The sequence below is a fragment of the Pogoniulus pusillus genome, chromosome 18 (assembly GCF_015220805.1).
Source record: "Pogoniulus pusillus isolate bPogPus1 chromosome 18, bPogPus1.pri, whole genome shotgun sequence".
In the NCBI taxonomy this organism is placed as follows: domain Eukaryota; kingdom Metazoa; phylum Chordata; class Aves; order Piciformes; family Lybiidae; genus Pogoniulus; species Pogoniulus pusillus.
Genome location: NC_087281.1, coordinates 23,375,516 through 23,514,456, shown reverse-complemented (window position 1 = coordinate 23,514,456; position 138,941 = coordinate 23,375,516). Strand labels below are relative to the sequence as shown.

At 47.4% G+C, this 138,941-nt stretch overlaps 7 protein-coding genes and 1 non-coding gene across 13 annotated transcripts in view; 4 read left to right on the top strand and 4 right to left on the bottom strand.

The window, feature by feature from the left end:
- Window positions 1–3,099, top strand: part of MRPS18A (mitochondrial ribosomal protein S18A) — a 20,520-nt gene extending 17,421 nt beyond the window's left edge. Inside the window, exon 6 of the mRNA XM_064158797.1 lies at window positions 2,911–3,099. Coding sequence (XP_064014867.1) covers window positions 2,911–3,055 — 145 coding nt within the window. The 3' untranslated portion in view covers window positions 3,056–3,099. The remainder of the gene's footprint in view (window positions 1–2,910) is intronic.
- A 3,437-nt stretch (window positions 3,100–6,536) lies between these two features.
- RSPH9 (radial spoke head component 9) lies at window positions 6,537–26,573 on the bottom strand. The gene is made up of 5 exons (XM_064158796.1): window positions 26,276–26,573; window positions 25,858–26,017; window positions 25,170–25,299; window positions 23,473–23,619; window positions 6,537–6,793 (listed from the first exon to the last, which is right to left on the bottom strand). The coding sequence occupies exons 1-5, from the start codon at window positions 26,500–26,502 to the stop codon at window positions 6,633–6,635; spliced, it is 825 nt and encodes a 274-aa protein (XP_064014866.1). The 5' UTR covers window positions 26,503–26,573; the 3' UTR covers window positions 6,537–6,632.
- A 23,477-nt stretch (window positions 26,574–50,050) lies between these two features.
- On the bottom strand, window positions 50,051–50,123 carry TRNAK-CUU (transfer RNA lysine (anticodon CUU)). Its single transcript has one exon. It is a non-coding gene; the product is annotated as a tRNA-Lys (tRNA).
- Window positions 50,124–63,048: 12,925 nt separating this feature from the next.
- LOC135183601 (epoxide hydrolase 1-like) lies at window positions 63,049–72,878 on the top strand. Its single transcript, XM_064158787.1, has 10 exons — window positions 63,049–63,172; window positions 64,511–64,534; window positions 65,395–65,608; window positions 66,234–66,414; window positions 67,184–67,414; window positions 67,755–67,884; window positions 68,855–69,069; window positions 71,147–71,255; window positions 71,527–71,649; window positions 72,512–72,878. The coding sequence occupies exons 1-10, from the start codon at window positions 63,144–63,146 to the stop codon at window positions 72,711–72,713; spliced, it is 1,458 nt and encodes a 485-aa protein (XP_064014857.1). The 5' UTR covers window positions 63,049–63,143; the 3' UTR covers window positions 72,714–72,878.
- On the bottom strand, window positions 72,786–77,447 carry MAD2L1BP (MAD2L1 binding protein). Its single transcript, XM_064158219.1, has 3 exons — window positions 77,154–77,447; window positions 75,717–76,604; window positions 72,786–75,052 (listed from the first exon to the last, which is right to left on the bottom strand). Exons 1-3 carry the CDS (start codon window positions 77,445–77,447, stop codon window positions 74,522–74,524), a joined length of 1,713 nt encoding a protein of 570 aa, XP_064014289.1. The 3' UTR covers window positions 72,786–74,521.
- On the top strand, window positions 76,133–97,368 carry GTPBP2 (GTP binding protein 2). Of its 3 annotated transcripts, none has more exons than XM_064158784.1 (13): window positions 76,133–76,396; window positions 76,776–77,631; window positions 79,833–79,859; window positions 80,505–80,689; window positions 80,995–81,103; window positions 81,636–81,833; window positions 82,117–82,291; window positions 82,904–83,123; window positions 83,491–83,626; window positions 84,004–84,062; window positions 84,773–84,944; window positions 85,222–85,386; window positions 92,683–94,941. In XM_064158784.1, the coding sequence occupies exons 2-13, from the start codon at window positions 77,446–77,448 to the stop codon at window positions 92,878–92,880; spliced, it is 1,830 nt and encodes a 609-aa protein (XP_064014854.1). In that variant the 5' UTR covers window positions 76,133–76,396; window positions 76,776–77,445; the 3' UTR covers window positions 92,881–94,941. The 3 variants fall into 3 exon arrangements, with proteins under 3 accessions (XP_064014854.1, XP_064014855.1, XP_064014856.1); XM_064158785.1 differs by lacking the exon at window positions 76,133–76,396 and adding an exon at window positions 96,477–97,368 and having other exon boundaries at window positions 76,403–77,631; window positions 92,683–92,890; XM_064158786.1 differs by lacking the exons at window positions 76,133–76,396; window positions 79,833–79,859 and having other exon boundaries at window positions 76,403–77,631.
- Window positions 97,369–97,430: 62 nt separating this feature from the next.
- On the bottom strand, window positions 97,431–106,882 carry POLH (DNA polymerase eta). 2 transcript variants are annotated; one of them, XM_064158781.1, is made up of 10 exons: window positions 106,728–106,882; window positions 106,487–106,621; window positions 106,184–106,395; window positions 105,609–105,778; window positions 102,613–102,716; window positions 101,454–101,573; window positions 100,762–100,885; window positions 100,041–100,106; window positions 99,234–99,397; window positions 97,431–98,428 (listed from the first exon to the last, which is right to left on the bottom strand). In XM_064158781.1, exons 1-10 carry the CDS (start codon window positions 106,862–106,864, stop codon window positions 97,570–97,572), a joined length of 2,091 nt encoding a protein of 696 aa, XP_064014851.1. In that variant the 5' UTR covers window positions 106,865–106,882; the 3' UTR covers window positions 97,431–97,569. The 2 variants fall into 2 exon arrangements, with proteins under 2 accessions (XP_064014851.1, XP_064014853.1); XM_064158783.1 differs by having other exon boundaries at window positions 106,612–106,821.
- A 176-nt stretch (window positions 106,883–107,058) lies between these two features.
- Window positions 107,059–137,848, top strand: XPO5 (exportin 5). Of its 3 annotated transcripts, none has more exons than XM_064158772.1 (33): window positions 107,059–107,242; window positions 107,615–107,736; window positions 108,396–108,468; window positions 109,040–109,177; window positions 109,480–109,662; window positions 110,612–110,653; window positions 111,509–111,532; window positions 111,833–112,018; window positions 112,696–112,772; window positions 113,188–113,287; window positions 114,646–114,729; window positions 115,109–115,234; window positions 115,473–115,563; window positions 117,998–118,126; window positions 118,818–118,933; window positions 119,870–120,025; window positions 120,415–120,456; window positions 121,052–121,141; window positions 122,452–122,651; window positions 123,214–123,313; window positions 124,594–124,775; window positions 129,456–129,556; window positions 130,549–130,645; window positions 131,173–131,309; window positions 131,920–132,017; window positions 132,457–132,503; window positions 132,712–132,806; window positions 133,596–133,658; window positions 134,140–134,222; window positions 134,960–135,067; window positions 135,244–135,381; window positions 135,539–135,703; window positions 136,135–137,848. In XM_064158772.1, the coding sequence occupies exons 1-33, from the start codon at window positions 107,138–107,140 to the stop codon at window positions 136,273–136,275; spliced, it is 3,639 nt and encodes a 1,212-aa protein (XP_064014842.1). In that variant the 5' UTR covers window positions 107,059–107,137; the 3' UTR covers window positions 136,276–137,848. The 3 variants fall into 3 exon arrangements, with proteins under 3 accessions (XP_064014842.1, XP_064014841.1, XP_064014843.1); XM_064158771.1 differs by having other exon boundaries at window positions 111,506–111,532; XM_064158773.1 differs by lacking the exon at window positions 110,612–110,653 and having other exon boundaries at window positions 111,506–111,532.
- Window positions 137,849–138,941: the final 1,093 nt, after the last annotated feature.

Here is a 138,941-nt window from a genome sequence, read left to right as displayed (position 1 = left end):
CATGAAAGCCCTGTGCCTAGTCCTAGGTGTTAAGTGGCAGCCTCTGGGTGGGAAGGCTTTTGAGCCCTCCTGTCCAGGGAATAAAGTGCATGGAAGTAGCCTTCCACATGCCACAGAGATTTTTAGGCGATTGCAGTGACTGCGAGTGACTAACCACAGCTTCTTCCATCCCGTTGTGTGTCTTGCATTTTCCCATCAGGGCAGTCCCACCAGGCTTCCCTTCACACTGTATCTGAACTATTCATTTCTGCAGCTTGAGTCTAAGGATTCTAGTTGTTGCCCCACACCCTGTCATGGGGCAAGTAGAGCCCCAAAGTGAGTTGCTGGTCCCCAAGGTTGCCAGTTGTGTCCAGATTTGCCCAGAGTGAGAGCTCTGCACACTGAGGTAACAGCTTAGGAGACTGTGGGACATCTGCATTTGGCATTCTCAAGGAGGCTTTCTCCTGACAGCTCTCAACTGGTTGAGAAAATTCAGACCATCTGCCATTGTGTGTCTGCAGGTTATTATAAAAACTCCCCGAGACAAGCTGGGGGGTTGGATACAGTGGAACGTTGGATGACTTGGCTAGCAAAGGGGCGTGCTGCCTTACATGGACAGCAGAGATTGCAGGGAAGTCCTGTGTGCTGAGCTTGGAGGCTCTCAGATCTAAGTTCTGTGCGTTACTTTTACGCTCAGGAAGGAAAAAAAAATGTGAAGCCGTAGGAAGTGGAGTGAGGAAAAGAGGAACTTTGTAGAATGACTGCTCCCAGGCATCAGGGTTTTGCCACTGCTGAATCAAGGTTTTTTTGTTGGTTGTTTTTTGTTTTGCCTTTTTTTTTTTAAGGCAGCAAATAGGACAAGTTTGAGAGTTTGAGACAAAGCAAGTATTAAAAGTGCTAAAAGCAAATGTGCTCCAGGAAGGGAAAGCGTCCAAATGTCTGTTTCAGCTAACAATGAAAAGCCCCAGCCTGCAGTCCCCAAAGGAAGCCAAAGGCCTGGACCAGAGGGCTGGATTAGACCTGCTTAAAGGAGAAATGACAAAAGCTTTAAAATCAGGCCATTACTAAATCCTTCTTCCTATGCAGAACTGGGGTGTGCACTTCCAGCCCCGAGACAGGAACGGAGATTTCTTAAGAGGCCACTGTCTGCCTAAACCTGCACACTGCATTGTTGTGTATCTCCCTTTCACACGTTCACTTCTCCCACACTGAGATCATGGATTGTCATGGGAGCACTTTCCTTTAAGCATCTGGATGTGTGACCAGAACTGCACTTGGCACACTGATGCTTTAAAACAATTTGGTTTTTTTTTTTCCCTCCTTCACTGTAAGTGCAGCCTTTAAATACCAAAACTCGTGCTACAGACCTCCCCTTGTGCAAGAACAGCATGAAAAGAAGGACCTGGCCCCGTGTGTCCATCTAGTACCCCACAGCTTCTCCCAGAGGAGCTGCCTTGCCGTAGTTCTTTGCCATATTCCACACTGGGGCCTGTATTTGGTCTCTCTGAGCAGCTCTTGCATGTGAAATTAGAGACAGGACTGAGTCTCTCCTATTTCCTGTCCTGGAGTTATGTAAGGGATTCCACTAATGCACTAGCATAACATAAAGGTCAAAAGGGACTAATTTAATGCATGCAGAGGCGAAGGAGTGGTTGGCTCTTGTTCTATGCTGTGTCTCAGGCCCCTCCTACTGTTACTTCTAGGTGTTTTAACTGTCATAAATTCCTCAAAGCAAAAGCAAAGCATTTTGGAAGCAGCAAGTGGTGGGAAAATGGGCTGCTGTTGTGCAGTCTATAGCTGCCTAGCATAGCAAGCTTTCTTTGTCGCCCTCAGGAATGTGCCACATGCCTTCAAACAAATGCATTGTATGGTCTCTGTCCAAAGTTCTTAATATCTCACATTTGCACCATGCAAATAAAAGGTAACAAAGCTGCTTGGGGAGAGGATGACTGATTGAGGTTACATTAAGACCATGGGATTACTCAACAGAGGCATGCAAACATCACTGGACAAAGTTTATCAGTCTGTTCCAGATTCTAATTTGTTGGAGTATTGTTTGTGCAGATTATGCTAGGGTTTTACTTTGGATTGTTATTGTCTGAAAAGACTCCTCTAAGGACCCCTATTCCCCTCTCTACTGGTAGCAAAAGATTTAAAGCCTAACAAAAGTCCAGGCCACCCAGTCACAGGGTAGGATTTCCAGTAACTGATTCTAGATCTGAAATCCCCAGCCTGTTTGCAAAGCCAAGACTCAACCTTCAAATGGTAAAAGGCAGAGGCTATTTGCCAGACATTGCTCTACACAGAGATTGGCAATTGTGCTAACTCCATTCTAGTGCCTCTTTAAACTGCCGATTATAACATCCTGAATCAGCAGGCTGCAACAGTGTTGTACAGAGAGCACTGAATCACATTTGGGCATGTGAAAATACAAGAGTAGACCAAAAATGCATGGCCCTGCAGAAGGAAGAATTGATTATTCACTGGAAGCAAATGAACACTCTCTTGGCGTTGGTATTTCTTACAGCGTTCAGCCTTTGTAGTCGGTTCGCCTTACTGAGGTCAGCTGTTGAAGTAACACCTCCCGTAGAGGCTGCATGCATTCAGTCTTGGACTCAGTTGCAGTGCAGGAATTTGGCAGTGCAGCTTAGCTGCAGGTGGACAGCATGCCAGCAGCCTGGACACTGCACCTGATCTGGTTTTGTGAGGCTGGAAACCAGGCAGCTGCCAGTGGGTTCAGCACAGAGGTGCAGATTAGAAGCTCTGAAACAGACATTCCTTTCCAGTGGTCCCTTCTCACCTGCAAGGGCTCTGCTCAGGGTTATTCCTTTTACAAGGAGGCATGTGGCAAGGCACAGGCTGCAGTGCCTGCCTCATTTGGAACCTTTTCCCAGTGCTGTCTCATGCTGAAATGGTTTTGTGTTTTAACAGGTATCTGACTCGCTGGTCCGTCAGATCTGCAAAGCCCATCTGGAAGAGAGGCCCTAAGTGGTGCAAAAAACCCATGCCAGTTGGACACCCTTTGCTGAAGGATAACGTCAGATATACACAGAAGCCTCTCGTTTTAAATCACTAGTGGCCAGAGCTGGCATGGTCAGTAAAAACAGTGGTTTCACAGTGTTTTGCCTTTTTGTGCAAGCGTGTCCCTGTCTCCAGTCTTCTTACTCCAAAACTGTCAGTAGTGCTCTGGATTGTCTCCAGTGCAGAGTACAGGCTGCACCAGTACAGGCTGGGAGGTGATCTGCTGGAGAGCAGCCCTCTGGAGAGGGACCTGGGAGTCGTGGTGGATAAGTTACCCACGGCACAGCAATGTGCCCTTGTGGCCAAGAAGGCCAATGGGATCCTGGAGTGTATTAGCAAGAGTGTGTCCAGCAGATCAAGGGAGGTTCTCCTCCCCCCACCTACTCTGCCCTTCTGAGACCTCATCTTGAGTACTGCATTCAGGTTTGGCTCCCCAGTTTAAGAGGGACCGAGATCTGCTGGAGACGGTCCAGCAGAGGGCTAAGAGGATGATTAGGAGACTGGAGCACTGCCTGATGAGGAGAGGCTGAGGGACCTGGGGCTTTTTAGTCTGGAGAAGAGAAGACTGAGAGGGGATTCAATAAATGTTTATAAATATCTGAGGGCTGGGGGTCAGGAGGGAGGAGACAGGCTCTGCTCACTGCTCCCTGTGATAGGACAAGGAGCAATGGATGTAAGCCTGACCTCAGTGCCAGGCAAGGTCATGGAACAGATATCTTGAGTGCCATCACAGAGCACCTACAGGATGGCCATGGTCAAGTCAGTTGGATAGGGCTGGGTGCTAGGTTGGCCTGGATGAGCTTGGAGGTCTGTGACAGATCATGCAAAATTAATAATCTGTATTAATTTTGCTACCCAGGCAATGATTGTTAATAACTATGAAAACTGTTTATTAACATTAAAACTCACCAGAAACTTATTCACATGTTCAAAACAGTGCACAGGTTGGAAATGTATACAGGCAGGGCACAGGCAGAACTCGAGCACTTATTTCTGCAAGTGGCAAATGTGAATATTGTACTGGAAGAGGCTTTTAAGTATTGACTCACAACACTGTAAATCAGGCAGTGCCCAAAGCAGATGGAGCTCTGTCCCATTGGCCACTGAGACTTGATTTCTCCCAGGCTTCTGGAAAGGAGGCAGACAATCCCTGACCTTGCCTCTGGGCTCCTCTGGACAATCTGTGTGTCTCCAGGACTTCTCGTCTTGGCAGGAGACTTTCAGGTGCAGGCAGGGTGTCTTGCAGTGTGCAGTCTGAGCACAGCGGCAGTCTGGATGATCACATGCAGGCATTTAGAGCCTGCCCTCGTAAGCTCTCCAGGCAAATTCAGGATGCAAAATGAGGCAGCAGCAGCCCTCGTGCTATCTGCCTGTCCTTTTTATCAATATCCAGCCTGAGACTAATGGGGCATGGGACACAGTTTAGCCAGTCAGAATGGCACTTTGCTAGGCCTCACCATATTCGGTGAAGTCAGGGCTTCCTCCCACACTTGCCTCCCCCCAGCACAGAAGCAGGGGGAGCAGGGGAACATTTCTGGGCAAGCCAACATGGGTAAGCCCATGTTTGCCCCGTCAGGCCTACCACCACAAGGTCTCTCCCAAGCTGGCTGATTCTGTGATTCTAAGCTGCAGCACAGGAGGTTCCACCTCAACACAAGGGGGGATTTCTTTGTGGTAAGGGTCCCAGAGCACTGGAACAGGCTCCCCAGAGAGGTTGTGGAGTCTCCTCTGGAGACTTTCAAGGCCCGTCTGGATGTGTTCCTCTGTGACCTGAGCTAGACTATAGTCCTGCTGTGGCAGGGGCGTTGGACTCAACGATCTCTTTGGGTCCCTTTTAACCCCTGACATCCTGTGAATGATCTGTGACCTGCTCCTCTAGGACAATACAAGATTCAGCAAAGCAAAGTTCAATGTGCAAAATTATTTGGAGAAAGCAGGGGCAACAACTTTTACCTCAAAGCCAGAAAGGATCTGAAAGATTTTGTTCCCTTATGGTCCATGGCTAGGTTTGGAAAAGGTTCCTTTTTTTCCAGCAGTGAGTGGCAATTCCCTGTTAGCATGTGTTTCAACTCAGATGTCTGTATTTGGACTTTTAAACCTGTGACACTGGCGGGCCAAAAAAGTCTCCTGCAGCACTACTGTCCCCTTGGCAGTAACAGAATTTTTGTATGACTACTGAAATGATTTTGGTTTAACAATCTGTACTATCAGTAGGTTGCAGCAGAACAGCTGTGGCAGTGGCAGACAGGCATGTGTGCATCTTCCTGTGCCCTTAGAGGATTCCTGCCTTGTGCTGCTCTCCTGGATCTAGCAAATACAGGATGTTGACATCCTTGATGACTTAGCCTTTTTTTTCCCCTGGCAAATACATTTACCCTGAGTCTTGTGTGCCAGGTATATTGTTGCTTTCTGGGATAGCTTAGGGCTGATAAATGAGCATAACTTTACACAGTGTAACAAAAAGGTGGCACCATTTCTCTCCCGGTACAGTACATGTATGTACCTTCCACCTATTGACTCCTGCTGCTTGAGAAGTGCTCTCTGTAGGCCTGGTACGAAAAGCTCCTTAAATTTATCAGGGTCTCTGCTGCTTTGGCTCCATTTCTTTGTTACTTATGTGGGGATTACAAATTAACACAGCTTTTTTATGCCACTTTACCTTGTACTGCTTTCATCAGAATCACCTGCTAATACCTATTCAGCGTGGACAGGAACAAATGGTAAGGACAAACTTCTATTACCTAGGACATCAAATTAGATTGTAATGGGTTTTAGCCTTCCTTTGTGAAATGGGAGTCCTACTTTTAGCCCCTCGAGCTGGCCAAGATGTTTTTTTGGTCTGTGAGACAGAGCCAAGACTTCATTAACTGTACAGTGATAAGATCTCTGTCTGAAAGGGTTTATTTCAAAGCTTTGCAACCTACAGCTATTCAGACAGAAAAAGGTTTCTCTTCTACATACAGAAGTTACTATGTCTTCTAGCCCAGGTAGCTCTGCTCAAAGAGCTTTACTAATGGAAAAGTCAGTGTGGATTAAACCACTTCCTCGAGATGAACTTGAATGAGCACATTTTGCAACAGATAAGGTGATGCCCACAGTTAATTTGTTCCTACAGTTTTATGCCGTGAGCTGGAAAGACCTCTCTCATTTTGGTGAAACCTAACACCTGAAAAGCAAAGTACTCTTCATTATGCCTTTCTGGAGTTCAGCTCCTTCACAGTATGCATCAGCAGCCTTCTACTCCAACTCTATTTTTGTTTGTCACTCATGGCTGACAGCAGGCATTCATTCATGTTGTCTCTAAATGAGTTTTTGTGTAAGCATGGTGTCTTTGTAACCAAACAGATGGCCTAGCTTTAATTTCTGACCTAGGGCTTCAACGGAAGAAAATGTCATTTGTTACTATCTAAAGGATTTGCAGTGACACTGGGAATTCAATCTGGAATTGACAGGAGGATTGCACCCAGTGAAGACCTAGGGTAAGAATCAAGGTCAGAGCCCACGCACCCAAAAACACCCTACTCAAAATGCAGATGTTTCAGAGGTTTCACACATTTATTAAAACAAACAGGAAACAAAACTCTCCTAAACTTAAAACCTAAATGTCTGAGTTTTCTTCCCAGACAGAGTAGTCACAGCATGAAGGGCAGATCAAAGTTCTTCTCACCAGTGCCAAAGTAGATGTAGCCGTATTGCTTGGTCATTGGGATGTGATAGAAGGTCAGTCCCAGCCACAGCAAGCTCCGCAGCACCACTACAGTGCCTCCCCTCTCTAGCTGAATAGTCCAGGATGCTGTGGGAGAACAGGTACCTGCATTAGTGGGGGGCTGGACTAGGTATCTCCAGAGGTCTCTTTCAACCCTTACTATTCTCTGATTATAATGAGTTAGTCTAATGAGAAAGGCAGCGTCCTGGCACATGCTGTCCCTAAGGCGAGAGAAGGCATGCAGTGGGTTCTGCCTAACCAGTTAACAGTACATAAGGCTGTACTGGAGCTTGGGACACCTGAAAACAGAAGTCAGAGAGGAGAAACTGTGATGCCCATTTTTTCCCCCCATCAATTCAGTATTACAGCTGCCCTGGGTTCCAGATGGCTGCTTCTAGGTTCACACAGTAGCATATTCCCACAGGTATGATGGTAATGTCATATGCGTCACAGGAAGGGACCCCCGGTGCTCCAGACTTGGATGCTTGATTCATAAGAGAGGCTACAGCTATTCCTGGCTGCTTCTGAGTGGGCAGAAGTTACTCTTAACAAGCTCTGCCACCTACTTGGTCTAGCTATATGAAGCCAAGACTAGCTACAGCAGTCTTGCTAGGTATAAAATTCCTTCTTAAAATAAACTTGTGCCATTAGTCATGTGAAGAAGGCACTTTTGTGCTCCAGGGGAAGACAGATTTCCCTGATGCAGCAACTGGGAAAGATGAAGAAGAGAAAAATGAAAACCAGGGTATTTCCTATCCATCTCAGAAAAATTTACAGAGGTCAGTTCTCTTCAGGCTTTCCTGGCTCCACCACTGAAAAAGATGTGTGTGGTGGGAGCAAAGGGATTAGTTTCTGCCTTAATTTTGTTTTGGCTCCACAGAGGAGGTTCAGAGCCAGTGTGAAAATGCAGTTTCTCCTGGATGCAAGGATCCCTGAGCTAGAGTGTTTGTGTAGCATCTGGCACTGCAGCCTGGGAACAGTGCTGGAGAGGAGAGGACTGACATATCAGCTCAGATTCAATGCCCAGAAGACAAGGAGTTGCCAGGAGAAGAAAATACCAGCTTCAGCACCAAATCAGTAATGCCTAGAGGCTACAGTTGTAGAGATGGTTCCTGATGAATCTCCATCTTAAAGCAAAATCTGCAGGCCTTTTTTAATTATTATTATTAATTTTAATTTTTTTAATAATGAAAAAGGTGCTGCAGCTGTCAGGCTGCTACTGGCTTGGAGCCAAGCACTCAGCCTGTCTGCACCAAAAGAGTAAGCAGAAAGCTCATAATATGTTGGGCCAGTTAGATGGTGTTCATCTTTGTAGATAATTTTAGGCTCATCAGTTTATGCAGTGATTCATGCTTACTCATGCCATGGGTAGCCTGGGGAAGGGCTTCTGTGATTGCTGGCAGCTGCCAGTCCTCCCCCTCCCACTAAGTTCTGATTCTTGGCCAAATTTAGTCGCATTTGACAAAGGAACCACGAGTTCCTACATCAGGTCTCCACAGGACATAGCCCAAGGGCTGACTGCAGCTCCTGAAGCTGTTTGGCTTGCCTGGCAGCCAAAAGGCAGCAGCTAGCTGTGTTCCTAAAGCTTTGGGCTCTCGAATGCTCGCTCACAGTGCATGCAGTCTCTTAGGCAGTTCATGGTAAACTAGCTGAGGACATGAGCAAGGAGGGAACTTGTAGGGAAACACATAGGTGGTGGCTGCAGAATCAGAAAGGCACAATGCAAATCAAAGCCCTATAAAAGCAGGTGTCCCAGCTTGTGCTGCTCACATTTCCTAGGTTTTTCTTTGTATTCCTGTACTTTTTCCAGAGTTTCTTGACACCATAATTTCCTGTCTCCTTCAGTGGCAAGTTCCATGGGTTTGTTACACCATGATAGGCACAGCTTGGATCTGTTGCCTTTCAAAGTACCCTCTTCAGTTACGTGTGAACATCCACGCAGATAAGTGAACCAGAGAACACCCTACCTTCCATCACAGTCACTGAACTTGCTGCTAAAAGGGGTCTGGCTGGAGGACAGAAGCTCAAGAGACATCCACAGTCTTTAAAGACTGGGCGATTCCTGCACCAGAGAGCTTAATTCTGACCTCACAGTAACTAAACAGTTGAAAATGCATTAAGGCCTCTGGGATTCATCTTAAAAACCAGCTGGCCTAAGTTGCCGAAACTTTGGTAGGATAGTGTTGGTCACTTCAGGTGAGCAGTGAAATTGTAGTGTATCAGGCAGAAAATAAAATGCTAGGTTTTGCAAGTAAAACTTGTCTCTGCACACTTATAAACACTTCTGCACCCTCATATTTCCAAGGAAATGGGAAATCATCTGCTTGTCTAGAATTTGCTGCAAGTTGAGCTTGTGGTACATGGAGAGAAATGTCTCTTTAAGAAGTTACTGCCCTTTCTATTGAATTTTGGCATCATAAAAGGCTTTTTTCTAACTTGGAGTCCTGATTTTCTTCCACAGAATTTCCAGATGATGCTTTCACTTAAAGACAAACAGCCGGAATCACAGTAAAGCAAAACATTTTGCTGTAGGGTCAGTGTGCCATCTTCTTTACCTTCCTTGCACCGTTACAGTCTTTGTACTGGTCCTAGCTAAAGCATGAGCTAGTGTCTTCACAAGCAGTGGTTTCCCATACAAGGCAACTCAAATCTCCTATGCAGTCTCTTCAGTACCACTCATGGACACAAACTAGACCTGACCTTTGTCATAGCTGGAATTACAACTTATGTTGTGGTTCATGCATCAGGATTACTAATTCTCATTGACTGGGTCTCAGCTAAATCTGTGTGTTCGTAAGGAACCTCGCTCCTTGGGTAACCTAGGAACCCAAATGAAGAACACTTCCATTGCAAGGGTGATGCAAGCAGATGATCTGTTAGCTCAAGCACAGGAGTCATCTGCTGTCAAAGGAAATGCTTTGAAACCATTGACTGAATTCTGCCTCTACAGGTTTGCAGCCATTTGCTAGTGGCAGTACCAAGGCTACACACAGGGGTACTGAGCAACAAGTTAGTGGCAAACAAATAGGCCTGAATCTAATTGTGACAAGTAACCTTCCATTTCTGCTCTGAACACTGACCTGACTTTGCTTTCAGCACAGGTTTCTTGCAGCTTGAACTTGCACAAATTATTTGCAAGCCTTTCATTCAAATAATGGTGGCTCTCGCTGCACCTTTATACATTGGTTTGCAGAAGGGGCTATAAACGTTTGGAAGAGTGACTCTGACAAAAAGATAATGGAATGAGGAACTCTTAGAGTCTTCAAGACCAGTCCTGCAAAATGCAAGTCTGTCCAGAACAGATTGTGCCTTGCCTTGCTGAGTGGTGAAAGCCTTTATAGATTATCTAGTTTGAAAATGCCTCCCAGCTCCCTGGAATCATGCAGCAGCCTGGGTACCTGTGATAGCTTGCATGGATATGTTCATGTACACCGCTGCTCCAAATGATTTACAGAGAACAGAAAGAAATGCCAGGAGCATAACAAGTGGGAAAGGTGAGAGAGGTCTCTGTGACTGTATCTCAATTCATATTTCTTTCTGTTGGACAGATTTACAGAGAAAGTAGAGTACATCAAGTTCAGCTCAATTAAATCCTTTTATCTGCGCTCTGGGGCAATATAGTACAAGAATCCATGATCTCCTCAGAACATTTACCCTGTGTCACACGGGCTTATCAGTCTCTGCAGAGTTATTATGCTGATCAAAGGAGCTTCCCATGCACCTTCACACCTAGCAGAAAGGGACAGATGTAACTGAAGGTTGTGATGTGCAGCTGCTTTATTTCCTTACTGTCTGTCCAAGCTGCAACCTCTCAAAGGGCTCAAGTCCATCATTTCATAAATTTGAGACCTTTGGGGAGATACTAAATTATTATCCTTTCCATGTCTTCTTTGATCCTTGCTTCTGAATCTAGTTCATGCAAATATATACAGGAAAGTTTTGCTAACATTGCAGAAGTTTGCCTGCCTGAATGAAACAAGCAGGTTACTTAGGGGCAGTCCCCAGATGGACAGACACAATATAGGTTGAGGACAGAGGGGGAAAAGTTAAGAAACTGCCTAAAATGAGTATAATTTTCACTCAGATTCTGCTTTCAGACAATGATCAGTAGTCATAGAGTTGCCCTTTATTGTGCAGAGCCAGAGCAGCAGCAGTGCTGACTTCCACCTTTTACTAACCAGATCCCTGGGGATGTTCCTCTAACCTTGCTATCAAAGATGGATATCTAGTCAGAATTCTTTTCCTGATTGAGCTTTTCATTTCTAACCCGTTCAGAACCTGCACTCAATACACAATGCTGCTTTCTGCCTTCTCAGACATCATGTTAAAGTTCTGGAACCTATCTGCTTCTTTTGGGTCTTTTCTTTAAACAGAGAAATTACAGAACTTGGAATATTCTTCCCCCATACCTCACCACATTAGCAGCACTTGAGGAAATGGTCCAGGAAATGTTTGAATTAATAAAACACAGAGAAAGTTGTTCTTGAAAGATCCAAGACAACTGCAGTCTCCTCTATCACAGCTCAAATCTCACTAATCTTTAAACAAGATTCTTTTTCAGGCCCACCTTTCTAGTAGGAGTTTGAAATACTGTCATAAATCACTCTAAAAGTGCTTTAATCAGTAGCTAATGAGCAGTATAATAGCTTAAAATTACTATCCCTTCTTTCCTCCTTTGAAAGAAAGCCTTAGAAATGCATTTGGTTATACAGTATATAGAAAAATGAGAATTCTGGAAATTAAATGCTGCTTCTGGCCTCCCTGCTATTATAATTGGTTCTTGGAGTAAAATCATTGAATGGATAGGTGTAGGTCTGTATTACTGTCAAAATGCAGAAGCAGGATGCTAGGTTCAAAATCCTTTCTAACACTGGATCAGAATATTTCCTGGCAGTCGCTGTGCCAGTCATTGCCCCCCAGTCAGAAAACATCCTCTTAATGGGAGGCTGAGAGACTCAGAGCATCCATCTGGGTGGTACACCAAGACTCCTAGATAAAAGTTGTCAGCAAAAAGATACTACCATTATTATTATTTGCATTGGAGGCAAAATGACTTCTGGGTATAAAGTAGAACCTGGCTTTGCTGGAGTTAAATATCGACTTTAACTTCCATCTATGTGTGACCTGCCTCTAAGTCAGTCAGCAGAGTTAACTTCCGAGGAGAAGGGACCTGGAAGTGATTGGTCTCACGCTGGAGTCTCCCACAGTATCTCTGCTCTGCTGAGGTTTCCTTTCTTCAAAACATTTTTTTTTCAAGAGCAAGTTAATTCTTAAGCTGCACCCAGCAAATCTAAGGAAGCCAAGCACTGTCTGTGCTGAAACTATTGCCTGTTGCTCCAGAAGGGAAGGGAGGGAGCTTCTGTGTGGGAGGAAAGAGCATGGGAAAAGTATCTGCTGGATGAAGATCTGGAGCTTCCTATTCCCTCTCTGAATTAGGCTGCAGCCTCCACCCCTCCAAACGCAGGCAGAAATTCTGAGGAATTCCTTATATCTTTCCCAAACAAGAAAGTGCTTTGAAGATCCTGATGCTCACCCAGAGTTAAACCACTGCCTTTTTTATGGCCCTTCAGCAGCTGTCAGGACGCCAGAGCTGAATTTCAAAAGTCAACCTTCTCAGCTTCTTCTTCCTTTCCAGCTGCCAATAGAGATCCCTGCCTCATCCCCCACGTCTGTCTCGGCTATGGACCGAATCTTGTCATTCACAGAGGTGATAAGGTGCAGGAGACTTTAAGAGGGCTGCTGCAGAACTCTCCTGCTGCAACTGGTCCACTTGTCAGTATGACCTCTCATGGTGTTGCTGTTTTGGAGGCAATTCAGCAATGCCTTATTTCAGTGCAAGCTTGAGAAGAAACAGCTTCAAGAGCTAGGCAGCCTGACAGAAAGGCCTCAGGTTGCAAAAGCTCACAGAGGGTCGTAAAAGCGACATTATCAATTCCTCTTCAAAGAAAGAAGTGTTTCAAGCTACAGCATGCTTGCACTTAGCCTTTAACACAACATGCTGCCAGAAGAGCACATTACAACGTATCTTGCTGCAGTCAGTCCTGAGTAAGGATATGACACATGCTAACACCCAGAGAGGGGCAACATCGCGGCGGCTGCATGACCACAAGCACTTAGCTCTGACAAAGCTACACTACCCCCATGGGATTTAGCTCCTATTTACCTCCAACATAAAATCCAGCACTGGGAAAAGCTTCCTACTTCTAATTTGTTGTCTGTAGGGAACAAAGACAAATTGCAGAGCAGCTGTAAGGAAAGGTCACTGTGCTCTCTCCCAATAAATTCTGCCACACAGACATTTCACACACAGCCTACCAGCCATAAGGACACATCCAAACACACTTACTTGGGGCTCAGACTCCTTCATGCCACTTACTGGCTGCAAACTAAATCCCTTTCATTTGCCTGACACACCACCTGCACCCCATATGTTAACACTGCTGTCAATATTTCCAATTTCCCATATAACTACTTAATAATAATTAAACAAAAACACAGGCTGGTTGCAGGTTCTGCACCATTTAAAAGCCTCAAGAGCCAGGAAAGCACAGCTTACAAACAGTCAGATGCTGCCAAGTGGCTTTTGCACGGTCCTAATGCCTGCCATGTCTATGACACAAATACAACCATGCCCGAACCTCAGAGTAAAATGATCGCACTTCAGAGGCTTTTTCTTTCCATTAGCCTTTCCCACTGGGGATGCCTCTGCAATGATTAAGACAATCCTGGGCCTTCCAGGTCCATACAAAGTACCTGTTTCCTGCTGACAAGGAAGACTCAGGGACTGAATGTTGTCCCAGATGCACAATATTCAGGCACCTTCCAGTACTGTGTGAAACTCAGGCCATACTCAGACATCTGACAAAGTGCTGCTTAAACCAGCTGAAGCAGCCTCTACACTCAAACCCTTATTTCCCACCCCCTAACTCCCCCATAACTCTTCCATCATAGAGACCAGAAAAGTGTTTATTTACTGCGCAGTGAACCAGGTCAGGGAAACGATCTGGATGAAAAACAGTCTAGCCAAAAACAAAGTTATTTTTTCCATCTGGAATCTGGCTGCACATCCAGCAATGCCAACACCAGGAAAAGGACAATGTAGACACACAAATCAGCAGCAGAGAGTGGGAAGGACTGAAAAGGCTAAAGCAGAAGTAATACACATCAACATACAGCCCTCCTTATAGCCCAGTTAGTTTGCCTTTTAGTCCTAAATCCACATGGTAATCAGAATAGAGCAGGAATAACCTTTTTGTGTTGTCAAGGAAAGGATGTTTCGTTAAAGAAAATATGCAGACTTTGCACAGAAATCATCCAGAACAAAGACCTGGAATGGGGCTGAGCGCTGGAGGAAACAGCAAGACATTATTGCAATCAATACTTCGAAGGAGTAAGAAAACAACTTTGAAAATCCTCCCTGTTTTGATTCTGACAACTATGATGCACATCATTGTCTCAGGTCTGGGATCTCTAAGAGTGGCAAAGCATCCTCCTTCCACAGCACAAGTTTATGCTGGCTCTTGTCACACTCCATATTTCTTGTTCAGCTGGTCGCTGTGGAAACGTTTGCGGAGCGTGCTGGGAGTCACGTAGCATCTACCTGGGGAGCCCCTGCATTAATCCGTCACCTTCGTGGGCTTCTGTGAGCCCATTGGTTGGTGGGAAGAAAAAGAAGGAGACTCTCGCCCCTCCCTGTTCTGAATGAAAGACGTTTCCTCTAAATCTTGCTACAGGATTTCAGGCTCAATTCAGCTTCTTTGGGGCTTTTGTCACCAAACAAACGTGATGTCTTTGAAAGAAAGATTAACAGTTTGATGAAAGGATGCAATGGGCAGCTTTGTTCTAGCCTGCTTCCCCCTACAGCTTTTGGTCACTGTCACTTTCTCACCCACGGGAGAATATCTGTCTGAGTCTCAGAGGAGATTATGACCACCTTGTAAGATTTTGCCTCTCCTGGTAACAAAGCACTGGGCACTCTGAGGAGGTGATAATGATGAACAAGGGCTGGATTAAGGGCAAAGAACCTCACATTGATCTCTGAGTTCTGAAAGAACACAAAGCAATTGATGCCGGGATTCAAAACCCACCAAACGCTTAGAGCACATCCAATTCACCCTCCTGCAAGAGGGACAAGGCGACGAGCCCTGTCGGTCCCTCAGTTGCACTTCTTACCTCATCATCAAGTTAGCAGGACTAGTTAAAAGGATTTAGGATGAGGAACAGATGGCAGAGGTTGTAAACTGTCAGTGTTCTCACAGAAAGCTAGATAAGAATTCTGGCCCAAATCGGCTGAGAGTTTACCCGTTTCTAAAAAGGCTGTCACACTGAGCATATCCACACAGCATGCTGTGGTGCTGTTGATACTCAGGCTAATCCTGAACACTAAAGGTGGCTAAGCATATTCTAGTGCCTGGGTTGGCCTATCCATCTCTGCACAGAACAACTGCTGTACAAATATATCCACAGATCAACTGTCCCTCGTACTTCTCCCTCTACACACAGCCACACACCCCTTCAGCACGCAGAATTTCAACCTCTGTCTTTGTGTAAAGCAAGACAACACCTGTTGACTCCCTCTCTGCAAAAAAGTTACGTGGCCAAAGGGGCAGCAAACAGCAAGATAAAGCTATGTACAGAGCTGGCACCAACGCGACTGCTGCACAGGCAGGAGCTGCCACTCCTTACATGGAGCCCCTTCAGAAAGGTACCAGTTCTAGCAAAAGCTGGCCTCGTTCTGACTTCAGCAGCACAGGCTGCCTTAGGCTTCCCCTGCAAGTAGTTTTTCATCATTCCTTAGAGAAAAGGTTAGGCCAAGGCTGATGGATATGGTGATAAAACTACTTCTGGCTCTAAGAGGTTTTTGCCAGCATTTCCCATCAGTTAGCCAGAAGTTTGCCTCCTTTTCATGTCAAATGAACCAGGAGCTGAAAATGAGACAGAGTGGGCAATGATTTTTTCTATTGAGGAGGAAAAAAAACCTTTAAATACAATCCCTAGAAAGCTGCTATGAAGACTTTGCTTCTGTGCTCGTTCTTTCTCTGCAGCAGTCACAGCTCTCAGTTGATGGGCAGCCCTGCTCCAGTATAAACTAATCCAAGGCCTCTGATTAAACAAGACCCCTGAGGTGATGCATCCCTAGGACCCAAAGGCAGTGAGTGCACGGCTTTATGATTCACAGGCACAAAGCCCAAAGAAAACAGGACTCCCTTCCAGAAATGAAGGCAGACCATGGCCAGCCAGTCAAAAGCTACAACGCCAGCTGGCTCTGGACTCCTCCTGCTGTGCTGCCCCACCAGAAGGGTTCCAGTCTCATCCTGAACTCCTGAGCTGACACTGCCCCAGCCTGCAGGACAGCAAACATCCTGTACTGCTCCCAGGCAGCTCTCTTGGGTCACTGCAGGAGTAGCCCTAGCCTCTAAGGGCTCCCCAGTCCACACACCACTAGCGAAACTGACCCCAGACCCTGCTTCTGAAGGATGTAGGGGACATGCCTGTATATTTGTGCCCGTGATCGGTAAGGATGCTAAGGAAGCTAATGAAAAGCCCAGCGACCATTCAAGAAACTCCCTAAACTTGGAAGGGACGAACTCTCTTCTCCACATCTGCAGTTTCGGAGGTCGTTGTAGCACCGCGCCTGCACACCCAGGCCGTACTCCTCCTCACGCCGATGCTGCCCTTGGGGCTTTCCTCTCTCGCTTCGCTCTGCCGCGCTCTGTTCCCGCGCCGAGCGCTGACAACGCCGGCGCCATAGCGCGCCCTGCCGGACGGCGGCCGCTACAGCCGCCCCACCGCGCTGGCGGATGGAAATGGCTGCCTCCGGCTCTAACGGAGAGATAAGTAACCCGCTGCGCTAGCTGCTGGGTTCCACCTCACGTCTGAAAGCCACTGACTTGGTTTACTCCCTCTGTGCCATAAAGCTTGTTTGTCAAAGCCACTTGCACAAATGTCAAGTAGCTCCATGGCATACGGTGGCTCAGTCTCACGCAAGGTTCAGCGAGCCCAAGGATCACCTCTCCTCAGCAGGGAAGCTGTGAGCCGCACTAGGCTCGGCAGTGCACATCTTGGCTACCTCGTTTTGTCCTCGCCAACGCCAAGCACTGCCCGCTCGTTCATTACGGGCCCTTTCGTTTGGATTGCTGTGAGACAGCTTGCAAAGCCTCGTCCCGCTGCGGCTCTTGGCAGGCCAAGCAGTGCTCCTGCGCTCAGCTTTCACAGAGCCGCGGAGCGCTGCTTATTGTTAAGCAATGAGCGGGGAGGGCTCAGGTCACATCTGTGAAATGTTAGCCGAGAAGGGAGGCTGCGTGAAAGTAGGTGGCCAGCACAGCATAGCACTTGGCTGGGTTTTGCAAGACCGTGAGGAGATAGCAGCCATTTGTCTGGGAGCCCTGATAACGGGGCCGACTCAGGCTCTGCTGGCTAGCTAGGGCTGTAAATACCTCTGCAGACACAGACTCTTCAAACGCTGGATAACAGGCTGATAAGGGGTTAATCGCCTAGGAGGGAGCTGGGGGGAAGGAGTTAATTAGCTGTGTTAATGCACGGAGATAAGGCAGGTTGTGTCTCTTAGCCTTCTTCCTTCCAGCACCCGGACATTTGGGGCTACCAGAACGGCCTTAAGAGCAGCCAAAGAGAGTTATTTCCCACTTAGAAATATGCAGCTTCTCCCTCTTAAAAGGCCCATTAAGCACCAGCTTTTGCTAAACTGATAAAAAGCAGGCTAATGAAACTCAGAGACAGGAGGTCAGTGTTTTAACCCAGGCTACTGTTCTGCAAGCTTGCAGAAAGGTGAGTGCCTGAAACGTTCAGCCAAGGGAACAGCCACAAATCCCTCTGCAGTGATGTGTATGGAATGCTCCAAAGCCACTGCACTTACAGCTGAAGCAACAGAGCTACAGGCTGAATGCCTGTTACTTCCTCCACAGTCAAAATGGCAAAGGAGCTGAAATTACCTCTTCTCTAGGAGCTTCTCTAGCTGAATTTTGAAACAGCAAGTAGTGCTGCAGTCCACCCTGCCACTGTACACTCGTTTAGAATGGCACAATGAAATCTCTCCCAGCATGACAGTCAGCAATTACATGAGAGGTCTCAGCTCCCCAGTTTACACTCCACAATGGACAGCACTAAGTCAGGAATCTCTTCAGTCCTTTAAGCTCTCAAGAGGCAAAGCCAGCTGTAGAGAGTCCCGTGCTTAGAGTCACTGTCTCAGGAGCCCCTTCTCACCTCTGTGTTAACGCCACTGGCAATGAAGAAGCTCAAGCTAGACGTCACCCTTGCTATCTGCCATTAAGTTTACAGCTAGGTGTACCGGGAAATTCTGTGCTCTGGATTCCTGCCCACTGCTGCCCATTACAGCTAGGAAGACATGCAGCATGATGACACGAAGAGACACAGACTCATCCACTGCACTTGCTAGCTGGTAATCATCTGACTCTTAAAATTGGTATCTACTTTTTCACTTCAGTTTTTCTGGCTATAATTTTCAGCTGCTGGTTCCTGTTGTGCCTTTCTCAGCTGAACTGAATAGATAGTCAGTACCTAATACTTTATGGAGTATTTACACAGTCATTCTCATGTTCTTTTCCATAAGATAAACAGATTGAACTGTTTATGTCTGTTATCAGCCTTTGAATCATTTCGTGGCTCTTTTCTGCAACTCTCCAGTTTTGCAGTGTGCAGTAATCTAGCTGTGATTCTACTAACTATACTCCAAAGTGAAGTCACCTCCCTGTTCCTATTTGCTACACCCTTGTTTATACATTTACAGATCATAGCAGCCTTTTAAGCCTCAGGATCAGATGTTCAGTGGGTTGAGCTTTCAGAATACAAGTCCGGCTTCTAGGTGCTGCTCTTAGATAGATGACTTTGCAAGTAGCTACCTCAAATTTTACTTTAAGTTCAGTTTACCAGATCTCTCTGGCCATCTTGCCTTTGTCATTATTTGTTTCTCCACCAATCCTTTACTTATGGCAACAAGGGTCATGAAGGGCCTCTGGAGCACGTCCTACAAGGACCGTCTGAAGGAGCTGGGATTGTTCAGTCTAGAGGCTGAGCGGAGACCTCATCACTCTCAACAACTACCTGAAGGGAGCCTGGAGTGAGGAGGGGGCAGCCTCTTCTTGAAGACAAGAGACAGGACTAGAGGAAATGGTTACAAGCTGCACTAGAGGAGGTTTAGGCTGGATATTGAGAAATATTTCTTCAGAGAAGGGGCTATCAAACATTGGAATGGTCAGCCCAAGGCAGTGGTGCAGTCACCATACCTAGGGACATTCAAGCAGCAGAGATGTGTGGACCTGACACTTAGGTACATGGTTTAGTGTTGACCCTTCAAAGCTGGGTCGAAGGTTGGGCTGGATGCTCTTGGAGGTCTCTTCCAAACAGATATATTCTGTGATTCTAGGTAATGTCTAAAAATGTTGAAGAATATCACTACTGGCACTGGTATCAGGTGAATCCCTTTCTGACCCCTTCCAGAAATGCACTCATTCAGTGATTACTGAATCAAAAGTACTAATCAGGGTAAGACTGGGGGAATGTTTCTGCAGTGCTGGGGATAACTAAAGTAACTATGCCACAGGTCTCCTGAGATAATGATTCCAGGGGTAACTTACCTATCTCCACCACCTTCAGGTTTTGACCCTCAGTAAAGGTTGTCTAACTCTATCCTCCCTTAGCAGTCTGAAAATGATCTGAAGCAGCATTTTATTGCCTTCTTTTGATACAAGTCTATGTTCTTTCCAAAAACAAACCAGAAAAAAACAATTGAGCATTTCTGCCCTTATCAGACTTTTTTCCATCACCATTTAGTGACAGTTTCCAGTAGCATTGCTGTGCTTTCTTTTCCACTCAACATGCTTGAAAAAATCCTCTTTATGGGTCTCATGGACTACTATAGGTTGTTCTGGCTTCTCTTGTAATTTTTTTACTCATTATAAATTCCAGTTTATAACAACTGGTTCCAAACTTTCTGCATTTCATTTTACATTGCTTTCTAATTCCTACTCGTTACACCAGTGAACTGTGATAGGCTATCAGCCAAAAGCAGCTATATCAGGCCCCTTGAATAAAGTCTTCTCACATAAATCCTATTTCCACCAATATATTTTCCTATCTACACTTTTCTTTCTGTTTACCTTTAATATACCTCTCCTCATGCATCAGTTTTTAGCAGTGGCCTGTCGGTGCCCCTTATCTCTGTATCAGTGTGTTCTGTAATCTGTCAGTAATCTGTTTCAGAGTCAAGTCACAGCTTTTCTGAACTGCTGTTTGAAAGAGCCAAAGAACTGAATTCTCCATCCCGTTTTTCTCAAGCTTCCCATCCTACAATAGCACATTAGGCTTCCTCCCACCACCTGCCTTTATCCTGATCTGATACCATGGTCACAGGAAAACCATCCTGCCCCCTCCATTTTCACTTTCCCCAGCATTTCAGTGCCCAAGAAGTGATATCGAATGACAACGATGTAGGCATGTTGGGAGTGACTGTTACTTGCTTTGCCAGGCCACTCTCCAGCAGCACATGCAAAACTACCCCAACTCCAACTCCTAGAGGCCCAGGGTGCTGAACTGGATGCGGCAGAAAGGAGAGAGCTGGCAATGTGCCAGCAGCTGAAAGGCTACATCTAATTGAGCATAAAGTCAAGCAGATTGTCTGCTTAGACTAAAGCAAACAAGCTTATCTTTAACTCAGACATATGGCCAGCAAAACCTACAGGCCCCAGCATGCAGCACTCTGGCCAGCTGGCCACTTGAATCAGCATGAAGCACTGCATGATCTGATACTGTGCGGACAGAAGATCAGTATGGCAGCCCCTCCATCGTCAAAAGTCATGAGTCAGGTCACTCAAATTCATGTGTTTGGCTCAGAAAGAAGGAGATTTTTGAAATGATCAACTGGTTCCATTTACTTTTGAGACTGGGCTCACATTCTCCCTCTTTACCATCATTAAACCCCATTTTTTTTAACAAAAGCTAAGTCACACAGTCACTTGTCTCAGGGAGCTGACACCAAGAAAAAACAGACTCACAGTATGATTAGGGAAGGAGCAGCAACATATTCTGAACTCTTAAAGTGCACAGATAACCTGAGAGATGCACAGACAGAACCTGGAACCTGCACTCACCACAGATATCACTGGTAAAGATAAGGTTGGCAGACAGCTTTGTTGCAGAACTCCAGGTTTTCCAGTCTTGCACTAAACTCTCTGCTTTTACCATTGTATCCTTTATACAACCTGGTTTTAACTTCCTTTCTTCCCACCTCTCAGCTGTCACATAAAATGTTCTCTCTGCCTCCAACTTTGCATTCTGCAAGACACCTCTGTTCTCTTCTAATGACACAACACACATTTTATGACAGTTACCCTCTTGACAGCCGTCACAGATGCTCAATCTCCAATTAAAAAAGAAAACTATTCCAACAGTTGTTAACTTTCAAATATTCTAAAATCAGCCCTTAATTACTCAGTCCTGTTCTTTAGATCTTTTAAGATAGGTGGAGAATTCTAGCCAGTGTGGGCTGGGAGGATCACTTAGATGTCGTTCACCTCTGGTGTTACTTGCTGAGGACAGAGACATTTCTGACTTCAGGCACAATTCTAGATGCAATAGATTTGGGCTATCTTACTTGTGCTCTGACAATAACTGTTCAAGAGAGGATCTAGGAAGAAAAGGCAAGAAAGGCTTCAGGTCAAAACAAGGAGGTTCACCAGAGCTACGAATAACATATTAAGAAACAAAAAACCCACTGTCTACCCAGGGTCAGGACCAATATGCCCTGGCAGAGCTGAAGGAAGGTAATGCAAGAACCGAAGTCTGAGTGCCTTGCAACCAGGAGTGAGTGACTTTGGCAAAGCCACACTGATAAAAATCAGCAGGAGCCTGTGTCTGCCCTCTGTTTTTTCCCCCCCATGTTTTCACAGGCAACCAGTACTTTAGGCAACCTGAATGCTTGTTAAAGGGGGTGGGTTGATTTTTAATGTCAGAGCTGCTGTCTGCATGTGATAGAGTGCAATTAGAAAGGCTATGTGCCTTGCTGATCCTGTAACCAGTTCTCTTCCTTCCTCTGACAAGCTCATTCCATCAATCCCCAGGTTCAGTCCAAACAAGAGCAGGACAATACAGCCATGATGAATCTTCTCTTCCATTAACTGCACTTGAGCTCAGCTAATCTTTGAGAGGTAACTTTTTTTTTGCAAAGACTGAGATCTGCACTAACAGCAACAACCTCCAAGGAAGGGAGCAAAGGTTCAGACCTAGACATACCTCAGGTTGCCACATGAAGACAAATGCAGCAGTGGCACAACTGAGTCCCCCCTACTCTGCCCTGGTGTGGCTCCATCTGGAGTACTGTGTCCAGTTCTGGTCCCCCCAGTTCAAGAAGGACACAGAACTGCTTGAGAGAGTCCAGTGCAGAGCCACAAAGATGCTGAAGGGAATGGAACATCTCTCTTATGAGGAGAGCCTGAGGGAGCTGGGGCTATGCTGCTTGGAGAAGAAGAGACTGAGAGGTGACCTCATCAATGGTTATAAATATGTGCAGGGTGAGTGCCAGGAGGCTGGAGCCAGGCTCTGCTGGGTGATGCCCAGTGACAGGACAAGGGGCAATGGGTGGAAGCTGAGGCATAGGAAGTTTCATGTAAACATGAGGAGGATTTTTTTCCCTGTGAGGGTGACAGAGCACTGGAACAGGCTGCCATGGGGGGTTGTGGAGTCTCTCCCTCTGGAGATACTCAAAACCTGCCTGGACGCATTCCTGTGTGATCTGGTCTAGGTAATCCTGCTCTGGCAGAGGGGTGATCTGGATGAGCTTTTGAGGTCTCTTCCAGCCCCTGACATTCTATGTAATTCTCTGTGTGTGATCTACCACACAGCATGACCTGCCATTTTGCCTGGTCCACCTGTGAGACAAAGTCTGAAAAGCAATTTACAGCACTGGCAATTCACTGTCCTTCCAGCCAATTTCATCTGGTACAGGTCACCTGCTGTCCTATCCTGATACTCCAAGATAGCAAAACTAATTTATGATTGTGTCCCAAAAATCTTTCTAGACAGCAGGATGTAAAAATGTCTGGCCCAAACAAAAAAATGCAGCAACTCAGGAGAAAAAAAACAGCAGTGAGAAACAAGTAACAAGTATTTTCCCCATCTCTATAGGGAAATATTCTGCAGAACAGTAGAGAATGAACTGAAGATGCATTCCTTTCTCCTTCCACAGTGTGTAACCCTGCTAGAGTACAGATTATTCTACACTACAGCATTTCTAACACAGTTTATCAAAGGAACATTTGAATTCAGCTTCTCAGAGATAGCTGTTTAGTGTTAATGAGAGCCAATTTAGATAAAGAAGAGCAATACCAGGTGGGACAAGAGGTGTGAAAGACTTCAAACCACATAAATTCCCTCTATCACTGGTGAAGTTATCTCTTCCCTTAGGGACACCAGCTGTCACAGGCTTTCAGATTTATACAGTTCAGGAGGGAATATGGCACCCAGGCAGAGGGAGTAACTGCTGGTGCAATTAAACCTGTTGTGAGGGATGTGACAACCCTGGTACACTTACATCTTATCATTATAAGTGTTTAGAATTGCTTTAAATGGGACTTAAGCACAATATTTAGTAAAAGACAAAGTCCCTTTGGAGAATCATAGGAGCTTCTCCCAAGCAGACTAACTCTACAGTAACCCACACCTTGTCGTCTCTGCATTCCCCAGACTTCTCAGACTGCCTTCCCTTTCACTATCATTGTTGATTCTGCTACCTTTACCTTGTGGGATATCATGCTCCAGAGAGTCAAGAAAGTCAGTGGATGGGTCCAAGTCAGCCTTTTCCAGCACCGTTTTATTCTTCAGGTTAACAGGCACAGTAAAATGGAAATAGGAACTTAACTTCTTTGCCTCCGTCAAAGAAAGACCTGCAAAGAACCATTGGTGACCATTAGCAGAGTGAGCTGGGCTAACATTCTTTATGCCACCAAATAACATCCTGTTTCTCTAACACCTACACTCTGGGACTGAATCACAATCTTTCTCCAGTGGTCTCCACAGAAGACCGAAGACTCACCAGAAATGAGTGACAGCATTTCCTGATGCTGTGCATTGCAGACCATGGTTAACTGAAGCAATTGGCACTAAGTCGAGACCAAGTTTTTGTGCCCACTTGGTTACATCCTGTATCTAGATGGAGAATTCACTGCAGCTATAATTGCCAAACACTGGCACAAACTATACACCAACAAGTAAAGCTACAGACCTAATGACTCAGAGCCATTACTGACTCTTCTCCCACCTTCCAGCATTGAATCATGCACCTGAATATCAGTGGCATGTTAGAATCATTTCAGTTGGAAAAGACCTCTGAGTCCACCAACCTAACACCACTATGACCATTAAATCACTTTCCAAAGTGCCACATCTACATCTTTTTTCTGAACACTTCCAGGGATAGTGACCCTCCACCTCCCTGGGCAGCCTATTCAAATGCCTGGCCACTCTTACAGTATTTTTTCCTAATAGCAAATCAAAGTGCAACTTGAGGCCATTTCCTCTCCTTCTATCACTTGATACTAGGGAGAAGAGACCAATACCCACTTTACTACAACCTCCTTTCAGGTAGTTGTAGAAAGCAATAAGCTCTCCCCTCAGCCTCCTCTTCTCTAGACTAAACAGTTCCAGTTTCCTCATTCACTCATAAGACTTGTTCTCCAGACCTTTCACTAGCTTCACTGCCCTTGCCTGGACAAGCTCCAGCAACTCAGTGTCCTTTTGGTAAGTGAGGGGCCCAAAACCCAACACAGTATTCGAGGTGTGGCTTCAGCAGTGCTGAGTGCAGGAACACAACCACATCCCTAGCACTGCTGGTCACACTGTTCCTGATACAGGCCAGGATGCTGCTGGCCTCCTTGGCCACCTGCACACACTGCTGGTTCATGTTCAGCTGGCTGTTAATGAGCATCCCCAGGTTCTTTTCTGCCAGGCAGCTTTCCATCCACTCTTCCCCAAGCCGGCAGCATCGCATGGGCTTGTTGTGACCCAAGAGCAGGATGTGGCACATGGCATTTTTAAATCCCATCCAACTGTCGTTGTCCCATCAATACACCCTGCCCAGATCCCTCTGTAGCACCTTCCTACCTTCAAGCAGACCAACACTCCCCTCCAATTTGGTGTCATCTGCAAGCTTACTGAGAGAGTAGTCAATCCCCTCATCCAGATCATTGATAAAGATATTAAACAAGGCTGGCCCCAAAACTGAGCCCTGGGGAACACCACTTATGACAAGCTAACAACTGGAATTAGTTCTGTTCACCACCCTTCTTTGGGCCTGGTCATCTGGCCAGTTTTTCCACATCTTACCCAAGGAAAACATAAGCATGAAATCAAAACATCGACTAGATAATGTTGTCTTAATTTACCGCCTCTGTAATCAAAAGAACACTTTATTCTGACAAAGACAATGAGAATTTACCTTCAAAGTTTCTGTTTTCATGCACAGACCCACGAGGAGTCTTCAAAAATGCCCCTCGAGGGATGATGCCAACTGCTTTGTCTATCTGCTCTATTGTAGCTACCAGGCGAGCCTCCTCCTTGATCGTGGGCTTTAAGGAAAAATAAGCAAGTTTTAAAGGCAGGGCTTTCCTTGCTACAATTTGTGAAGATGAGGTGACAGTGGAAACCACATCAGACTCATCAGCTGGGAGACAAATGGCACTAAGAGAAGGACCACAAATTGGACATTCTTTTTCTAAGAACAGAGCAGGGGCAGCCAGTCTAGGTTCAGCAGGGAATTAACTGTCCCTCCCTTCATCCATCCTTTCATGCCTCCCAATTAGGCCACTGATGACTTGTCAAGAATGGTACCTGCAGTTCTTATGTAAAGCTGCAGCACGGATCTGTGCCAGTTGTGCATAATAAACATAAAGGAAAGAAATCTGAGCCATGTCTAACTCCAGGCATAACCGAAGGAAGAATTCAGTCAAGAGCTGCTGCTTTTCCCAGGACACAGGCATAGCTGTGTGCCAAACGATGAGGGCAAAGAGCAAACTCCGTGTGAGCAGGGGCCCAGGCTGCTTGTTGCAAACAACGGAGAGTCACCACCTGCCCCTGTGTGAGGCGCACAACTGGAGCGAAGAGAACCTGAATTTGCTTGTATTTACCTCCTTACCATCTTCAGACAATCTTTCAGCATCTTCTTTTGTCTCGGTGTATGTATACTCAAAAGAAGGATCGCCCTGGAAACGTCCCTTCAGCTGCTCAGCCTGCGCAGCCATCTCCGCAGTTACTGGCGGCAGAAGGCTCCATTCCACGCAGTTCAAGCTGCCAGTAACAAGCAGGATACAGGCTGGAGCCTTCTGAAACACTGGTCTCCTACACTGCCCTGCCATGCTCCTCAGAGCACAAGGAGGCTCCCTCCGGGACTGCTGAACAGCCATCCCTGTCCCCGTCCCGGTCCCCGTCCCCCTTCCTGCTCCCCAGTCCCCTCTCCTCTCCCGCCCCCTAAACTGGCCTCCCGAGGCCTTTTAGACTTCCCCAGGAAGGTGTCTGGGGCGGTGAAGCTCGGCTTGACCTCCGCACCTGTAGAGGCGGCTGCGGGGTGCTGCACGGTCGGAGCCCAGCCCCTCGGCGATGTAGTAGGCGCCTCGCACGCCCTGGATGCAGCCCCAGAACCAGACCCGCTCGAAGCGGTAGTCGCGTTGGAGGAGCAGCAGCGAGGACCCCAGCACTGCCCGCTTTTCGGGGCTCAGTCCCGCACCGCCACCCGCCACCAGCTCCAGCGCGGCAGGTAGCGACGCCGCCTCCATGGCGGCTCCGCGTCGCCGTTGCCAGGCAGCCGGCGGCAGGGCAGGCGGGCGCCGCTAGGGTCAAAGGTGACGGCAGGCTTCCGCCGGCGGGAACGGCCTCCAGTGTCAATCAAGCCAGCGCCGCGGTAACGGCGGGCCGGGGGAGCTGCGCCGCCATGGCAACGGGGCGGGCCGCCTTGCCGCTGCCGTAGGAACGGCGCCGCCGGGCGCTGGCGGGCAATGGCGGAGCCTCCAGGAGCCAGCTGCGCCGGTGCTGTGAGCCCCAGGGCGCGCTTCGTGGGCGAGGCGGGAGCCGTTGACCGGGCGTCTCACGGCGCCTGAGCAGACACAGGGCGACTGCGCCTCCCGTGCGGCTGAAGCGCCGCGTCGGCCCCGGGCCGCCATTCTCGGGGCAGTCACGGCAGGGAAGCGGTGCACCAGCCGCGGGCTTCCTGGAGAGAAGCAAGGGGAAAGCTGGGCCCCGCGGAGCGTGCAGACAGCGGCCCGCACCGGCGGCGCTGGCTGTGCCACTCCTGCCTAAAGCTAACGCTGTCCGTGGCCCAGAGACACCAAGGAGCAGCAGTTAGGGTGGCTGAAATGCACGGGTGCCCTCAGTTTCAAGAGGCATAAATCCAAAGGTACGTCCAAAGAGCAGAAGAACGTAGCACTGTATTGCACCTTGGCAGGGACTCTCCGTATTCCTCATCCCTTAGACGAAGGCCTTCTGAGTCTCATCACTTTTTACAGACCTTAGCTAGCTCCTATACATCTGTGAACGACAGCTCATCCTAAGTGACAACATTTGGCTCACTCCTGGGGGCTCGTTCTGCTGAATCGCATGCAGACAGACGTCCATGAAACGGTTCCTGCTCTCACTCTTGCAGCCCGGTTTAATGCAAAAGGCAATAAATCAGGCCTGAGTCTGCAGCTGCTTAGCCAAATAGAATTTCAGTTTGACGTCTTTAGGAAGTTTAAGCTTTTATATGTGTGCGTTATACAAATAAATGCCTGTGTGTGCACTTACACTTCAATCCATTGTCACATCATAAATTGCTACATTTCTCTTTCATCCATTTCCTGCTCTAAGGAAAACACTGATCCTGGGACCGCTGCCTCTAACAGTCGTCACCTGCTTGTCTGTCAAGTGAAATGCTTAATGAGCTGTTCAGCACACAATCTGACCCATTAGTTTTACTCCTGCCACACAAAAAGCGGCTCAGATTCCTGAACGGTAACCGCCTGGCTTTGATGTGCATTCTGCAGGACACAGAGGTGACCACGAACTCTTTGTCCACGCTCTCGCCTATCACTGTGCCACACTCTGATTTTCTCCACGGGAATAGAAATTTTCAGTGTTTGTAAATTCATTTAATCACTAATGCCTCTAGAACTGTGTGTTAATATTTTCTTCTACAGCTCTTATCTGAGCAGTTCACTAGAACTGCAAGCCAAGGTTTTTTTTCATACAAGTCAGAGGCAACCTGAGACCGTAATGAATTTCTTCCATTGTCAGCTACAGCTGGATTCAAACCAGATGCTAACAGCTGAGAGGCTCTTTAGCCTGTTACGGATCTTCTAAGTCACCCAGTCTGTCTAGTCTTTGCCTGCCTTGACTGAAGATTATCAAAAAGGAAATCTGTAGCTTAAGGAAATTCTTCCTAGTTCAGTAAAGTCTGGTAGGTAACTGTACTCTGCCTTACTTTGTCTTGACCCCAATTACTAACCGCTGATAAGCATCAGGATGTAAGTGGTTGTATTATTTAACAAATGAAAGGTCAAATCGTTGCTATTCAGGAAGGTCAAAGGTTACCATCACTGTTATTAAACAGTTTGAAAGCAGTTTCTCCCATCCGTTGCCATCCCAGGCTCAAACACCGAGCTGCTCAGCAGCTGGGCACCCAGGAGGGAAGAGAGGCACCAGGCATCATTCAGTTATCTGCTGGCTAAGCGTTTTTCTCTAGGGCCTGTTTCAGACAGGGCAGGAGGGAAGGTGCCATGCTCCAGCACCGTACAGCAGCTCCCATCAGGGGACTAAGCTCACCTGCCTTTGCCCAGAACACAGGCATAGCTGCGTGCCAAACAGCTTCAGCTCTTCTCAGCTCCACCCTGTTGGAGCTGGCATCCTCTTGGTTAAGAAATCAAAATCAGATTTCCTTCCACTCTTCTCAGACAGGTACTGAAGCTCACAGAACTCTTTGCGTCATGAAGCATCTTGAAGTCCATGTAAGTTGCTGCTGAGTGCACAGTGGCTCATTTGTGCTTGCACAGCTTTATAACGCATTTAAAAATGCTTCTAGTGATGTAGTAGGAAGTGAGCTCATTCTCCTTCATGTCCTTTAGTATACCACACCTCAAGAGAAAAAAAATAGTTACTAATCCAAGATGCCATTTCTGCCAGTACAGATTAAGAAGGATACCCTCAAAATATTCTTGCAGGACAGTTGTTGTACTGTCCTTGACGTCCATTAGGCTGACGCTGCTCACAAGTTATGCTGCTTTCCATCATCCAGGTCACTTCTTCATGTGGTGGAGACTATCTACAGTTGGTCATGCTGCAACAAGAAAGAGATAGAGGTTATTTTTCCCAAGTGTGTTGAATGTGAAGTATGATTTTCTTCTCACTTATACCAAAACTTTAGACTGTCTTTGCCATCAGCAATTTTGTCTGAATCATTTTCCTGTGTGTCAGTCACTATTGTATAAGGCAAACAGTATAGTAAAAGATGACAAACAAGAAGGGAAAGAGTTTTTCTCCGTGAGGAAGTTATGGTAGATGGCTGCTTGACAGAAGAAAAGGAGATTGTGGATGATAAACAGTTGAACAAACTTGTAAGAACTGCAGATCAAAGTGTTGAGCAATACTGAGGATAAAGTAAGGGACTGGAGCCAAGTAACAGTTTAACAGCAATAGAAGGGACCAGAGATGAATCTGCCTAATAAAGATTCCTCTGCCTTGGAGATTGTACTAAGCAGGGCAATACTCTGGGAATACTTGGGCTTCAGACTTCTCAGAGGTCTTTTGGCTTGTCTGGAACCAGTGCTGTTTTCTCCAGTAGTGAGACCTGAGCTAGCTCTGCACAATCATTAGGAGACTCAGAGGGCGAAGGGGGTGAAGGTGCAACGTGTGCCACAAGCTGGCCTCTGCCACATCTGGAATCTGTGCAGTAGCATTCTCAGTAACAAGTCAACAAGAAATTAGGCCAGTAGGTCAGGACAGGAACAGCTGTGCTGAGATAAAGATGAAATCTAAAGGATGTCTGTGATAAAACTTCCCTGGAGAGTCTTTTTGGCATAATCACAGGCAGGCAGTATGCCAAAAAAAGTGGTTATCTTACCCTACTCAGGAAAAGACAGGCACAAGAGCCAAAGAGCCTTGTCATTTCGTGACACAAAATTTTCTGTGTCTTAAAGGTTCATTTCATGCTTTTCATCACTCCCCTAATAGCATTTATCTTCCTGACTGCTCTTGGCACAGGAGACAGGTGAAGAGTTTAGTGGGATAAGAAGTACCAATGTGCTGATTATATCATCTTGCCTGGGCATCACATGAGGAGCTGTGATTCTTCCAGCTGGCAACTGAACACACACATCTTTCTTTGTGTTTTTCAGGTACCTAGAGGGGTGCAATGCAGTCCTCTGACCTTGCACCCACCAAGCTGCCAGTCAAACTGCTGCCAGTCTGAGTAGGAAGATGCTCTTGAGGAAGCCTGGGAAAGATGAGAAAGCACAGTGAGAAACGGCTGTGTAAGTGTAGTTCTCACTGCTTAGGCTTCAGGAGGATTTAATGCATTGGTACAGCTACATCTTGACACTATAAGTTAATATATTCACAGATAACTAATACAAGATGTTTGTAGACATCCTAAGCAAGGATAGGCACTGCATGAAAGATTAGCAAATTATTTTGGTGATTCCCTGAAACCAGCTTGCTGACAATGATCCCTAGTCTTTACAGGTTTAAGTTTTAGGACTCTACAGGCTGCTACAGCAAAATGGTGGAAGAGCATGTCTTGTAGAGGCTTTAGGCTTTTCAGACCCATGACCCAGAATATATACTATAGAGAGGAGTAAATTGGCAGCCATTAGTAAGCAGAGTCTTTGTGTAACAAGGTTTAATCAGCTTGTTCTTTGAAGAAAGCCTAACAAGTCCTTCCAGCTTGCAGGTGCCTCTAGGCTGAACCTCTAATCTGTTTAAGCAAAAGGGCCACAAAGACCTGGGTGGTGTCTGAGAAAAGCACGTGGCAAGCTGGTGATAGGATGAGAATTTCTGACCTACCTCCTGAGAGCCCAGAGGAGAAGTGAGGAAGATGATCGAGGGGGAGCTCTGGGATCTTACCGTTGAGAAGGCAGATCTCAATAACTAAGCATACATTCTCAGAAAACATCCTTCTTCCAGTAAGCTTATTGCAGTTGGAGACAGTCACATCTCTCCTTTGCCAGACAGAAGCCACTGGCCTTCTGTTGCTTCACTTTCTGTAGTGATTGCTGTATCTAACACCTTCATTTTCCTTCCTCAGGAAAATCACAGGCTCACAGGATATTAGGGGTAGGAAGGGACCCAAGGAGATCATCGAGTCCCTGCCACAGCAGGAGCATACAATCTAGCTCAGGGCACACAGGAACACATCCAGACAGGCCTTGAAAGTCTCCAGAGGAGGAGACTCCACAGCCTCTCTGGGAAGCCTATTCCAGTGCTCTGTGACCCTTACAGCAAAGAAGTTCCCCCTTGTGTTGAGGCAGAACCTCTTTTGCTGCAGCTTACACCCAGTGCTCCTTGTCCTATCACAGGAAGCAGTGAGCAGAGCCTGTCCTCCCCTCCTGGCCATCCTTCAGATACTTATAAACATTGGTTAAATCCCCTTTAAGTCTTCTCTTCTCCAGACTAAGTAGCCCCAGGTCCCTCAGCCTCTCCCCATAAGCCATGCACTCCAATCCCCTCATCATCCTCTTAGCCCTCTGCTGGACCCTCTCCAGCAGATCCCTGTCCCTCTTCAACTGGAGAGCCCAAAACTGAACACAGTATTCAAGGTGAGGTCTCACTAGGGCAGAGGAGGAGGAGGAGAACCTCCCTTGATCTGCTGGACACACTCTTCCTAATACACCCCAGGATCTCATTGGCCTTCTTGGCCACAAGGGCACATTGCTGTGCCATGGGTAACTTGTTAGCCACCAGGACCTCCAGGTCCCTCTCCACAGGACTGCTTTCCAGCCTATACTTCTCATTTTGAGTATTCTGCTCACTCTCAGGCACCTGTTTAGAACTGTTAGCCTTATACAAATGTGTGGGAGCCAGAAACCAGCTCAGGTGGAGTGAACGGCTGGAGATAATTGTGCCCTTCGAGCAGCAAACACCTAGAGATGCATGCCCATCTCTTGTCAACAGAGCTCAGCCATACCCTTAGCAAGCCTTTGTGTCAATTCACTCGTCCCACCTGCTGCTGAATTACCCTGTTTGAACAGCCCAGCTGCGTCACGCTGACACTTTCATGTGTTTTCTTTTCCCCATCATAGAGTGGAGCCAGATAAATCATATCTGAAAAGAGGGCTCCCTGCACGTCATCCGCTCCAGAGACTGTACCTTCATGTGCAGTGTGTGGCCATCACCCAGCCAGTCTTGCATTTGTAGTAACAAAGGAGAGGATTCCTAGTTCTTACTACAAGTCTGAAAAAATACACTCTTTCTAGTTGTTGAGAAAGTGTTACTGCTCTCAGATTTCCAGCCTTTCTTTCCCACTTGTGCTTAGTTTTAGGTAGATACAGAGGAAATCTGAGATGACACAAGAGAACCAACAGCAGAGATCTCTCTACCTCAACTGTTTGCACAGCTAATACCCTTTCCAAATCCTGGCACCTGGGAATCCTTTAATGACTTGGATGGTGCTTCGTGTAGACTGAATAACTGTTTTGAGAAACAAAGGCTTATTATTTATTTTTCTGCCTTACATCTTACAAGCAGTTGGAAAGTAACTCTTTCTTGTACTGTATTCCTGCCTCTGTGCCAGATATCAAGAGGCCAAAGTATGCACTCATTTACTCTGATTTAACAACAATCATAAGTCTATGTTAGGGCAGATACTTCAGATTCATGTAAGATTTTCAAAGGGCACAATTTGTTCCTATTTAGTTAATAGAAACTTAAATACATACTCCCTATACAGGAGGGAATCATATGTGAAAAAATCCAAATGTTCAGTGTGTTCTTCCAGCAGAGCTATTCAAAAGCTGAATAACTCTTCATAAATAAGGACAGAAAGGCTGTCACTGAAAGGAGTAACAGACCACCATGCCAAATGTATTTTATCCTCTACCTTGGGAAATTAGTTTAATCAATGGAACCTTCATTGGTATTTTTTTATTGACAGAGCTCCAGTAAAAGAAATATTTCCTTCTTATTTTCTTAGAGACCTCTGCTTGATCTGAAGAGAGAATACAATTTGTGGTTTCACAGACATGCATGGAGGCTCTTCTGGATAACCTGATCCAGAGTCATAATCCTTTGGCATTTCTTTTCTACCTCTCTCCTTCTTGTATTGATTTGTTTATAATTTGAGTTGATTTGTTTAGCACTCTGTGTGACTCCCCAAACTTAATTAACAATATAAAAGTCCTAATTTGTGGGCTTGAGACACTCAGTTCCTTGCAGACTCTGTCCTTTCTTGCTTTGGTCTCTTTTTCCAGTTTTCTCATCTTTCAATAAGTTAAAGCATTTAGAGGGGGGAAAAGATGAACAAGTAAATGCTGCAACTTGAGCAGCACAAGTGAGTTTACACTTGTAAACTGCAAGGATGAGGGTTACTCTGCATTTGTTTAGCACCCAGCAGAATTAATTCCCTATCCAGTGACACTTGTGACCTTTAGTCTATATGAGAATACAAGCACTGTCACAATTAGTAATGATCATAGTGACTACCAGCTTGCTTTCTGGCAGTAACTGCTCTATTTGCCTTGCTGCTACCTGTACCTCAGATTTTCTTGCAGCACAGTGACCTTGTCCAGGAAGGTCTGTGGGTCATTGCAGATCTGAGCCAAGGAAGTTTCCTCAGTGGCAGTCTGGCCATGCCCCTGATTTGGACACAGTGCTATGACAGTGGGAAAAAGTGTAGGTCTCACATCTTTGTCTGGGCTTCCTAGCCAGCCACAGTGCCATTTCATGCCCACAACAACCTTTGAGGCATAGAGGTGCATCTGGACTGCAAGGCCTTGAACTGTTTTCCAGCTTGGAGGCCCAGATGTGCACTGCAGTCACATCCTACTTGCTTGTCAAGATGCAGCCTGAGTGTGTAGCTGTTTGCCCTCTCCTTCTTGCCATGTTTCACACTAGAAAGAACACCGAGATGGAGGGTAGGGGAATGGATGCTGTGATGGTCTGCTGGTTTAGGCAGCCACAGTGTCTCTCACAGTTCACCTCAGACTAATAACAACACATCACAAAGCTAGCTTGATCTGGTACAACAGAATCATGGTGGGATGGGCTACTGTCAACTTCTGAGCACCTGGGACACGCAGACTTGGGCTACAAGTAGTGCTTTTGAATCGAATTTCCAGAGAAACAACACGAGGCAGCCACAAGTACTATTTGTTTTACAGTACCACTAGCAGCAGGGATGGGTTAAGGCATAGTTGTTCAGGGAGAGAACTGTTCTGGCCAGTACTGACTGATCTGGATTCCTAGTTTTAGGACTTCAGCAGGTCTCTGTGTGAAAATGCTTAATCAGTTTCAAAACACAAAACAATGTTTCCTTTTTATTTGACCACAGCTTTATTTTTGCCCCAGTTAACCCAGAATCCCATCTTGGCAGCTGGAGATGGTTTATCTTCAAAATGATGGGCCACAGCTGTACGAACTTGGCTGCCTGCAGGGGAAAGCTGCAGCTTATTTCCAAAGATTATCTACTTGATGTAAGCAGAAAGAGGAGCTCAGGTAGGCTGTTACACATGTGTGTTACTGGGTGGTTGGAAGAATGTTGCCATTACAACAAACCTGTATTTGGGTTAAGATACAGGCTTAGCAACCCCAGGGACTACTGGTTGAAGCCCAGGTCTAGCAGAAGCCAGTGAGAAAGCTTTCATTGATCTTGATGTAAGCACAAATGAGGAGCCAATGAAACAGCAATATTAAAAACAGCAGTGAAGCAATTGTTGTAAGGTTGGGTATGATGCTCAATGTTTTGCATGAAGAAACAAAACTGTTAACCTGCAATATGAACTTGATGAGAAAGTTAAAGGGGTTGGGAAGTAACTACATGCTCTGAATAAAAGCTGCAAGATAACAGATGTGATGGTTTGGGTGTTACCTGCCCCCCACTCTTATGAAATCACCCAGACTAGACTCAGCCGAGCTGGAAATTAAGAATGAAGCTTATATTTACAGCTTAGCACAATGTGCAAGCAGATATTTAGAGTATATACAGCCAGATACAGAAATATTCAATTTAAAAAAGTAATACAGATACACAACAGCCCTCCCAGAAACCACAGTCTCCAGGAGGGGCTCCAAACCACCCTTCCACCCCTCTACCTTATCCCAGACTTTGTCTTACATTCAAGGTGAGTTTGGAGGATTGGCCAAGGGTGTTAGAAAGCAGAAGGATTAGTTGCACAGATAGCAGGTTAGGATGAAAAGTACACACACCAGCTGCACTCAGAGAGCAACTGTGTTATATATGCTTATGTTCTTGTTTTCATACATCTCAGCAAGCCCATGAGTGAAGTACACATCACCACTGTTTCAGTTTTACAGCCTATAACCTGATTTCTCTCACTAAAATATCCCAGCTAGGCTCAAACTAGCACAGGAGATAATTAGAGGTCTGATCACTGGGAGTATCTACCTCTCTCCCAAAGAAAACTCACAGCTGCTCCATATGACTGATTAATGCATTGACACAGCCTCAGGCTGCGCCAGGGGAAATTTCGGCTCGAGGTGAGGAGAAAGTTCTTCACTGAGAGAGTCATTGGGCACTGGAATGGGCTGCCTGGGGAGGTGGTGGAGTCGTCGTCCCTGGGGCAGTTCAAGGCAAGGTTGGATGTGGCACTTGGTGCCATGGTCTAGCCTTGGGCACTGTGGTAAAGGGTTGGACTTGATGATCTGTGAGGTCTCTTCCAACCTTGATGATACTCTGTGTGTGTGTGTGACTCCTAAGGGGAGAGATGCCTCACCAATTACTTCATGTGAGAGCACAACAGCACAGGTAAAACTCCCAGAGGACGTCCAGTTACAATTGTATTACAGTGCTAAAGTCCACTGAACTGATGGCTTAAGCCAAAAGTAACCTTGAGTGATGACTAGGTCCCTTGTATGCTGTAGACCTCCTACCTTGTAAACATTCCCAGAATTTCTACTCACCAGAGCAGCCTGCTCCCTCAGTAGTAAGAACACCAAGACACTCATTCCTGCTCTATAATGATTGGTTTGTGAGAAGGCAGTGTGCAAGAAATCTCTTTTCTGTTTATCTTAACCAGTACTTCCTTGGGTGCCTCTGAACAGCTAATGAACAGCAATTTCTCCTCTTCTCCACTGTTTTTCAACTGAGAGTTGAAAAAAAACAACCCAGCTAATAGAAGCTGGAGGTATCAAGGGAAGCTTCCTTTTGTGTCTTCTTTAAATTGTATTTTGTAGGAATTCTTTGTTTGCAGGGTTATGTCTCTGGAAAAGGCCTAGGGTAGATGAAGAGATTTCTCTCCATTAGGTGATGTGTCATAGAATCATAGAACCATAGAATCAACCAGGTTGGAAGAGACCTCCAAGATCATCCAGGCCAACCTAGCACCCAGCCCTAGCCAGTCAACCAGACCATGGCACCAAGTGCCCTATCCAGTTTTCTCTTGAACACTCCCAGGGATGGTGACTCCACCACCTCCCTGGGCAGCCCATTCCAATGCCAATCACTCTCTCTGCCAACAACTTCCTCCTAACATCCAGCCTAGACTTCCCCGGGCACAACTTGAGACTGTGTCCCCTTGTTCTGTTGCTGGTTGCCTGGGAGAAGAGGCCAACCCCACCTGGCTACAGCCTCCCTTCAGGTAGATGTAGACATCCCAGACACGGATGTCAGCTATGTTCTATGGGCAAGTCAAGTTGATCTTTTAATTGATACAACAGTTGAGTTAAAAAAAAATACAAACCAACAAACTGGTCTAGTGAAGAAACAGCAGGCCTGGGAAAGTAGGGAGCAGGTAAGCAGCAGATGTGAATTGCACTGATCTCATCTGCTACAGCAAAAGCTTGGTAGACAGTGCCCTCTTTGTTCTACAAAGAAGAATGCATTGCTCTGGACCTTGCTGTGTCAAGAAGCAAGCAAAGTTCTGGCTAAAAGAGATGTTAAAGAGATGCCAACCCTTCAGCCTGGCCTGCTTAATCTCTGTGTGTTTGTAAATCTGCACAAGTCAAGGCTCCTCCAGCCCAGATTGGAGACTGCAGCAAATGTCTGAGTGTAGATTTGAATGTCTCTGAAGGGAGACACAGCAGACAGGAACGCCCAGGCCTTTGCCAGCAGAAATAAAGAGGGACTTTGCCCATCTCTAGGAGCACCAGAACTGCATCTGCTTCAAACCCTATGTCCATGGAAAGGCTCTTGTAATCTGGAGCCTTTGCAGGAACCAAACACAGAGATCCACTGATATCCTCTCTCTTTATATTCCTTGTGTCTCTACTAGAGCTCAGCCAGGCTTGTCACAAGCTGAAACTGCCTCTCCCTCTGGTTTTGGTCACAACAAGATGGGTATTTTTGAGTAGCCTTCCTGAGTGAAAGAAACACAAAATGCAGAGGTGCCAGAGTCTAAAAGAGGACTTTTCATGCCCCAGGAAAACGTGAAGGTCTCTGTCTTAGAAACAAGCCTGTACAGGAAGGGTCTAGAAGTAGCCTGTTGCCCAGTAGTGTGGCAATGTGTGTGGTGGGCAGGCCACACTCAGCATCGGGGGACACAGCAGCAGCTGTGCTTGGCTCATGCACACAGATGCTGTAGAGGCCCCAGCTCTTTGTAGTTCCAGGAACTGGAGGAAGACGCAGCCAGGAGGAACAAAAAAACCACACACTGAATAACCAGGAAAGAAGATAAACTGTGCTGAGAGGTCTGTAGAGAATAGGCTGCATAAATACCCCGAGGGCCTTTGTGCATCATCCCTAGGAAGCTCATCCCCAGAGAGAGGCTCAGCTGGATCCTCATGCCGCTCCACACTGGAGGTATGTTTACGTCTGGAGGGCCTTCAGTCTTTCCTGTGAGAACATTCCCCTGCTCATAACCAGTATATACTGACCTTTCAACGAGCACTGTCTCCTTTCTGTGTCTGTACACATCTGTCCCTGCAAAAAAAAGCCTCCAAATGAATTATTTACTGTTCAGCCTCTCGTAGGCACAGACACCAGAGGGGCAGTCCAGTTCCTGTTTTCCCAGTGTCAAATGGGAAGACTGTCCACCAGGTAACAGAAGTTTCCCCTTGTCTCCCATGCACAGGTGGCATCCAGTGTAGTTTCTCTAACTGTGTGTTCTTTCACTGGAAGCAATTGGTAAGGAAAACGAGCCTGGCATGATTTTCAGCATCATATATACTGGCAGTTCTACACTGACACTGCTGCACTTAGCAGGATGGGTGACTTTTGGAAGAGGAACGTGGCTTGCCAGCACAGTGAAGTCTTGGTGCCTGCTGTTAATGCTGCTTGCAGATGTAACTGTGCAAACCATCGTTCAATGAGTATTAAGCAAAGTGTACCACCAGTCTGCCCTGCTGGTTTACCCTCAGGTCCACTTTGTGTCTGCTACGTCCCTTTCTTTTTCTTTCCCTCCTCTACTGTCATTCTCTTCTCTCTCTGTCCCCACCCCAGACCTCCAGCAGTGTGCCTTGTTCTGTTCATTGCCTGCACGCTCGCCAGTGCCAGAGGCAAGCAGCAGTTCTGGCTCTGTCTTTGATATGATCTTAAATGATCTTGGCGAAAGAACTGACCTCAGCCTGGAGCTGAGGGTTTCCTTTTGGGACTCGCCAGAGGTCCTATGCAGCAGGGGTGGCTGAAGGAGAGCAACATCTGAAATTATTTACTATCAAACATTTGTTTGAAGGAGACCAGTGCTATTGAAGCAGTTTTTTTGGTGCCTCCTGGCCCTGCTTGGTGCTTGAGCTGTAGCAGCAGTGAAATGTTTGGTCTTGCATCAACCAAAGCCTTGGACTTTCTTCCATTGCCCCTATGTTGCTGTTTCCACCCTTCTTTTTCACACTTTTGGTACCTGTCACCACCCAACACCTGGCTCAGCAAAGGGACTGTCTGACAGAAAAGATTCAATGGCTGATTTAATGCAGGAAATTAGGAAATAAGAAACTCTGTTTAGTATGGTCTATGCCACCAGCATGTCAAGCATGCTGCAGTGCTGCAGGCACACCACAGTCCCTGACACAGACAGTAACCCTGTGCTAGGAAAGTGGCAGTCTGGCTTAGAAATGAAATGGCAAGAAACAGCAAGGAAGAAGAGAGATGTGCTCCATGGCAGGTATCTTCCCTCTCTCCAAAGTACACAAGTAACTTACAGTGTTTATTTCATACAGGGCAAAGATATTAGGCAATAACTGTCCCCTTTATTCTGCAAATTAAAGGCAGGTAGTAGAAATAAACCCGAGTGGAAAACAAATTAAGAAACCTGGACATTCAGAACAGGAGGGGGAAGAGGCTAATTGCACAGTGACTCCTGGCATCTACTTACAACCTTTCTGTCCCACTCTGTAGTTCTGTAAGATGAGTTTCAGTTAAGGATCTGAGTCACCCTCTTGTCGTTTAATTGGCTGTTGATGGTGGTCACAGGCTCTAAATGAGAACAGATGACTATGTGCACTTAGTGCAGTACCAAGGAACTTCTTCTGTGGATCAGAATCTAATTATTCTAAAACCACAAACAAATAAAAACACAAGCACAGGAAAAAAGAAAACAAACAAAACCCCTAACAGTACCCAACAACAAAGTTGGTTTTAGTCAAAGCAGTTTAAAAGGAAAAATTAAAGGAGAGGAAAAAAAGAGATGGAGAGAGAAAATATTATCACCTTCTCTTCATGGGTGGGAACTAGAGCTTTAAGAGATTAAATGACTCACCCAAAGTCACTGAAAGGCTGGGCCAGGAGGAGAACCCAACCTGTCACAGCCCCTTGCTTGCAATCTCATCTCATCTTTTCTTTCACAAGGTCTCTGCTCCACCTGTGCAGAGAATGTGTTCATTTAGCTACCAGGCAAGAGTCTGGGCATAAAACTCCAGTTCAGGACATAAGATGGAGTATTGACAAGGTGTAAGAAATGAACTTTGGAATTTCTGTAACTCATGCTGCTAATGACTGTCTACTTTATTCCATGGACCCATAAGAAGGACTCCATCTGATGATTTCTGTCTATCTGTACTTGCACCTGTGATCTGCCTAAATCTGACAACTCACAGGCAATGCAGTAACCACCTAAGTCCTAAGGCTAATGCTTCAGGACAGGAAATTAGGGGAACTGAAAGCTTGGAACAAATCTCTGGTTTATGCTGGTTTTAATGGAAACTATCTGCATTATCCTCTTGAAGAAAGCCTGTCTGGAAGCTGCTGAAGGATGGAAAAGCTTTTTTTCCAGAGGCTGAGGTGGATGCAGCCACTTGTACTGCAGGTTGGGCAGTGGGCATGCAGCTAGTGGCTCCTGTGAGCCCATCAATTTGCCACTGTCATCACAGCTGCTGGAGATCCATTCCTGCATCCTGCCCTCTAAACAGCAGCTCATAACCACAAAGTACCGAGCGTCTCTGGTCCAGCATCAGCTCAGGGAGCCAGAGAGCTGCTTGCTGAAAGCTGCCTTCTGTTTGCTTGCAGACGTGTCAATATTTACTGAGTGAGGCTCCACTTTTGCCCAGCTGGATCATGACAGCTTTGCCACTCTTGCACTCAGTGGCCTTATCTTCCAGCATTAACATCAGGAGGTGATGAGTGACCAAGCTGGCCTGATAAATGAGAAGAGATCTGCAAACAGAGAACAGCAAACACTTCCTGGGGGGCTCAGGACACCTGCTGAGAAAGATGTTCTTTTTTTGCAAGGATCAGGTAGCATATGATGCTGTATCAGGAGAGACACAGGAAAAGTGCTATTGGTGGTGCTGGGTGCTGGGGAAAGCCCAGCTGTTGAGGCTACAGAGAAGGCACCGTGGGAGCTTAGAGCTGTAGCTGTGTCACTGGAGCCCTGTAAGCACAACAGCATGTATCAGGGAGGAGAGAAAGATAGCTGAAGAGGTGCTCCAGTGAAGTTGACCACTTCCCCAGTTTCTGACTATACAGGACATGGGGAAGGCAGGACACAGGAGATACTTGTAGGGAAAGTGCTGTCCCAGGCTGGAAGACAATGAGCTCCACTGCACAGTTAGAGCTGCAGTTCCTCAGTTATCAAAGCTGGACAAGTAAGCCATTACATGCAAATAAAAATCAAGAGGCTAGTTTCTGCCATAAACTCTTCAAGCTCAGTTCTCTGGGATTTGACAGCTATTTGTGGGTACTGTAGTGATAGACACAATACAACTAATGGTTTGAATTTGGCTGGAGCTTACTGGCATGTTCTGCTCTGCGTTAGGCAGACAGTAGCTCCCAGTGGTGGGGACTGGCAGAAGGAAGGAATCAGCAATCAGTAGAAAGGACTTAGAGATACTGAGGCAGATTCAAAAGAGGATAAACTGATCAGTTTGGGATGTTTCTTCTTGTTACTTTTGGCTGGAGCACAAACCCTATGAGGAGAGGCTGAGGGAGCTGGGGGTGTGCAGCCTGCAGAAGAGGAGGCTCAGGGCAGAGCTCATTGCTGTCTACAACTACCTGAAGGGAGTACTGAAGGGAAGGCTATGGAGAATGAAAGGAAGGAGGAAAAAGTGCCTCATGCACTGAGAAAGTTTTGGCAGCTGAACTCTGTATAAAGTCAGGGAATGTCAGTGGCCTGTTCTGGCTTTTCTGATGCCAAGCTTTGCACCACAGATGGTTTAACATGCCTTGGGACTAGTGACCCCATGGTTCAGATCTCCTTTACCATCATGGATTGGATGGTTCACCTCAGTGGGCCCCAGCATCCCACAGTTTGCTGCTCATGTCTTATGATCATATGGAAAGGCTGCCTGGTGCAACAAGCTGCCACAGCAGAAAAGGAAGCCGGCAGGGCCACCCACAGCACTGTCCTCTGAGGAGCAGTGCAAGAATCTCAGCCTCGCTGCCCTGAGCTAGCAGAGCCTGGGGCAGAGAGCAGCTGCACGCTGCTGCCTCCCAGAAGCGAGGTAGACAGGATCAGCCAACACCTGCTCCCCCTTAATCTGCTGTTCTCTCTGTGTTGGTGCCGTGGGTCTGTGCGCAGTGAGTTGCATGCTCTGGCGCATGCCCAGGCGCTCTCCTGATGCTGAGTGCTGCCAGGACCGAAGAACTCTATGAGGCTGGGATGTGTCAGGAGGCCATGCAGACTCAAGTGTGCTCCTGCTGCTCCAGCTTCTCCTGCCCCACCAGGCTCAGCAGGGCTCCCAGGGCTCACCAGACCCTCTCAGAAGAGGCTGAACCGTGCAAGCCGACTGCCCTTCATGGTTCCCGCTGCTCTGATTACAAGGGGTTCCTATCAGGGCAACCTCCAGGGCTTCCTTTCACTCACACCCCCTTACACAGTTAATGCCTGCACCTGCAGGGTCCATTCACCTGGAGCCACCCATGCTTTTAACCTCTGCTGTATGTCTTTGAGCACACTCAGTTGCTTTACAAGAAACTGAAGGAGGGGAACAATGTACTAATAGTCTTTCACAACGGCCTTGTGCTTTCTCAGCTTCCACTGCAGCCTCCAGAAGTTCGCTGTGACCCTGGGAAGGGAGCCAAAGACGTCTCCTGCTGAGAAAAACAGTCACGGATACTTTGTGGCATCCTCCTCCATTTAAGCCTCTGCTGAAAGAACTCACAAAGCAGCTTCCAGGGCAGCAGCTCCTTGCGATACAAAGGGCAAACCTCAGGAGAAGTGCTTTTCTCTCCATACAGTGTGTGAAACTCTAGATAAACTTCCTTCTGCCTCGGTGTTTAGGTCAGAAAACACAGGAGAACAGTATTAACTGCCTTCCATCTGAGCCTTTCGAAACAGCATGGATTCTGGAATCCATGCAGACATTCTTCAGCCAGGCAATCACCTGCAAGAGCAATGTACACCGAGTGGCACTTAGCTGAAGCAGCGACATGCAGCTTCTGCACAACAGCAAGCTGCAATCAGGAGCAGTAATGATGACAGCATCACACATGGAAGAGCAGTTCAGATGGAAAAGTGATGTCAGAAATATGCAATGGGACAGATACTGGAGGCCACTGAACCCAGAACAGCGCCAAAGGATTGTGAAATGACCCTTCCCCATGTCCAGCTGTAAGACAAAGCTGGCTGGATCTATATTCCCAAAACTCAGAGCAAGGCAGGATGAACAAAGCATGAGGCCCTACGCAGAGGGGACTGCTGGCTTCCAGATTTTCCATGACCAACACAGTTTCATGCTGGCACGTGTGCCTCTGCTTTGGTGGGCACATTCTCTGCTTGAAGTGAAAAGGAGAAGTGGGATAATGGCATCCAACAACTGAAGTAAAAGAGCCAGAAACCACTTGGAAAGCTGAGCTGCTGTCCTGCTCACACAGCCAGTTGGTGGGATCCATCAACGGCTGTGACCTACTGGTGATGCACCAGCCAGCGTTTGGCCATCTCTTCCTGTCCCTGTCTCTGTGCTAAGATAAGGATGATGGACTTTCTCTCACCTTCTCCTCTGGGGTCCATGCAGCAGGGAGGGGTTGTCATGGCTGGGGAGCACATACAGCTATGGAAGCTAATGCTGTTCCGTTCTCACAACAGCTTTATTGTCTAGAAACCACTGAAACCAGGATATGATGAAACCAAATGAACCTCTCTGACTGCTTCTCCCAGGAAAACAGTCTATGGGCAAGGACCCTACAAAGCCAGGAAGGAACTGCCAGGAAAAATAAAACAGTCTCCTAGCGGTGACTTCCCCTCCAGCTAGGAGGACCTCTGCCATATCTTCTGTAAAAGAACAATTTGTATCTCTCTCTTCATGTCACTGCACAGGTCAGGTGCTTGAATGCATTACTGGACACCCTTTGTATGCCACTTTGCAACAGTGGAACCTAAGGGTAGGAGATATTAGAAACCAACACAGAGCAATAAGCACTTCAGTACTAGTCCCCTTCTTCCCTTTCTCATCCTCAGCTCAGGGATATCCAGTTTCAGAACCTGCATAGGATGTTGGTAAAAAACCAACAGACAGGGTTCTGGGTTGCCAGAAAAGCCATGGATTAGTGCCCTCTGTGGGAAAACTACTCTCCTTTTCTTCCTAGCCATTTCTTCTAAGTTTGCAGTAGAGAGATCTGTCTCACCAGCTTATGTGCTCCAGATCCCAGCTGCTGTGCCATGGAAATATGAAGGACTTTTGAGCTGCCAACTGTCCTGAAGACAGAAAGAGATTTTTTTTCCTCTTTCTTGGGAATTAGTGGTTCACAAAACAAAGTAATGCTTGCTTGGGCTGCTTTTGCTTAAGCAGAGCTTCAGGGTTCAGCTACTATTAGAGGCAAAACAAAAGCTATTTGCTTTTTGATTATTAATCTTTAAAGGGAACATGAAGAGCAGACTGTGGGGATAATGTTCTAGCAGAGATGGTGCATTAGCCTGTGTCCAGGGTCAGAGGCAGGCTGAGTGCTGACTCCTCCATCTCAAGGGAAAAATCATTGCTGCAGACTGTAGGAAAGTAGTATGGCTGGGTATGTTTAGCCATACTTGCAAATAAGCCCTCCATGTAGAGGCAATAGGTCTGCCTTTCTTTCGTGGTTTTGGTTTGTTTCTTTCTTTCTTCAAGGGCTTTTTTTGTAGCTGTGTCATTAGTGTTAGAGTTCAGTTCTATAATGGAACTGTTAGAAGAATCAAGATTCTCTTTCTTAAACAGGGTATCTGGGAAGGGAAGGAGAGGTTGCTGTCTTGTATCAGTTTCAGTTTGGAGTCAGTTTAGTTACTTCAGATGAGTTTGCTTCCAAAAATTTCAGGCTCCACCACACTTAGGGCATGCCTGCCACAGGACCAGTGTTTAATCACAGCATAGCAACTGCGTGTAAACTCTAACAAGGATGAAGTAACAACAAGACACTCTTCCAGGAAGGCAGTCAAATCTAGTTGAAAGCTTGAGCAAGCCTGTTAGACCACACTGCTGCAGTTTCACTGTTACTGACATCCCAGCTACATGGAGCTAGATGAGTTTGCTGGTGCAGCATTTCCATCTCCAATTGCATTTAAATAAGGACCACTTCGTGGATCCTTCTGTACAGTCCTGGTGTAACAGTGCATGCCACATGTTGGACAAGCCCAAAACTGCTCCTTTTCCAGGGCTCTCCAGGGGCACCACATCACCCTGAAGATGTGGCTCTGCAGTTCTAAAGAAAATGAATTCCATATCTGTGCAAGGAACTCTGTGCAAAGAATTTTCATGCTGGAACGTTCCAAGGGCTGATGTGGCCACTTCAATGGTTAAAGGAGACAGATCGAGGGACAGAAAAGGAAGAAAGGGAGAGTCTAGTACAGAGAGGTTTGAATTTGGGTGTCAAGTGGATGATTAACAGCTATCAGAGGGAACAGTGGGGAAAGAGATGGCTCTCAGCTGTACCAGTGCCCCTCAAACATCACTATCAAAGGATGCTGAGAGTGGAATAGAGAGCTGGGGTGATGAGGGGTAGTAACTCCAAGACCTGCACAAAAACACCCCCACAGTGCTACAAGGGAGCTGGATACAGCAGAAGTGCAGACTAGGTTTAAACAGGCAGAGAGAAGATGTCACCTCTCTACTGTCCTGGTTTGTAATGCTTGCTTTACTGAGTACCACTAACCTGGGCAAGTTGGCAGCTCCTACTAAATGATGGTCTCTGCCCCTCTGCCTCAGTACCGTTTTCTTGTACTGTGCTTACAGAGGCACTCAGAGCCCTCCCCCACCATGGACACTGCCTAAGCTTTTGTCTTCCTGAGCAGTGAGCAGATGCTAACCTACCCTCGAATGCCACAGCTTTAGCTCTGCAGCTTAGCTCTGTCTTCAGCAGTGGCACAGCATGATCCTGCCAACTCTGTATGCTAAATCCAGTCCTTGAAGAGGCTTGGGCAGCACAGGGCTTGCAGCATCACAGCTCTGCTGGCTTGCTCAGTGCATCCATATAACCCTGTCCTATCCTCCTCTGCCCCTTACTGGAAGGCTCCTTGCACCTCTCTCCTTCCACATAAGGAAGAAGGGGAGGGCTGCCTGCCCCTGAGGAGGGACCAAGCTGAATCACTTCCATCATGGCCATCCTGTTGGCTGTTAGAGGTGCTTAGTTGTATTCACACACTGGTGCCTGGTTCTCAGTTCCCTTGAGTCCCTCTGGCACAGCTTTCTGAGCCCACAGCTCACTACAGGATCATTGGCATATAAGTATCTCATTGCTCCTCGCAGTGAGGCTCTGCCAAAGTTGTGCTACGGTAGAAAACCCTCAACTGTAGGGCAGGTAGGACTTCTGTGTCCTCTCTTTAGATCTGCCTGCACACAAAGGTAGCACCTCCCATCCATACTATAAATTCAGCATTCCCTTCCATACCTTGCTCTAGGCACCAGTTCAGTGTTTACATTACACAGAGCAGGATGCCTCCTCCTCACTAAAGAAACAGTAATCCAGAATCAGTGCAAACAGCCTCAAGGTGTGCCTCCAGCCAAGAGCCCAAACACATGCTTCTGGGAAAAGCAGGGGGAGGTAGAGCCCTGGCCTGAAATCAGTGCTGCTCTAGAGCACTCCCAAAATATTTCATAGGTTGGCAAAGAGGAAAGATCCTTTTTGAGACCGTGTGGATTCTGAAAGTTGAGGATGGAGCAAAACGTTTGGGATTTCCTGGGACTTCTGGCACTTTTCCTTGAGGAATGGCTTCTCCTTTTCAAAGAATTTCTTGCTTCCTGGTACCTCTGTTTGTTCTCCCCACTACACCTGGCCCACTACTCATCTCCTGACTATCACACAGACTATGAGCTGCTCCTCTCGACCAAGCTGTCTGTAACTGACACATGCTCTGCTCACCCTGGCAGAGTCCTGCTCTTTCATTAGAGCATCAGAATATCAATACCTTCAATTGGCAGGCAAGTGTCTCACAGGTAGGGAAAACAGGACAAGAAGACAGGTACATTGTCTTTGCCTCATTTCCACCAATTACACCCGGTTCTATCTTCCTTTATTGTGCTAAATAATTTCAGCTCACTCTTCAAATATTTAAAGGCCAGGATGCTTCTCCTAATCAATCATCCCTTAGGCAAACTAGCTTTTGCTTTTGTAATGTTTTTCTGCGTAGTAGCTTCAACCTCCTAATCAGCTTTGTTGGTGTTCTTTGAGCTGCTTCTTGTTTGTCACGATTTTTCTGGTACAGCGATTCCTGGAAGAGAGCACAGTATTCCAGGCACAGGAGCCCTGCACATCCCATTGCATGTCTGATGTTGCCCTCAGGTGGTTACTCCAGAGAGAAGATACTCTCAGAATAGATTCGTAACTGCACGGGAGCTGTGGAAAAGATAACTCTGCGCTCTTAAGAGATGCCACCGCAACAGAATTCAGGGTTACACTGGCCTTTTCTGGCCACCCACCCTCAGCTCTGTGGCTCTGCCTTTTCAGTGTATTTCCCCATACAGATGCTGCTATCTTTAAAGAGCAGCAGGACAATCTCAGCTTTAACGAGCTACACAAAACTGAATGGGAAACTTAAGACTAGGCAGAAGAACTGACAGACTTTCATCATCACAGCTTAATTAATGACTTATCACTCCAGGTACTTGTCTTGGGCACACTTTTCAGCGACTTTGACAACACTGCCCCGGTGGTTACGGGGCCAGAGATTTTTCTGCCTTTTCTATCCCCTTCTGCCTCTTTGTCACAGGAATGTCCATACCTAGAATTGATTTCAAGGTAGAGACACACAGCTGATTTATTTAGGGATTATTATGGTAATAATGCATTACTGAATTATTTAACACATGCCATCTTACTTTGGATTTGCTTTGCTCTGCACTGAGCTTCCTCACTCAGCAGCACTGTGCTGTCCACAGAAGTACCTGGAGGTTTTTCCTGAGAACAGCCCTAACTCAGAAATTGTCATTTAAATATTAGGTCAGTGAAATACTTTTTTCCATCTTCCCTTAACTTATACTAGCATACAGAGAGCTCCCATCTGCCATCACTTTGTCCCACTTAATTAACTTCTGGTTCATCCGTGCTTCCACTGAATGCAAATGCCAAGACAGGAATTGAGTTTAAAAGGAGCAGCTTTTTGAAGTGTTTTTCCCCAGTCACTACAGAGATTTGGCCACCTCACTGAGCACTCGATCCTCCAGATGTGGTGCAAAAGTAAGCTGTGGTCTCACTGAAGATTCTGCCATTGAAGCCAAAGGAGCTGGACTGGATCATTCTTGGCTACTGTACATCCCATGAGGAATGCCTTGCAACTGCTGTCAATGCAACACCACTAAGAAATGGATGCTATCTCTTATATTTTCTTTCACAGCTTCACTTCAGTCCCTTGCTCCCTGCAAAACCTGTGTTGGTACTATCACTTGCTGTGTCTATATATTGATAATGATATTGGTATTTGCTGATTTCAACAACTTTGGCAGCGTGGATACCCAGAGTAGTTCTGTAATAAGTTACTACAAGTTGCATGAAAACTGCTTGTTTTGGGCAGTGCAGGAGGGTGGGGGTTTATAAACATACCCAGAGAAAACAAAGGTGGTTCACAATGGATTGCTACCTACCCTTTTTAGTGCCAAACCACATATCAAATTTAATCATATGGAAAGAACTGGAAAATAGAATTAGCACAGAGTTCTGTGGACATTGATACTAATGAAATTTCCTGTACATTTGTACCTTACTTTATGAGTAAACTCTGTTGTGTAGGAGGAATAAGCATCTCAGGTTGTGCTGGGGAAGGTATAGGCTGGATCTTGGGAAGTTCTTCACAGAGAAAGTGATTTGCCATTGGAATGGGGGCTGGGGGATAGGTTGTACTGGATGATCTTGGAGGTCTCTTCCAACCTGGTTGATTCTATGATTCTATGCAGAAAGCTTTGGGTTTGCATTTGCAAAATGCTCATTCTTTGTGTTAGCAAATAGTAGCTGTATTTTACAAAGATCTGTTAAGAAATGAGGCTTCATTAGTTCCACTGCTTGTGGAGCTGCTTATTGATCTTTGGCAAGGATTCATTTGCCAAGTTTTCTTAACTTTATCCATGCACCTTTGGAAGGGGCCAGTCAGTTACATAAGCTGGTAATAGCTTAGATAAGTCCAAGAATGCTGAAAAAGTGGAGAAGAGGAAAGAATATATTTACAGACTTGTTAATAGGCTCCTGTTTGATGTGTTCAGAGCAATACCTTGAAATAACAGCACCTGTTTTTTTTTCTGATCTGTATTTGTGGGTTCTCACATAAGGCTGAAGGTCCACAGTGGTATTTTCTTTAGATGAGATGTCTGCAGTGCTGTTATTACATCCCTGGTTTTCCAGAGTAGCTGTTTTCAGAGAAACACTACAATCACATCCTTATGTTAGAAGTTCAGTTGATTCCCTCTCAATTTTCTGAACGCCTCTGGACCTGCAGAGTTTCTTCATATTACGGTGGTTGTTATACAATGTAGGCATAACAACTTAATAATGGGCAGGAGGAAAAACCATGAAGAGAAGAGAGAATTACTCAGAAAGGAGGCCACAGGAATATTTCCACATAGCTAGCACAGTTCCCATACAGGGGGAAATAATGCAAAGGATCAGAGAAGAAAACTTCTCAACATTTCTAGTAAACTGAACACATCATGATAGCAGCTTCTCAAAACACATCTCCTCTTGCACATTCCTTCAAGCTTGCAAAGGGGAACTCACATGCTGCAGCAGCCCCTTGGCCGCCTCCTGTACCGTCTGCAGAACCTCTGTGGGTGCCTAATGCTTGACTGTTGTCTCTGCAAAGATCCATGCTTAAATTTATGCTTCCCCTGTTCCCTCTTGTGCTAGTTTGAAGCAAGCTAGAATGTTTTGGTAACAGAACTAGATAACAGGCAGTGAAATCAAAACAATTGATGTCAACTTCTCTCACAGTTACGCTGAGAACTCTGGGAAGAAGAAAGTCTTATTCTCCATTTTGTTTCTCACTCTTGCTTTTGCCTTAGACCTGGTCACATCTCATTAACCCTGCTCCTACTAACCTTGCTCCCTAACCTCTTGGCTGCACCTCTTTTCTTCCTGAGAACTGGGGTAAGGTTGAGAGGGCCGGGGGAGGTGTTGGGGTGGTTTGAGAGCCCCTCCTGGGGACTCAGGTTTCTGGGAGGGGAGTTGTGCTTTTGTATTGTTTATCCTTTGTATATTTCTGTATATAATTGTATATAACTGTATATATTGTAAATAGCTGCTTGTAAATTCTGCTATCTGTAAATAAATTGCTTCATCTATATTCCCAGGGTCCGTCTGAGTTAGCTGGGGCAAATACAAAGTGTGGGAGGGGCGGGGTAACCCCCAAACCATCACATTTTTTATATTGGCGCCCAACGTGGGGCTCAAACCCACGACCCTGGGATTAAGAGTCCCATGCTCTACCGACTGAGCTAGCCGGGCAAATACAAAGTGTGGGAGGGGCGGGGTAACCCCCAAACCATCACATTTTTAAATTGGCTTTCCCAACGTGGGGCCAGATATTTTGGAGTGAGTGGAAATTAGCTCTGGGAATTAAGATGAAGCTAATCAAGCAGCTATTGTATTTGGTTGGTGCATTGCTCTGGTCTGGTTTTGTTTTCTTGGTATTTAGTTGGTTAAAAGGTCAAATTGTTGCTTATTTCATTGATCTGGCTTATAATAAGGCTAAAGCTAAGGTTTCAGATATGTTCTGGAGCTGGGGTGATTTTATTCTTGGTTATGCTGGTTTTAGTGTCACTGAGAATATTACTAGTGATATTACAAGAGTTTTTGTCAATAATGTGACGATCAGTCAAAATGCTGCTTTATCTACTGCTCTCATGAGGGTCATCCAGCCCCAAACTGAAATGCCAAATCCCTGCAAGGATTTCTACTCGAAACAGAGCATGGCAGGGATGCTGGGCATTATACTGGCTCTTGTAGTTTTAAATTTCATATTAATTTTGGCATTATTGGTGAAAAATTCAAAACCAGCTTCTGTAAGGACTAGGAAAAATTCTGTGTCTCAGAAGCAGTCTCTTTCACAGCAAAACAAGGGAACACAGTTATCGGCTTCCCCCTTGCCAGCCTCTCCACCCTCCTCTGTAGGTTCTGGGAACACAGCCAGCGTTCCCGCCACTAACGTAAACAATGATAAGGATAACCAAAACAAGCCACAGAGTTTAGCAGGAGCCTCAGGAGCACAGGCAGGTACCCAAAATCAGAATGTTCCTAGCAACAATCAAAACACGTCAGGGTTGGCAGGCATCCCAGGAGGACAGGCAAATAATAATACTACTAGTGCTGGTAACGCTAGCCCAGTCAGTCCAAATCCTAATGACACCAGCTCAGCTAATTCAAACCCCCAGCCAGCAGACCAGAACCAAAATCCTCCTGTTAAAAGCAAGGCAGATTTGAACTCACAAGCTCCAAGTCAGACCCCTAAGGATACAAATGCTCCAGGTCAGACCTCCAATAATTCAAACCCTTCGGATCAGACTCCTAAAGATTCAAATCCTCCAGCAGACACATCCAAGTCTGTTGCTGCTCAGGCCCTTCTGGCACCTGCTAAGGCAAAAGCTAAAACAAAGAGTGGTTCGCAGGAGGATGTAAGACAGGGGACCTCTGGTGATCAGCAGCAAGAGGAGGAAGAGGAGGCAGTTAGTCTGCGAGACCTTGTAGATGTGCTGAGACAACAATACTCAAGTGAGAGGAGCACTGGGAGGTTAGCTGCCAGGAGAGAGGATGGTTCCAATGAGTTTAGGAATGCTATGAGGAAGATTGTGTTAGGCCAGGCACCACCAGAACAACAGGAGGAAGAGGAGGAAGATGACATCCAAGGCTCCAAGGATCCACTCAGAGAGTTCAGGGAAGTTAGGAAGGAATACACAAGGGAATCAGGTGAGCCAATCCTAAGCTGGCTAGTGAGATGCCGTGGCATTGGTGCTAATGCTCTGCAGGTAGGAGACAAGTCTGCCAAGCAGCTGGGACCACTCACTAAGGAGAGTGGAGTGGATAAACACCTGGCAAGTCCTCTTGGTAGGGTTAGCTTGTGGACACGCCTTTTGTTGGCTGTGGCTATGAGATATCCTTCCCGAGATGATTTGCCATGGGCTGCCAAGAAGTGGAACACCGTTGAGCAGGGAATTAAGCTTCTGAAGGAGTTTGCTGTGAAGGAAGTGCTTTATGGAGATCATGGTACACATGAGCCTGACGATATTCCTTTGGGAACAGGTCTCATGAAGAAGCTGATTAAGCTTGCTCCTTCATCCTATGCTAACATCTTGGCCAGCAAGTTTCTAGCAAGGAGTGATAATGGAAGATCTTTCACTGTTGGTGAATTCACTGACCAGCTCAGGCAGATAGAGGATAGCTTGTCACATTCTGGTATAATCTGTGCCATAAAGACTATGACTACAGAGCTTAAAGATGGTTTTCAGGAGAGCATGAAAGAACTGAAGGAGGACCTTAAAACCTCAATTTCCAATCTGGTAAAGGATACCATTCCTGCATCATCTGAATGGGTGCATGTTTCTGCAGTCAGGAACAGACGCCCACCTCCTGCAAGGCAATTCCAGCCCAGGAGGAGACAAATTCCACCCAGACAGCAGCAATCACGTGCGTCACTGTGGATACTTCTGCGTGACACATACGGGGAGAACATGAACAAATGGGATGGTAAACCTACTTCAGCTCTTTCAAAGAGAGTCAGGGAACTGCAGAGTGGCAGAAACAGAGGCAGTAATGCCAGGAAAGTAGCTGTCACTTCTTCAGCTCCCGAGAGCAACTGCAATTGTTCCAACAGTTGCAGTTCCTCTCGCAACAACACCAATCACTGTGTACACCCTATATGCCATGTTCAGCATTAGGGGTGCCCTGCCTCCAGCCAGGAGGAGGAAAGGGATAGTGGAGAGAACCGAATCTATTGGAATGTATTCATTAGGTGGCCTGGCAGTTCAAGAGTTCGGAAATACAGGGCTTTAGTTGACACAGGTGCTCAGTGTACTTTATTGCCATCAAATTGCAAAGGGACAGAGTCCATTTCTATCTTTGGAATCACTGGTGGATCTCAAGAGTTAACTAAAATACAGGCTGAGATCAGTTTAACTGGTAAAGAGTGGAAGACACATACTATTGTAACTGGTCCTGATGCGCCTTGCATTTTGGGAATTGACTTTTTGAGACAAGGTTGTTTCAAAGATCCTAAGGGTCACAAATGGGCTTTTGGAATAGCATCTGTAGAGATTGAGGATGATAAATTGAAATTGTCCATTAGACCTGAACTTTCTGATGAATCTGCAGTTGTGGGACATCATGACATAGAGGACCTGGAAGTGCCAATTGCAACTCAAACTGTTCATCATAGGCAGTACAGAACTAACCGTGACTCTTTGTTGCCCATTCATCAGCTGATTCGTCAATTGGAGAGTCAGGCTGTCATTGAGAAAGCTCATTCACCTTTCAACAGTCCCATCTGGCCTGTGCGCAAACCTACGGGTGACTGGAGACTGACAGTTGACTTTCGTGCCCTCAACGAGGTGACGCCACCCATGAGCGCAGCTGTGCCGGACATGCTGGAACTCCAGTACGAGCTGGAATCGAAGGAGGCTAAATGGTATGCAACCATAGACATTGCTAATGCTTTCTTCTCTATTCCCATAGCAAAGGAGTGCAGGCCTCAGTTTGCATTCACCTGGAGAGGAATCCAGTACCAGTTCAATCGTTTGCCTCAGGGGTGGAAACACAGCTCAACCATCTGTCATTCAGTCATCCACAATGCACTGGAGAAAGGTAAAGCTCCAGAGCACATCCAATACATCGACGACATCATTGTGTGGGGCCAAACTGCTGAGGAAGTCTTTGAGAAAGGTAACAAAATCATTGACATTCTGTTGCAAGCAGGTTTTGCCATTAAGAGAGACAAGGTCAAAGGACCTGCCAGAGAAATTCAGTTTCTGGGAGTGCGGTGGCAGGATGGTCGCCGTTACATTCCTCAGGATGTGATTAACAAAGTCTCTACCATGGCTGTTCCCACCAGTAAGAAGGACACACTTTCTTTTCTTGGTGTGGTGGGATTTTGGAGACTACACATTCCTGGTTTCAGTCAGATTGTCAAACCTCTGCATGATGTGACTCGTAAGAGAAACAATTTCGAGTGGGGACCTGAACAACAAGCAGCCTTTGATCAAATTAAGCGAGAAGTAGTCCATGCAGTGGGCTTAGGACCTGTGAGATCTGGTCCAGACATTAAAAACATTCTGTACACGGCTGCCAGTGACAATGGTCCAACTTGGAGTCTCTGGCAGAGAGCTCCAAATGAGACACGTGGTCGTCCACTTGGTTTCTGGGGACGTTGCTACAGAGGTTCAGAGACAAATTACACCGCAACAGAGAAAGAGATACTAGCAGCCTATGAGGGAGTGAAAGCAGCTTCTGAAGTGATTGGAACTGAGTCACAATTGCTTTTAGCTCCTAGACTGCCAGTTCTTAACTGGATGTTCAAGGGCAAAGGTTCATCACCACATCATGCCACAGATGCAACCTGGTCTAAATGGATGGCTTTGATAACCCAACGAGCACGAATGGGTAATCTTGACCAACCTGGTCTGGTGGAGGTGATCACCAACTGGCCGGAAGGCACAGACTGTTCCAAACCTCCAGAGGAGAAAATAACTCGTGCTGAGGAAGCTCCTCCCTATGGTGATCTCTCCGATCAGGAAAAGAACTATGCTTTGTTCACAGATGGTTCCTGTCGTCTTGTTGGGAACAAGCGAAGATGGAAGTCAGCGGTTTGGAGTCCAACCAGAAGAGTTACCGAAACGAAAGATGGCGAAGGAGAATCCAGTCAGTTCGCTGAGGTAAAAGCTGTTCAACTTGCTCTTGATGTGGCTGAACGTGAAAATTGGCCTATCCTTTACCTCTACACCGACTCGTGGATGGTAGCCAATGCTCTATGGGGTTGGCTAAAGGACTGGAAGAAGAATGGTTGGCAGAGGAAAGGAAAGCCTATTTGGTGTGCTGATCTATGGCAGGACATTGATGCACGGCTGGAGAAAATTCCAGTGAAGGTGCGGCACGTAGACGCACACATGCCTAAGAGCAGAGCCACTGAAGAACATCAACATAATCAGAAGGCAGATCAAGCTGCTAAGATTGCTCAAGTTGATACCAACTCTGATCTTGACATTGACCTTGATTGGAAACACCGAGGTGAGCTGTTCCTAGCTCGGTGGGCCCATGACTCATCTGGACATCAAGGCAGAGATGGAACATACCGATGGGCTCGTGATAGGTCAATTGACTTGTCCATGGACGCTATCACCCAAGTCATCTATGACTGTGACATTTGTGCTGCTATTAAGCAGGCTAAGCGAATCAAGCCCTTATGGTATGGTGAGAGATGGTCAAAGTACAAGTATGGTGAAGCCTGGCAGATTGACTACATCACTTTTCCTAGATCACGTTCTGGCAAGCAGTATGTGTTGACGATGGTAGAAGCCAGCACTGGATGGCTGGAAACCTATCCAGTTCCACATGCTACTGCACGTAACACCATTGTTGGTTTGGAGAGACAGATCTTGTGGAGACATGGAACTCCAGAGAGAATCGAGTCAGACAATGGCACTCATTTCAAGAACAATCTAGTGAAAAACTGGGCCAAAGAGCATGGTATTGAATGGATCTATCACATACCCTACTATGCACCAGCTTCAGGGAAGATTGAACGCTACAATGGTTTGCTGAAAACCACCCTAAAGGCCATGGGGGGTGGAACTCTGAAAAACTGGGACAAACATTTAGCACAAGCTACCTGGTTGGTAAATAGTAGAGGTTCAGTAAACAGAGCAGGACCTGCACAATCAGATTTGGTCCAAACAGTAGACGGTGATAAAGTTCCTGTTGTACATGAGAAGAATCTGTTAGGGAAAACTGTTTGGGTATTTTCTCCTTCGGGCGAAGGGAAACCTGTCCGAGGGGTGGTTTCTGCTGAAGGTCCTGGTCATACATACTGGGTAATGCAGGAGAATGGTGAAATCCAGTGTATTCCACAGAGAAATTTAACCTTAGCTGAGAGAGTTTAAATTCAAGCTGTTAGGAGTTTTCTGTTCTAGGTAACATCGGCGCCCAACACTGAGAGAATCTACAATAGAATCTACAGCACGTGAGCACGAACCCAATATCATCTGGGAGTCCCTGTTCTGAGCTTTTGAATCACCTACATCTGATTGAAGTGTGAACTGAACTTGTATATATTGTTTTAGTGTAAATATTGGTTTAGATTAGATTGGATAATTCTCAGCGATACTCTGAGCGAAGTAGACAGGGGTGGATTGTGCTAGTTTGAAGCAAGCTAGAATGTTTTGGTAACAGAACTAGATAACAGGCAGTGAAATCAAAACAATTGATGTCAACTTCTCTCACAGTTACGCTGAGAACTCTGGGAAGAAGAAAGTCTTATTCTCCATTTTGTTTCTCACTCTTGCTTTTGCCTTAGACCTGGTCACATCTCATTAACCCTGCTCCTACTAACCTTGCTCCCTAACCTCTTGGCTGCACCTCTTTTCTTCCTGAGAACTGGGGTAAGGTTGAGAGGGCCGGGGGAGGTGTTGGGGTGGTTTGAGAGCCCCTCCTGGGGACTCAGGTTTCTGGGAGGGGAGTTGTGCTTTTGTATTGTTTATCCTTTGTATATTTCTGTATATAATTGTATATAACTGTATATATTGTAAATAGCTGCTTGTAAATTCTGCTAGCTGTAAATAAATTGCTTCATCTATATTCCCAGGGTCCGTCTGAGTTAGCTGGGGCAAATACAAAGTGTGGGAGGGGCGGGGTAACCCCCAAACCATCACACCTCTGACGCCCTTTTTTGTAAGGACTACTTTTCAGAAGCTGGTTGTGAGCTATGGCAAAGCAATGGGACAGAGGTAACCTGCCTCTCTTCTGCAGCACCTTGCAGATGCCCACTAAAAGCAAGACCAGGAGTTTGCCAACATAAGGATGGAGAAAATGAACCTGGGATCTGGTCTGTGATAAGAGTTACCATTGCAGGGTCCTCAGCAGTTCCATTGTTATTGAGGATGATGGAGATGATTCTGTACCATTTCTTTCTGCCTACAATAACTGCTTTTTTCTGAGTTTTTTTTGTTATCTACACGAATGATTAAGTATGGACTCCCTACACATACTGACTGATCTGCAGCCCTCTTCTGAATGCCTTTGTTTCTGCCACCAGTGCTTCTGCTACTACAGTAACGACCAATCACCCAGGCTATACTTTTCCATAGCATATTTGTACTGTTCTACAGGTCTCAAGACCAGCCCTTCCCTCAAGAGCCTTTGGTCAGTTTGGTTTTTAAATGATTCTTGCTGTAATTTTAGATAGCTTGGGGCAACAGTTGCACACACACCATTACACAACACGTTGATGTGATGGTTTGGGCTCTTACCCGCCCCTCCGCACTTTGTCTTTGCCCCAGTTAACTCAGACGGACCCTGGGAATATAGATGAAGCAATTTATTTACAGATAGCAGAATTTACAAGCAGCTATTTACAATATATACAGTTATATACAATTATATACAGAAATATACAAAGGATAAACAATACAAAAGCACAACTCCCCTCTCAGAAACCTGAGTCCCCAGGAGGGGCTCTCAAACCACCCCAACACCTCCCCCCGGCCCTCTCAACCTTACCCCAGTTCTCAGGAAGAAAAGAGGTGCGGCCAAGAGGTTAGGGAGCAGGGTTAGTAGGAGCAGGGTTAATGAGATGTGACCAGGTCTGAAGGCAAAAGCAGAAGAGAAAACAAAATGGAGAAAGTTTACTTCTTCTTCCCAGAGCTCTCAGCGTGACTGTGAGAGAAGGAGACACCATGTTTTTCATTCCACTGCCTGTTATCTAGTTCTTCTACCAAAACATTCCAGCTTGCTTCTAACTAGCACAGTTGATAAGACTGTAAGGCACCAAAACTGGCATAACTAATCAGAGTTTAAAACTGTAGCTGTATTGATTGTATGGAGTTCCCTTCTGTATAAGAAATTCCTCATGCCCAGGCTGCTGGGCACCTGGGTTAGTTGAGCCAAGCCTCCATCACGCTGGCCAAAACATCAGCAATATGTCCAAGCCCAAGAGGGCTCTGTCTCGCATTACACTCCAGGATTAACCCTCCTAGTGCACAAAATAGCAAGACCCATATCCCAGAACACAGGAAAGACTTGTGCATCTGACTTCCAGTGGATGACTGAGTGCACATGCAGGGACCATCACATTGGGGCTCTGTGCACAAGTTCCCAGGGCCTGCTCTCTGCCTCCCATCACTAATATCCCTGAGATTATCCCTGGGGTACCAGTGGCCTAAATACACTGGTCTGGACTTGAAAGTTGCTTTTGTTTTTAATGTTGCTGAGTCTCTAAAACCAGCACACGTAACAAACTGCCTGTTTCCAAGCAGCTGTTGTGTAACTTGGCTCCCCACCCCCAGAGATGTGGCCTGCCATTCATTTAATTTCACTGGGAAATGCCTGGGGGAGCCTCTTAGCTCACTAATTAACAACAGAAGGGGCCAGTCCCTGTTGGAGGTAACAGTGAAACATTTGTGAGGTCTCCTGAGAGTAAGGCAGGCAGAGAAGAGGCCAATTCCATCTGGGAAAACACTACCTTGTTTTCTACATACAGTGCAGAGCAGAGGACCACGGAGGTGTTGAGGGGAAGGTACTTGCACAAATGACAATGAGCTTTCTGGGCAAGAAAGGAATGTTTGTGAAGGAGAAGGAGGAGATGGGCAAGACTGGCACTGGCCCTCCCAAATTGTTCATTGCTTGTGCAGTCTGAGGTTTATCTAAAATACCATGGAGCAGCACAGAGGCCTCATGGGCTGGCTGCCAGTGAAAGCTTGAGCAAGGTGTTGCTTCAATCTTCTCTCAAGTGCTTGAGCTGGGTCTTGTTAATAAGATTCAGGAATTAACAGCTTGGAAGTGCTTAGGAGCTCAATCTTTCCTCCAGGAATGTGATCACTGAGGCTGAGCACAGAGCCTGCCATTCAGGGCTGGAGTAGACTTTGATGCAAAACACATCTCTTACCAACCAGCTGAATGTCCTGAGACCTCACCAGGACGGTGAATACTTCACTCATCCGTTGCAGGTAGGTGATGTGCTTGGGGCTACTCCTTAACCCCCCAGGACACAACTACATGTGGCAAGCTTTCAATTTTTTTGGCATCTGATCCCATTTCTGTGCAGAGCTTGTTTCATACAATACCAGCCAGGAAGAATTGCATGTGCATAGCCAGTCCCAGTTTGTACCTGTTGTGCTATGGGGACTACTCGCCTTCAGAATTCATGTGGGGAAATAGTACCTTCCTTACAAAGCTAACAAAAAATGTTAACTTCACAGACACAGTGGTGTCACGAGGCAAGCAGAGTTGCAAGAGCTTGGAAAACCACAGGAGAGATCTGAAGCTTCCAGATATTGCCCTGCCCTGAAGCATCACCAGCCAATGGCTTACCTGTCATGGCCACTGCCACTGACCAGACAGAAAGAGGACCCTGGTATAAGTCAGAAAAGTATATTCATAAAGATCACCTACTAGTGACCATCATTTGCTCTCAGTAGTATTCTTCAGACAGTGAACCTGATTTTGTGCATGCAGCATGCACTGTGCAGCAAAGCCTTCTCACTGTAAGACGAAGGCCAGCATATTACAGCTGGAGCCACTAAATTCCAGTGAGGGGTCCCAGAGAGCTCTAAAGGTCAACGTGGTCATTTCCAAGTTGCCACATCATCTCAAGCTACAAAAGAGCTGTGTTCAAAGCTTCTGTGTTCCAATCTTAGCCCTCTTCATTAGCTCATTTTATAACCAGAAGCCACCAGCTTTCCTCCCTGTGTCTCAAGTTTTGATATTAATAGGCTGGGGAAGGCAGCAAAGGGGAAATGGATTTGGGGGTCCTAGTTGAGTGGAGGTTGACCATGAGCCAGCAACATGCACTTGTGGCCAGGAGGGCCAATGCCATTCTGGGGTGTATTAGAATGGGTATGGCTAGTAGGTTGAGAGGCTCTCCTGCCCCTCTACTCCACCCTGGTGAGGCTGCATCTGGAGTGCTGTGTCCAGTTCTGGACTCCCCAGTTCAAGGACATAGAACTGCTTGAGAGAGTCCAGCGCAGAGCCACAAAGATGGTTAAGGGAACATCTCTCTTATGAGGAGAGGCTGAGGGAGTTGGGGCTGTGCTGCTTGGAGCGGAGGAGGCTGAGAGGTGACCTCATCGGTGATGATAAATATGCAAAGGGTGAGTGGCAGGAGGCTGGAGCCAGGCTCTGCTGGGTGATGCCCAGTGACAGGACAAGGGGCAATGGGTGGAAGCTGAGGCATAGGAAGTTCCATGTAAACATGAGGAGGGATTTTTTATCAGTGTGAGGGTGACAGAGCACTGGAACAGGCTGCCCAGGGGGGTTGTGGAGTCTCCCTCTCTGGAGATATTCAAACCCACCTGGACACGTTCCTGTGTGATCTGCTCTAGGTGATCCTGCTCTGGCAGGGGGGTTGGACTGGAAGATCTTTTGAGGTCCTTTCCAGCCCCTAACATTCTGTGATTCTGTGTGATTCTGTAATAGTGTTTGAGGCTCAAGCACATGAGGCCTGGGTTATGAATATGTACAACTGGCAATGAGAAAAACAAAGAGTCCCAAACAAGCCCTCCAGAAACAAGGGAGCAGGCAAAGGCAGAAGCGGTGCGGGTGCACTGCCAGCTCCTCCGCCCCACTAGAGGGCAGCCGCAGGTCACACTGGGTCAGCTCCCTGTCCGCGCCTGGCTCCTGCTCCTGCCGCGCTGCTAAGCCAGCCCAGAATACGCTACGGGACCCCTCTGTGTGCGCCTCCCCTCCCACTGCTGCAGGGCTGAACCTGCAGAGCGGTGCTGAGAGCAAGAGAAAAACGTGGGAAACAAGCTCGCTGTCAGGGTGTGATTTGTGCAACTGGACCAAGAGACTCCTTCAGGAAATGCTGCCAGTCGCAAAGGGACGGCAGCAACTAGACGTGCAGCTGGAGATGCAGTGGACACCTAGAGTGTATCAAACGTTATTCTCTCTCTTTTTTTTCCTTTCTCCGTGCCATGGAGCAGCTGGATCAGCAAAATCACAGCACTGGGACAGGCTCAGAAAACTTTCTAACAGTGCTTCAAAGAGATGCTTTAAAAATGGGCTTGCTAAGATGTCTGTCACTAAGGATAAAGGATCCTGGCCCCAGTGCAGATGCTTAGAGACACTTCCACGTGTCCCTTCTTGTGCCATTTCTCCTTCCATTTTCGGGTTATGCACCAAAAGTCTCATGGGAGGCAGCCTTACTGACTCCAGCAGTTTCTGCCTGGGTCTGTGCATTCTGGCCACTGGAGCTTGTAAGAGAGAGGTGGGGGAAATCCTTGCTTTTTAAGGACAAGCTGCTGCAGCACCCCAGGGCAGAGCTTCCTCTGGGACTCTTGGATCTCTACCAACCAGCACTCACATAAAACTCCTGCACATACCCTACATCTCAGTAGATAGGATCCTGAAATCTTAGTTGTTTGAGATTTGTTAGTGAGGCTTTGTTGCCTTTTACCTCCATGGTATTAATGACCTTAGTGAGTTCCCTTATGTCTTAAGCAAAAGCCATTTTTGTTCTCCTTTCTTTTAGACAGAGAGCAGCATTTGGTATCTCTTCTTCACAACCTTACCTAGGTCTGCTGTCTCTTTTCCCACATTCTTGGTATACTGCCAGTTGTACATACTCATAACCCAGGCCTCATATGCTTGAGCCTCAAACACTATTACAGAATCACACAGAATCACAGAATGTTAGGGGCTGGAAAGGACCTCAAAAGATCTTCCAGTCCAACCCCCCTGCCAGAGCAGGATCACCTAGAGCAGATCACACAGGAACGTGTCCAGGTGGGTTTGAATATCTCCAGAGAGGGAGACTCCACAACCCCCCATGGCAGCCTGTTCCAGTGTCCTTTCACCCTCACACTGAAAAAATTCATCATTCTCAGATGTTTAAGCCAGACTTTCCTTCACAAGCCTTTATGCTTCTTCCTAGTGCTAAGTTAAACCCAGAATTTTCCCAAGGTCTCTTTTGTCTCCTGGAGACATTACATCCTGTTGTTCCTCAACCTGGCACCTTACTGGGTCCTCGCTTACCTTCCACGTGGGCTGCAATTCTTTACTTTTGTTGCTAATAATTATCTAATTTTCTGACTACAGTCCCTTTACAGTCAGGGATACCATCTTCTAAAAGGCCTCAAAAGTGATGGATTTGTTTGGGAAATAAAACCCTAAAGCTAAGTAATCCCAGGTGGATATAACCACAAATGGCTATGATGCAGCAATAAACTGAACTTCAGCCAAATCAAAGATTTACAAGCTTTTCTTTCTGATAGCACAATGGCTGCATAAGAACTCACAGAAGTATGAGACCTAATTATTGTAGAACTCACTGGTGATGGTACTTCATTTTGAGCATCGCCTGAAGACAGGAGTAATTTACTCCGACAGTAAAATGCAGCTGCTCCTGGAAAGGAGCACATAAGGACACTGTGCAACAATTCCAGAAGGAAAAGCCTTTATCCTGCAATATTTTGACCAACAGTGAAGGAAATTAAAGTCTGATTCCCTGTTGATTTCTGAGGAAAATTAAACCCCTCACTTTTCTATTTCATTTTGGCTGCTGCAAACCACAGGTGCACATGGAACAGAGCCATGTGAGAGAGGTTAGAAGGGACATCTGAAGGTCAGCTTACCCCAGAGCACCTTCATGTAGGTCAGATTGCTCAGTGCCTCGTTCTGGTCAAATTTTGAACGCTTCCAATAGAGATCCCATATCCTATCTGGGTTCACTTCCACGGTGAACTACTTTCTCCTCATATTTAACCAGAATCTCCCCTGTGGTAATTGTGTCCACTGCATTTGGTTCTCAACTGTTGCACCTCCAGGATGAGTTTGGGTTCATTTTTCCTAAGCTCTTCACTAGGTAAGTGTAGACAGCAGTAAGACTCCACTTTTGGTCTTCTCCAGGCTGAACCAAGTCTTTCTGTCTCGCCTTGTATGCCACACATTCCAGCCTCCCAGCAGCCTGGATCTCTTCACTCCTGCCTGCTGGCTATACTCGCTGTATAGCCCTCTACGCAGCTGGCCTTTGCTGCGAGGAAGGACACCGTCCTGACCCGGGCTCAGCCTAGGACCCCGGGCCAGGCTCAGCAGAACTGTTCCTTACGCATTCGGCATCCAGTCCGTGCTGCTGCGCAGGGATGCTGCTGTCCCGTGCAGGACTTTGTACGGCTCCTATCGGTCCGCAGCTGCGCAGCTCGGCAATAGGTGGCACTGCCGGATGATGTAAGCTGCGCTGTCACCAGAGAGCGCCACTACCGACGGGGAGCCCGGCAGAGCCGCGCCTGGCTTGCTCCGCTCACGGCAGCCGACGGCAGAGGCGAGACGGACATGTGGCACCAGATCCTTCCCAACGCCTGGTGAGATATCCTCGGCAGAGGAAGCTGCCACTCTGAACAGGGCTCCCAGGGGCTGGGGTGGGAGAAAACCTCTGCCGCGGCACAAGGCTATTGCATGCCCAGCATGCAGCCGAGTTCTCCTGAGCATGCAGCCGAGTTCTCCTGAGCATGCATGCCTTGTTAGACTGAGCCAGCTTCTGTGGAACAGAGGGAGCTGCTTCTGGGACATGCGTTCTTCACTAGCAGTGCAGTTTGTGCTGTTGTCACGATGACTGCTTTCATGCCTCTTACTAAACTCCAGGATGGATACTAGGGGTATAGAGAGATATGCAGAGGCATGTTATGACATGTTGCACAAGCTACTTAGCTTCCAGAGAGGTGGAGGCTGACACTGTTTGCTCACAGGAGCTCTGTTCTTCCTTATCTGAGAGCGACTTAAAGCCATCCCTCCTTAAAAATCACACTAAGGCTGTCTCAGACATCATTACCAAATTGCCTTGGCCACTGCTGGGGTCTCCAGGACGGGCACCAGCTTCTGCATCGTAAGCAGCAGTGGGAAACCAGGTGAAAAGAAACACCAAGTGGACTTGGTTTTACATGGAGTTTTATGGAGGATTGCTTTGGGAGTTTTTTGGTTGGTTGCTGTTTGGTTTGGTTCAGGTTTTGGTTGGGTTTTTTTTGGGGGGAGGGGGAGTTTTTTTTCCTCAAGCTGTCGCTATTGTGGCACCGAACAGCGCTGTGACTTTCTTGTAAGAGAATCTACCAAGCTGCAAGAGAAACAGGGAGGATCTTTTCTTCTTGCAGGCAAATGAGACCTAGAAGTTGGTATCCAGACAGGTGCAGTTAGAAGTAACTAAAGTAGCAATGAGCTGCTGCTGGTTGAACTCTGAACAGGGAAAGGCCCCAAAAGCCTCTCCTCATGCTAGCCCTGCAGCACAATGAGTATCACGTGTCTGGCAGCAGGACAACCCTTGAACTTGGAATTCTCTGTGAAGGGTGTGCACCTAATGCTACACAGCAGTTAAGATAAACTATTTTCTTGGCTGAGATACCAGGGCTACTTGGAGGAGGAAGCACCACAAGGTTAATGCCTTTTATCTAAATTGTGCTGAAGGAGGGAGTATTATGGCAACTATCCAGCCTAGAAAGACTCTCTTTGTGCAGAGGCCCTTCTGTCTCATCCAGAAAAAGTAGGAAAAATACTGGCAGATGTTGCCAGGTGGCTAAGGAGCTTGTGATTCTGTGGCAGGGCAGCAAATGGCAGGTGAGAATCTTTGCGTCGCCCCCAAGGGTTGATACCATTCAGCCAGCTACCAGACTTTAAGTATGTTTTGTTTGTTTGTGTTTTTTCCTTTATAGGGAGAACATCTTGTCCCAGATCAGGTAAGTGAAATAGCTGCTCTGTGCTGGGGCTTCCACTTAGCATCAGCAAGTGGCTCAGCATTGTCCCTTCCCTACCCTTTATAACAACAGCAGCAAAATCTTTATTAGCAGTCCCCTTGCAGCCACTTGGAGTAGCCCTGAACACCTCTACTAGTCCCTAAGGGAAGCTGAAGAGCTTGAGGCAGAGCTCAGAGGAACAGGAAGCTACACTACACTTAGGACAAATTTCTCAAGCATTTGAATAGTTTTCAAACATGCTACAGGTCTGCTAAAATCAACTCTCACACTCAAGAAAGTCTGTGCCCTTGCTGTCTAGAGCAGAAACAGGAGCGCCAGACAGGCCCTTCATGTTGGGGAGTCAGTGGTTCCCTAAAGAGCAACTGAATCTGTAGGGGACTTGGGTATTAAGCACTGCCAAGAGGGGCACCTCCAGCGCATTCATCTCTCTCCACGAGCTGAAGACCCTTGTCTTTGCTCTGGCTCCTCAGCCCAATCTGTGCAGTTTTTATTCCTGCAGAGGTCCAGCTGCAGCTGTCCCATTCACTCCAGTACTGGCCTTAAATGAAGATCTACCCATACCCTACTGACCCTTGTCCCACAGGGCAGCCTGGTTCAGAGCGAGAGCCCAGCCCTGACCAGCGGGCACTTGATGCTCCTGAGAAGCGCTGGCAGATCCAACCCTGCCACAGGCCTTGCCTGTGATCTTCAGAGATAACCGAGCCCCCAGGCCTGTCGGCTCCATGGGGGGCGCAGGCTTTTGGTGCAGCTCGGGCCCAGCCCCTGTGAACACAAACCTCGGGGTGGTCCCTGTGCCCTTGGTGCTTCTCTTGCTGAACGCAAACAACTCTTTGGTTTCCCAGATCTTTTGAGTATTCACAGAAGAATGCAGTCCTGCTCCCTGTGGCGGCCCTGGGGGTTGGAGGTATCCTGCTTTGCTGTCTGAGGTCTAGACACAAGGTCAAGACTCTTGAAATGGGCGATGGATGGTGGGGCTCAGGTGAAAGACCCCTAAAAGGAAAAGAAGATGAAAGTATCCGTCCCTTCAAGATTGAAACGTCTGACCGAGAGATTGAGGTACCCGTGGCTGGGATGTAAGGCGAGGTCAAAAGCAGCAGGGTGGAGTCAGTCCATCACCCACCTCACTGCTTCAGGGTGACAGCAGTGCACTTACCTATGCCAGTGCAGCTGCCTAGCTCCACTAGCAGGACTTTCTGAGGCCACAGCGCTCCGTGCAGCCTGGGGCTGCTCCTGCAGGCAGGGTGCAATTCGAGCAGCAGGCTTTGACAGTGGGGCTATGAATGGTGGAGCAGGACGGTGGGAGGGCACTGGGACAGCATGGCACCTGTGTGGCAGGACCGAAGGACTTCCACAGAGGAAAGGGCTAGAAGGGTGAAGAGGGACAGGGCCTTGACTGAGTCACAGCACCTCTGTTCGTACATGTCTGCCTGTAATAACTGTCTGGCCAACTAGCAGACAGCAGCTGTAGGACCCAGTGCTGCTGGGGGCCGCAGGGGAACCAGTAGAAAAATACCTTCCCTGTTCAAATGATTCAGGAGGTCATGCAGAGGATGGCACTGCTTCAGGAAGGCTTGTGGTGTCCCAGAGCCCAGTACAAATGTCATCAGTCAGGAGAGCCCGTCCGTGCCCACTCTGGCATAAGGCTACTGGCCAGCCTCACAGGAAGGTGTCTTCTGCACAGGACCTGCACCGTCGCCTGGAGCAGGCCCGCTATGCAGAGCCATTGGAAGGAGCTGCCTTCGATTATGGCTTCAACTCCAACTACCTGCAGAGGGTGGTGGCCTACTGGAGGAATGAGTTTGACTGGCACAAGCAAGTGGAAGTCCTGAACAAATACCCCCATTTCCGCACCACCATTGAAGGTGAGGTGATCTCTGTGGCTTGAGCAGGTACCACTGTGCAGCACGCAGAGAGAAGGGGGAATGTTAGCGGTTAGTGTTTAAGGCAACAGCATGTACAACAGCCTAATGATGGGAATGAAATAACTCTAGGGGAGGCTATATTGTTAATAACCTTCTATAGATTTAAGGGCATTACAGAATGGCCGTAGAACTAGGTCTGCTTCAAGATGGACTTCATCTGCTTCTGAACCTCATGATGAGGTTTTTCTTCTGCTATTGCCCTGAAGCTACCTTTGAAAAATGCAAAATGTCCCCAGTTTCTGAGGCTGGAATAGCACCCACCTCAGTTTAGCCAGGTGAGGTTAGCCAGACTCTGGATAAGTGATCTGCAGGTTAAACTTCTTTCTTGCACTTACTTCTTCATGTTTCTGTTTATTGCCCACATATTCAGTCATCTTGTCATGCTTTCGCACTTGCCTTCCCTGCATTGTGCTGTTCATTTAAGTGCAGCACTACTTACGTACTGCGAGACCAGGTTCTTGGGATATAGATGCTCAGTCTCCTGAGACAGATATCTGGGACTGGGATCAGTACCTCTGTATGTAAAAGACAAGACACAGTTACAATACCAGGCGGCCCCTGTTACCTAAGCATCTTCTTGCCGTGGGTTGGTTGTGTAACATGTGCTATGAATGCTAGTTAGAGTTTTTATTCCCTACTTCTTCAGGGTTCAAAGCAGAAACTGTGATGGAACTAGAGCTTTAATTTGTCTTTCTTGGATGTGTGGCAGGGATCGATATCCATTTCATCCATGTGAAGCCCTCCTATGTCCCTCATGGCCGAGCTGTTCAGCCTCTGCTGATGGTCCATGGCTGGCCTGGCTCCTTCTACGAGTTCTACAAGATCATCCCTCTGCTCACAGAGCCAGCCAGATACGGTCTGAATGACGGTGATGTGGTGTTTGAGGTCATCTGCCCATCCATCCCAGGCTATGGCTTCTCAGAGGCACCACACCAGAAAGGTAAGGGATGGAAAGGCTCCATTGGAATCACAGGGATTTTGAAGTAGCACCACAGTCATCGCCAGGCCCATAGGGCTTTGTGACTACAGATGCTCTGTACTAACACCCACATGGCTGAGGCTCTGAGGTTGGCTGTGGAGGTCTGCTTTCCACTTTCCCTACTTTCCACTGAATTTCTATCATATTGTGTACACTTTTTTTTGCCAAGGAGTAAAGCAGAGCAGCACAGCCACTGTGCTTCACACAGCAGCACGTTTACATGTCTCTAATAGGCAACGATCTTTGACCAGAGGGTGAACGCTAGGACAAAGAGGTCTCCTCTGCTTATCTTTATTGACAGGCTTTGACACCATAGCAACTGCTCGGATATTTCACAAGCTGATGAACAGGCTGGGCTTCAAGCAGTACTACGTACAGGGAGGAGACTGGGGATCTCGTGTTACCACAAACATGTCTCAGATGCTGCCGCAGTGAGTAGCACAAGGATTCAGTGCAGAAAAGCCGCTCCAGTTCTTACCCTATCATCTGGCCCCAACGTTCTTGTCCTGCCTTCTGTTTGTTGCTCTGCCCCTCATTCCATGAGTTTCCTGCAGTGATATCCCCAGCCCTGTGCATTCAGTTGTATTCATACACTTTGTGTTGACATTGGTGTGGTTCTTAGAGCATTTCAGTGCTGTTTGACTTCTGTTTCACTAGCTGTGAATGCAAACTGCTGCATTGTGATTTGAGACATCAAGGAGACAGGTCATTCAAAATCAGGAAGGAGATAAACTGAAAATCAGCAGGGGCAAAAGGAAAGAAGAAGTTCAGCCTTTCAGCAGCTGAACAGTACCACAACGTATAGAACTTTCCTATCTAAAATGCAGAGTTGAGATTTATGAGACAAGAAGCACATTATGTTCCTTAGAAGGTGGCTTATTGTGTAGCATTTAATGAATGGGGAGCACCACAGCCATGCTTAGGTCAGATAAATTGGGAAAGCTCTCAGAGCACTTAGATTGCAGGCTGAACAATGTATTGTTCCTGATGCAGCTGTGCTTTACAGCACCCAGAGCACTATGGCCACGTGTGATCCACTCCAGCTTTTCAGAAAATATCCAATGCAGCCTGTTCCCTACAGTGCAGAAAACACAAGATTAACAGCCAGAGCTACTAACTTGATATGCTGCATCCAGGAACTGCTTGCTTAGTGCTGTCATACCAGTGGCAGAGCTGGACAGAGACGGCAGCTGCTGCACCATTTCTAACTCCCTTGTCTGTTTGGGTTTTTTTTTGGTTGGTTGGTTGGTTTGTGGGTTTTAATCATGATCAGTCTGAAAGGCTTTATGTATCTGGCTCAGTGAAATGCTTCTATCACAGCTCCAGTCAGACTTATTTTGTGGAAATGTTTGTGACAGAAGAGAATTTGATTTAACCTTCTGTTCATTACCTTAATTTTAGATCTGTGAAAGGGCTTCATCTGAATCTCGTCTTCCGTGGCAGTCCAAGTTTGAGAAAGATACTTGCTGTGATGATTGGGGCTTATGTACCATGGCTTGTAGGTTTCACCAGGGAAGATGCTCAACTTATGTACCCTTTCATGCAGAAGAGTATATATACTATTCTGCAAGAGTCTGGATACTTACACATCCAGGCCACCAAACCAGATACTGCAGGTAATGAACCTTTTCTGTATCATTATGAACTTTGAACATTAACTGCTTATGGTGTATAAAAACTTTAGTTGACCAAAGGCCAGCTGTGTTTGAGAAGCAGCGTTTTGATGACTGAATTTGAGACATGAGGACAAGATAAGATCCAAAATCTGATGACTGTATGAAAGTTACAAGGAACAGATTATAACAAGATGAAGACTAACACCATTTTTCACACTCTTTTAAATGGCATGCTGGGTCTTTTGAGGAAATAACTCCTTTGCAAAAAGCATCCTGAGGTAGAGCACAGGCTCCCAAAAATGAAGCTTCTAGAAATAAACATGGGTGAAAACAAGAAAAATATAACCAAATGCAATGTGAAGCTTGCAGAAAGGTAGACACAGCTGAAAAGCCTGAAGTCTGCCACATTTATTTGAGGCAGTAGATAGCGAGTCTGAAGACACTCAAACTCTAACATCAATTAATGCCTAGTCTCTTGCTTGAGCTAACTGCAATACCAAAGAAATTAAAGGAGACAAACAAGATACCAGGGTGGGGTTTGTTGTTGTTTTTTTAAGATAAATAGTGAAGGCAGTCCCAGAAGAATTAAGATCAGTATGTCTAGTCTCAAATCAGAAAAATAGCAGAGTTATTTTAAAGAGCAGACTTGATTTATGTGTGATAATATCACAGGGAAATCACGCTTTGAAAACTCTGCTCTGGCAGAATCAAAGGACTTTGTATCCAGTGATGAAACATATTAATTTAAAAAAATGGGGTTTTTTGAGGTTACTTCTCCAATGTTCTTAAAAAAAATCCATCAAAATGCCTTAAGAAAAGGATTAATTTTGTAGATTAATAACTGGTTAACATGAGGATGCAACACAGGAATGAGTAAGCAGGTTTCAGGGGAGAGACAGTACCATAAAAAATCTGTACTGGCACCTGTGCATTTCAACATGATCCTAATATTTCTGCAGATAAAAGTTAATGGTTAAGTGAAAATTCTACAACTGCCCAAAGTTTTGCGCAACCTAGAGATAATTGCAGGGAGTTGCAAAAAGCATTTAAGCATTTGGCTTGATGTCTACAAAGTTCAGAGCAAGTGAACTAGAGGAAGAAAATCACGATAGGCTCAAGTTTGGCTGCTGCCATATGCAAGAATTGGTGAGTTTTGAAGTGTTAGCTGGTTCAGAGTTTAAAAGAATCTCAAATTCTTAAAGACTGAAAAAAAACACCATGCTAAAGCAGCATTTGAATCAGTTGCACCTCTGTTCCCTCTGTTTTGTAAGTATACAGGAAGAGGGTCAAAAGGAAAATGGAAGTGATCAAGTAGCTATCATACAAGCATTGTACATAGTCTGGGACTCTTCAGCTTCACGATTTTGCAGCCTGCAAACTGCGAAATGTAGAAAATAGGGGGGAAATGCTCCCTACTAACTCTCAAGAAATATCTACACCATCAGTTTAGTTCTTATTAGGCAGGTTTAAAGCAAAGCTAATGTATTTTCTCTCACTAAAAGCTGTGGTGCAGGTCGATTGATTAACAAATTGCAAGAGACTGGCATTTCTGAGCATCTAATGCGTGGTTGTTACAGACACAGGCTTAGAGGCAGCTTTCAGGCCAGAGAAATGCTCATCTCCAGTTGCACTGCCAGGAGACTTCAATAGCTCTCCCATTCCTCTCCTAAATGGGAGCGACTGAGGGAGCTGGGGCTGTTTAGTTGGAAAAAGAGGAGGCTGAGAGGAGACCTCATCGCTGTCTACAACTACCTGAAGGGACATTGTAGAGTGGCTGGTGCTGGTCTCTTCGCACAGGTAATTGAAGACAGAGCAAGGGGGAATGGTTTCAGGCTGAGACTAGGTAGGTTTAGACTGGACATTAGGAAAATGTTTTTCACAGAAAGTAGTGAGGCACTGGGATGAGCTGCCCAGGGAGGTGGTTGAGTCACCCACCCTGGATGTGTTTATGGGTCATTTGGATGTGGTGCTTAGGGATATGGTTTAAGGTGAATCTCGTAGAGTAGGGTTATGGGTTGGACTTGGTGATCTTGAGGGTCTTTTCCAACCTGGATGTTTCTGTGATTCTGTGAATTAGGCTGTGGCCTGAATGACTCCCCTGTGGGGCTTGCTGCATATATCCTGGAGAAATTCTCTACCTGGACAGATAAATCATTTCTGCATAAAACTGATGGAGGCTTGGAAAGGTAAGAAGACAGCAGCACTTCCATGAAGAGACTCATTCAAACAGTAAGTGATGATAAGTAACGATGAGTCAGGTAAAACACCGAATGCAAAGCTGAATTTTAAGAATGAAAGATTGCACAAGATGCATTGTAAACTTACAGCAGAGCACCTGCAAACTACTACTTCAGCAACAGGCAGTTTTCCTCTGGGCATACAGGTGCAGATTTGCTGCTTGAAAATGGGCTGAGAAACAGCTTTCAATTAAATTTCTTTATCTTCCTCTCTCAACAGCAAATACACTCTTGATGAGCTTCTGACTAATGTGATGATATATTGGGTGACAGGCTCCATTGTGTCCTCAATGCGATACTACAAGGAGAACTTTTCCAAGGACCCTACACTAGCTGTTGACAGGTAATGAAGTAGCAGGTGCAATACTGATTTGCAAATCAAACTGAATCACCGTTGCCTGTATAAACATTTAAAGTCAGAGCTCTTGGTGGGGCTTTTTGACAAACATAGTTAGGGATCACTTTTCTTTTGAGTCTGCAACTCACACAAGGTAACTTGTGGCAAAGACAAGGCAGAGGATGTGAAGTATATTGAGTCATGTGTTCAAATACACTTACACAAATGTGATCTATGTCTTAATTTAGTAAAAATCATGGACATTCCTAAGAGAGGCTTAAACTGACTTACGAATGGTATGGCTTACTGGTGGATAACTGAAAACTACAAGTGTTAAGTACAAACTTAGAGGCAATTTGGAGAGCAGTACCTGAAACAAAGCACCTTGTAACAGCTACTGGCTTTCAGAGTACTGTAAGAGAGGCTGACCAGGAAGAGACTGCTGGGCATAATTCTCCAAGGGAGCAATCCCACGAACAAAAAGGAGAGCCTTTTTTTTTTGGCAATTGAACCAGCTTCCCTTCCCTCTTAAGAGTCTTTTGTTCTAAAGTAAACATGAACTAGCTCACTTTTGACTGTAAGAGGTGTGGCACCTTTCCACACAACCTTAAAACAAGGGAAGTCTCAAAGTCTGAAGCATTTCAAGATTGAACTGTGTACAAAGTTGGCTCTGCCTTACATGTCTTTGGGTGTAATGTTCTTAACCTTAAAGAAATCCAAATACAAGTGAAGCTTTTCAGCAGAAGAGGGTTGCTGGTGTGAAACTTCTCCAGTTGAGTGTAGCAATTACCAGAGTCAGGTGGTTTTTATTTTATAGACTTTCCCCAGGAATTCTCTTTTAAAAATGCAACTAAATAATGTCTTCTAGGATCGGAGTACACGTTCCAACTGGGATTGCAGCTTTTCCTCACGAGATACTACACACACCACGTGTCTGGGTAAAGGAGGTATTCAGTAACATCGTCACTTTCTCTTACATGCCCCGTGGAGGGCATTTTGCTGCCTTTGAGGAGCCAAGGCTCCTGGCAGAACACATCATTCAGTTTGTCAGAAAGGTGGAAAAGCTGTGAACCCGTGGTTTGGACACATGCAGAGAACGGAAACAAGTTGTTCTGCCACCAGCGGAAACTTTAAGGAATGAATCACATGCATAAGACAGCATTTTATTTGGATGATTATAGTACAAAACTTGTTAATCAAGCTCTAAATCTTTTCATAAAAGATGAAAAAAGGAACATCTTGTCTTTTCTCTCCCAGCACCATGTAATTGCTGTATTCATAGTTCAAGTATAACAGTACGTAAACAGTTTAACGCGGTAACATTGCACTCATCTGGGGAAGAGAAGGGAACCCACCCCTTGATCAGAACTAAGGCTCCTGTTCAAAAGGGGTTTTAAATGCTTGAGTGTTAGCATTCTTACATATGTATTACAAGCACCTTTGGTGGAAGTGTAAAGAGTTTATCTCCTGAGCACATGCCCTCCTACATTCAAATTATATTTCATTCCAAAGACCTGCAACTACATATTCAAGTGAGCAGCTGCACATCAGGCAGCTTTCTTCATTTTAGCAGTTTTGCCTAGAGCTAGCTTTAGCAGTTACTCTATATTGGAAACAGTTGCTAACTGACAGGGCAGAGAGTGTTCCTTGTGTTCTGCAAGTTCGGAAGTATCATTTTTCCCTAGTTCCATAACCTCATTCCATTCCAAAAGCTAAAAGCTAAAATAAGCACTAGTTGTAGAGGGTTACCTCAACCTTTAGCCTTCTTTCAAAGGATTTTTTTACCACCCATCCCATCATGCAATTTTTGCTAGCAAGAAACTGGAAGCAACCTCACTACCAGTATGATGAAGTTTCTCTTCAGATTGAATAAGGTCTTTAGAGCTGTTAAGCTCGTTACATTACAGTACATACACAGCTGACTGAAGACAACTTCAGTAGATATTTAGTTCTAAGACGCTACACTCTGTTTCCTTCCTTTCTTGTCCCATTCTGCACTGGAGACCAGGCCATAAGGGCTGGAGTTCTGCTTCTAGACAATACATTCTGACTTACAGCATGAACTTGACACCTAAAAATAGTGCTGAACTTGATCGTACTCCCCACAACTCTTCATTTCAGAAATACTTAGAATCTAAGACCCTAAGACTGAAGATTTTAAATAAGGAACAAGTTTCATTCTCACTTAAAACTGTAGCATATTGAGGCAGGAGTCCCAGCTAGAGCAGAAGCTACTTTATACATGTATATCTGATTGTCAGGGCTGCTGGACTAAACACACTTTCTCCATAGGACTGCTCAGCCTTTTTACCACCAGTACAAGGCTCTGATAGGTAGGAGACCTCCCAATTGCTGAGAAGTCCCTCTTTTCAGATTATCAAGCAACTGAAATTGAGTTATGGAGAAATATAATTGTATCTAATGGATGGGCAAACACTCAAGTACTCAAGCCTAGTCAGACTGCAGCAAAATATCTCCTGTCACAGGAATGGGGTAGGTAAGAATGGTTATAGCCTTCGTGTGTGCTAGAGTTCCAATCTGCCAATGCAGTAATTATTACTAGAGAAATGAGAAGACTATATCCAGTATTTCCCAGTTCTAAGTATGTGGCAGAAAAGTTTTACTCCCAACACACTAATTCATGTCCTGTGACACAACTAAAGAATTACTATCTGTGCGCAGCTGTATCTTAAAGGCTATTTACTTTCAAGAACAATTCAGAAGATAGGAACAGAGCCAAAGATGTAAGAAGGCAGCAGATCCCTGGAGAGCAGATCCAGGCAGGCAAGCAAATGCAGTTACACTTGATAAAGTTATTATCACTTAAAGCAGCACCAAAAGTTCTTCAGTATTCCATTAAAGTTCTACAGAACACACATCATTCATGAATGCCTTTGAGTGTCACTGGTGCTTGAAACCAGACATAGTTTTCCCAAGCAGGAGTCATATGCTGAGGGAGTGTACCACTTATGTTGACATCTCCATCACAGGACAAGTTCACAGTTAGTTTCCTCCCTCGGGTTGGCACTTTATAGTTGAGTTTGGGCCGGAACCAATCAACACCACAATCACGGTGTCCTTGGACCATAACAACAGTGCCCATGACAGGGAGAGTCTTAAGTTCACTGAAGACATCAGCAACAAAGAGCGAGTGAAAGAGCTTGCGAACACAGGATGCAGTTTTTAGGCTCTCCTCAGCACTGCCCTCACATATACCCTCCAAGTTGAGCTCATAGAGCTCCTTAGGGCTCATGACATTGCCTCCGAGCAGAATAAGAACCCGAGGAACCACTGTCAATCTGAACATTACTTCCAAGTGCTGGAGCATTCCCTCCAGCTCCATCAGCCCCTGCTGGCACTTTTTGCTTGCCCGGTTCACAGAGGGTGGCTTCTTCATCACATCTCCATCCTGGAAAATAAGCAAAAGATGATTATTTCATTGTAAGGACACCAGTCCTGATACACTCCTCAAAACACACAGCTCATCCCTGAAGTCGAGGGAAATTCAAAGGGATTTACATAGAGGTACCCATACACAGCACCAGGAGCAGGTACAGAAGAGGGCCACAAAAGCAATCAGTGGGCTAGAATATCTCACCTATAAACACTGAAAGGTTTGGGATTGTTCAGCCTGGAAAAGAGAAGGCCTCAGGGACGTCTTACTGTAGCCTTTCGGTACTTTAGGGGGCCTATAAAAAGATTAGGACCAGCTTTTTAGCAGGGCCTATCACAATAGGACTAGGGCTGATTGCTTTAAATGAAATGAGGGCAGATTTGAACTATATATCACAGCCATTTGATCAACGAGGGCGGAGAAACTCTGGAACAGACTGCCCAGAAAGGTGGCAGGAGCCCCAACTCTGAAAACATTCAGGGTCAGGTTAGTCAGGGCTCTGCACTACCTCATCTAGTTAAGTGTCTCCGCTCGTTACAAGGGTGTTGGAACAAAAAACTTTTGCAGAGCCCTTCAAACCCAAAACAGTCTATGAGAGCTCCAGCGGCCACAGCCTCTGCCGCCCAGGCCTAGGCCTCCCTCTCGGCTGCCTCCCGCTCGCCGCCACAGGCCCCCTCACCTGCGCCGCACGCCGACAGAAGTAGGCGAGCTGCTCGTAGGGCAGCGGGAGCTGGTGCCGCTGGTGCAGGACGTGCTTGAGGAGCTCGCAGGCGAACCGGCAGCAGCTCTCCCGACTCACCGCGCCCGGGAACACCACGGACACCGAGGGCGCCACGGGCCCGCTTCGTCGAGGCCTCATCTCGCCACCACAATCCAAGGCCGGCGCTACCTCAGCTACGAGGAGCGGGGACGCAGGGGAAGTCGCCCGAGCGCGCCCGGGAGCCGCCGCAGCGCCGGGAGCCGCCATCTTCTGCCCGCCAACGGCAGCCCGGCGCGGTTTGAATGGCCGCCGGCGCGGGGCGCCATGGGAGTGACGCGGGCGCGGACGCTGCTGGGTGGAGCGGGGCGGAGCGGAGCGGGGCGGCGACGGGCCCCGGGCGGAGGGAGGGGGCGCTGTGGGCAGCCCAGCCCCGGGGAGCAGGGTAGCCGGCCGCGCAGGGAACGAGGGCTGCGGCTGTTCCTGCGGTAGTCTGTGTAGCTGAAGAGTGCCGCCCTGAGGAGGGTGCTCCCAGCGCTCCAGCACAGCCTTGGATGCCGTGATCTGCGGCCGCCTCCTTGCAGCTGCTGCCCAGAGGGCTCCGGAATAGGTCAGCTGTGCCCCCCCGCAGTGGTGGGGCCCACTCGGAACAGATCTGCAAGGTGCGCTGCAGCGAGGGGGCAAAACTCCTGCTGTCCCACGGCCACTGAAGTCCCTCCGGCCGGCAGCGCTGTCGGTTCCGCTCACTCGCAGTGGAACGCCGTCTGCCCCACACCGCACTCCCCCCCCGCTGCCGCTAGGGGGCGCAGAGTGCTCAATCCGCGGGAGCCGCCGTGTTTGGAAACAACGTGGCCGCAGCCCCATTGGGTGCTGCCTCCACACACGGCGAGTGGAGGGCGGTCACAGCCGGTGGGCGGTGGGAGGAGGTGCTCCTTGCTGTTGGTGGCGGCTGAGGTTACTTCACAGCTGCCTTGGCTTTCTGGTAAAGGCATCCAGTGTGTGAAAATACTACGAGCCCTAATCGAGCGTCGCCTTCTCCAGGGGATGTGGCGGAGGAAACAGACTCGGTGACGATGACATCAGAGACTAGCAAAACACTCAAGTGAGGGGAAGCGGTGTGCGGCAGGAGAGTCTTGTGGTTCCCCAACCCGCAGCGGGAGTGTAAGGGGTCCTTTGGGGTAGCTCTGCGCTGAGCTGCAGACTCTGTGTAGTTATGAAGAACATCTAAACACCTTTAAAAACTCTCCTTCTCCTCATTGTCGCTTAGAACGGGTACTTACAGTTCGCTGTCACTCAAGAAAGAACTTAGTGGCCATGGCCCACCCCTAAGTGTGTAAACTGCGAAAGGGGAAAACCGCGGGTGCGGCATATGACGAAGGAAAGGGTCGGGACAGCGGCGGCGCCCTGTGTATTGCTTACTGTGGCCACCAGGCGGCGCACTGTCCCTCGGACTCGAACTCCCGTCCGCCCCCGCGGAGAGAGCCCACGGGAGGCGCGAGGAGCGCGCCGCGCGGCGTGTCGGGAGCTGTAGTTCCAGTGGGGGCGCCGGGGCTGCCGGGAGCTGTAGGCGAGCGGCGGCCGGGACTCGGTTTCCCGTGGCGCTGCGCGGCGGTTGCTGACGCTGGGACCGGGGCGGCGGAGCTGGGGCGGGGAGCCCGGACAGGGAGCGGGCGCCGTACCGGGGCGGCGGAGCCGCGCCGCGCCGGCTGCCATGGACTCGCGGGTGTCGGAGCTGTTCGGGGGTTGCTGCCGGCCGGCAGGCTGTGGAGCGGGTGGCGCGCTGCGCGGGCGCGGGGGTGCCGCGCCCGGTGGCGGCGGCAGCGGCTCGAAGGCGAAGAAGAAGAATGGGCGGAGCCGGGGAGGCAAGGCCAGCAACCCGCCGTACCTGCCGCCCGAGGTGAGCATCCCCTTCGCGAGCTAGCGGCCACCTCGCCCCGTCAGTGACGAACGGGCGCCCCCCGCACTGGGCCTGGCACCGTGGGGGCCCGCGCCGCTCCCGTCAGGGTCGGGCAGGGCCCGGGGGCTGGAAGGGGCGGAGGGATGGTCGTCACCGAGCTGCTCGGCGCGACGCGGAGTTCCCTTCCCACGGCAGCCAAAGAAACTGGATTGGTCGCGGGTCAGACTGGAGGCAGCTCCTGGAGAGGCTTTGCCAAGGGTCCTGGCAGTGTTGGTGCAGGATCGCGCTGGAGTTGGACGGTTCTGCAGTCCGAGCCCCGGGAGCAGGCTCCGGGCTTTGATGCGGCCGCTCTTGTGCCCCAGCCAGCGAGTTCCCTGTCCGTTAATAGTACCGCGCTGTCTGGCGTCCGTCTGTGGGTGCTTTGCCGTCTGGGAGCTAAGAGCTTCGGAAATAAAGCTTTGCTCAACTCGTAGTCCCGAACAGCCTGTTCACATCTCTGGGAGCCGATATGGTGGGTGTAAGTCCTTTTCCAGCTGCCAAACGCATAGACATTGCTCATCGGGTTCTAGTGACTCCCTTTCCAGTTAATTAGGCGGCTGTTTTCTTGCATGGAGATGCAGATGGTACTGACAGCGTGTAAGGCACTTGCCTCTCACAGCAGGAAGCATAGCTTCGGTAGTACGTGGGGGTGTGTGTTATTCAGGCAGTTAGCACTGCACTAATAGGACCGCCACTGTGGGAAGTTTTACATTGCTCCAGAGTCGATTTCTTGGCCCCATTCAGTGAGCTCTCTGTAAAATATTTAAGAGCCTGTGCCGAGAGGGAGCAATTCCTCTACAAAGGAGGGCTGCAGCTTATTGCAAGAAAGGGAAATTGCACTTTGCTGCTGTTACATCTTCTCCATGTGCAGGATTTGCCACTGCAGCCACAGCTTAGTGTTCGTTCCTTTCAGCTGGAAGCTGGACAGTCTCCCGTGGTTTCACACAGCTTTCTATCCCTGGCTACCCTGTGCTGGATGTGGCCCAGCAAGTCTAGACTTGTTCTTTTTCTAGCCTCAGCTCCCCTGAAGGAGACCCAACTCACCTTTTAGACAACAGCTTAGAGCTGGGAAGGTGGTAGATAGCAAGAGAGAATACCTTCCACAAGTACCCTTTTCTTACTGCATAGCTCTGTTGCCCTAGAGCTGAGTTGACATTCAGAGCTTCGTTCTGTTGGCCTGTTGCCACTGTAAGTACCGCTGTGGTTAAGAGCTGAGCTAGAAGGCAAGGAGAGGCCCGTTGCTTCTTCTGACATGCAAATCAATGTCCAGAGGAAAAGGAAGTGCTTACTGTTGGCAGCCACATTTAATCTGCTAGAGTATTTGTTCCGGCCCTTTCTTGGTGGTCCTTGGGCCGAGTCAGTTGGGAAATTACTTCTGTATTTGCTACGTGTTCTTCTTGGAGAGCTGGAGCCTGTTGTGGTTAGAGTGAGCTTGATGAACACGTGGGCCTTTCTGTAGCAGCCCACTCTGGCACCATTCTTTTCTGTGAAAGTTCTTTTGAACGTTGTACAATGACAGCCCTGATTTGGCCTGGTGTGCCATAACTGCCAGGCTAGTGACCAGCTTGCAGTACTGCAAAGAAGTCAGTAGCTAGCTTCTTTATGTCTGCAATCTTCTCTTGCAGAGAGCAGGTAGGCTAGGGCATGAAAAGGCATCAATGAAATTGAGCGAGTGAGGGTATCAGTGTGCAGGAGAGGAGGCAGCAACTTTTGTTCCCAGTCACCTGCTTTTGTGCCCATTGAGTGGATAGAAGCTGCTGGATAGAGTGGGAGTGAGATGCTGTAGGTGACATTGTGGGTCATGGATGGGTAAGGGTGAAGGCTTTTAGTCATCTGCTGCCGTGTGCCAGTTTGGAGCTTTCTATGACTTTTAGACCGGCCCTATTATTTATTGGCAGTAAAAAAATCCCCCCAGACCAGTGTTATCCTCTGTGTCCCTCTCTAATTGTGGGATGCAAACATGAGGGAAAAAAAAACAAGTTCTAATTGAGAGCCTGAATGAATGGCAGAGAAGTCTGTGACCTAACACAGTATATTTTGGTCACGTTCTCTCTCTCTGAAACTCTCAGCATGAGCTGCAGAGTATCTGAACAGCTGATGCCTGTGGAAGTCCTCGCTGAAACAGCATCTAACCCTTCTGTCTTGTTTCATTCTTTGACCAGGCAGAAGATGGGAACATCGAGTACAAGGTGAGCAGTTTTTGAGGTTGCAGGAGGAGGCTTTTCAGGAGGTTATTTTGCAGTGAGTAACTTCACCAATGACAGCATATGATGAACATATTCAAGGAAGGGACAGAAAAGTGTACACTGTGCTAACAAGCTACCAGTCATTTTCTGTGTGTCTGTGCCTAGCAATACCCAGTATGGTGAACTGAGAGAGTTTGATCTCGGAACTTGTTTTTAGGAATTTGTTTTAGGATGGGAGACCTGCTGTGTTTTCCCTGAAATCTTCCTTTTGTGAGAAAGAGCTACACAGACATCTTTCTTTTGTGAGAAAGAGCTGATAACAATTTATTGCTTTCTTGTGGCTGTTCTGCCACTTAGCTCCTGTGTCACAGATAGGTCCCACAGTGCTGTCTTTACCCCTACAGCAGGCAGGGTACAGATCCTTTTGGCAAGATGCAGGAAAATTCATCTAACAAATGTATGCACCTTCTTGAAACCCTTTTTCACCTGTCTTTTGGCTTCTGTGGAGACACTAGCATGGGCTGTGTTCTCTAGATGTGGGTCTGCATTGGGGTCATTGCTGCATATTAGGCAGGGGAATTGCTGGCTTGGGCAATGGGGTTTCCTCTGCCTTGAGGCTGTAACTATATTTACCCCTCCATTAAACAGCTAAAGCTGGTGAACCCCTCGCAGTACCGTTTTGAGCACCTGGTGACACAGATGAAGTGGCGACTGCAGGAGGGCCGAGGTGAGGCTGTCTATCAGATCGGTGTGGAGGACAACGGGCTGCTGGTGGGCCTCTCGGAGGAGGAGATGCGTGCCTCGCTCAAGACACTGCGCCGGATGGCAGAGAAGTACGTGTGCCTGTTCATCTTCAGCAGCTGCAGGAGTAAAAGCCTTCCTGTGGAGAGACTCGGCCCTAGGAATCCCCTCAGGAGGCAGTGGCTCCATTCTGCAAAGTTTCTGTGTGATTGAATTCTCTCTTCACGAGACTCTGGAAATAGGAAAGCCGTTATAAGGCTTTCGTCTGGAAGCTTGAGGCTCCTTCCCTGCTGTCCCCAACTTTCGTCCCCATTCACTTTGCCAGCTGTGATTCTAGAGGTGCAAGTGCTGGTCCAGTGCAAGTGTGTCTCATGCCTTCCTTTCATGTTTGTGGCAGGGTTGGGGCTGACATTACGGTGCTGCGAGAGAGGGAAGTTGATTACGACAGTGACGTTCCAAGGAAGATAACAGAGGTGCTTGTACGAAAGGTGCCTGACAACCAGCAGGTAGGGACCTGCAACTTGGCTGTACTCTCCTGCTGGACACTTAGAGGCTTCATAGAAGCAGCTTCCTTTTGGGATGAGAGCTCAGACTGTAGAGGCACTTTGTCATAGATTGGCCCATGGCAGATGTTTTAAACAGCTGCCAGAGGGAGGCTTGATAATAATGCATTTCATTTCCAAGATTGTGGTTGAAGTAGGAGAGATTGCCTGGATCAAAGGTTATAAATTATTTCACTTCTACAACAACAGTTCTGATGCAGGCTAGTATGCAAACAAGAAAAGATTTGGAGTTCCTGCTGCAGCAAATGACCTTTTTTTGTGATGTCAAAGCCTCATGTGTCACATCCTAACTCTAGAAAGCGTATCACAACTCCTAGGCAGTGGTTTGCTGGGAGCAAGAATGGAGTCTAGGCAAGGTTACACTGCACAATGGAGGGAAGCTCACTGAGGCACATCTCCACCGCCACATAGCATTCATACACACCTAGCACAGCAGTGGTTAAGTTTCATGATTTCTCTGTTGTTCTTCCTCTAGTTCTTAGACCTTCGAGTAGCTGTGCTGGGGAATGTGGACTCAGGGAAGTCAACCCTGTTGGGTGTCCTGACTCAAGGAGAGCTGGACAATGGGCGGGGCAGAGCACGACTCAACCTTTTCCGGCATCTTCATGAGATCCAGTCAGGGAGAACATCGAGCATCAGCTTTGAGATCCTTGGCTTCAACAGCAAAGGAGAGGTGAGAAACTGGGTTGCTGGACTTAAAAAGCTGGGGGGGAGTAGGACTACCCTTCTGTTACAACTGTTAGTGGGACAGGAGGCAAGAGAGGTGGCACAGCTCTGTGTCTCTTTAGCTGAACTTGAGTGCTGTTTGTCCAGTCTAAACAGTCATCATTTCTTGCATCCATGGTGAATGATGTCTCCCTGCTACTTCTGAGGTCAAACTGGGTAGAAAAGAGCTGTTTTTTCCTTCACTTTCCTGCTGGAGCAACTTCTTTCAACTGACTCCTTTTGTTCTTCAGGTGGTAAATTACAGTGATTCCCGAACAGCAGAGGAGATCTGTGAGAGTTCTTCCAAAATGATCACTTTCATTGACTTGGCTGGCCACCACAAGTATCTGAAAACAACCATCTTTGGCCTCACCAGCTACTGCCCAGACTTTGCAATGCTGGTGGTTAGTGCCAACACTGGCATTGGTGAGTGTTGCCCTGACTGCATGACAGCAGAGTGTGAAAAGGGGTGGAGAATGGTGGAAGTGGGTCCTTGTAGCTAGGAGAGATTGTCAGAAAAACAGACTAGTCTGAAAGCCTCTACCAATTTCCTAAACCAGTGTCTTTGAGTGCTGGGATCCTCTTACCAGCTGTAGACCTCATTAAAGTGTACCCTGGACAGGGAGGCTTTGTTTGAAATCTGAGGCTGTTTCTCATAAAATTAAAAACACACCTTTGATGTATTCTTAGGGGTGCTGAGTCCTGAAGCCTTGTAAAAAGGCAGCTGGAGTTGTCCCACCTCTTTCCTTGATATTTTTGTGGCTGGTTTCTGGTATACTCTATCTCATGAATGAAAACTGCTGCTTCTCTCTGAAGCAAACAGATGAGTTACAAAAATCTTTAGTGATTTTTATTTTTCTGGACTGAAATTTGTGGTTTTTAAAAACAGTAATTTTGCTTTCTTATTGCCTGATGACAAAGCAGTTAGGGTGAAATCTGTAGAATGGGCCTGTGGGAAAGCCAGGGGACATAATAGTCACACAAAGAAGCAACAGTGATGACTGGTACTGCACCTAAGCTCTCACTTGTCTTCTGCAGCAGGCACAACGCGAGAGCACTTGGGCTTGGCCATGGCCCTCAAGGTCCCCTTCTTCATTGTCATAAGTAAAGTTGACTTGTGTTCAAAAGCCACCGTGGAACGGACAGTGAAGCAGCTGGAGCGCATCTTGAAGCAGCCAGGCTGCAACAAGCTCCCCCTCCTTGTCAACTCAGATGATGATGCTGTTACAGCAGCACAACAGTTTGCACAGTCTCCCAAGTAAGGGACAATTTCGTGTTTTAGTTGGGAGCAGGTGGTTCAGACTGGGCTGCTGTGGCAAGCTGGGGAAGGGGAGGCACCTTGCATCTTTTAACATCTTGGCCTCACATCAAGTTTCCTACATTTGTGTTCTCCAAGAAGGCATTTTGCTCTCCCAAGCCTTTTTCTGGGCTACAGGAGGAGGCAATGCCTGAGGCTGCACTGGAGTTACTTCTCCATGACAGAAATGTGGGTTGGCAGGGGACTGGTACTTTGACCAACCATCGAGGTAGGGCTTGCTGCCAGAGTCAGCAGATTCATAAGCTCAGCAATCTTCTGCAGCTGCGCTATGGCTGCCTCCTTAATCTTGTTTGTTTGTGTCTGACAGCATCACCCCAATCTTCACACTGTCCAGCGTTTCTGGGGAGAACCTGGATCTTTTAAAAGTCTTCCTCAATATCCTCCCTCCGCTAACCAACAGTAAAGAGCAGGAAGAACTAATGCAGCAACTCACAGAATTTCAGGTGTGTAAGCACAAAGCTGTGACATGTGGCAAATATCTGGAGACTCTGGACACCCTGGGAAGGGGACATGGTGAACTCCTAGACTGTCTGGAGACATAGAAGTAAAGAAAGGACTCAGTCCTCAAAGAAAGCCTGTTAACCTGGGCTCTGTCCTAACCAAGGGATGTCCATCTCAGGGATGAGATTGTATCTCTAGTTGCCACTTAAGAGGCAGAGGCTCCTCTATTAGGAAGACAGTGGGAGCTGATGAAAGCTCTGAGATGTTGTGTGATGACCAGCAAAGAGCTTAATCTGCCCAAGGAGTGGGCATCTTATTTTTGTTCTGGAGTGCTATTTCACAGCTGTCTGAGCAGCTTATTCTTGTTGCCTTGCTGCAGGTAGACGAAATTTATACTGTGCCAGAGGTGGGAACAGTTGTGGGAGGAACTCTATCAAGGTAAGTGAGGCCAGGCAGACAAGTGTGGGAGAGAATGGTTGCTGGAGTTTCCACAGGGTTGGAGTCACCAGCTGCAAATGGAAGCAGTGTGAGGCTCAGCCCTGACTGCTGCCATAATTACTGAGCCAAGCAAGGGTAAAGCCCTGTCGGGTATTGAGAGCTGCCACGAGCAGACCATTGGACACATGCAAGCAGACAGTCTGCTGTAAAGTTGCTGGATAGGAATGGGCCTTGTGGCATACTGGGGCCCTGAGCAGGCAGAGGTTAGCCATGATCCCAAGACATTGCTTTCCTCCTTTAGCAGAGAGAGGAAATGTAGAGGGACGTCCTCCAATCCAAGCAGAAGCTAGCTGCATGCTATCCCATGAGAAGGCAGCTGTCCCTTAATGTTGGGGATTGACCCTAGCAGTTCTGTGCAGAACAGGCATCAAGTGCAGCTGCTCCAGCAGAAACAATGCACTGTGGAAGAGCACTGGGGACACAATGTTGGAGGGATACTTGGTATTCTTAGGAGTCATAGTGTGGCTTTCACTCCTCCTGTAGGAAATCCCAGCTCCCACCAGCTTTGCACACCTGTTAGGTGGTTACAGGTAAGACCCCAAGGACACTCACCTCTATGGCCTAGGGGAGTTCATGCAGACTGACCTCGGAGGATGAAGTTTCTTCCTTGTCTCCTGATGACCTCTGTCCCATTCTTCTGCCCTGGACAGTGGGATCTGTCGAGAAGGGGAGAATCTAGTTGTTGGTCCCACTGACGATGGGAAGTTCCTGCGGCTGAAGGTGTGCAGTATCCAGCGCAACCGCTCCGCCTGCCGCGTGCTGCGGGCTGGGCAGGCAGCCACGCTCGCCCTCGGACCCTTTGACCGCTCCCTGCTGCGCAAGGTGAGTCTTGCTGGTGCCAGTTTCCTCACTGGTCCAGTGAACGGGGCTGGAGGCTTCCCTGGAGACCTCCCAGTGGTAGGTGGGAATGAAGTAGAGATGCTTGCAGGACACTCCCTGGAAAGGGAGAAAATGGCCAGGCTGCGAAGTTGGACGAGTACAAGGCTAAGAGAGGGATGCAAGACCAAGTTGCGAAGTGGAGATGTGCTCGTGGTTTTGGGGGCTGTTCAGAAGCAAAGAAACCGGCCCTAACTGATCTGAGCTTGGGTTTGTTGTGCAGGGCATGGTCATGGTGAGCCCAGAAATGAACCCCACCATCTGCTCAGTGTTTGAGGCCGAGATAGTGCTGTTGTTCCACGCTACGACTTTCCGGAAGGGGTTTCAAGTGACGGTGCACGTGGGCAATGTGCGACAGACTGCTATCGTGGAGAAGATCCATGGAAAGGTAGGCAAGGGGGGAAAGGGCAGAAAGATGGACCTCCCTGTGGGGTTCGTTGGAGTTCCACCATGCCCTCATGTAAAGCTAGGATGTACTAGGGGGTATTGTGATGGTTTGGGGGTTACCCCGCCCCCCCACACTTTTGTATTTGCCCCAGCTAACTCAGACGGCCTCTGGGAATATAGATGAAGCAATTTATTTACAGCTAGCAGAATTTACAAGCAGCTATTTACAATATATACAGTTATATACAATTATATACAGAAATATACAAAGGATAAACAATACAAAAGCACAACTCCCCTCCCAGAAACCTGAGTCCCCAGGAGGGGCTCTCAAACCACCCCAACACCTCCCCCGGCCCTCTTAACCTTACCCCAGTTCTCAGGAAGAAGAGAGGTGCAGCCAAGAGGTTAGGGAGCAAGGTCAGTAGGAGCAGGGTTAATGAGATGTTACCAGGTCTAAGGCAAAAGCAAGAGTGAGAAACAAAATGGAGAAAAAGTCTTTCTTCTTCCCAAAGTTCTCAGCGTGACTGTGAGAGAAGTTGACATCAATTGTTTTTCATTTCACTGCCCGTTATCTAGTTGTTCTACCAAAACATTCCAGCTTGCTTCAAACTAGCACAATCCACCCCTGTCTACTTCGCTCAGAGTATCGCTGAGAATTATCCAATCTAATCTAAACCAATATTTACACTAAAACAATATATACAAGTTCAGTTCACACTTCAATCAGATGTAGGTGATTCAAAAGCTCAGAACAGGGACTCCCAGGTGATGTTGGGTTCGTGCTCACGTACTGTAGATTCTGTTGTAGATTCTCTCAGTGTTGGGCGCCGATGTTACCTGGAATAGAAAACTCCTAACAGCTTGGATTTAAACTCTCTCAGCTAAGGTTAGATTTCTCTGTGGAATACACTGGATTTCACCATTCTCCTGCATTACCCAGTATGTATGACCAGGACCTTCAGCAGAAACCACCCCTCGGACAGGTTTCCCTTCGCCCGAAGGAGAAAATACCCAAACAGTTTTCCCTAACAGATTCTTCTCACGTACAACAGGAACTTTATCACCGTCTACTGTTTGGACCAAATCTGATTGTGCAGGTCCTGCTCTGTTTACTGAACCTCTACTATTTACCAACCAGGTAGCTTGTGCTAAATGTTTGTCCCAGTTTTTTAGAGTTCCACCCCCCATGGCTTTTAGGGTGGTTTTCAGCAAACCATTGTAGCGTTCAATCTTCCCTGAAGCTGGTGCATAGTAGGGTATGTGATAGATCCATTCAATACCATGCTCTTTGGCCCAATTTTTCACAAGATTGTTCTTGAAATGAGTACCACTGTCTGACTCAATTCTCTCTGGAGTTCCATGTCTCCACAAGATCTGTCTCTCCAAACCAACAATGGTGTTACGTGCAGTAGCATGTGGAACTGGATAGGTTTCCAACCATCCAGTGCTGGCTTCTACCATCGTCAGCACATACTGCTTGCCAGAACGAGATCGAGGTAAAGTGATGTAGTCAATCTGCCAGGCTTCACCATACTTGTACTTTGACCATCTATCACCATACCATAAGGGCTTGATTCGCTTAGCCTGCTTAATAGCAGCACAAATGTCACAGTCATAGATGACTTGGGTGATAGCATCCATGGACAAGTCAATTGACCTATCGCGAGCCCATCGGTATGTTCCATCTCTGCCTTGATGTCCAGATGAATCATGGGCCCACCGAGCTAAGAACAGTTCACCTCGGTGTTTCCAATCAAGGTCAATGTCAAGATCAGAGTTGGTATCAACTTGAGCAATCTTAGCAGCTTGGTCTGCCTTCTGGTTATGTTGATGTTCCTCAGTTGCTCTGCTCTTAGGCATGTGTGCATCTACATGCCGCACCTTCACTGGAGTTCTCTCCAGCCGTGCATCAATGTCCTGCCATAGATCAGCACACCAAATAGGCTTTCCTTTCCTCTGCCAACCATTCTTCTTCCAGTCCTTTAGCCAACCCCATAGAGCATTGGCTACCATCCACGAGTCGGTGTAGAGGTAAAGGATAGGCCAATTCTCACGTTCAGCCACATCAAGAGCAAGTTGAACAGCTTTTACCTCAGCGAACTGACTGGATTCTCCTTCGCCATCTTTCGTTTCGGTAACTCTCCTGGTTGGACTCCAAACCGCTGACTTCCATATTCGCTTGTTCCCAACAAGACGACAGGAACCATCTGTGAACAAAGCATAGTTCTTTTCCTGATCAGAGAGATCACCATAGGGAGGAGCTTCCTCAGCACGAGTTATTTTCTCCTCTGGAGGTTTGGAACAGTCTGTGCCTTCCGGCCAGTTGGTGATCACCTCCACCAGACCAGGTCGGTCAAGATTACCCATTCGCGCTCGCTGGGTTATCAAAGCCATCCATTTAGACCAGGTTGCATCTGTGGCATGATGTGGTGATGAACCTTTGCCCTTGAACATCCAGTTAAGAACTGGCAGTCTAGGAGCTAAAAGCAATTGTGACTCAGTTCCAATCACTTCAGAAGCTGCTTTCACTCCCTCATAGGCTGCTAGAATCTCTTTCTCAGTTGCAGTATAATTTGTCTCTGAACCTCTGTAACAACGTCCCCAGAAACCAAGTGGACGACCACGTGTCTCGTTTGGAGCTCTCTGCCAAAGACTCCAAGTTGGACCATTGTCACTGGCAGCCGTGTACAGAATGTTTTTAATGTCCGGACCAGATCTCACAGGTCCTAAGCCCACTGCATGGACTACTTCTCGTTTGATCTGATCAAAGGCTGCTTGTTGTTCAGGTCCCCACTCGAAATTGTTTCTCTTACGAGTCACATCATGCAGAGGTTTGACAATCTGACTGAAACCAGGAATGTGTAGTCTCCAAAATCCCACCACACCAAGGAAAGAAAGTGTGTCCTTCTTACTGGTGGGAACAGCCATGGTAGAGACTTTGTTGATCACATCCTGAGGAATGTAACGGCGACCATCCTGCCACCGCACTCCCAGAAACTGAATTTCTTTGGCAGGTCCTTTGACCTTGTCTCTCTTAATGGCAAAACCTGCTTGCAACAGAATGTCAATGATTTTGTTACCTTTCTCGAAGACTTCCTCAGCAGTTTGGCCCCACACAATGATGTCGTCGATGTACTGGATGTGCTCTGGAGCTTTACCTTTCTCCAGTGCATTGTGGATGACTGAGTGACAGATGGTTGAGCTGTGTTTCCACCCCTGAGGCAAACGGTTGAACTGGTACTGGATTCCTCTCCAGGTGAATGCAAACTGAGGCCTGCACTCCTTTGCTATGGGAATAGAGAAGAAAGCATTAGCAATGTCTATGGTTGCATACCATTTAGCCTCCTTCGATTCCAGCTCGTACTGGAGTTCCAGCATGTCCGGCACAGCTGCACTCATGGGTGGTGTCACCTCGTTGAGGGCACGGAAGTCAACTGTCAGTCTCCAGTCGCCCGTAGGTTTGCGCACAGGCCAGATGGGACTGTTGAAAGGTGAATGAGCTTTCTCGATGACAGCCTGACTCTCCAATTGACGAATCAGCTGATGAATGGGCAACAAAGAGTCACGGTTAGTTCTGTACTGTCTGTGATGAACAGTTTGAGTTGCAATTGGCACTTCCAGGTCCTCTATGTCATGATGTCCCACAACTGCAGATTCATCAGAAAGTTCAGGTCTAACAGACAACTTCAATTTATCATCCTCAATCTCTACAGATGCTATTCCAAAAGCCCATTTATGACCCTTAGGATCTTTGAAACAACCTTGTCTCAAAAAGTCAATTCCCAAAATGCAAGGCGCATCAGGACCAGTTACAATAGTATGTGTCTTCCACTCTTTACCAGTTAAACTGATCTCAGCCTGTACCTTAGTTAACTCTTGAGATCCACCAGTGATTCCAAAGATAGAAATGGACTCTGTCCCCTTACAATTAGATGGCAATAAAGTACACTGAGCACCTGTGTCAACTAAAGCCCTGTATTCCCGAACTCTTGAACTGCCAGGCCACCTAACGAATACATTCCAATAGATTCGGTTCTCTCCACTATCCCTTTCCTCCTCCTGGCTGGAGGCAGGGCACCCCTAATGCTGAACATGGCATGTGGGGTGTACACAATGATTGGTGTTGTTGTGAGAGGAACTGCAACTGTTGGAACAATTGCAGTTGCTCTCAGGAGCTGAAGAAGTGACAGCTACTTTTCGGGCATTATTGCCTCTGTTTCTGCCACTCTGCAGATCCCTGACCCTCTTTGAAAGATCTGAAGTAGGTTTACCATCCCATTTGTTCATGTTCTCCCCGTATGTGTCACGCAGAAGTATCCACAGTGACGCACGTGATTGCTGCTGTCTGGGTGGAATTTGTCTCCTCCTAGGCTGGAATTGCCTTGCAGGAGGTGGGCGTCTGTTCCTGACTGCAGAAACATGCACCCATTCAGATGATGCAGGAACGGTATCCTTTACCAGATTGGAAATTGAGGTTGCAAGATCCTCCTTCAGTTCTTTCATGCCATTTCTAATGCCATTCTCAATACTATCTTTCATCTCTGTAGTCATAGTCTTTATGGCACAGATTATACCAGAATGTGACAAGCTGTCCTCTATCTGCCTGAGCTGATCAGTGAATTCACCAACAGTGAAAGATCTTCCATTATCACTCCGTGATAGAAATTTGCTGGCCAAGATGTTAGCATAGGATGAAGGAGCAAGCTTAATCAGCTTCTTCATGAGACCTGTTCCCAAAGGAATATCGTCAGGCTCATGAGTGCCATGATCTCCATAAAGCACTTCCTTCACAGCAAACTCCTTCAGAAGCTTAATTCCCTGCTCAACGGTGTTCCACTTCTTGGCAGCCCATGGCAAATCATCTCGGGAAGGATATCTCATAGCCACAGCCAACAGAAGGCGTGTCCACAAGCTAACCCTACCAAGAGGACTTGCTAGGTGTTTGTCCACTCCACTCTCCTTAGTGAGTGGTCCCAGCTGCTTGGCAGACTTGTCTCCTACCTGCAGGGCATTAGCACCAATGCCACGGCATCTCACTAGCCAGCTTAAGATTGGCTCACCTGATTCCCTTGTGTATTCCTTCCTAACTTCCCTGACCTCTCTGAGTGGATCCTTGGAGCCTTGGATGTCATCTTCCTCCTCCTCTTCCTGTTGTTCTGGTGGCGCCGGGCCTAACACAATCTTCCTCATAGCATTCCTAAACTCATTGGAACCATCCTCTCTCCTGGCAGCTAACCTCACAGCACTCCTCTCACTTGAGTATTGTTGTCTCAGCACATCTACAAGGTCTCGCAGACTAACTGCCTCCTCTTCCTCCTCTTGCTGCTGATCACCAGAGGTCCCCTCTCTTACATCCTCCTGCGAACCACTCTTTGTCTTAGCTTTTGCCTTAGCAGGTGCTAGAAGGGCCTGAGCAGCAACAGACTTGGATGTGTCTGCTGGAGGATTTGAATCTTTAGGAGTCTGACTTGGAGCATTTGTATCCTTAGGGGTCTGACCTGGAGCTTGTGAGTTCAAATCTGCCTTGCTTTTAACAGGAGGATTTTGGTTCTGGTCTGCTGGCTGGGGTTTCGAATTGGCTGAGCTGGTGTCATTAGGATTTGGACTGACTGGGCTAGCGTTACCAGCACTAGTAGTATTATTAACATTAGTGGGATTATTTGCCTGTCCTCCTGGGATGCCTGCCAACCCTGACTTGTTTTCATTTTTGCTAGGAACATTCTGATTTTGGGTACCTGCCTGTCCTCCTAGGGCTCCTGCCGAACTCTGCCCGTTATCATTGTTTACGTTAGCGGCGGGAACACTGGCTGTGTTCCCAGCACTTGGAGAAGGAGGGGCAGAGGCTGGCAAGGGGGAAGCCGATAACTGTGTTCCCTTGTTTTGCTGTGAAAGAGACTGCTTCTGAGACACAGAATTTTTCCTAGCTCTTACAGAAGCTGGTTTTGAATTTTTCACCAATAATGCCAAAATTAATATGAAATTTAAAACTACAAGAGCCAGTATAATGCCCAGCATCCCTGCCATGCTCTGTTTCGAGTAGAAATCCTTGCATGGATTTGGCATTTCAGTTTGGGGCTGGATGACCCTCATGAGAGCAGTAGATAAAGCAGCATTTTGACTGATCGTCACATTATTGACAAAAACTCTTGTAATATCACTAGTAATATTCTCAGTGACACTAAAACCAGCATAACCAAGAATGAAATCACCCCAGCTCCAGAACATGTTTGAAAGCTTAACTTTAGCCTTCTTAAAAACTACATGAAGCAAGAAATAACCAATTTGATCTTTGATCCAGTTGTACACAAAAAACCAGAAAACAGGCCACACAGCAATCCCCACCAAGTACAATAGCTGCTTGATTAGCTTCATCTTAATTCCCAGAGCTAATTTCCACTCACTGAAATATCTAGCCCCACGTTGGGAAAGCCAATTAAAAAATGTGATGGTTTGGGGGTTACCCCGCCCCCCCACACTTTTGTATTTGCCCCAGCTAACTCAGACGGCCTCTGGGAATATAGATGAAGCAATTTATTTACAGCTAGCAGAATTTACAAGCAGCTATTTACAATATATACAGTTATATACAATTATATACAGAAATATACAAAGGATAAACAATACAAAAGCACAACTCCCCTCCCAGAAACCTGAGTCCCCAGGAGGGGCTCTCAAACCACCCCAACACCTCCCCCGGCCCTCTTAACCTTACCCCAGTTCTCAGGAAGAAGAGAGGTGCAGCCAAGAGGTTAGGGAGCAAGGTCAGTAGGAGCAGGGTTAATGAGATGTTACCAGGTCTAAGGCAAAAGCAAGAGTGAGAAACAAAATGGAGAAAAAGTCTTTCTTCTTCCCAAAGTTCTCAGCGTGACTGTGAGAGAAGTTGACATCAATTGTTTTTCATTTCACTGCCCGTTATCTAGTTGTTCTACCAAAACATTCCAGCTTGCTTCAAACTAGCACAGGTATCTTGTGTAGCTGCGTCCCTTCCTAAAGCCATCCCTTTATCCTGCCTATTTGGCTGCTTTTTCTCCCAGCACATTAAAGAATTTCCTCGTCACAAAACAAGCAGCAAGATGGGCTACAGCAAGACTGGGAAGGGAGGTGAACGCTTCAATCTCCAGAGCTTGTGTCTTCCTGTCTACCCGTGTGCATGTGCTAACAGGAAGGGCTCAAGCCCTTGGGGGGCTTGGGGAGGCAGCCTACTAATTTTTCCTGTCTTAGCATTCATCTACATGTACATCTTCTGCATGTATTGTAATGGTAGATGGGTCTAAGCAATCCCCTTTCTCTTCAGGACAAGTTGCGGACAGGAGAGAAGGCAGTTGTCCGTTTCAGGTTCATCAAGCATCCTGAGTACTTGAAGATTGGAGCCAAGCTGCTTTTCCGTGAGGGAGTCACCAAAGGCATTGGGCACGTCACTGATCTCCAAGCCATTACCACCAAAGAAAATGGTGTGGAGGATTCCCTGGGGCCTGGACAGCTGAGCTTCTGACTAACGCTAGGTCAGACAGATCTCACCAGCAACAGGGGAGAAGGGTGGAAGCTCCTGTGGTTCTCTGAGCAATGCCTGGGGCTGCTGCTGGCCCGTTACAGCATGAGTTTACCTCCTCTGCACTGTAAGATGGAGCCTGGGAAAGTTTCTTGCACCCAGTGCCATACGTGGGGCAAGCTGAGCATGTTCTCCACGTCGCCTGCAGCTTTTGTTACCCTGCTCTCATTCGGAATATGTCTGAGGTGCTTGGCAGGCCTGGGTAGGCAAGTTGTGGCTTTGTTTTGAAAATTATTGGTTGGGAGGAGCAGAACCCTGAAGACTAGCAGTGAAGGGGATATTTTTCCATCTCTAACGTAAGATCTAGTCCTGTTTCTGCTCTCTGAGCACTGGGTTGTTAACAGTTCTCTCTTGAGTTATCCTACAGCACATCGCTCTGGGCAGGGGATGGAAGAGGCCCTGCTACCCCCAGCAGGGGCTTGGTTGAATCTCTCAAAATTCATTCAGGACACTTTTTAACCATTTTAATCTTGGTTGACTTCAGTCTGCTGTGTCCATTTGTGTGTTGGTTTTGTATTACTCCTATCTGAGTGTCTTATTGTTGGGCAAGTGTCCTATTCCTGCTCATCTGTGCACGCTCTTTCAGCATCCCACTTTATGACTTTTGGGAAGCTGTGGCTGCTCTAAGTGGCACAGCCTCCCAAAGTAATAGCATGAAGGCAGAGCTTGCACTCGCAGCTATTCCTCGTAGCAGCTGGGCAGAAGACCATTCTTTGGAATCAAGTGGATCCTGTGCCTATGCTGGCATGTGCAGGTTGTTTCCATGGATGCCTGGCTGCAGATGTCATCTGCAGGCAGCAGTGGTTTGCAGTAGGCTCTTAGTGTGGCTATTCCAGAGCCTAGCCTAGCTTGGTCCTTGTGTGCTTGCCTTAATGTGTGAGGAGGACAGGCTTTGTTACTAAAGCAGAAACAGATGACTTCTAATGTTTAGATGTGATTTGACAGTGGCATGATGTTTATTTCTCTTTCTCCTCAAGAAAGACTTTTCTTTCCCTGGCCACTGGGGTTTGTTGTCGGAGGAAAGCTGGTGTTGCCAGCAAGGACTCTGCGCACGAAGGGTGGAGCACTTTTGTCTCCCACTCGCTGTCATGCAGCTCCTCTGTGTGACCCTGGTGTTGCAGGGCCTGGATAGCTGTACATAGGCTTTTGGGTTTATTGTTGACTGTTAGACCAAATGTGTCAGCTGTGAGCAGCAGGCTTTCAGCCAGCTCTGACACGTAGTATGGTGGCCTGCCAGCCCTGACCAAAGTGAAGCGTGAGGGCCTGTGATAGCACTTGGACACCCAAACATCCTTTCTGTGCTCAGAGCAAGTTCTGCTTCTGGGCTCCCGGCACAGGCAGTGCCTGCAGCACCGAGTGGCCTGTGCTGATCTGCGGCTGTCACTAAGTGGCACTCTCCACGGGGCTGGGCTCTAGCAGGTAGGGGAGGTGGTGGCTGCGCTCTGCAAAGACCATGCTGAGGTGTGGGAAGCTGATGACATAGTGGCATGAGTGAAGGGATTCAGAGACAGCTCGAGTGCATTGTCCCTTGTGGGGAGCACTGACCCAGCTGGAAATCTGCCTCTTTCTCATCAGTGCAGCAATGAGACAGCAGCCGCTGGCTCAGGGTCCCTGCCCTCTTTCTTCCCATCCTGTCAGCAGTCTGGGTGTTGCACTGGCACAGACTTTCACCCGTACCCACAAAGGCAAACCCAGCTGCCAGCAGGCTCTTCCCTTCGGTGCTAGTGGGTCACAAAGAAAGCTGCGTGGGGTATGGAGGGGACTCCAGCTGTTTGCAGTAGCCCTGGCATTTTCTGCCCCAAAGTGGGCATGGGGTGCTGTGACCCTCTCTGGAATAGCTGATGGCTGGTCTCACCTTATCCCTGCCATCTGTGACATGACTGTTCTTGGTGCCATGCTCTTCATAATTGCTGTTGTGTTGTCTTGAATTTTTCTAATGCTGGGGCTTGTTCCCATTCCCCAAGCATCTATATATAAATGTACAGAATAAAGACGTTTTATTGAGCTTGCTGGCTGAGTTATACAATGAGCAAGGGTGGAACTGGGCTCTTGTCCCACTGCCCTTGGAGCTGTGTCATGGTTGGTGGTGGCTGCCCTTCACTCCTTTCTAAGCTTCCTCCAGGCAGCCCTATAAATACCACCCTGCAGTCTGGAAGGAATGCACGCTCGCTGCTGTTTACAACCCTACTCTGCTGTCTTATCTGAGCGAGCCTGGGTGTGCAGCCTGGGGTGACAGGCAGCCACGTCACCCTGAGCACAGCACTTCGGGCTGCCGTGGGCGGAGCAGGCTATGTCGGGTGCTTCCTCACAGCCACGAATTGCCCCAGAGCCTAATTAAAGGGATGCTTTCTAGGGCATGCATCTAACATGTGGTTTTGGTTTTAAAATAGCTGCGATCTTATCAAGGGGTTTGCCACTGCCTTCTCCCCGTGAGGACAGGTTGTTTCCTTGGGACAAGCAGAGGCTCTCCTGTGGATGTGACTTGTGTCACTGAAGGGATTTACCTGTTTCTCAGATTGGTTTTTGTATCGAGTAGTAGCACCTGCTGAGTCCAGTCCTGCCGGACCCTTAGGAAATGAGACGTGCTGCTGTCACAGGAGCGTGAGGCAACCCTGTCAGACTGGTTGCTACCTCGTTTTACATTAAGACTTTGGAAAACTTGTCCCTTTGCACTGTAAGGACTGTCATTAATGGGAGTGACTCTGTAATCTCATCCTCTGACAATTACTGGTAGAGCTGCACGCACCAGAATGAGCTTCTTGTGCTTCCTGAAATCTTAAAACAACTGTGAAGTCTTAGACCACTACAGAGAGCACCAAACACAGCAGATTCCCAGGCTGGCTGCTGGAAGGAGAGCAGCTCAACAGCTGCAAATAGGATGGTGCAGTTCAGAAATGAAGGAGAAACAGAACATACAAATATAGCTGCACCTTGTATCATTATCTGCTGCCTGAAAGTCTCTCTGCCCCCTGCTCAGGGAGGGGAAGCCTGCAGCTGATGAAACTCTCTGCAATGTTTCCAAGCTCCACCCAAGTGCTGCCTTGACGTGGCATGTCCCTTCTCACCACCTTAAGAGCCAAGTTCAAATTATTGGCAGCAGGACTTCTGCAACAGGCCAGCAGGCTCCAGGCAGCTAGCCACTTTTTAGGATGTCAGGTAGTGATGTCAGGACTAGGGGGAACGGACCAAAGCTAGAAATGGGTAGATTCAGACTGGGTGTAGGAAGAAGTCCTTCACCATGAGGGTGGTGAGACCCTGGAGCAGGTTACCCAGAGAGGTGATCAAAGCCTCATTCCTGGAGATGTTTAAAGCCAGGCTGGATGAGGCTCTAGACAGCCTGATCTAGTGTGAGGTGTCCCTGCCCATGGCAATGGGGGGTTGGAACTAGATGATCCTTGTGGTCCCTTCCAACCCTGACTGATTCTGTGATTCTGTTCTATGTGTCACTGGTAATGATCAGAAGCTAGTGCTGACATTTCAAAACAGCCAGTAAGAGGTACACCTGCACAGCTCCAGCTCTCTTAAATCTTATTTGACAGGAGCCGTCTGTCTTGTGTGCTCCAGTGCTGGTGATGAGCATCATGCAACAGACTGATACAGCAGGAATTGCCAAACTATTGTCTGCAACAAAAGTCCTGACTGGAAAAGAAATAAAAATCAGCATCTTCCACATGGAGAGGAGGGAAAGAACCACAAGCCCTAAAATACAGTAAGTTACGCAGTAAGGGCAAGGCCCACAGCTCCAGCCAGAAGAGAACCAGGCTTCCTACTAACTAGTGAGGCCCCACCTAGAATACTGCATCCAATTCTGGGCTCCCCAATTCAAGAGGGACAGGGATCTACTTAAGACTCCCAATGGATGGCTACAAGGATGATGAAGGGACTGTATCACTGCCTTATGCAGAAAGGCTGAGAGACCTGGGGCTGTTTAGTCTGGAGAGGAGAAGACTGAGAGGGCATCTAATGTTTAGAGACAGAGGAGGGCTGAGTGTCAAGAAGGAAGGGACAGCCTCTTCTCACTTATGTCCTGTGATAAGGGGCAACAGCTGTAAACTACAGCATAGGAAGAACTTCTTTACTGCAAGGATCACAGAGCACTGGAACAGGCATCCCAGGGAGCCTCTTTCTCTGGATACTTTCAACACCCGTCCGGATGTGCTCCTGTCTGACCTGTGCTAGGTTATATGGTCCTGCTCTGGCAGGGTGGTTGGACTGGAAGATCTCCAGAGGTCCCTTCCACTCCCTAACATCCTGTGACTGCATAGAGTTTTATGCCTGAGCTTCGCTGGAGGCTCCCTGGGATAAGCCACAGTGCTAACACTGACTGCTTTTACAGTACAATTGCTGAGCAGTGATAGAATGGCAATAGCCAGGCAAGAGGTGCAGGTGAGAGTACTGCAGAGCTTCTGGTAACACCAAGCAGGCAGCGGAACGCTATCTGCCACCAGCTAAAGCAAGGACATCCAGCATCATATGCAACTCAGGACTTCCTCTTAGACTTGTGGTAGAAATAATTTATTAGACTCTTTTACGTTAAAAAATGGCAGGCATTATAAAACCTTTCACCTGTATTTAAATCCACTGCTGCTTTAAAACCATGGATTAAATAAAAGCTCCTAGCAAGGCTGGGAGTTAAGGAGGTAAGCGCTTAAAGAAAAAATCCAGAGTTCGAGTCGCACCTTCTCTGGGGCGCTTGGCGCTAGAGCCTGTTGGAATTCTTGGCCTGTTCTTTGCCTTGGCAGGAGACCTGGAAGCTGCAGCCTTTGGGCTGTGAGGTGCTGCTGGAGCTGTGGGAGCACTGGCCTCCAGGAAGGAGTTTTGAAGCTCCAGAGCAAAGTGATAGTCCATGTGCTCTGGGAACTCCCACACCAGCACAAGCTGGCCACACTTCTCACAGTGCTGCTGCTCCCCTGGTGAGGAAGGAGGGAGTATGGCAAGCTCAGGAGAGGGTGGCAAATTCTGCTCATTTCCCTCCATAGCTGGCTCCAATTTCAGAAGGGTTCTCGAGCTGGGTGGAGTCGAGGGTGTTTGTGTAGCACCAGTCAATGACTTCTCACACGGAAGCCTCTTATAGGGAGAAGTAGGGCTCCTATCTCCAGGACTCTGCTTCACAGAGGACTCCAGGTCACACTGCACAGAGACAAGTCTAGCGTCACCTCCCTCTTGGTGCTCTGGGGAGCTGGGCAAAGGTGACTCTGCGCTGGTAACAGCTGGCGTTCGGACTGGTGCTACTACCTGTGACTGCTGCTTTTCTGCCACCTTCTGGAAGAACGACTCAATAGCATTAGCAGGCTTCTGCTTAAGATCTTTGCTTGGGCTCCTAAAAAATTTGACTCTGGGCCTCCCAGAGGATGTGGCATTTTGGCTGGTGGTAGCAGTGTTATCGGGCTGGGTATCACTGGTCAGGAAGGTGGCAATGCCTGCAGAGAGGAGTGTAGCAGGCTCCGAGAACTTGTTTGCTGAGAGAAGCACTGATATGAGCGGTGGAGACCTGCAAAGGACAGACCAACATAAGCTTGGACATGAACCTGGAAAGCAAGGAGTCTTTCAAGGAAAGACTTCAAGCAACGTAATAATGCTCACAGGCAAGGGACCTGCAGTTCGAGTATCCAGCAAGGGGTGGGAGAGGCATTTTCTGACAAAACATTAGTATTACTTCCTCCAGACATAGCAGGCTGCATGAGGCAGAGCAGACAGCCTCTTCCCAGAATAGCTTTTACCAAAGCAAAGGGCACTGGAGCAGGGACAGCCTGCTGCTAGTCTGGACGTTCAGTCCACCACATGCAGAGCTGCTGTGAGACTCCCAGGCAAGGTGAGAGGACCTTAAAGGAGCACCAGCCTGGTTAGAGCCTAACAGAACCTTCAGCCTTCACTGCAGAGCAGGAGGAAGTAACGCTGAACACAGGAGCTGTGCACCTTAGTTTTCCTTCCTTCCCCAGGTGCCTCCTCCCAAAAAAACACCTTTGTCCTCATGGGAGGAGAGCAAGGTCCAGCACAGTGGGGCAAGTACTTGCCTTGCTGCAGCAAGGGAGTCCCCTGCCGGTAGCAACCATTAGCTCCAAGCACAGAAGTGAGAAACGATCTGCCAGATGTGGGGCTAGGAAGAGGCCAAGCTCTCACAGCTGTCCTACCCCTTACACATGGAGGTTGCTGCAGCCTGCTCTGCATGTGCTGGGTACGTTTTTCTGGGCAGTCAGCACAACATTCTCATGCTTTCTGTCAAGTTCCTGGCTCATCCTGCACCTTCTGCAGCAGAATATTTGATGGGGATGTGAACTGCTTCCTCCCACACTCACCAGGCCACCTGGTGAGCCCCAGCCACGTTGCAGTTTTGAATGAGGGCAAAGGCATCGTTGCACATCTTCTGGGCTTCATAGCGGGACAGAGCGCAGAAGCGTGACACCCGGGTGTCTCCCTGCATGCGGATGACCACCATCAGCTGCTTGGCCACCCGGTTGTGCTGCAAAGAGAAGAAGTAGCTGGGTTTCAACTGACACCTGCAGGAAAGGCAGAGGAAACTATCTCACTGCCGTGTCCTTATCTGCTCTAGATGATGCCGTGTGACAGACGGCAGCTTGTTCTGCCTGACCTGATCTCCAAGGGATAGCAAAGTGCTTGTACAGCTGTGCCACGAAGGATAGGAAGGAGTTAGTCCCTGCTCTCATTCAAAGGCATCTCTGCACTTTTTCTTGCCCCCCTGAAGAAATGAAGCTAGCAGACTAATCTCACCCTGGCCTGCAGTCTACCACCTAGACAAGCATACTGCCTCCTCTCACAGGCTCAGCACAGAGAGGGCTTGCAAGGGACCAGCAATGCAGCAGGATGAAGGTGCAGTGGCTTTCAGGTCCCTGCCTCCTAAAAGGCACAGGACAAGGACCATCCTTAGCCCCTGTAGTGTTCCAGGCCAAAACCTTCCTTTCTGCCTAGGCTCTTGCACACCCCTTTGCTTGGGGCACCTTAGCACACAGGCATACATCTGAGCATGAGCAGATTTCTTTCTCCACCACACACCACCCTCTGCACAGTGCTCACCATTTAAGCTCATTGAGCGGCTTCTCAAAAGCCAGCAGGAAGATTACTGTCCCCATGCCTTCCCTCCTTACCTGACTCCTGTCCTTAATCAGTCTGGATTCCAGCTCCAAAGCCAGCTGCAGGAGCCAGTGTTGCACCTGGAGAAAACAGCAGTAACAGGCAGGCTTGGTCTCTGCACACAGCACTGGCATCAGACCAGAGCAATGCTCAGCCCACTGGGAAATGCTGGAGGGGGATCAGGCTGAAATGGACACAGACTATCTTGAGGCTCCATTATCTGGAGCACTCTGGACAAATTGTCACAGGTATGAGGATTCAAGACTGAAGGCAAGGCAGTACAGATACAAGTTTTGCAGCACTGCTACTAGACTTTGCCAAGTAATCTGGATTCCCTGCCCTAGATCACCGACACCTCTGTGGGCACCTCTCCCCAGCTAGCAGGTAAGGTGCATTGTCCCACTTGTTTTGGGCTAGTTACCTTCTTTATAGCCACCAAGCACTCGGAACTTAGCACCACAAATACCTTTTGAACAGCACAGGCCCAGTTTTGCTCATGGAAATTATAACAAGCTTGGACCTCTTTGTGCAGGAGTTTGTCAATCTATTTCTGTCAAATGAGGATTTCCCTCTTTTCTAGGGCCCAAACCATCTCCTCCCATTGAACCCCTAGACTGAGTTTCACCACACTGTGACACACAAGAGCGTACTTTTACAAGCTAGTCTTGGCTTTTAGCAGCCTCATCTTCTTCAGTACAAAGGTCAAGCCTTGTGGCAGACAGAGGCTTCTCCTACCTCCTTCTGTGTGGCCAATGCTGTCCTCCCAGGGAAGTTCTTGCTGCAGCCAATGGACTGAGGCAGGTACCGGTTTTTAACAGGTTCATCTTCAATTCCTCTGCACAAGTCGTAGAGCCAGGACCTAAAAGCCACAGACAGGCAGACATCACTGGGCAGCAAATCAACCTTCTGCTAAGCTGTGATTTCAGCTCTGTGCAAGCTGTGACTGTCTCCCATCCCCAGCCACAGCTGAATAGACACGCTTTCTTTGAGCCACAACTGCCTGTCAACACAACTCCTCCCCTTAAGTGTCAAACAGTTCACCAGTCTGCAGGGCACCCCAACTACTGCTCTTGAGCCACAAGTGGTATTTCAGGTTCCAGTGCAGCCTTGTAATTTCCTCTGTAATGAGACTGTCAAACCTGTCTGCTTCCCAGCTTGCAAGGGAGCCCTTCCACAGCTTGGCCCCATCCTTAAAACTCTGTAGAGGAAGGCAAAGAAGGTGGCTGACAAGCAAAACATCAACCTGCAGAAAGTGCCTGGGAGCAGGCACTACTGGAAACCTGATTGTGGGCCTGCCACATCAATGCTTCTGAAAGATGTCACTCGAGTTTTAACTTCCAACCTTCCAAATCACAACAGAACCTACAACCAAAAGGAAGTCTCAGTTCCTGCCAAGAGGTAAGTTGTGCTAAGTGGTTTATCATTACCCAGTTTTGTCTCCAAAGTGAGTCTGGAGCTCTGTCTCACTGAACTGTGTCAGCTGACCAATGTACTCTATTCCCAGGATGTCTGTAATGGCAGTGCCAAGCTTGCCTCCCAGGTTACGGCTAAGGCAGGGAAGAAAAAAAGAAAGAAAACAAATGAAGCATCAGCTGGAGACTATGCCAAGTCTTTTTGGACCAGCTGTCCCTAGATCAGGACAGACAGAAGCAGCCAGGAACTAGCAAAACAAGTGGGAGCAATTAGTATATAACTGCTCTTCTGCTCATAGTAGAAGGACAGATAGGAGCTGAAGTGGGAATGGCAGTTTTAGTGCTTCTCTCTCAAATCCACCTTCAAAACATGATTCCAAAGCATGCTCCCAAGAATGTGTCACACATTCACTCCTTCATTCTGCACAGACAGAGCCCTTCCCCACACACCCCCCACTCCATCCCTAGTGAGACAATGCCAGCAGAGAGCAACAATGCAGGTTTAGAGTGCAGGACCAACAAACCATTCCTCTGGAGCAGCAGTGCCAGTAACTCTTTCCTACAGCAGAGAGTACTTGTGCACAGTGTGTCTGCTGGAAACAAAACTGCATCTGCTCTCTGGAAACACAGCTGGCATACACTCAGGCACAGCTATGGCCTCCTTGCCCACAGTTGCTTCTGGCTTACACCTGTGTACCCCAGCTATCATCTTGAAGGCTGTCCACAGGATGCTACAAGTAATTTAAGTGTGGTCCCTTTGAGGGTGGTTGTCCACTGACAAGACTGCAGCTCCCAAGCAGGCTCTTCCTGAACTGCATTGTTCACAGCTATAAGGGCTTGCTGACGAGATTTCCTCTCCATTTCTTACAAGCATTGATGAGCAGTTACTGTGTAGCTGAAAGCCTTTGCTGGTTGCTATCAATCAGCATCAAATTGCTCTCTGTAGAGGTGGCCACAAACAGCTTCCTACCCTCAGGTCATTTTAGTTCTGCCCAGACAAGCAACGATGATAAACCAACAACAAGTCCCACAACAATGAAGACAAGCAAGGCTCTCATATAAAAGCCTGGATTGTAGGAGCACAGCACCAGCTTTTAAAAGACAAGCTCTTGGCAGAGAGCAGCTGAGCCTGAGCCCCAGGCTGCACAAAAGCAGGCAGCTCCCCAGTACTTACATACTGCTGATAGGCAGCTGGCTGAAGAGCTGCGGGACAAATCGTGACGATACTAGAGTCTGGCGGTTGGGCTTGTTTAACCCACAGGCCAGTTTGGCCAGTGTCTGTAACAGAGAAGAGAGTGGAAGCTCTGTTGTTACAAACTTTGCACTGTACTGTGACTCAGCAGTTTGTGCTGTATTATCACTGAAAACTGCTTTTGGAATAGCTGCCAGGACATGCAGGTTACACCGTTGTGTGCTCCCAGGTTGTACACACCTTGGGACTTGACATGCATTCACTTGGATACTCCAAAAGCCTGCTGCTTCCAGACTTCTAGCTCTGCAAAGGGCTGGCCACCTGCTGCAGGCAGCTTAAGGGACCTGCATCTACATCCATTCTGGTTGGCTTATCCATCAGGCAAGCATGGTGGAACTTCCAGAGCATCACCATCATCCTCCCTAGACTACATCTCTCACTATATCTTGGTCCTTCATTTGTGTTGATCTTGCTTTTTCTCAGTGTCACTATTTTAACCTTCTCTCTGTAAGGTCCACAGCAGCATGTGCTGTAAAAGGAAACCTGCAACATACAAAATTGATAGCCTGGAAAGGATACTCTTAAGCCTATCTGCTATGCAACTTCCCTTCCCACTCTAATCTACTACAGGAACAACATACACAGACCAGCTTGAACTATGTTTAGCTGGGTGGCTGTTGTGGTTTGTTTGTTTGTTGAATTTTATGGTTATTGTGGGGGTTTGGGGTTTGTTTTTAACAAATCTACATTCACTGCTTTACCACACACCCTGTAACTAAGCAAAGTTTCTTTCCTGCCACCAAAGCTACAATCCTTATTAACAGTCTCTTTTACAGGCTTATGTGCATCCTTAGTCTTTCCTAAACAAAGTAGATTCCTTCCCTTCAACTTTTTGTACCTAGTCACCTCCCAGGTGTTCAATTACTGTTCAGTTGCTCTTCTTGTTTGACTGGAGACTCTTCCAAGTTTGCCCAAACTGTTCATAAAGTGAAGTGCTGCAAACTGAACCAATCACTGAGACTTCATGGGAAGAAACCATTTCCTTTTTCTGACACCTTCTCTAATGTGCACATGCTGAAAGAGCATTTGCCATTTCTACAAGAGCACTTATTAACATAGGTGAATCATCCTGCTGTTTGTCTGCACTAACTCCAAGCCACTTCCTGAGTTACTGCAAGGTAGCCCAAACCCAGCTGGTCCCTTTTTTGCTATAAACCACAGAAACAGTCAGAGGAACGCAAGAACCACCACTTGGTGATGTCAGACTATTTCTGGGCTTTTCCAAGCCCAGAATTTTCATCTATAATTTCATCTCCCAGAATTCTCACGGCTCAGGCCCTGAGGCTCCATCTCTGCTTTGCATCAGCTGATTTCCTACAGCTGTTCCCTCTATACAGGCATCAGTGAAAATACTCGCTCTTAGCAGACCTCAGGCAGATCCCCTCAGGGTCCCACTCTAAACATCCCAATTTGAGTGCAACTCACTGAAGAAAATCATTATGGAAAACAATTGGATCTTTTTTCAGATAACCCCAGTCATGTGCATTTTTCTAGGGTGTCATCATCATCTTATGTCACTCAGGGTGAGGTGTATGAGAAACTGTATGGTCAACACTTGACATCTGCAGTACCCCTGAACATTAGGCCACTTACACTATCAAAGAGGGCACAGAAATGAGTGGTTCTGGATAAAACTGTGTTGCTACCTTCCAGGAGCTTCCAAATGGCTCACTGAATTATTTTGTCTCATTTATCAGCTGGATTCCTTGTGTACTCTCAGGAATTAGCTCATGAGGAAGAATAGGGAAGTCTCCCAGAAGAGTTTGCTTAGGGAGAAAGAGCTGTAAGCCAGGGAATGCATTTTACTGGCACAAATTTTCAGCAACTTAGAGGAAGTAGGCAACCAGTTTGAGACACTGAAGTGAGTCAGGTTGCTTTTCCTCTTTCTGGTCAACCAGTATTTAGCCCTTCTGACCACCCTTTAAGTGATGCCAGGCCAGCTGCTGAAAGCAGCTGCAGGAGCACTTTAGTCTGACAGCAGCTGCAGACAGACTTCAGTGCTGCAGCTAGAGGGCTTTCCCCGCTGGGTGAAATATGGTGCTTCACTGAGAACACCTAGCATCCCTTTCATTTTCTGCAAAAGGGGCTTGTCTGCAGCTATGACTTTAAAAATGTAAGTGCTGACTGAGAAAAAAAACCTCCAACAACAAAGGCTAAATCGATGCTTTGGGAATTAAGAAAAATAAACTTCCTCTCAGACTGCTACAGAAACACCTGGGAGTACTACCATCTATACACAGGTACTGCAGCCAAGCACAAACCTCTTCTGAAAGCAATGAGAGGAGTGTTAGGTGCTCTCAGTGAAGCACCCAGCAGGAAACCTTCTGTAGCTGCACCACTGAAGTCCGTTTGTTTCTGCAGCTGCTGTCGTGCACAAAGTGCTCCTGCAGCTGCTCTCAGCAGCTGGCTGAGAATCACCCAAAGTGTGAACAGAAGGCCTAAAGACTGATCAACCAGAAAGAGGAAAAGCAACCTGACTTGCCTCAGTGCCCCAAACTGGTCACCTTCTTCCTCCAAGTTACTGAGAACTTGTAAAAACCATTCCCTAGGTACAGCCACAGATGCCTAAAACAAAAGGTGCAGGTTTGCTGCTTTGAGATATTACATTTCTTCCTGAAGCAAACTCTCCTGGGGGAATGAAAGCCCTATTCTTCTTCATGAGATAACTGATTAAGGTACACCAGGAATCCCGGCAGTAAATTAATTGACTGCTGACTGCATAGTCTACATCTCTGGGAACAAAAGTCCCCTCCTCTTCTCAGAGGTCCTGTAATTTCCCTGAAGGTGTGCTCACACATGGCTGCATTTCCTACTTAACTCATCTTTTATGGAAGACTTGGCAGAGTGCATGAGAGCATCTACAGTACATTCTGACTCTGCTGCTCAGAGGAAATCAGGCTGATGTGTTACACACATACTTTGTTGTGCGAAATCCCAGCTGAACACCTGAATCCAGTGGCTGCTTCTACAGCCACCCTTATTTCTTCCACAATGACTGCGCCCATGGTCAGCTGCAGGTCAGGACAATCAGGGTTATCAAAAGACAGTGATGCCAGCCACTCTTGCAAGCCACACTGCCGCAGCTCCTCTGGAAAAGAAATGCAAAGGGGATCAACTTGAGCATTTCTTGCTAGGCTCAGCAAAGAGACTGGTAGCATCGGCTAGCCCCGGACAACAGCCACGTTTCTCTAAATGCATGTCAAGAGCCAGGACGAGAAGCGAACAGCTCAAAAGGCTTAAAAGTCATTCCTGGTGAAAACACAGATCCCACTAACCATGCTCATACTTCCAGAGAGAGAAAGCAGCCCACCCTCGCTACCCGTTGCTGTACAGCAGTGTTACCGATGGAGCAGAAGGACAGCCAAGGGGATCCAGGGTGGCAGCACCAGGCTCCTTTTTTGCAGCATTGTGCGGCCTCTAAGCCAAGCCGCTGGAGCCCTCTGCAAAGCCCAAGCTCCGCGGGGCCTCCCCCCGGGGCCGGGTCGGTGCGTACCCTTCTCGCCGGGCTGGGGGCCACGATCGTCGGGCAGCCCCTGCACGAAAGTGGTGGGCAGCAGCGCGGCCGCCAGGGGGCGCCCCTGCAGGGCGCGCAGCCGCTCCCGCGCGCTGCCCGTCAGGTCCAGGTACGCCTCGTCGATGCTGGCCCGCTCGATAGCGGCGAAGCGCGACAGCACCTGCATCACCTCCTGGCTGGCCTCCCGGTACCTGCCGGGCAGCGGGCAAAGCCTCAGGCGCCGCCTCGCGTAAGGAGACCCCCGCCGCCACCGCCCTGAGCCCGATCCCCGGTCCCGCTCACCGGGTGAGATCCGCCTTGCCCCGCGCCTGGGGCACCCGCGCCAGCGCCAGATCGGGGCACAGCGCCCGCGCCTCCGTCGCCCACATGCCACGGGACACGCCGAAGGCTCGCGCCTCGTAACTCACCGCGATGATCCTGCACGATACGGAGGGCAGTACAGGGCGGGCACGCCGCGGCACAGCCTCACGGAACGGATGCAAAGGGCCGTGGCCACGGCCGGCCCGCCGGCAGGGGCACCTACCCGCCACCCTGCCACTGGGTGTACTGCACCACGGCGCAGGGGCGGCCGCGCAGCTGCGGGTCGAGACGCTGCTCCACCTGCATGAAGAAGCAGTCCATGTCCACCAGGGCCACCACGCGCTCCCGCCCCCGAGACATCCCCGCACCAGCGACTCGGCTGCCTCCCGCCCGACGGGCACCGTGCCCCGCCCCGCCCCGCCCCACCCAGCGCCGCCACTTCCCGGGCGCGGGGCCGCCCCTGCGCGGGGCGCGCCGGGAGCTGTGGTTCTGCAGGCCGGTGGGCGGCGCGCGCCCCGCCCGTGCGCCACATGCGCAGAGCCGCTGCCCTGCCGCGCGTGCGCCGCGGGCCGGCCGCCCCCTCCTTCGCCCGTCGGTGGCCGGTGGCGTGGGGCCGCCGCTGCTGCCGCCGCCATGTCCGCCGAGCAAGTGAGCGGCCTTTGTGAGCAGTTGGTGAAGGCGGTGACGGTGATCATGGACCCAGCGTCCACGCAGCGGTACCGGCTGGAGGCGCTCAAGGTACCTGGCCGGGGAAGGGTGTCGACGGGCTCCGGCCACGCGGGTGACCCGGCCACGCGGGTGACCCGGCCACGCGGGTGTCCCGGCCATGCGGGTGTCCCGGCCGCACGGTCCCGGAGTCTGCTTGGGCCCTGCGGACGAGCTGGGGGTGGTCCGAGTCCGGGCAGCCTCTGAGGCACTGAGAATCAACAGCAGGCCGGGAAAGGCGGTGGGGGCTGCGCCTGCGCGCCTCTGAGGGGGTCGGGGGAGCTCCCCGCGGCGTGCTCTGCCAGAGGCTGCGGTTGTGCCCCACTTGTTACCGACCGCCTCTTTGCGCCCCCCTGCCCGCTTCCGAGACTTAACCACGGCTGCGTGTACTCGGTCTTTTCCCAGTTCTGCGAGGAGTTCAAGGAGGAGTGTCCCATCTGCGTGCCCTGCGGACTGAAGCTCGCCGAGAAGACGCAGACGGCCATCGTCAGGCACTTTGGCCTGCAGATCCTGGAACATGTGGTCAAGTAAGGCGCCCCCGCGCCGGGGAGGGGTGCTGGCCTGCCACCATGAAGCCACTAGCCTGGGCTGCTGTTCTGGCGCTTGCCGCTTCAGGGAGACGCTTTCCACACGTAGAGAGTGTGCTACAGTAGCAAACACTTGTTGTCCTGCTCTGTTTCCTTCGTCATGTGTAAAAGGAGGACAGGAGAAGATGGTTTTCAGGCCAGTTGGGAAAGCTAGTTCGCTGGGCTCTAAGACACAGTGAGACTGTAGCACGTGAATAAGCACACACCATTGTCAGTAGGTCTTTGAAGTGTTCTCTGTCATTAGACTCGTGTTAACAAAGAGGCTTTGTGTTAGTTCATCTCTGAGGTTTCTCTCTGCCGCCTCTACAGACCTGATGCTTTGTGCTTTTGCTGCTGCTTCTCATGTCTGTTGACCTCAATGGTGCACGCCCATTTGCCAGCAGCAGTTTTAACTCAGCCTTCTCACTAAGGGATCGGACGCTGGCAGTCAGTGAGCTGTAGTGTCTAGTTGAGGTGAAGAAGTGATGATTCACCGGGAATCAAGTCAGAGAACTTTATAAATGTTTTGTCTTGATAGACTTAGTTTTTAACTATATATGTATGTATGTATAAAATACACACAGACACACACATGTATATATATAAACTCTTTCAAACAGGTTCCGTTGGAACGATATGCCTCGCCTGGAAAAAGTTTATCTAAAGAACAATGTCATGGGCCTCATATCCAATGTAAGTGCCTCCTACCCCAGACTGTTTGAAACGTGATTCTCTAGCTTGGAGATAGAAGAAGTCCAAGAAAAAAGTTACGCTTGCTAATGAGTACAGAGGGTCTGAATTTGGTTCTGTATTTCATTGCTTTCTCGCTGTGCATCCCTGGCTGTTGCAGTGCTTTGCTTTGCAGCGAGGTGAATAATAGCGTGGCCTCATGCGGCAGTAGGGTTTGAGACTTTGTATAACCCATGTGAGGTACTTCTCTTAGGAAGAAGATCAGTAAATATAAGCGTTCTTCCCCTTTGCAAGAGTGCTGAAGTTGTTGTCTCGGTTGTGTTTTCTCTGTCACTGTGATTGTCCTTGTGACCAAATGACCTTTTTTTGGTGGGAAATCATGTTGGTTGCCAGAGTTCGCTAGCTATGGAGAGAAGGAATGTCACTTAAGATACTGGGATGAAGGGTTGGCCAGTGCTCTGTTTCGTTCTGTTGGCTTTATTTTGTGTGGTTTAGAATATTTGCAACTGCTGTGCTTCTCAGATCAGAATTATAAATGGTTGTTTTGTGTAATCGTGCCCCTCTTCTGTCACAGGGAACTCAAAGTATTCTGGAGGAGGAGAGTCACATTAAGGATGTTTTGTCTCGCATTGTGGTGGAGATGATAAAGCGTGAATGGCCTCAGCACTGGCCTGACATGCTAAAAGAGCTGGATACCCTCTCAAAGCAAGGGGTATGAAACACACCTGCCTCTTCTGTTCTGCATGTTCGTAGTACGGGTTTCAGTCTTCCATTATCCTGAGAAGAGCCTAACTCACTCCTGGTCATGTGAGATAGGCTGGTGTTGTGCTCAAAAATCCCTGTCAATTATTCTAGCAGGTTATTATAGCAGAGAGAGAGTAATTGTCCTGTCTTGTGCTCCCAAGGTGTGACTTGTGTCTTCTTGCGTGCTTGCTGTTTTCCTACATTTCTGAGCTGCAGAGATTTTAATGTTTGAGCTGCACTGATGGAGTGTGTTTAATTTTGGGACATCAGGAAACTCAGACGGAACTGGTGATGTTCATCCTCCTACGGTTGGCAGAGGATGTGGTGACTTTTCAAACACTACCTACCCAGCGACGACGAGATATCCAACAAACCCTCACCCAGAACATGGAGAAGATTTTCAGCTTTCTATTAACTACGCTGCAGCAGAATGTCAACAAGTACAGGCACATGGTAAGAATCTTCTTTCCTTGGGTTCAGTTAAGGGATTTGGGATACAGCTCCTAAGTAGTTGGGAAAGCAAGTGCAGAAACTGCCTGAAACTCATTGCGATTGCTATGAAGTGGGGCTCTACTATGCCGTGAGAAGCCTGTGCTGGTCAGAGAGACTGAACACACAAGGTTGACAGGATTAGTGTTGATGTTGTGGATTTGCTCATGTAAATGGCTTGAGTTGATGCATGCTTCATCCATACTGTTGGAATCCTATTCTGACAGTAGGGGTTTGTGGATTACCAAAAGGTGTGGTTGTGTCAAAACCAGGTTCGGTATCGTCTGTATAGCACACAGTGGTAAAGATGCTGCCCTGGGCTGGTATCTGCTCTCTTACACTGCAGTGGTGTCTTTGTGGTGATGTACCAAGATGCCTCTCTGGTCCTTTTATCTGAGAGCTCAGGTCAGGAAGCCCTTTATTTCATGTCGTGGTGAGGAATGCTCTTCATTTTGGAGTAAAGAGTCGTGAATTCCTGTCTAAAGCCAGAGATGTGCAGGTTGGTTAATATGAATGGTGAAAGCCAGTCTTTGCCCCAGTCTGTTCCTGGAAGAAGGAATTGAATTAGGGAGTGAAGCACAATTGAGAAACCAAACCAGAAATAAGCTCCTTAGGTGTATCTCTTGTTCTTTTTTTCTGTGAATTAAAATCCAGAGTTGCACTAAATATGAAAGTGGGAGGCAATGAAACACGCCCTCTTACCTGACTTCTGTCCATTTTCCTGATGGATTGACAGGCTGAACAAACCCACCTGTAGTGTGCAGGTCACTGTGCAGTTTATGGGTGGGTGGAAGACTCTGGTGTGTTTTGTAGTCTGGTTGAAATGCATTTCCAGGTAAGATTTGAATTGCAGTGCTTGAGGTTCTGAAGTGTGGCTGCTTTTGCTAACAGTGGAATCTTTCTGATTGGCAAGGTTGGAACACCCCAGGAACAGGAAGCCCTCACCACTCCACAGGTTAGCACATCTCTGAGATGTTTTTGCACAGGGTAAATCCTCAGGATGGGGATATTCACTTAACTGCAGACTGAGATGGGGGAAGATGATGGGTAGCTCCCCAAGACCATAGTAATCTGCAGTGCTTGCAAGTATGCAGTTCTGGTATGGGGGCTTCGTTGTTACGTGTTTGGGAACAACCAGGATAAATTGAAGTCACTGTACCAAATACACTGATGGACAGAGTTCCCAAACCAAAACCTTGCACTGGAAAGAAATCCTTGTGGTGTCTTTGCTTCTGAAAAACCTGAGTGTCTGTGGGGGTTGTTTGCATTGGTCAAAAAGAGCAAGCAGGGCATTGCTGCTAAGTGATTGGAACTGGGAGTCAGGCTGTAGTCTCTTGTCCCAGCTCTCTCTCTAACTTCCTTCCTGACCGGGGACAAACTGCCCTTTTCAGACATCAATCTCAATATGTAAAAGCCACCAGCACCTTTCAGAATCTGGCTTTTAACTGTAAGGTGCTCTAAAAAGGTCAAAAGTTTCTTCCCTGGAAGCTTCCAGGAAGCACCAAAATGAATGCCTTTCATTCTTGTCCCCTGCATCTCCCTGGTACCTGCTGACTGGATTGGCATCTTTTGGATGAGAAGGAGGTTGTGGCTTAATTCAGAGTCCTGTTTTCTTACCTGCCAGGGCACTGCAGAGCTGGATGTGGTGGCTGTAGCAATATCCTGAGTGTCTGGATATGTTGCAGCCTCTTTCATTAGGGAACTGTTCTGTGATGTAGCTTCTGGATGTGTTCTTGAGAATAAACCTGTTCAGCAGTGGCTGGGTTTAAGTCTGCTGTAGCTTACCATCTCTTGTTTTCTTTTTCAGAAGACTGACCTGGCTCAGGAGCCAAAGGTGAGTGGAGCTACACAGGAGTTAGTGTGTTAATCATTCCTAACCCCCCCTACCTTGCCTAGAACTAGGGTTTGCCTTACTTTGGAGTCTATTAACTGTAGTCTATTAACTGGGTGGATTTTTTTCAGCCATAGCACAAACTACTTGAGATAAGAGATGTGAGAGGTGGTGGCCAGAGGATCCAAGTTTCTCACACTCTTAGGGTGGTTCCTGGTACTGCTCTTCATAGGAGTGGACACATTTAGATGGGAATGGGTGTTTGTCTCTGGCTCTCACCGCTTGCTGCCGTTCTCTTTACAGGCCCAGGCAAACTGCCGTGTGGGGATAGCAGCACTCAATACTTTGGCTGGCTACATTGACTGGGTGGCTCTGAGCCACATCACAGCAGACAACTGCAAACTCTTGGAGATGTTGTGTTTGCTTCTGAATGAGCCTGAGCTGCAAATAGGAGCATCGGAGTGTCTCCTGATTGCTGTCAGCAGGAAAGTAAGTTATTCCTCAGCTCCTCTGGCTCTCCTTTGTTTCCCTCCTATTCTCCTTCATAATTCTTCAGATGGAGCACGTGATATTTTTGCCCCTTTATTTAGGACATAACATTCAAATTGAGCTGTTTATGTTAATAATATGAACATTGAACTGTGACAGCAATTATTCACAGCTGTTAACAACAGGTGTGAATATCATGCCAGCACAATACCTACAGCAAGTGCTCTCCAACTTCTGTGCTCACCTTTCCTTCCAATTTTGAGGTTGGAAATTCCATCGACTTTTTTTCCCCCTGCTTCCTACAACTGTGAAGTGGTGAGCTATCACCTGCTGTGTTATCTGGCAGTTCAGAGAAATGACAGCAGGATCTAAAGGGGTGATTTAACCCATATAGTCGTACGAGCTTAATGTTGAGACTGCATGTTCTGTCAGCTGCCCTGAAGTAGTCTGCCAGTCCCGGGGTGGTTTAAAGTTTGTGGTGGGTTTGCCTGGGACAATATCTTGAGATCAGCAATACCCTAGATTTTTTTTGCTGAATTATTTGTGGACTGTTAAGCCTCTCCTCAGATAGAGAAACAGCTGGAGATCTCTTAATCTCACTTGTGAATGGGAAGAAGTAGTTAATTAGATGGAGTAAATAATTATGTTCTGAGGCATTTGCCATGTCTTACACGTAGGGTAAGCTGGAGGACCGGAAGCCTCTGATGGTCTTGTTTGGAGATGTTGCCATGCACTACATTCTCTCTGCTGCCCAGTGAGTACCATCCTGCTGCTGTAATCTCATAGCTGCTTTAAAATGTAGAGATGATCTGGAAAAGATACTGCTGCTTAACTGCAGAAAGCTGAGTTGGGAGAGAGCAAGGCCACTATTTTTTGTGCAAAACCTGAAAAAATGCCAATATTTTTTAAATCACATAATTGAAATACAAAGTGATTCATTTCAGTTTTCCCTAGCTTTGTATTTTAACCTGAAACTGATCAGGAGGGACTCTAAGAGAGGCAGTTTCAGAGGTTTTAGATGCCAATAAAGCAATGCTTGATTGTAGTGTGGGAAGTCTCACTGCAATAAAGTCAAGTTGCTCTAGTCTTTTAATCTACAAGATTAATACACGTATGCCTACAGCCTGAGTAACAGTGATCCTGTTTGTCCCCTCTCTGCTTATTCCCAGGACAGCAGATGGAGAAGGCCTGGTGGAGAAGCACTATGTTTTCTTGAAGAGACTTTGCCAAGTTTTGTGTGCATTGGGCAGCCAGCTGTGTGCATTACTAGTAAGTCTCTACTAATACCAGCAGCAATGCTGGCAGGGCTAGTTTTCAGGCCTGGGGGCGAGATGGCCATGATCTAAGGTATGACCCAGGTTTGTCTTTGTGTGTTTGGTAACCACAGGGTTCTCTCTGCATATTGGAAAAATGCAGAAATGGCTCTGCTTGCAGGGGAGAGAAATGTGCCCTGCTGAGTCACAGGAATGTAGAATGGAAGGACCCTGACTAATTTCAGGCCTCTGCTGTCATCAAGAGTCATCTCCTATAACCTTTGTAAAATGGTGAAGCCTCACTGAAAATTGGTCACATTTCTTGCTATCTACTGCTATGGAAAAAATACTCCAGGAAACTGCTCTTGTGTTGGAAGCCTTTTAGATTTCCCTATTAAAACTAACTCAAAAGAGTATAGTTGTTTGTTCTTCTGCCAAGATTCTATGAAGCTGAAGGATGAAACAGATTTAGTTCCTGCTGTTCATCTTTCTGATGCTTTGTGTCAATGCTGATAGAAAGGTGCATGTTGATACTTTGCATGCCATGCTGAATTACCACTCCCTCTGTTGAGAATGGTAAAGGAGGCAGGCTTGTTGAGAGCTGCTGTTTGTGGAGAGACTGAGGCAGCCAGCCTGTGCAAGTGATAGGGCAGGCTAAGTTCTCACAGGGAGGGCAAGAAAAAGCAAACCCTTTGTCCCTAAAAAGAGCATGTGTTACCCTTCCTGTGACTTCACTTGATGTTGGGCAGTGTGAATTGTTGGTCTGTAGTGAAGTACTGTGATGGGATCCTCATCCTGATTCACTCTCAAGAGAGTCAGCACTGAACTGTACAGCTCCAAAACAGAGGTCTGGAATGCAGCAGCAAAATGTTTCACTTGTGGCTCTGGGCAAAACATCCTCTTCCTGGCAAACTTCCCTGAAAGTTATTGGTAAGAGATGCATGTATCTTAGTTGCAGGAAGCATTCTGAGGAATGGAGGTGAAATATGTGGGTATGTTTGCTTGTGAAATTTTGTGGTTGTGAATTGGTTTACTTCGGTACTGCTGAGTGGACTTTACCCAGCAGGAGTAAAATTGTGACTTGTGGAAGCAGCAGCACTGGTTACAAGTTTGGTTTTAGCAGAATTCCAGTATCTGAAAGTCACCCTTTTCTCTTGGATTAAGGTGGTGCTACTTCTAGCATCCCCAGGCTGGTCAACAGAACTTGCTACTCCTCAGACTGTAACTGGTTTCAGGAAAAATCTCAGGCATGCAGAGTTTTTCTCTCAGCTCGCTTAAAGTCTGTGACCTTGGATGTAACACTCCGAGTTTACCCAGAGACATACTACTTGTGGCACAGAGTTAGTAACTGTGTGAAATTGACTCTTCCTATAGGGCTCAGATTCTGATGTGGAAACACCAGCCAACTTTGGAAAATACCTTGAGGCGTTTTTAGCCTTCACAACCCATCCCAGCCAGGTATGTAGAGGGCTGAAAGTCTTGAGTGTGTCTGTGACAATGTATGAATGCATAACTGAGCTAACATCTAGAAGACTATAGAACTTCAGCTGTCAAACATTGCTGCTCAGGTTCTCCATTTCATCTGTAGACTTGGGAGGCAGAGTGGTTTCTTCTCTGTTTCTGCCCCATTAGGAACAGTGCCTAGTAGGAAATGCAGAGTTTGCAGTCAGCCCTAGTATTTATTTAGAGACTTCAAGCCTGGAAGTTTGGTTTGTGCTTGCAAGGTGTCTTGTCCTGAACCAAGTAGTGTGATTTGCTGTTGCTTTCTTTTAGAAACACTTGATGTTAGTAGTGGAAGTTCCATCACTGAAATCCTTCTCTCCCCTACTCCTTGCAGTTCCTGCGTTCTTCCACCCAGATCACTTGGGGAGCCCTCTTTCGGCACGAAGTTCTGTCTCGTGACCCCTTACTGCTGGCTCTGATTCCCAAGTACCTCCGTGCATCCATGACCAACCTAGTGAAGGTATGTGAGAGCTGTGGCCATGCAGGTGTGAGAGGATGCCTAAGTGAACATGGCCTGTGAGTTGTGGGGAGAAACTTCCTTTTTATTGTGTCTGCCAGGAACACGCTCTCTAGACCACTGAGCAAACAGCTGTATCTCAACATTTTACTGCCTGCTTTTTGTCTTAAGTCTTCTCCTTGAAGCTGCTGTTAGTTGTGGTGGGTGACTTCTTTCCTGAGATTGTCTACTCTGTCACCAGGTGGGCTTTCCCTCTAAAACAGACAGCCCCAGTTGTGAATACTCACGCTTTGATTTTGACAGTGATGAGGACTTCAATGCTTTCTTCAACTGTAAGTTGCCATCACCTTGTGTGGATACTGTTGTCTGTGCCTTTCTTCTTGCTTTTGATTGCTGACTGAGCTTGGAGCCTACCAGCCTGACCTTGCAGGTCCTACTTGTGTTTTAACTTCTTCACTGTTAGATCTTGGAGTTAATTTACAATCTTTCCGGGGCAGCTCAGGTATTCCTTTTTACTTTCTGCTGGGGCTTTGCTTGCTGGGCAGGTAGGTAGCCTAGTAGCATGTGGCAGCTAGTGTCAAAGAAGTTGTGCCTCTTGGTCAGCTAGAGAAGGAAATGAAACAGCCAGGAGTCCTGTTCAGGTTATGAGAGGAAGGCAACCTGACTCCATGAAAAGGCAGAAGACTTAATATGTCATTGCTGAAAAGAAATCTGTTTTGGCCCTGCTAAGAAGCTTCTGATCAGTACCCATAGCTACAGCTGAGCAACTGAAATAGCCAAATGTAATCATTAAACCAGCAAAAGAGAACCCTTGGGTGTTAATAATTTTATTCTTTCTTCTTATATTTAACTTCTTAAAACCAAGGGCACTTCACCCTGGTTCTTACAGTTTGGTATTCACTTGAAGTGTGGGAGAATGTACTTAATAAATCCTTTTTCACATTTCTATTTGAAGGTTTTAAACATTGCTTTTTTATTGCTGAGTAGATAGTTTATTTTTTATTCATGTGCACAAAGAATTCAAAATAATTTTATGTTGAAGATATTATTACACATGCAGGAAAATAAAAATTCCTCACAACATAGAATTACTTCACAAACCTTTTTTTTTAAACTGGCAAGCTGCATCTGTAGTCAGCACAGCTCAATCTTTTGTGTAGTCATGTACTGGAGTATGTTAGAACAAGTTAAATTCCTATTCTGTACTTTGCTTTTAATATCTTTGAAATTGAAAGTAAGAATTCTTTGGAGGTTTTTGAGCTCACTTCATCATCCAAGAATCTGAACTGATTTAAGTTGAATAATCTATAAAAAATGTGTTTAGCTGAAAAAAGTGGTAGTTGCCTCTTGCTATTTTTTCTGTCTCATTATCTCAAGATGTTTTGTAAGCAGCAAACGTTTAATTTGAAGATTTTTTTTTTTTAATGACAACTGAGGGCTTAATTGTAGTAAATCTGTGCTCAGCATAAATTTTCATGTTTCACATATTGCAGCTTAATTGTCCTTGTTTTTGTGCTAATTCATCATTCTTCAGGCCTTTTGAATAACTTCCGAAATTGCCCATGCTGTTACCTGCTTTACTCACTGTATAGCTGAGCCTTACTGCATAGCTGTTGTCAGAGCAACAGTCCATAGTGTTCCCAGGTCTGCAGAGCTACAGGCAGCCTTTGGAGAAGGGAGCATTTGCAGCATCACCTTGTGTCGTGGAGCCAGGGAGTTAATGTGGCTGAATCAGGAATTGTAAAAATGGAGTTATTTTGTTTGCCTGAAAACCTCACCCCCAAACTACATACAAAACTAGTTCAGGTTTATTTACAGGTTCTAATTCAGTCAGGAACTCTTCACAAGGATGTTATGGACAAACTTAGAGATTTAGGAAGTCGGGAAATGGAAAAGGCTAAGCTATAAAGACAGCTTTACCCCACTATCAGTCAGGCTGAGCAGAGAGTTAAGGGAACAGCAGGCTTTACTCACAGAGGTGAGAGGGGATTTCTCTGTGTCTCAGCTCATCCTCCTGATGTTTTAAGCAGTATCCAGTAGTCTGGATCCACGCAGCTGCAGCCCAAGGTGAGTGGCAAAGCTGCCAAACTCAGAAATGTCTCGAGATACAGCTGCCACAAGACAGAGATTTGTGGAAGCAATGCTGCCTCAGCAGCGGCAGGGCAAAGCCAAACTGCTAGGGTCCCCCAGTCCTGAAGGCAGCTGGGAAGTTGGCTGCTGATATGATCCAAGACTAGCAGGGTCCAGGTGCCACCAGCAGCTCTCTCAAAAGGACCCCAGGACTTGCCAAGCTTGTAAGTTTGCACAGAATGGTGCAAAAGTGGAGAGACTCACCCAAAAGCAGGGACGGTGTAAAACCAAGAGCTGTGTAAAAGGTAGGAGCAATCCAAAAGCAGGAACAGTCCAAAATGAGAACTCTGTCACAGCAGGAACCTGTCCCTTTGGGAACCCTGTGAAGGCAGGAACGCCCTTGCCTTCTCCCTTGCTCTGTTTATCCTTTTCTAGACAAAGTGTCCATTTACCATTTTATACTGGGCATGAAAACCCAGCCAGCCCCCAGCACAAGCGCCCACATGGGTCAGCACACGTCCAGAAAGGCGCCTCCTGCTGTCACCTCTTCAAGCCTGCAGGGCTTGGCGGGGGAAGCAATTTTTGCGCCACCTTCTCCTCCCCATTCAAACCCCAGGGTGGGGGGGAGCAGAGAAGACAGTAATTTTGAGTACTCTGGAACACCTAGTTTCAGGGTGTCTCATTTTTGTGCTGCAGCTTTCCGAGCCCAGCAGGGAGAGGTAATGAGGATGGCTTGTCGTCTGGACCCTCGAACTGGCTTCCAGATGGCTGGCGAATGGCTCAAGTACCAGCTCACAGCTCCTCTTGATACCGGACCTATGAACTGTAAGTTACCTCAAAAAGTAAAGAGGGAGATGGGATTTCCTTTTCAATTCAAGCCAAGAAGGAACTTCTTTGCCTTTTTTAATTTTATTATTTTAAGAGGAGAGGCAAAATTAATTTTTCAGGCTTTTAAGTTTTTTGCAAGTTAAAACCAAAAGCAAAAAATCCACTCTGCCCCAAATTTAACCCTTTGCCATCTAGCTGTGGCACAGCTAATGTAAAGCATCTGGTTCCTCCTTTCCCTCCTCCAAATCTCTCAGCAAAACAGATGAAGCTGTCCCTCTGATATGATTTGGGCCTTGTTGTCTCTATAAGATGTTGATTATTTTTGACAAGGGAAGTTCTGCCTGTCTGGAAAATCCCTGTCAGTTACCTTGCTTTCCCACTCTGAAGGAGAGCCTGCTCTGAAAAGCATCAGGTCTTCAGTGCATGTGGTCTCCCTCCTTTACATTCTGTGGGTCATTGGTGTTGCTCCCTGTGTTATCTCAGATCAGCCTTATGTCTCAAGAGCCTTCATTTGAATGAGAAAAATAGCATGGGAGTACCTCAACTGCTTTTGCTGCATCCCTGACAGGCATCTGCCTGACCAAAATACTTGTGAGTGCTCAGATGTTGCAGTGTGAGAGCTTGGCAGCCTGTTGTTGTACATGCAGGCAAGAGCACTTTGAGAGCTCCAGTGTTCTCTTCCTTTCAGCTAGATCAGGCGAAGGTCTCTGCTCCATCTTCTCTCCATCCTTCGTGCAGTGGGATGCCATGACCTTCTTCTCAGAGAGCGTCATCAGCCAGCTGTTTCGAACCATGGATAAAGATGTATGTGTACCAAATGCTCTTGCCTGCTCTCCTGGCTTCTTCTGAGTTGACATGAGTGGGTTTGTTCAGCTACTTTGTACTTTAAAGGTCTGTAGTAACCAGTTAGCTCCAGGAAAGAGCCTAGATTGTTTGATGAGCAATTCACGTGAGGAGTAGTGACCCTTCTTTAGATGAGACCAAACCCATGCTGGCTTATGCTCAGGCAAATCTTGGTTCTGGACATTATGCCGTGAGAAGCCATAGAAGAGTGCTCAGGTGGCATGCTTTGACATAACACCTTGCTAGAGAAGAAGAGGACTGCTGAAGTGGAAATTTCCTGATGTTACTATTTTTCAGTTATCCCTGATTAGTTTGAGGTGTTGAGTTGTTTTGTTTAATTTAGTGCTTGGTGGGGGTGAACTTTTACCTGAATGAGAGAAGTTCAAGAAGTCGATTGGCAGAAGTTTCTGCTTTTCGTTCACTAGCAGGCAAACCAGAAGGAAAGCATTTCTTACCTCTCTGTGCACCAGCTGGGTATTTTCATTAAATAACTAGGTGATCATTCCAGTCACAGTTAAATAATTACATGAGTTGGCATAGTTTATTAAACGTGGAATCTGTTGAACAGAGTCAAGAGAATTGGCAGCCAAACTGACAGCAAATTTTACCTATCCTGGAGGTGCAAGCAGTAGTATGGGGACTTGAGATTGACATCTCAAGGCTGCACTGCCAACAACGGAAATGCTGCTGTCCTTTATTCCTCAGCAGGTGCATCTGGCACACTGAGATTTCCATGTTTGTTTCTTTTCTGCTTTGATAACATCTGTGTGCAGCTGAGAGGGCTGATAAAATATCAGCAGCTCTGTGGCCTAGCTGTGGGAGTTGTAGGATGTGCGCTCAAGTACTGAGTGATGCTTCTTTTTTTTTCTCCCTTCTTCCCTTTGCTTCCTTTTGTAGGAAATCCCAGTGAATGATGGCATAGATCTCCTACAACTTGTACTTAGTTTTGAAACAAAGGATCCTCTCATCCTGTCTTGTGTGCTCACAAATATCTCTGCTCTCTTCCCATTTGTCACTTACCGACCAGAATACCTACCTCAAGTACTTTCTAAGGTAGGTACTTGGCAGACAGTGCTAAAACTGTGGTGCAAGCCCCTTGTACTAAATCATGTTCCTTTCCTGGGATTACTATCAGGGAAGGACTATCCTTCATGTTAATGATGGGGAAAAACTGACTATTATTTAAGAGGAAACAGTGTCAAGTAACAAATTTTTTGCAGTTTGTACCCTTAAATCTTAAGTGCACACTCTGGGCAGTAAAATCCATGCTTTATTTCAGAGCCTTGCTGAGCTGATGATTCATCTTTCAACTCAGGGGTTGTAATTTTAACAAAATTGCACCAAAGTCTTATAATCTGTTCCTTGAACTCAAACCACACAAGTGCTAGGCATAAACAAACTTTGAGTATTTTGATTTTTTTTCCCCCTCCCTTTTCTCACAGCTCTTTGCTTCAGTTACCTTTGAAGTTGTAGAAGAAAGTAAGGTATGTCTGAATTGTTACCTACTGATGAGCTGTAGCAGTTGGGTGAAACTGTACTGGGTTTGAGAGCATGCTGAGTCTGAAGAGTCAAATGTAGTAGGCTTCTTGAGTATAGTTTCTGTCCTGGAATGGGCTGGGAGATCTAGATATAACTGATCACTTCTCGATGGGCATAGCCTAATAAACTTAGAAGGCCACTGAGTTGGTCTAAAGCCAGTGTACTTAGTACCCTGGTATATATGCTGGCCTTCCTGAGAGTGAGATCCCTTCATTAGCTGTGGATATTCTTCAGTTGTTGGTACGTGTGATTGTGAAGTATGGCTGTAAAGCTGCCAGGTACCTAGAGAGTGCTTGGAGCCTGAAAATAGTGGCTAAGATCCATGGCATCCTTGCTGCTGGAGTATAAGCCTGCTTGAACATTGGCTTCTTAAGCTGGCTACTGCTTCAGAGGAAATGTGGCTGTTGCATGATTGTTTGGGGTGGGTATGGAAAGGCTTTTTTGATTTGTACTCAAAAGTGTAGAAAACTCTGATGAATTTATCTCTTCAAGTTACCCTACTTTTGTTTTATTGCATTGAAGTTTGTTATGTCTGTCCAGGCTCCTAGAACTCGAGCAGTGAAGAATGTGAGAAGGCATGCATGCTCCTCCATCATAAAGATGTGTCGAGATTACCCTCAGCTTGTCCTGGTATGTGAATTCAGTCCTACCATGAAGTCTTACCTCAGTTTCAGGGTGGATTTTGTGAGATCTTCTGTTTCCTTGCCTACAGCCTCTCTTTCTTCCAAGAAGCATTCCTGCTGTACACTTGACAAAGTGTTTTATACTCTGCACCTGCTTTCTTTCCTCACTGCCTCTGATAATTTTTCTGCCTGAAGAGCTGAATTGTGAAGTGATGAGTTAAATGCAGAAGGGAGGAGGATACAAGCAGCACTAGATTAATTTTAAGGGAACGTTTACTCAGTTTCCTTTTCGTCACTTGTGGTGATCTTGATTGTAGCTGGTGAGGCTAGCAAGGACTGATCTCCATACTTTGTTACTTAACAGGATGTAGAGGTAAAAGGAGAATACTTGTTTTCTGAATTAGTTTGAAGAGACCAGAAAAAACAAGTGTTTAAAACCCATGAGCTAGTCTTTTGTTTGGTTTTGCTGAACTAAACAGTCTGCATGCAAAATGCGTAGCTCTGAACTTTCTGTAGCAGTGTTTGTGTGGCCTGGCCCTAGGATTGTGGGAACACCACAGGACATTATTAATTCAAACAAAGGCACTTTTTGAGGATGCTAATTAAGGTAGTTTAGACGTTTCAGTCTGTATTCTGCAATAGCTCCTAAGAGCCAATAGGTTTGTCTTTGTCCCATTCTGCTGGTCCTCAAACTACAGCCCTCTTTTGCCCATGGCCAGCCAAAAATCCTCACTGGAAAAGCCAAGGGCCCAGAGCTGCCTCAAAATATGTTCTTATGACTTTGCTGGAGGGGTGGATTGCTAATGCTTATACAAAGTTGCAGGAAGACAGTGGTTGCCACTAGAGTGGGCAGTGAAGGATCTCAAACCATCCTGGTGGAGGTAGTGGTAACCATATCAGTCATTCTTTACACATCTATGAGCAAAGCGATGGAAGAGCCAAAGAAGCAAAGTACTTTCTGTCATCAAATAAACACACCCCAATTATTTTCAAGCACAACAGTGCTGTAAGGGATATGGCTGCCTACAAGAGACATTTCCTCTGCTTATTTCAGTCATTCTGGAGACTTAAGTAAACTGGATGCAGGATGGTGGTACGGGGATAGGCAAGAAAGGAGGTCCTTTCAGACTGCATATTCAGAGAAGCTTGCTACTGAGGGGAAATGGCTGTGTAAAGAAAAGACTCTGTAGAGGAAAAACTCCCAACGTGCTCATCCAGCTGTTCTGCCTAGGGCAGTACACCCCACACCTGCCTCGCCCACTCGCTGTCCTCCATACCAAATGCATGATGCTCTTTCTACTTGGATGTGTTTTCTAGCCAAACTTTGACATGTTGTACAACCACGTGAAGCAGTTGCTCTCCAATGAGCTACTTCTGACCCAGATGGAGAAATGTGCTCTTATGGAGGCCCTTGTCCTCATCAGCAACCAGTTCAAGGATTATCAGCGGCAGAAAGCTTTCTTGGAGGAGCTCATGGCTCCTGTAGCAGGACTGTGGCTCTCCCCAGAGATGCAGAGGTATGGGTTGGCTTTTTTGAGCTTTGAGCTGGAGGTGGTGGTGTTCCCAATAAGGGAGGGTGGTAGGGTGCTTTGTGACCTCCTGCCTTCTGGGCAGTCACTGCGGTAATAGCTCTTCTGCAGTTCAGAAACCACCAAAACAGTCTAAATGCTGTTTGGAAATTGCTGGGGAAGAGTTGGTTACAGTGAGAGGAAAGCAATTCCCAGTGTGCTCAAAGCATCTGCAGAAAATGAGAAATAAAATACCTGCTCACCTGCAGAAGAAGCTAGAAAGCTGAGCGCTCCTTACTAAAGATGATGTATCCTGCAGCCCTGGGCAGCTGGGCACGCAGAAGAGTTTTTCCAGCAGGGCTGTTTTTATGAAGTCCCCATGGCCAAAGAGCATTGGAGATGTTTGGAGAGCACACACATCTCTGGAGCGTTTTATCATGTTCCCACATGCAGCGTGGAGCACTGCCTGTTCTCTCTAGTGTGCTTTGTTAAGATGCCCCTTGCAGTGCAAAGCTCTGCTCAGATTCCCTCGTGTAAACAATTACTGCCTTTGCTATCTTGCTGCTGCTAGAGTCCTCTCAGATCCTGAAGCCTTTATCTCCTACGTGGGTGCAGACAACAAAATTGCTGATCCTGTCTTGGACGATTCTAGTGGCCTGAACCGCTCTAGAGTGAGTATTAACAGGCACGTCCTTAGTAACGTGAGACTTGCTTCCTTCTGTCTGTGGCTGTGTACAAGATCTCTCTGGGTCATCTATTAGAGGATGCAGATCAGAAAGGTTTTCAAGTTTCAGGATAAGAGGCTAACTTTTGCCTCTTCATGCTACAGTGACAAGCATGCAGGCCATGCAAAAGCAGATTATTTAGTAGAGTGGAACATGCTGTCTTTTACTGTTTGTTTAGCAGACTTTGGTTTGGGAGCAGCAATTGGTTTACATCATTCTTGGAATATGGTGCAGTAAACTGTGGGGTTTATACCCGTCTATCTCTACATTCCAGTCATTGGAATCGTCCCACCAAGTTTCAGTAGCAGCCACTAACGTGGCTTTCCAGCAGCACAGTGGCCCTTAATTCCTCCTGTTTATAGCCCAAGCTGTGTGCATTCACAGAGGCATTTCAGCTGGGCTGGCCCTGTCACCTTAGGCAAATCCCCCCGCCTTGGTTTCCTTGGAGTGTCTTGCTGCGTTGTTCCTGGCTTGCCTCAGGGCAACAAGTTGAGAGCCCTTACTAGTACTCTGTCCTTCTGTTGTGCTGCCTCACTGTGTGCCACAGGCAGGCATGAGATTATTAGCCCCTTCCCCCTTCAAATCTTGTTTAAAGCCCTATCAATGAGCCCTGCCATCTCCTGCCCCAGATTCCTTATCCCCCTCTGGAACAGGTGCAACCCATCTGATGCTCGCAGCTCTAGAGCCCTGTATGCTGAGCTGTGGTTTTAAAATCCAAGTCCTGCTGCTGACCATCTGGAGCCATGAATTGCCCTGTTGGCTCTTCCTATACATTCCCTTGTCAATTGCTGATACCAGGAGGATCATAGTCAACCAGGTTGGAAGAGCCCTTCAAGATCATTCAGTCCAACCTAGCACCCAGCCCTAGCCACTCAACTAGACCATGGCACTAAGTGCCTCATCCAGGCTTTGCTTCAACACCTCCAGGGACGGTGCCTCCACCACCTCCCTGGGCAGCCCATTCCAATGCCAATCACTCTCTCTGTGAAGAACTTCCTCCTAACATCCAGCCTAGACCTCCCCCAGCACAACTTGAGACTGTGTCCCCTTGTTCTGTTGCTGGTTGCCTGGGAGAAGAGGACGGAGGAGTTTGTTCTGTCATCAGAGTAGGCTCTCCATAGAGCAGTCCCTTGAGGTGGGGTGATGATAGGCTTCTGTGAAAACACATTTATTCAAGTTGTGTTCTGGCTAACAAACACTCTTTCTTTCCACATCTCTTGCTGCAGATAAGCTTTTGTGTGTACACCATTCTGGGAGTTGTGAAACGAGCTCGTTGGCCTGCTGCTACCGAAGAGGCGAAAGCTGGGGGGTTCTTGCTGGGATACATGCCCAGCGGAGCTCCGATCTACCGTAACCCCTGCACTGAGCAGGTCCTGAAGCTTTTTGACAATTTGCTTGCTCTTATAAGGTGGGTCAAGTTGACTTGAAATCATTTCTGTTAACTTAAGAATCTCTGAAAGCCAAACTGTCATAAATACATGGCATACTCGGAGCATGTTCTCCCGGTGAAGCCATCAGGAACACAGGCTGGTGTAGGTGCACAGCTACTGTTCCTGACTGTTCACAGTGGGGAATGGCACTGGGGACACAGAAGCCTTCTGGAAGTTCGTTGGCCTGGCTTACAAGAGTCCATCAAAGCCAGTGGGAGCTTGGGCTGGGGTTGCCTCCCCCACCTCCACTGCTGTAAATCTGCTACCCGGTTAATCGTTTCTCAGCTAACATCTTTGCTCTGCCCTCAGTCCCTACGAGGCCACCTCTCCAGTCACCACCAGGGCAGTCCCAGCTCTGATCACATCCTGTTGATGTTAGTTCAGTGTTGAGTTAAGCTGATGTTGAACATGAACGCCAGCCTCCTGAAGCACTGTCTGCCATTGAAATCAGTGGATGCATACTCTCAGGCTGATGCTACCTTGCAGTGCCTCTGTGCGTCACTGGTGGTGTGTGTGGGGCTGGGGCAGCCAGAGGAGGGAGCAAGAGAAAGCAGAAAAGGGGAACCCTGAGTAACATAGTTCCCAGAACTTGAGGCATCTGTCTCAGGGCTGCTTCTGCAGTTTTGACAAGCTTATGGGGCAGTTCTGTGAGGTAACACTGATATGGATTTAAAAACTCCTTGGCAGGAGCCTCTTGGAAAATAACATTTTCAGATCCAGTTGTAGTTTTTGCTCCCAGGTCTGTGAGGAAGGGGACCCTATTACTCAAGTACTATTCTAGTCAGGTATGTGTGGTAGTCACTGAGCTCAGGACTCTGCTGCTTCCAGTGAGAAGGAAGATGCTGAGACTGGTAGGACAAGCGTGAGCTGTCTTGGCCCACCCTAGCTGAGCATCTCATCACAAAGCACTGTGTATTGTAATAGGTGATGCTTTGGACAGAGAGCCAAGCTGAACCCTCTCATGGTTGTGGAGTCATATTTGAAGTGGTTTCACCTTTTATCCTACAAGGCTGAAGATCCTATCTGTGAGCTTTTGGGAGAGGATGGCCAGAGCAGAGTTGCATGAGTAGAGGCAATCTCATGCTGTTTCTTCTAGAGCCTGCAGCATGCCGGAGACCAAATAAACCAGTGCCTATGATCTGAACAGGGTGCAACAGACTGACTTTTTGGTTGTGCTGTCACTCTTCTTGCCAGAACTTAGGCATTAGTAAGAACACTTGGGATCTCTGTTAAAAGCAGCTTGGGAAACTATTGTCAGATTCTGTCACTACCTGGGAAGAAGCAGAAATTCTTTGCTTCCTTGTTTGCCACCTCCAGGAAATCACAGGAGCTGTGTTCTATTGACAGTGCTTTTCCATCTGCATAAAGAAAGAGGCTGGCTGTTTTCTGACATTATGCATCTGCGATGTTTGACCACCTCCTCTCTTCTGAGAATGTGGTAGTAACATACATGGAGTGGCCTGTATTTCACTAGGAGCAGAAGATCCTCCACCTCATACTTTTCCTGGCTGCTACTGGATGCAGAGACCTCTTTTGTGTGACAGCTGCAAGTTCATAGTTGGTCAGTGCAAATGTTGGCAATGCTTATGTTACTCTGGAGAAGTTAAAACTTGTACTGTGGAGCTTCTGTTGTGTTTTGCTGCCTTGGAATGCTTTTTCCTCATGCTGCTTCCACAGGCCTTCTTAATATGGATTACATAAGAAAATATTAGATCTGTGTAGCAGCCAGTCAACAGGCAAGGAATTACAGGGATATGAGGAAGGCTGGCTGACTGGAAAGCTGCCCGTGTTGAGGATGTCTTCAGGAGCATAGTGTCATTGCTACTTGGGGGTGTATACTTCTCTTAAGTCTGTACCATTGAGCAGCTTTCTGTGAGGAGAAGCAAGATCCGTTGTTGCTTATGTGCTTATGCAGGAAGCAGATGTAGAAGTACTCACAGATTGTGTTGGTTACTGTGTGAGCATATCTGCAAACAGTAGTAGCATGGATCATATTGAGCACCAAGTCAGGCACCAACATGCAAAAATAAGGCTGAGCAGTTGGGTCTGCTACTCTCTGAATATTGTGTGCCATTCTTCTGCTGTGCTTGCAGACAGAAGCAATGAAAATTAAGTCAGTCTTTGCTAGGGTAGGTGGCTTTGAAGGTAGGTTGTGGATGAGACCAAAGAGCCAAGAGGACAGAGAAGGATCCAGTCTAACAAGAAAAAATAAGTGGCATCTTTTTGTGCCTACCTCATTTTGTCTCTGTCTTGGTAGCTATGTTTACCAAATTACTTTGGGGTTGCTTTGTTAATGCTTTTTGTGGCTCTTAGCATAGTGATTCTCTTGTCCTCTGCAGTATCTCATTTCATCGAGGTGGTTTCTAACTTCTGGCTTAAGTTGTTCCCTCCTAAGTGATGATCTCCAGCCATGTTTAGATAAAGGCACGTTTCTGGAGTTGGTAGCTGCATGAACTGATGGGCACAGCACCTTCATTGTGCTGGGATATGCTCATGTTTTGTTACAAATGGACTGGCCAGGCTCAGCAAAGGCTTTGCATGGACAGAGGCTTTTTTTGGAACTCCTCTGGGTGAGATCCTGACATTACCATGGCATTAATACTGGTGAAAGAATTGTTGGATAGACATGGATGCTGTAGGCATTTCATTGTAGACAGCTCCAGCCTTGGATAAAGATTCTAAAAGCACAGACTGTCCTAAAGGACTCATCTTCTGGCCTTTGAGCCTGTCTCTAGGCATCAGACACTCTTTACAGCAGAGCTGTGACCATCACTGAAAACCCCTCAAGTCCTGCCATATCCTTTGCTTGCCTTTTCTAAAGCATAAGTATCTCCTGAATTTTGTTTTCCCATGTTCTGCTTTGTGTGAGATCCCCAGGAGTGGTGCTTACTGCTTAAGAGTGTAAGCTGGAACATGTCTAGGGGCTACATTTTCATCATGTATGAGGGCTGTCAGAAGCTTTAACTCTCATGGGGAGCAGGCAAGCAGCTGTTTTTTGCTCTGTTATCACTGAGACCTTGCTGAAGTATTGAAAGAGATCTGAGTGAACATCTCCTTCTCCCAACCGTTAAAACTTGAGAAAATGCTTCAAGAACTCTGAAACAACTAAGGACCATGACCACAGCTGCAGGATATGACTATCTGGCCCATCTTGCTGGGGTTAGAGCAGTGGGATATCAAGGTTCACCACCCCAATTCCACAGTGCTTGGGTTTGCCCCACTGTCCTTCTACCTAGCATAAGGCAAAGTCAACATTGTCATGGAGCAGACAGGAGACATGCAAGAAGAGATGATTTTAGTACCCAAGTTTCAGAAATGAAGTTTTTTGAGTCAGTGAGGTAACATCAGCCAAGCTTTTATGGAGGCTAGGCTACTCCCTGGCCACTCTTGGGAAAAGTGCCCCTTTGAGGCCCATTGCATGGTGTTAGATCCAGCCCAGAATGAGAGTATGAGTCGTTGAGTTATTTGTGGAGTTCTTTCTTATGAAACTTACATATTGCCTTCCTCACATACAGTGAGCAGGGAAGTACTTAACACTTGCAGAGAGATATGGGACAGTTACCATTTTAGAGCTAACTCAGGCTGTGTGCAAACTCAGGCAGACATCACTGCTCTGAGGCTGCCAGGACTGTGAACACAGACCTTCAAACATCAAAACAAACCAAAAAATCATTAAGTTATGAGTGAAAGCTGAGACTCTGGAGAAAATACTGAGGTCTGTCCATGCTCCCTTCCCCCAGTCATTCCCATGTACCCCCCCTGCTTTGGGAAATGCTGCTCTAGGGGGAAATACTGAGTTGCCCTTGATCACCTCTAGCAGCAGGTACAATGGCATTGCAGTTTTGGAGGAGGCTGCAGGATTTGTGCTGTGCAGCTGGCGACACCCAGAGTGGAGGTCTGAGGTCTCAAAGGAGAGAGGTAGGTGAGAGAGACACCCCCTGCCAAGTCCAGCTCTTGAGTGTCAGTACCCTGGCTAAAGTGGGACCATTTTGGCCTGGATGGCAAGAACCAGCCACCCGTGGCTGAACTGGTATCCCTTGCAGAGACATGACCGTGGCCGCCTCCTGATGATGCGGAGTTGTTCCCAGCTGGATGTGTCGTCCAGGGGGCACACACATCTGCCACAAGTATCTGATCAGGCTGATGTTCTCCCCAGAGTCCCTCCAGTACCACCTGCTGTTCTGGGGACTGTGACCCATCCCTGGGGGCAGTGTGTGTATTTTGGAGCTGCAGTGGCCCCTCCTTCTGCAGGGACCTTAGGTGCAGAAGGTCTTTTGAGATTACAGAATCTGCGTCTTGTCAGTTTTTATACTACATTCCCTAATCCTTTTGGCCAAGCTAATGAGCTGTTGCCAGCAGGAGGATTGCTGGGAGTTCTCACTGCCAGTGCTTGCAAGGGGTGGGGTAAATTGAAGTAAGTGTAAAGGGCAGCCAGGAGGTTCAGGACATGAGGTGGAGTCACTCCATGTCTCTGTTGGATCAGTTTCCCCAATATTTCTGCAGGTGGGGAAGGGGGATCCCATGCGCACATGCTTGGTCTCACCTTCCTCATCATCTGCCTCAGAGGAGCTGTTCACAAACTGAAGGAGAGGATCCCACTGTCAAGGGCAAAAAGAGTTGACCAACATAAGTATACACCGAGTGCTCTTCTGTTTCAGAACTCACAACAATCTCTACATGCCAGAGATGGTGGCTCGGCTGGGAGAGACATTTGCAAAGGCCTTAGACATGCTGGAGGTGGAGAAGAATGCCATCCTAGGTAAGGGGCTTCTGTCTGGGAGGAATGTAGAGGCACATCCTCAGAGGTAATTGAGGTAGTGGTCCACCAGTAGCCATGGAAGTGAAGAGAGGCTGGAGAGCCAGCTTCTTCATAGGATCTGCAGCTCGCCTGTGATTTGAACCTGCTGAACAGAAGAAGTTACATTTTAAGTTACTAGTCGTGGCCAAATTTGTTTCTTATGCATAAAATGAAGGGTACCCTACCAAATTGCTTAACCCAGCTGGATGGTGGTGTCTCCAGCATCGCATTTCAGGCTGGAGAGACTGAGGTTGCTGTGATTGTCTACCTTTAAGCAGAATCAGTGCTCAGCAGAAACCTTGAGTGCTGGTGTGGAGACCTGTCCTGGAGTGCAAGAGCCAAGTCCTGCAGTACTGCCCTGTCATTTGTTTGCAGTGCCTTAAAGAGAGGCTTTTAGAGCTGTCTGAATCTGTGTTTGAGCTTGTGAACACAGAACCCTTTCCAGCCAAGCAGAAGCAAGTGGCCTTGTGGGCTGTGTGTGGACTATGGCTCTGGAAATTGAGGTTTAATTTCAGGTTCTGACAGACGGTGAAATATTTGGGAGGAGTTTGCTTTGTCTTTCTTGTCTCCACTTCCTAGCTGTAAAAGGAGATGCTTCCTTTACCTGTTTTCTGTGACCTATGAACTCTGTGAACCACTATGCATGAAGCAGCAGAGTCTTAATTTCAGCTCTAAACCTTTTCACATCATAGTTCAGCAGTCACTTGTGTCCTGACAGACACATGCAAACCTGAGGATGGGCTATCAGAGTAGCTGTGTGACTCACCTTTGCTTATGACCAGCTGTGGGTACATGCAACCTGAACTCGGCTGACCTCTGGAGGGAGGGAGATGATGCTGCAGAGATGCCGTACTTCTTCCCATTTGGTTTCATGTTGATTTTGCCAAGTGCTGTCAAGCTGGCTGGGACCTAGCCAAACATTCAATGTAGCTGAAGTTTATTCTTCCCCACAGGTCTCCCTCAGCCTCTGCTGGAGCTTTATGACTCTCCTGTTTACAAAACAGTCCTGGAAAGGATGCAGGGCTTCTTTTGTACCCTGTATGACAACTGGTAAGGATACCACATGTGCCCCACGCAATCCCAGCACTGCACAGCTGGAGCAGTAGGCTGTTGCTGCATGTTGACTTGGAGAGTCAGACTTCTTTGTGAGCTGTGTCCTGTAACATCCAAGTATGAGCTGCAGGGGTGAGCTGTACTGGTGATTATAACCTACACATGGAACACAGTCATAGAAAACAGACCTCAAAATGTGGATCTGCCGTTAGTTTTTCAGCAGTTAGGTGGTCAGAGTGGAGCACTTAGGTGATATACTGTTTGTTTGGCTCTTTACCACTTTTAATTCTGTTAGGATCCATCAGCATTTGAAAGTGCATTTTAGTGGTTAAATGCTTAACTCATTGTCTCTCTGCAGGTATCTTGCTAAAAAAGAGATACTGTGCTAAAACTCCCCTACAGTATTTGCTGAAGAACATGGGAGCTATCTAATCTCAAGATAGCAGTACTTGTAATGTTTGCCAGGCAATAGGCATGGTACCTGTTACCTAGCAGACTTGCAGCTAACTTTTTTTTTGTTGAAGTTTCCACATCCTGGGAAATGCAGGCCCCTCCATGCAGCAGGATTTCTATACCGTGGAGGGTCTCGCCTCCCAGCTCCTCAGCTCCGCTTTCATCAACCTCAATAACATTCCTGATTATAGACTTCGCCCCATGCTCCATATCCTTTTCTCTCAAGCCAGCTAAAAAGGTATTGAAGTGTGAACTGAGAACTTGCATCATTTTCAGTATGGCCCAGCCAAAGAAGGGTGATAGAGGAGGTAAACAAATGGGTATACACACGGTGTGCATGAGGTGCGAGCCCAGGAGGGCACAAGCAGAAACAGCAGCGTGGCAGGCAGAGAAAATAAATGCAAAGGATTTGTGTCATCCTGGAGGCATCATGAGGTGGACACTGCCTTCTGAAGGGTAAGGGAGCTTGCATAATGTGAGAGTTTGATATCAGGATGGCTGAATAGACTTTGTCCTTGTTTGGGAGGCCACCTGGTGTTGCCAAACCACTTTCCAGGGCCAGACATTCCGTGTCACAGCTAGCAAATGGCTAAGCACCCTCAGCTTTCTCAGCTGAACTATCAGGGAAGGGGGGCATGAATACCTCGTGCTGTTGCTGTATACAGATGCCACTTGTTCATTCAAGACTCAGAGAAGATGGCCTTTGAGGAGTCTGTTACTTGGCCTCCCAGTGGAACAGGCTAGTTTGGGCAGTGTGCTGGAGTTTTCCTAGCAGCTGGCCATATGTGCTGGATCTCTTCCTTAACTGGTCTGTGCAGGTGTGTTTGTGAAGCCCTTGGTACTCTCCTGCCCTTCAGAATACTATGAAACCCTTGTCTCCCCTATGCTGGGACCACTTTTTACCTATCTTCACGTGGTAAGAAAAAACTTGTTCAGTGTCTCGTAGCAGCTGGCAGCAGTGTGTGAGAACATGTCTCTCCAAAGCCAGCAGACAAGGGCAGATCTTCAATGCCTAACAATTTTGATGCTGTTTGGAGGTGTGCTGAACCCTGGCTGTTGCACTGCACTCCTTGCTGTGAATTCAAACCTGTGGATATTGGATCCTCAACCTTCAGCCCTGAGAATTTTTCTAGGGTTTTTTTTTGCTTGCCTGCTCTCATTGTCCTGACACCTGGCTCAGATTCCTGCAGCCACAGAATCTGGAGCACAGCTGGAAGCAGTTCTTGTCCCATTAGCATGAGAGCTATGTGTAAAGTTCTTGTGCTTCTACTGGCAGCTGTTGCTTGGGTTTCTTTGTCTTGTGTCCAGCATGGTTCCTTAGGAAGGTATTGAATCTTCCCTTCTGTCTTGAACAGAGGCTGTCTCAGAAGTGGCAGGTGATCAACCAGCGAAGCATGCTATGGTAAGCTTCCACCCCTTGATATGAGTGGGAAATGGGGAGTGGGAAGCAGCTTTGGTCTTTCATGTGGCCCTTTGCCCAGGGAAGAGCCCTGCTGGCACAAGGCTAAACACACTGTGTTTACCCTCCTGGTGATTCATACCCTGTGCTTGGGCAGAGGGGATACTTTAAGACACTGGCTACCCTCATGCTAAATAAAACCTGTTCTCAGTGAGGATGATGCTGCAGATGACAACCCAGAGTCTCAGGAGATGCTTGAGGAACAGCTTGTCAGACTGCTGACCCGAGAAGTAATGGATCTCATCAGTAAGTGAAATCAAGTTAAGTCCCAGTGGATATGTGGGACATATGCCTTGGAAAGGATATCAGGAATTTCCAGCATGCAGTAAAACTTAACTATAATGCCCACGAGTATTTAATGTCATCCTCAGAACCCAAGTGTGAGACAGTTAACCTTGCCAGGGTCTTTGCTGAAACCCAGTAAGAGATCAACTGAAAACCTTCAGAAGAGAGTTTCTTCATTTCATGTGCATTTAGGGCACTGTCCTTGTAGGAGTCTGGTCCTCCTTCGGAGTCTGGATTCTCCCTTTCTGCATCCTGGAGCCCAGTGCAGGACATCAGTTTGTGTACAGCCTAAGTGTAGAGTAGTTTTGTTTCTGGCAGTTGCAGTCTCCAGTCAAACAGAAGGAAAAAGTCTCTCACTTAAAGCAGTCTCCCTTCTTTTTGTTCCCTTTCTTCAGCATCATTTTTGTCAGTATGGGTTTAGCAGAGAGGCTGGGAAGATTGTCTCAATATAGCGTTTATAGATCCTTGACCTTCTATCTCCTTTTTTGATTGCTCTTGTTGCCTTAAGATGGTATTCTTCCCAGGCTACATAGGTTTCTGGTTCTCAGTAGTTTGAAGCAGGCACGGTTCAGCAGGTTCTGCTGTGGGAGGATGCTGTGGGTGGAGTGTTTCAGCCTTCCATGTAGTGCAGAATCTGGCTTTTATGCTGGGCTTTCAGAGTCTTCAGATACTGTGTAAGAGCTTGAGGGAGCTTGAAGCAGCTGAGAGCCCATCAGAGTCTGCTCCCCTGACCTGCAAATGTTTTTGCAGCTGTCTGTTGTGTTTCGAAGAAAGGTGTTGAGCATAACACTACTGCTTCTGTAGATGGAGATGGTGAGTAAATGTCTACCTTTGCCTTTCCTACCCTTGGTGTATACTAGGACTTTTCCCATTTCTTCATACGATTGAGTGAGAACCTGACCTGTTTCTGGGAGTAACAGGTGCAAGTTTGGTAAGAAGCTGCAACTCTGTTCTGCCCACGGTGTCTGGAGGTCATGTCAAAAAATGGTTTACCCTAGGAGCAAATGTGCTGTGGGGTTCAAGGATAGTATGTTTGAGCACCTCATTCTTAAGGTACTAAGAAGAGGGTTGAGAAGAGGGGGGGATGCATGATCTTCTCAAGAGCTGGGGGTACCTAGTTGGGTGGCCAGCCTCCCCCACAAAAGGTGGGTGCTTTCTGCTCAGAGAAGGATGTTCTGGCAAGGTGTGCCAGCATGCTGATTCCGTGTGCTGGCTCCTGGCACCTAACTTAGCTCTTGCTATGTCTCAGTCCTCAGGAGGCTATGTTCAGTGTTGCCTTTGCTCTGCTCTGCAGATGATGAAGCAATGGCCACAGAGGTGACTCCTCCTGCCAGCGCAGAGCTCACTGAGCTTGGAAAGTGTCTGATGAACCAAGAGGTAAGTAAGAGTACATGCTCTGACTTCCACCATACTTCCACGTGTCTCTGGGGCAGCTAGATGCTGCTACAGCTATCTAGGCTGGTGGAGCATTCCCCAGTGTGAGAATCTTTGCTTGGGAACATGCATGTGTTTTAAGGGCCTTGTTAATGGTTGCAGAAGCACAAGGGAAATGGGAGCTGGGATCCAATATAAAGTGCGGCTATGGAGTTGAAGGTTTTTTTCCATACAAGGCCCTGGGCACTTAGTGCCCAGAGTGTTCCCTGGCTCTGTCTCCATCCAGGGCACCAGCTTTCAAGAGGAAAAACCTCACCCAGCAGTTCTTTTTCCTTCTGAGAAAGTTGCAAGAGCTGGTGTGGGATCCATAGCATTAACACAACCCACTGTGCAGAGCAGCTTCATCCTGATACCTTTGTACTCCTCCTTTCTTCTCCTGTGAATGCCACAGACACTCATGTAAGCAGGGATGTGAGAATAGCAGCTGATGGGAGTTCATGGATGCTCTAGGGCTTTTTCAGGGGAGATGAAGGGAGCAGGTTTGGTAGACACTGGTTCATTGTGGCTAAGATAGTGCACTCTGGGTGCCTTTGAGCACCCTCAGCTGGAGCAGCAGCACACAGGACTCTTAGAAGACAGCCCTGAGAATCCTTGGATTGCTTCTTGGCTCTCTTCAGGTTTGAACCCTGCAGGTGGGAAACAGTTCCTCCAACTAGTTTCCTTCTCTGACTGCTTTTCAGGATGTGTGCACTGCGCTGCTGATCACTGCCTATGCATCACTCTCCTGGAAGGACACCTTGTCCTGCCAAAGAACTACAACACAGCTTTGCTGGCCGCTGCTCAAACAGGTACCTCTAGGAGGAAGAGGAGTTCAGTTCTGGCAGCAGTGTGAAGGGAGGCTCAGAATGTAGTGAGAAGCATGGCTGCTTCTCCCCTGAGCACCTTCTTGCTAGGGAAGACCAAGCTGCAGCAGATAATCACGTACCAATATCCTGCTTTCATGCTGACAGTGCCTCTTCCCCAGGTGCTTCCAGGAAACCTCCTGCCCGATGCCGTGTCCTGGTTTTTCACAAGTGTGCTGAAGGGCTTACAGATACACGGGCAGCACGACGGCTGCATGGCAGCTCTTGTCCACCTGGCTTTCCAGATCTACGAGGCCTTGGTGAGAAATTCAACTCTAACCAGATGTCAGGTTGGCCAGGGAACATGGGAAAACTAATCCCATGCTTGCTTGGATAGGGGCGGAAGTACCAGTGGCTCCCCAAGCTGCACAGAATGGTTCTCTGGCAGAGCTCTGTTAACCATACTCCTCCCTGCAGCGCCCTCGCTACACTGAGCTGAAGGCCGTGATGGAGCAGATCCCAGATATCCCAAGAGACTCTTTGGAGCAGTTTGACTCCAAGCTTCTCAATCCAGCACTGCAGAAGGTGACAGATAAGCGCCGGAAGGATAATTTCAAACGCCTCATTGCAGGTTGCATTGGGGTAAGTGACCTGTTTTGATTTCATGCCTGTACCTTGCAGTAGGGACAGGGTAGCCAGCCTGCCTGCCTGCCTTTCCCCAACCACCCACATGCCAGCCAGGAGATTGCTGTAGCATATTCTCCTTGTTGGGGTTCACAGCACGGAGTGAGCAACCCCTCCAGCAGCAACGTCTCACTTGCAAGCAGGGGGCGCCTGTAACAAGAGGAACAGGGAGTTAAAACTTCTGAACAAATCTCCTAGATAGATGATAGGTTTGTGTAAGTATGGTATCGTTGGAGCTTGATGGCATTGAGTTAGAATCTGGGGAGCTAGAAGGACCCGGCCTGAAACTCCCCAGAATGTAAGCATGGTATCTGCAAGCAGGCTGCACCTGAGCTGAGTGGGGGTCTGAAGGCTGTAACAGCTGCTGCCTGTCTGTCTCTCCTCTGCAGAAGCCTCTCGCGGAGCAGTTCCGCAAGGAGGTTCATATCCGGAACCTCCCATCTCTCTTCAAAAAAGTGAAGCCATCACTGGAGACTGATGTGCTACAAAATGAGGATGGAGAGGGCCTCACTGCACTCTTTGAGCCCTGAGCTTTGGATGCTGCAACCATCTCCTCCCCTACCTTTTGTCTCTTCTCATAGTAAGCACATTAGATTCTCCTTGTCATCACCTCCATGAGCATTTGTCTGAATAAAGCCCCTTACAGGTCTTGTCCTGTTCTCCTCCCTATACTGGGATGGGGCCTATGAAAGCATTTGAACCAGTCTACTAAGCTTTCCCTGATTCCTTCCCCTCCACTCTATTGGATGAGTTTCTTTATACCTCTGCTTCTTTGCAAGGTGGGAGCTGAGCCCATAGACTCCATTCTGTAAAGCCTGGTCATCCTGTAGCTTTGGGTCACTCTTGTTCCACTTCTTCATCCTTTGGGGTTTAAGATTACTGTAAAAGGCAGAGTAGTACACCACATGAGAAGCAGCTGCCCTAATCTTCCCCTGGGTGCTAGTAACCAGGCTTCATAGGGGATACATCACCCACTTGGGCCATGCATGGCAGTACTTGTCCCTAGCAGACTGCTGTTCTGATGAAATCTGCTTCCCTCCAGAAAACCGGGCCTTGGGCTGAGGGCTGTGTGCCAGGAAGCCTGGTAGTGCTCTAAGATCTCTCTTGAGATCAGCCTTTCTAAGGTGCAGCTGCTCTCTAGAAAGGGGCAGACACTATCAAATATACATACATGCGTATATATGTGTATATATATGATCATATTAACATACAGCTTGTTCTACCCAGAGCCAGATAGAAGGCTTCTGCTTTGTGCCAGCCTTTCTTGGACATCCTCAGGGAGAGCAGGACAGATTTTTTTTTTAATTATTGTTTTTTAATTATTATTATTATTATTCTTTTTACCATGCCCTGTAGACTAGAACATGGCCAGTGCAGGGTACACAAAATCTGGACCAATATTTGAGGCACCTGCAAAACAAAAAGGATCTCCTCAATTTGTTGCTCTGGAGGTGACAATAGCCTGTGTCTTTGTCCAGTCTGGTACTCCTCTGAGAATTGCACAGTGGGACAGGAGGGGTGGGGTTTGTGCTGCGATTTACAGGGGGGACTGGGTCAGAAACTGGTTTTCAGATGAGGTGGGACTCTTACCAAGCCACTCCAGTGTGCAAGGCTGTCTCTTCTAACATGACAGATGGTTCATTTTATCTATCCTAGCGTTAGCATAAGAGCTGGGAGGGTCTGGCCAGAGCCGTGCAGGAGACAGAACAAGTAATAAACTCTATCAGATGGAGAAGGTGATGTCTCCACTTGGGCAGACAGGACAGAAAAACTGGGGTTGGGAGGGGACAGACAGCAGAAAGTAAGGGCAGGCTTGGAAATCTACTCACCCTCCTGCCCCTGCTGTTGCACCAGCACCCTCCACTTTCCTCCTGGCCTCAAACTTTTCTAACCTCTGAGCTAACATGGCTCCTGGCTCTCACCAAGGCTGGGTGTATTTATTGTGTTGTGGTATTTTTAACATTCTGTGACTTCATGCTAGGCACGAGGGGTTTTTTTAAGTGGTTTTTAGAACCTTTTTTGTAGGAATGTTCAAATCCGAAGCTGTCTCTGAACCGGTTGTGTTACACCTCTGACTGTCAGTAAAGCTATTCCAGTTTCATACATGTAGTGTCATGTTTCATTTTGGTCATTTTATGTTTCAGTAAGGTAAGAGGCCTCAGCTCTATCCAATCCAGCCTCCTAAGCAGCACTCCTTATTCCAGCTACTAAAAAGGGAGCACCTTTGCTGGTAGTCAAAACACATTATGAGGGAGGGGATGAGAACCAGTCCAGGCTACATAATTAATCTACAAAGCAAAGGGAAAATTCTGGTTTTAAGTATTTATATGTCACTTGAATCTGGTTTATGTTAATTCCACAAGAGCCACTAGATACATTTACAGCTTGAAGGGTACACATTCCCAAAGCAAAACCCTCTGGTGTGGCTATTCCAGAGTGGGTCCCTTAAGCAAGCATGGAAATGGGCACAGCAATAGCACAGAAAGGTGCAGTTGCTACTAAAGTAGCCTGCTGTAGTTGAGCCCTAACTCTCCGACAAGGTTCTCAGTGGTGCAGGAATGTGATACAGCTGTTGGCCTGTGGTTTGTCCCCTCTCTTGATGAAGGTCGCATGAAAGTTGTCGTTTGCAACAAAAGCCTTCAAAAAGGTGGTCCTGAGAAACAGTGTAAATTGTTACAAAGTGTTTCTCCAAGGCCTCAGCTGTAATCCAGCTCAGCACAGGTTGCTTTATCTTATCTAAACTGGAAGGATGCAGCTAGAACTCACTGTTGTTCAAATGGGATTAACACATAAATGAGATCAGTTAGGAACTAGCCACAGTTAAGACTGATTAGAATTTTTGTGTTTATGTTGGCACTGGGACTGCACCTCACTGTGCTCATGAATGTTAGGTAGCTCCTGCATAGCTGCCTTGAATGTTGCAAGCAAAAAGCCCTGAGGAGATTGCACCTCCTGTGTCAGAGCTACCGACTAAAGGACCTAGCTCTTGAGTTCCACTTATCCTTAGAAGGGACTGTTAGGATGAATGAGACCCTGTAGGATGGGTTCAGCATCCAAGATCCCTGCAAGCCTCCTACTGAAAGAAGAGGAAGTGTAAGAGTCAGCAAGCACAGGTGTGAAACACTTAATAGCTCCCAGAACAGTCCTGACCAGAATGCAGCCAGTTTCTGTAGCAACCAATTAGCAGCTGTCTTGG

Bases quoted from the DNA above. Each gene is read 5' to 3' on its own strand.
- RSPH9 (XM_064158796.1), bottom strand. From the start codon at position 26,502: ATGGAGGCGGCGTCGCTACCTGCCGCGCTGGAGCTGGTGGCGGGTGGC. The intron at 25,300-25,857 runs GTAAATACAAGC...TTTTCCTTAAAG, and splicing joins TGTCTGAAGATGGTAAGGAG to CCCACGATCAAGGAGGAGGC. The intron at 6,794-23,472 runs GTAAAGGTAGCA...GTTCTCCCACAG, and splicing joins GGAGCATGATATCCCACAAG to CATCCTGGACTATTCAGCTA.
- LOC135183601 (XM_064158787.1), top strand. From the start codon at position 63,144: ATGTGGCACCAGATCCTTCCCAACGCCTG. The intron at 65,609-66,233 runs GTACCCGTGGCT...TCTTCTGCACAG, and splicing joins CGTCTGACCGAGAGATTGAG to GACCTGCACCGTCGCCTGGA. The intron at 71,650-72,511 runs GTAATGAAGTAG...AATGTCTTCTAG, and splicing joins CCTACACTAGCTGTTGACAG to GATCGGAGTACACGTTCCAA.
- GTPBP2 (XM_064158785.1), top strand. From the start codon at position 77,446: ATGGACTCGCGGGTGTCGGAGCTGTTCGGGGGTTGCTGCCGGCCGGCA. The intron at 81,104-81,635 runs GTAGGGACCTGC...TTCTTCCTCTAG, and splicing joins AGGTGCCTGACAACCAGCAG to TTCTTAGACCTTCGAGTAGC. The intron at 83,124-83,490 runs GTAAGGGACAAT...TGTGTCTGACAG, and splicing joins CAGTTTGCACAGTCTCCCAA to CATCACCCCAATCTTCACAC.
- MAD2L1BP (XM_064158219.1), bottom strand. From the start codon at position 77,447: ATGGCAGCCGGCGCGGCGCGGCTCCGCCGCCCCGGTACGGCGCCCGCT. The intron at 76,605-77,153 runs GTAAGCAATACA...GTGTGGAGGCAG, and splicing joins TGCGCCGCCTGGTGGCCACA to CACCCAATGGGGCTGCGGCC. The intron at 75,053-75,716 runs GTGAGGGGGCCT...CTTATTTTCCAG, and splicing joins TCTGTCGGCGTGCGGCGCAG to GATGGAGATGTGATGAAGAA.
- POLH (XM_064158781.1), bottom strand. From the start codon at position 106,864: ATGTCTCGGGGGCGGGAGCGCGTGGTGGCCCTGGTGGACATGGACTGC. The intron at 101,574-102,612 runs GTAAGTACTGGG...TCCCTGCCTTAG, and splicing joins CAGCTGCCTATCAGCAGTAT to CCGTAACCTGGGAGGCAAGC. The intron at 98,429-99,233 runs GTGAGTGTGGGA...TGTCCTTTGCAG, and splicing joins GGGGCTCACCAGGTGGCCTG to GTCTCCACCGCTCATATCAG.
- XPO5 (XM_064158771.1), top strand. From the start codon at position 107,138: ATGTCCGCCGAGCAAGTGAGCGGCCTTTGTGAGCAGTTGGTGAAGGCG. The intron at 124,776-129,455 runs GTGGGTCAAGTT...CTTCTGTTTCAG, and splicing joins AATTTGCTTGCTCTTATAAG to AACTCACAACAATCTCTACA. The intron at 132,807-133,595 runs GTAAGTGAAATC...ATGTTTTTGCAG, and splicing joins AGAAGTAATGGATCTCATCA to CTGTCTGTTGTGTTTCGAAG.